Source organism: Podarcis bocagei, assembly GCF_964188305.1.
Source record: "Podarcis bocagei genome assembly, chromosome: 8".
Classification (NCBI taxonomy): domain Eukaryota; kingdom Metazoa; phylum Chordata; class Lepidosauria; order Squamata; family Lacertidae; genus Podarcis; species Podarcis bocagei.
This window is the reverse complement of record NC_138133.1, coordinates 28,397,730-28,535,487: the sequence shown is the minus strand read 5'-3', so window position 1 is coordinate 28,535,487 and position 137,758 is coordinate 28,397,730. Positions and strand designations below refer to the sequence as shown.

The following is a 137,758-nucleotide window of genomic DNA, read 5'->3' as shown; positions in this document are numbered from 1 at the left end:
TATCACAATAGGCATTTGAATGTTTATGAAGTCTCATCTGTAACCACTGAATACCTTTCCTTAACTGGCAAGGGAGGGTTTGAATCCACATGTAATAGAACATATAGAATTTAATTAGCTCTTAATAGTCGCAAGTGGAAGAGATAATTATTTAATTGGGTTTTTACCTTTTTATGGTAGTCTTAATTGATTTGTCACTTGCCTTCAGGTACTGACTCAAAGGTATTACGTTACTTAACATGATACCTTGGGGGTTTCTACCTCCTACCCCAATTGTCTGTAATCTTCTCCACTTGGACAAAGCACTACCACTTAAAATAGAAAGATATGTAAAGACAGAACAATCTAAAAATAAGCTAGTGGTAAAATATATTGTGCTCTGGTTTTGACAGTGGGAAACACCAGAGATGCATAATGTTAGCACCTTTATCTCTCCCTGAACCAAACAATTTTGCCTCTACAGTAGTATTCAAAGATCCTCAAACTCTTTTATATTCAGATAATCAGATAGTCAGGCAGGTATATCCTCTGTGTTTTGTTTTGTAGTTTTGAGAAGATCCTATATTCCACCAGCCCTTTGATGTAGTTTTCTCTCTGAATTCATTTTCAAAACTCTGCCTTTTTATTCACAAATATCATACAAATAAAACAGACATAAATAAACATCAACAAATATGTATTTATGTGAAAAATAATACTTCTAATTATGCTTTCATGCCATTAATGAGTTTGACATCATGATTTGACAGTGTAGTTATTGAGAAGTTCTGTTCAATTCAATGAGACTTAAACCCTGGTATGTTTGCAACCTAAGAGTACAGTGGTACCTCGGGTTACATACGCTTCAGGTTACAGACTCCGCTAACCCAGAAATAGTGCTTCAGGTTAAGAACTTTGCTTCAGGATGAGAACAGAAATCGTGCTCCAGCGGCGTAGCGGCAGCAGGAGGCCCCTTTAGCTAAAGTGGTGCTTCAGGTTAAGAACAGTTTCAGGTTAAGTACGGACCTCCGGAACAAATTAAGTACTTAACTCGAGGTACCACTGTACACTCTAATCCTAATTACCTGGGTTTAAGCCCACAGAATTGCCAAATGTCTAAGTAGACATGGTGTGAGGTATCCACCATTTTCCTGTCCATTTTGGTTTCACTCAGAGCTTATCCACACTTCCTCTTATCATAGAATCATGGAATTGTAGAGTTGGAAGGGACCCTAAGAGTCATCTAGTCCAACCCCTTGCAGTGCAGGAATCTCAACTAAAACAACAACAACAACAACAACAACAACAACAACAACAACAACAACAACAACAACAACTTATTAAATTTGTATACCGCCCTGTACCTGCAGGTCTAAGGGCGGTTCACAGGATAAAATCATGTTATAAAAACACAGAATACATAATCAAAATAAAAACAAGAAGAACCCAATAACACTCTCCAGGACAGATGGCCACCCAATCTCTACTTAAAAACCTCCAATGAAGGAGAGTCCACAGCCTTGTCCTGCTGCTTTCTCCAAGGAAAGATCACTCTTTAGTGTTCAAGCAGGCAAAATGGCAATTCAGGTTTTCTGTGGATTGACCTTTGCTCTGATAAAGAGTGGGTTTTCCCTGGCAAAGGAGTAGGGCAAGCGGAAAACCACTTTTTATTGAGAATTTATTAAAAAAAGAATTAGAATAAAGAGGGGGGGACCCATCAGCTCACATTAATAATAATAAAATGGTCATCAGCACATCCATCTTAGTTTCCACTTATGGCTTGATATATTCTTGCCAAATGTCCAAACCAAGTTGAGTTTATAAAAAGTACATTAAAATGTAGCAAGGGTTCTACATCTTAAGGAGGTGGTGGGTGTCTATCCTTCCAGGCTCAGAGTAAATTCTCTTGGTAACCACAAAGGCTCACAAAATCCATTTCTGTTATCCTTCCATTAACCCCCATACTACAGGAATATAATTTCAACATACACGAACATCCTCAGATATCAAGGGTTTCACCAATTTAAAATACGGACAACAGCTTCAGACCACAAAGAAAAAAATAACTGCATATGCTCGCATCTTAGGCCTCAGCAGTCATTTTCAACATCATATCTCCAGCATCTATCTGTATTAGACAATCCCTTCCTATAAAGACATTGCAGAGTTCAATATGCAGTACCCAAAGCATGCTTTTATTAATATTAATGCTGTTAATATTACTATATGGAAGACATGAAGATTTCCTCAGAAAGTTTCCTCCTAAGTGTTGATGAGCAACAGAACAATGATGCAGAACACCAGCACACACACACACACACACATTATATATATATATATATATATATATATATATATATATATATATATATGCTTTCGTAGATTTTCACGGGTACAGGAATGCAGGTTTTGGTGTCTTCGGGTGTCTTCCCGTGTAAGAGTTGGGGTGTCTAGGCGACGTTTCGACGAGGTCTCACTCGTCATCTTCAGGCTGGTGCTTTCGGCTTCTTGTTACTGGAACAGAGCAGGATCTCAGTGTTTGAGTTCCTATAAATACTGTTGAGGGGGTGTGGTGTATAGCCTCCAACGTTCTGGGCAGAGAGGAAGTTTCCAGGTTAGTGTGCCTTTTCTTCTTTTGTTCATTAATTACTTGAGGGATATCTTGAGTGGTTTCTTGAGTGATATTCTGAGTACCACTTAGGAGGGTCATTAGGTGTGGATTAGTTGCTAAAGCTTTCGTGTCTTGACCTCTTGAGCTTGTGAAGAGTTTTTTCTGAGAAGATGGCTGTACTGCACTTAGTTGTGCTCTGGCTTGGCTTCGTGTATAGGGGCGAGCTGTGGTTTTGTGCCCTGTGCCAGCCAGATCTGTGTAGGGATTGCAGGGGGGTGCAGCATCCGGAGGTGCCACTATGGTTTGGCTACTGGATGGTGTCTGTAATTTATCTGTGGAGAGGGTCTGGGTTTGGGTCTGGTGTGGTTGATTGGAGATGGCGTTCTGTGTGCCTCTGGTTCTGGTGTCGGTTTTTGTGGGGAGGGCTAATTTCCAGATGTCTGGCAGGCGGGACGTGTCGTCACGCTTGTTCATGTTGTGAGGGTGTTTCTCTATCTCGATGGCTTCCATGATTATTCTCTTGTGGTGATGTTCCATGTTAAAGAGCAATTTGGAATCTGCAAAATTAATTTCGTGTCCTGTTTCTTTCATGTGTTGGTAAAGAGAGGAAGTTTTTTCTTCTTTTTTGACGGCATTCTTGTGTTCTGCGATACGTGCATTTATTCGTCTGTTTGTTTGTCCAATGTACGTGGCTGGGCAGACTTTGCAGGGTATTTCATAGACCCCTTGGTTTTCTAATTGGATTTTATCTTTGGGGTTTCTGAGGATATTGGCTATTTTTTGGTTGGTGCAAAAGGCTGTTTTGATATTGTGTTTATGGAGGATTTTGCTAATTTTATCTGTAGTGCCCTTGATATAAGGAAGGAGGGCCATGCCATTGTTTTCTTCTGTGTCTTGGTTTTTGGGGGGTGTTTCTTTTTGGATTAGCTTCGTAACCCTGTTTTGCTGGTATCCGTTGGCGATTAACACATTTGAGAGATTCTGTAACTCAGTTGTCAAGTGGTCTTTGTCAGCCAGGCGTTTGGTTCTGGAGATGAGAGTCTTGGCTACGGAGTTTATTTGTGCAGGGTGGTGGTGTGATTGTGCATGTAAGTAGCGGTTGGTGTGTGTTTTTTTCCGGTAGATAGTGTGTCCGGTAGATAGAGAAACACCCTCACAACATGAACAAGCGTGACGACACGTCCCGCCTGCCAGACATCTGGAAATTAGCCCTCCCCACAAAAACCGACACCAGAACCAGAGGCACACAGAACGCCATCTCCAATCAACCACACCAGACCCAAACCCAGACCCTCTCCACAGATAAATTACAGACACCATCCAGTAGCCAAACCATAGTGGCACCTCCGGATGCTGCACCCCCCTGCAATCCCTACACAGATCTGGCTGGCACAGGGCACAAAACCACAGCTCGCCCCTATACACGAAGCCAAGCCAGAGCACAACTAAGTGCAGTACAGCCATCTTCTCAGAAAAAACTCTTCACAAGCTCAAGAGGTCAAGACACGAAAGCTTTAGCAACTAATCCACACCTAATGACCCTCCTAAGTGGTACTCAGAATATCACTCAAGAAACCACTCAAGATATCCCTCAAGTAATTAATGAACAAAAGAAGAAAAGGCACACTAACCTGGAAACTTCCTCTCTGCCCAGAACGTTGGAGGCTATACACCACACCCCCTCAACAGTATTTATAGGAACTCAAACACTGAGATCCTGCTCTGTTCCAGTAACAAGAAGCCGAAAGCACCAGCCTGAAGATGACGAGTGAGACCTCGTCGAAACGTCGCCTAGACACCCCAACTCTTACACGGGAAGACACCCGAAGACACCAAAACCTGCATATATATATATATATATATATATATATATATATATATATATAACAGTCTGCATGTTGTATTCTAGTGAATATTCTGACTACATAAATTGCTTTCTCATGAGGGAAATATTAGTATTTTTAAACTACTTGCATCTTCTTTATCTTGTCCAACCCTGAAATGATCAGTGTTATATTACAATTTACATAACTGAATTTGGGATTAGCTGAAGAGAAGTGATAGAAATGTGTACATGCTGATTTTCTTTTTCTGAAGAAGGAAGTGTTGTTTTTGTGTAAATTCTTAAGATCACGCAATAGCTATACTATATGTACCATAAAGATTCCATTGAAATCAATGTAAGGTTCTCCCAGGGTTAAAACCTTCCCAGTGTGCCAGTCTCAGTTCTGGTCCACCCACCCTGCCCTAGTCACAGTTACTATTTCAGTAACTGCACACACACAATTAGCATAATGCAAATTAGCAAATTAACTGCACACACACAATTAGCATAATGTCCAATTTGGGTATGTAAGAAAACTATACCAAAGACATGCATATTATAGGTGGAAGGTAAGATAGTCTTTTAAAATTATGCCATTGTCTTTATGAAAATGTGCAAAAAATTGGTTATATTAAAAAGATATGCTTATTAGAATTCTAAAAGTTCAAATGTTCTTTTGTATAGGGTTTAAGACATAAAGGCATTTTCCAGTACACAGAGGAGTTCAGAAGGAGGCTTCCTAAAATCTTTCGAAGGTATGTATTAGTAACAGAAGTCTTTGCCCCTTCCATTGCTTTCTACCTGAGAATCCTACTATATACACCAGTGCTATTAATGTAAAGCCTTTGCTAGCAACTGTCAAGTATAGGAGTTCCTCTCTCTGTTCTGGTAGCTCAACGATAAGAATTAACGAAGCATTTGGTAGATTTATAGTCGTTTTATTACAGCATTATGTTGCAAGCACAGACAGGCAGCCCTCCGCAAGGATATCAGTTTCTTATTCTGACTCCTCCTCACTTCCGCAGCAAGAAGCGTGCCAATGGGAAGTTCCTCCCCCCCCCCGTGTCTCCTTTGTTCTCTGACATGCTTGGACCTCCAAGTTTGGGGAGAGGGAGGGGGTTCTTCCCCACTCTCTATTGATGTATCGTCCAGCTGCTCCCTCCCTTCTGGTTGCATAGCTACTATCTCATAGCTGGGTGGCTCCTCTCTCAACTGAGCAGCTTCTGTTTCTGCCTGTCTCTCTGCTTCTGGAAACGCTGGAAGCAGGGGCTGGCGGGCGACTATTCCCCCTCCTCCTCTGTTAGGAGCTAATCTCCCTGTGATTGCATTCCCCAATCTTCCTATCCAGACCAGCCCCTGACATCAACTTTAATATTTAACTTTTGTTAAAAATTGAGTGCAGTTGACCGTGGCTTAAACCATGAGAAACAGTAATGCTGGTTTCTATGGGCCCTAGTGCAGGCCAGTAACGCTTGGTGTGGTGGGGCAGAGCTGTGGGGCCCACTTCCCATCTCTGGATGACACTGCAGCTTGCTTGGATGCGGAGGGGACCATGGCGAAGCTGAAGCTGTGTTGGGGTTCCACAGACACATTGGCAAAACCAATCAAACACTCCTACTGGTCCATCCATGCAGTCTCAGGGAAGTCTTGACTCCAACACAGCCCTGCCCCATCTCCATCCTGATTATCTGCTGTGTAACTGGTAACTGTGTAACTGGGACGCGGGTGGCGCTGTGGGTTAAACCACAGAGCCTAGGACTTGTTGATCAGAAGGTCAGCGGTTCGAATCCCCACGACGGGGTGAGCTCCCGTTGCTCGGTCCCTGCTCCTGCCAACCTAGCAGTTTGAAAGCACGTCACAGTGCAAGTAGATAAATAGGTACCGCTCCAGCGGGAAGGTAAACGGTGTTTCCGTGCGCTGCTCTGGTTCGTCAGAAGCGGCTTAGTCATGCTGGCCACATGACCTGGAAGCTGTACACCGGCTCCCTCGGCCAATAAAGCGAGATGAGCGCCGCAACCCCAGAATCGGTCACGACTGGACATAATGGTCAGGGGTCCCTTTACCTTTAACTGGTACCAGGAGTGTGGCTCTACTGGTATAGGGGCGGCTGCTGATACTGAGGAATATAGAAGGTGTGACATGGCTTGCTTCTTTGAAAGATTAGGGTTTTCATTATTAAACATACCACTTGCTTTAGGGGTTTTGTTCTGTATTACTGTGTCAAAAGCCTCATCTTTCCCACCTAAACTAGCATGCTGCAGTATACTCATCTCTCTCCTGTACTTGTGGTGCTTAATGAATTGGAGAGCACAATCCAATTAGGAATAGGACAAGGTTTCTTAGGGTAAGGAATTAGTCTCCAGATGATTCTGTGATTGTGAATTCAGCTAGAACAACATAGCAGCAGCAGTGTCTCATTTAGAGAAACCTAAATGGCTGGGTACATTTTTTGCATTCCTTATAGGCCTTAGATACTTTTGTGTTCAAAATTAGAAAAAAGTCTTCTACTATGTTTCAGAACAGTAGGTAACCTCACCTCCTTTATCTAGCCTGTCTTCCCCATAATTGTTGTAAGTCGCTTTGGGTTACCTTGGACAAGATAGAGCAACTTAACAAAACAATTAATAGCAATGGTTGCCTTTTTATATAAAATAAGCAGTCTAGTACCGCAGAGCTGGATAGGTTTCTTCGCTCTTTACCAGAGAGATGAGTGGAAGACCATCTGCATTCCTGGGCTGTCTCCTCCTTTATTTTTGCCACTCAGTGCTCTAGCATGGTGCTCTTAGCTGTGCAAATAGTACTATAGTGACACCTACTGATGAGAAAGCCAGTTCTGCAACTTAGTTAACCCTCAGCAAACAAAAAGTGGGGAGGCAAATACTTAAATTCAAATCTGCATCATCATAACCCTCACTTAACCTACAGCTGAAAGATAGCCAGGTATGCTGACCCTGTAATCTCCATTGTCTTTCCAATAATAGAATTGGCAAAATTTGAGAAGGTAGCCAAAATGTATTACTACGGCAATTCAAAATGTGTATGTGGTTTCATCGGTAGGAAAAGAGGCTAAATTGATTGCTACTAACCAGAATTCAACTTCTGGCTATGTGAAAGAAAAAGGAGAAAAATGTTGCACCCCTAAAAGAGATCAAACAGTGTAATGAAAACTGTTTACCTTCATAATTGTGTATTAGCTGCTAATAAAGGCAATAGATACAGTAGTTTAAAAGTAATAAAATCCACAACAAAGTGTATTTAATTTTAAATTGAATTGCAAGCAAATGGGTGTCCTAATGAACCCCTGTGTCAATGTAGCTCTAACCAAATTAAGTGAAATAATTTCCATCATGAGGAAACTAAATAAGTACAAAGTTTCAAACAGACCATTCTTCCTAGGAAAAGAGATTTTCTCTTTTAAATAGTAAAGTTCACACTACAAGTTGACTCAATTCCACTTTTAGGGCAAATTAGGTTAAGCTTTGTCTAACCTTCAGGTCAAGCGAGAAAGGGAGGCCAAAAAATCCTGAGGTGTTTATTTAGGACTGTGTTTCCCATACAGCATTTTCTCTCTCCATCCCCTGCAATTAAAATTTGAGGCACACATTACTATTTACATTTGTAAATGCTTACTTTTAGAATATGCACTTGTGATATACCAGGCAGCTTCTTCTGAGGTCATGCTTCATCTAACCTGGAGGTTAGATTACTGCAATATATTAAACGTGGGGCTGCCTCTGAAGACAATTCGGAAACTTCAACTGGTACAGAATTCAGTGGCCAGGTTGCTCATCGGGATAAGGAAATTTGAGCATATAATGCCAAACCTGGCCCAACTACAATGGCTGCCAATTAGTTTACAGGCCCAGTTAAAAGTGCTGGTTTTGATCTATAAAGCTATAAATGGTTCAGGACCACAATCCCTCAAGGACTGCCTCTCCACATATGAACTGACCCAGACCCTGCAGTAATCATTTGAAGCCCTTCTTCATGTGCTCTTTCCTGTGAAAGATGGAGGGTGGAAACAAGAGAATGGGCCTTTTCTGCCTGGTGCCATCATTATACATCTTTAGCAAAAACTTTCCTCTACAACCAGGCCACAGACTGATTTTAGGAACACAGATATTTTGCTTATCTTGTGCCAGCTTTAGGGAAGCTTTTTAGTTGAGTCAGTGTGCAGAAAAAAAGGCTGCAAAATCTCCCCTTGTTCATTATTAGTCTTTGGAGATGATTCACAATCATAAATAAATAAATAAAGTAAGTAAGTAAGTAAGTAAGTAAGTAAGTCAGCCCTTCTTGGTCAAACTAGGTTGAGTGTGAGGCGTCGCAATCTTCCAAGTAACTGGCTATAGGAATATATATTGCTGGTTTGCAGGTGACAGGTTTCCAGCAAGAGTTTGGATGAGAAATTGTCTGAAACTGGACACAGTCATCTCTCTATGTAAAAAAAATTATAAATAGCATACTCTTGCTGTCTCTCTCTCTAAAAGGTGATGTCCTTCCCCTTGCGGGAATGTTGTGGGTAACAGGAGAGGATATATTGATTAATATTATCCTTCCTAACTCACGCTAGCAAGTTTCTTCACACAGCAGAGTGCATTCCCTCTTTTACACAGCAAGAAAGCTGGTTGCAGACTCGTGTGAGTCTCTCAAGACTCCTGGTAAGACCCCTTGAATCCCTCCTAAAAGAATAAAGACACAACAGTCTTATTCATAAGTAACAAATAGTAGTTTTACTCACAATCAGGCAGAGCACAGTGTAATCGCTGAAGGCAGGCTTTAGGCTTAAAGTTACAAATATGTAAAAACAGGTTTACCCCATATGGGAGATAACCAGTGCAGTCCAAGTGAAGCAGGAAGCAGGCAGGGCGAAAAAGAAGGAAGGTGGCTATGTGACTTGGCTTTTACCAGGTCTGGAAAGGTCACGCCCACCTACTAGTCACATGCAAAAGGAAGGATGCTCCAGCCAGGTGTAACAGGAAGTTCAACTGGCTGAACCAACATTCCCCATGCATGTTCACTCTAGGCAAACAGGAAAAGTTGTACTTGACTGCTCCAGAGGATTACATCCCACACCCCTCTTGTTTGATCTTGGTGAATGATATCCAGAGGTAAACAGCTCCAGAACATGGAGGGTTCATTTCAGAATCCTTTCAAATATTCTTAACCTCCTCCTCTAAGCCCCCTCTTCCACCACCACCGTACATCAAGTATCTATGACGTGAGAAGAATTGCTTCATAGTTTGAAGCTACTTCTTCTCAACGGAAGTGGATGGTCACACTCTAGTTTGGCCGTGAAGATAGCTGGCCTGTTTCTACGCACATGTGGGTGGTATCTCCATTCATGCTGTGCTGTTGTTCCAGCACCAGTTCACTGGTGGCTTCTCTTTCCAAGTTGTGATGTTGCCGTAGCACCAGTTCACTGGTGGTTTCTCTGTCCATGCTCTGCTGTCGCTCCAGCACCAATTTCCTGCTGTGTCTGGTGTACAAGCCCATTTTGGCGCCCTGGGTCCTATGAGCGAAACCTCATGGCCATGGGCCAGTAAATATATGCTTAAAGTGCTTGCTGGATTGTGGCCCATTGTGTTTTTGGCACCAGTCTAGACTGACAAATGGAAGTTGTGTCATTACCAAAGTTATCCCATTTTATTCCTTCTCCACTTGTCAAAAGCTAAATATCCATCTGCCCTGAGCAGCAATACTCCCTTCACTGCTGCGTTCTTTGTAACGTATTTAAGGAATGCATTAGAATGCATGTAGGTTTCAAGGGTCAACACTTTCTTTAATTTATGCATTTTATTAAATTTCCTACCCTCACTTTCCCTTTGCCGCTGAAGCATGGAAGAAAGTCGGGCATTGAAAGCAGCACCATATGAAGGGACTGCAGCCAAGTCTAGTAACCTTGCAGGACTGAATAATGGATCTAATGGAGCAGCAGGTCTTTGCTGGGAGGTGAGTGGTGTGTGTGTGTGTGTGTGTGTGTGTGTGTACTCTTTTTCCTAATGTAAATTGCAAACTGACTAGATCAATTATATTGACTCCCTCGTATGAAATCCCTTCCCTTCCCATTTTTTTAAAATAAACGTATTAGTTTTTCATCAGGCTTAAACATATGCATCCCAGCAGATGCAACTGTATGCTTAAATGGAATGTCTAAAAGCATTAACGATGAATCATTTGGGCAAGGCTGGAGTTCTTCAAAACACTTCCTCGGCACTGGCCAAGCAAAGTCTTTCTGGGGGAGATGAGGGGAGGCGGCGTTGCCACCATGTAAATGAGACAAGCTTGAGATATGATGAATCTCCCATCTCCTTTTCCTACTCAACTGACACTCGCTTTGAGGGAAGGTTGTAAATGCAAGAGAGATTGTGGTATAATTCCTCAGACTGGCGTTTTTGCCCCCCAGTCACTATTCGATTATCTTCCAAATTGCTGTGTTTCAGAGAGATAAAGATTTTTTATGGCTTGCTGACTTGAAACAACTAGGAGAGCCAGAAAGAGAGAAGGCTAACTGGCCATGCATAGTAATTCCATTGGTAAATGACAAAATCTTTGTTTGTATGACATTTCCAAAATTACTACAGAAGATGAATCTGAAATATAAAATGTCACATTTGGCATGCAAAACTATCAAAATATATTTCAGTATAAAATTCATAGAGGCGTTTAATTTAGAATGTGTTTAATAACTCAGACTGCCTGCATCAGTAATCCTGCCTTGAGGTTTCAGAAAGATTGTCTTATTTCTTCATTCACATGATGTTAATTTTTCTCGTGTGTGTGTGTGTGTGTGTGTGTGTGTGTGTGTATTTATATATATATATATATAGAAAAAATATTAAGGTTAAATCTCCATTGTTAATTACATTTTTTTTTCTCATTTAAATGAAAATAATTGTCATTCAGATTAGTTTGTTAAGTACGGTTTGTGTTGAGAAAAACAAAACAAAAACCCCAGAAGAGGTTTAACTGCTTCAAGTGTTTATTTAACTGCTTAATTTAAACTCCACAAGCTTTCTATCTATATGGAAATATGTTGTCTCTTCCAATATAAATCCAAGGTCGGATTAAAAAAAAAAAAAAGGAGGGAGATTATTGGTCACTGTGGGCTTGGATCATGAGGCTTTGAAACACTTTGGCAAGCGAAGCATATTAAAATAATATGCTGCGTACTATGAGGTACCTTCTCTCACAATTGGTTGCTTTACCTTTAAATGTGCAAGGAAACACTCCAAATCGCTACTGTGGTGATTTGTGGTGCAGTCCTAACCCCAGCTGCTACCCAGTGAACTTAATAGTGGGGCCACTGCCACATCCATAGCCTCACTGAGCCTCCTGGTCAGGAGAGTTCATGTGCAGAAGGCAGATTGCTGCACCTGCCATTGTACTTGGTTGCCACCATGTGATGGCATTAGGCCAGCTCAGGATCCAATGGGTCCTGGATTGGCCCAGACCCTCCCCTTCCTCTTCTTGAATGTCCGGCATGAAGGCATGCAGCAGGTTGCAGGGAACCTACTGGAGGCACACCTGCCTGCTGCCTATTCAAAGGGAATGCAGTGTGTGAGAAATTCAATGTGACCACAGGGCTTTCTTGAAACTTCCCCCCACTTCTAGCCATCCTGGCTGTAGAACAAATTGTGAAAAGCAGCCAGCAGTATGCCCTCATGTCAGGAAAAGGGTGCTGTTGCCCATTGCTTGTGGGTAGCCGAGAAATGCAGATGTGATGATATCATTTCACCCTCCCCCAACTGCATGTTATCAGGGAGGGGTGGCACAGTGGTGTACAAACCTGACCCCATAACACAAACCCAGGACCATAATCAACTCACAGATCCCCTGCAAGATTAAGGTGCCTCTTGATCCAACTCTTTAATTTCAGGATCAGTGAAATGATTGTGTAAGAGACAGGTCAACATCGTTTCCTTTTAGGAGATGGAATTTGTAGTTCTGCAGAAAAACACCACGGTGTATGAATGGTCCAAAGCGGTGAACGAGGAGATACAACAAATCATCTAGAATTCCTAACTTGTGAAGGCAGAGTTTGCTGACTGTTCAAACGCTCAGAAGAAGATGTGGTGGCTTCAAGTAGGGAGGGCTTGAACTTGCACACACAAGTCTTCGACATCCCTACATGCACTGGGCACATGCATTTGAAACCCTCTGAAGGGCATTCATAAGCGTGCTCATATAAAACCTGGTAAGGCCATGGGAAGAGCAGGCACGGCCTTGACTGGATTCCATTACGTGCTCTTACTATTGGAAAGGGACGCAGGTGGCGCTGTGGGTTAAACCACAGAACCTAGGTCTTGCCGATCAGAAGGTTCGAATCCCTGCGACGGGGTGAGCTCCCATTGCTCGGTCCTTGCTCCTGCAAACCTAGCAGTTCGAAAGCACGTCAAAGTGCAAGTAGAAAAATAGATACTGCTCCAACGGGAAGGTAAGCGGCATTTCCGTGCGCTGCTCTGGTTCGCCAGAAGCAGCTTAGTCATGCTGGCCACATGACCTGGAAGCTGTACGCTGGCTCCCTCGGCCAATAAAGCGAGATGAGCGCCCCAACCCCAGAGTCGGCCACAACTGGACCTAATGGTCAGGGGTCCCTTTGCCTTTACCTTACTATTGCAAGCCAAGTGTGTTCCTCTTCTATTTTCTCCCCGCTAACTCCCATCTATTCTTCCATTAGATTGACTGGTCCCAAAAACCTCAGCCCATTCAGATCCAGCTGAAATGCTTACGTGGTGTTAAAGACAAAGTGCCACAAGGCAGCTACGTTCTCAAGGTTTCCCTCCGCGGACAGCTTGGTGGTAAAGTGCTTGACTGGTCTAAAGCAGAGGGTCAACAGTGGGCTGGAACCACACTGCCTGTCAGACACCATGGGAACTTCTATGATGTGGAGATCTGTTTTGACCAAAGTGTACACACAGTAAGCAAAGTTTCTTCAATATGCTCTCTTTTGCTTTGATGGTTGAGCATTTAGAAAAGAAAACACACACTCAGTGATTTCTCCTTTGGGCTACATATATGTACAGTGGTACCTCGGGTTACATATGCTTCAGGTTACATACGCTTCAGGTTACAGACTCCGCTAACCCAGAAATATTACCTTGGGTTAAGAACTTTGCTTCAGGATGAGAACAGAAATCGCACGCCTGCGGCGCAGCAGCAGCAGGAGGCCCCATTAGCTAAAGTGGTGCTTCAGGTTAAGAAAAGTTTCAGGTTAAGAACAGACCTCCAGAGCGAATTAAGTTCTTAACCCAAGGTACCATTGTATATTGAATACATTCCTTTATGTTCCTGTTAAAGGTACAGTTTAGGTACCTGCAGGCTCATCTTTCCTGCCCCATCCACCCCAGTGCAACCTCTTCCACTCATTTGAAAAATGCCAAATGATATAATGTACTATATCATGCAGCATTGTCAGCCGAGTTTAGATTTCGTCTGCATTTTTCTTATCTATGCAGCTTGTCAGCTATGTAATTCGATTTGGGTATAGTAGCTTTAGAATAATAAATGAATGAGTGGATGTATATAAACACATGAATGCTCAAATCCTTGTCTGAGTTTTGAGCTTCATTGACCCCCATTTGCTAAAAAAGCAGCATTTGGATTATTTTGGAATAAGCCCAAGCACACTTGAGGCTCTGTTTTGCGACTGAAGTGTACATAGATATTCCGATCCCCGTTGCATGCTGCGTGGGGCAGAATTGTTATGTGTCATTTGCTCTGGCGGCATTGAGACAAATGTCTGCAACTGGTTGAATCATTTGATTTGGAAGAAATTTGTCTGATAAGCATGAGCTTCCTCACTGCTCCTGAATGATTTTGATTCCTGCGGAAAGAGCCTTGTGTGATTGCTGTGGTATTTAAAGCCATATACAGTGCTTTAGTGAATAAATTCATGGCTAGGGAATATGTGACCCTCCAGATGTTGTTGGACTACAACTTCTATCATGCCTGACCATTGTCCCAGATGTTGTAGTCCAACAACATCTGGAAGGTCAGTGGTTCCTCACATCTGGAATAACCTTTGCTCGTTGGTTGATTGGAGAGGAGAGCAGAACAGCCACTGTGAGCTGATGCATTGATACATTTTATTATTTTGTGCCATAAGACCTGTACCCATCCTTTGAAGGATTAATGACATTTACTCACACGTCCTGTCGGATATGAAGGACACATGCATGCATCTTCCATTGAATTTTATTTAAAAATGCACGCAAGCAGTGATGAGGTCCGGATTAGGCCCTGCATATCTTTTGAATGGAAATATGCTGGAAACATGCACACAATGGTTCCACTCATACTTCATAATATTTATGTCCAGTGCTATTTTTCTAGAAAGAGGCAGTGTCAGTGGCAGCCATGTGAGACGTGTTGGAACTGAGTTCCAGCGAGTTCCAGGCTGAAAAAAAGCACTGTTATGTCTACAGTGGTACCTCGGGTTACAGACGCTTCAGGTTACAGACTCCGCTAACCCAGAAATAGTACCTCAGGTTAAGAACTTTGCTTCAGGATGAGAACAGAAATCGCACAGCAGCAGCGTGGTGGCAGTGGGAGGCCCCATTAGCTAAAGTGCTGCTTCAGGTTAAGAACAGTTTCAGGTTAAGTACGGACCTCCAGAATGAATTAAGTTCTTAACCCAAGGTACCACTGTATTTTACGGAAAAGGTCAAGGGAGATACAGACTTCATGCCTTGATTTTGGGCTTCCCATAGGCTGGGGATAGCCAACCCTTTTGGGTTGAAGTGGGCAAATTGAATTTTTGAGAAAGTGCTATGGATGCCAGTCATAAAATGGCTGCCGGGAGGTGGGGATTTAACAAAGATGGCTGCCACAACTAAAAGAGCAATAAAAGACAAGGCCACAGAATGGTACAGGCATGACTACCACATCAATGGGGAAAAGGCACCTAAAACAGCGACTGTTGCACTCACTTATAGAAAAAAGCTCCTTTGTTTAGGGTGGAGTAAAGGTGTCCAGTCAAGGCCCAGCCTGATATATCTATATATAACCCGCGACCAGTATGAGGAGCAGACTGTGATGTCAGCTTCACTCAGTGGTATATCGCTGGTGAAACTGCCACTGCTCCCGAGTCCCTCTGCTAGGGACTTCCTCCAGCGACCGTTGCTAGCAGAGGGACTCAGGAGTGGTGGCAGTTTCACCAGGGATATATCCCACTCTGCCATCATACTGCGTAGAGGGAGGAAAAAGCTGCATCAACGAGACACCGATATAGCTTGTTCCTCCCTCTGCATCTTTAAACTGCTTGACTGAGGACTGTGTGGTTGCTGCTCCCATCAGCTGAGCAGTTAAAGGATCCCCCAGCACTGGGGATGGCTCTGCTGGGAATGGGGAGTCCTCTCACGCCCCAGCTGAGCCGTACAAACAAGCTGCATTGTCCCAGCCTACTAGGCGCTGGGGTGAAACTGCCTCAGCTCCCTGCTAAGTACTGGAAGACACAAGATCTACCCACTTTGGAAGAATGGCAGATGAAGCTGATTGACTGTATGGGAATGGCAGAAATGACTGGCAGAATCCGTGACCAGGGAGAAGAGTCGGCAGAAGACGACTGGAAAAAATTTAAGGACTATTTACAAAAATATTGTAAAATTAAGGAATGTTGAATGATGCTGGATTGAAACTAAGTGGTTCCAAGCTGTAATTATGATAAAATGACTTTCTTTTTGTAAGTAAGAATTTAAAGCTACAATAATCTAAGATGTTGAGACGAGGATTTGCTGTATAAACAAATTTAAACTGGGTATACAAGAAGGGGAGGTATGAGGGGAAACAAGATACAAGAAAATAAGCTGTGAAATTTATGTGTTTTTAATATTTTTAGGTTTGTTTTTTCTTTTTGTTTGTAAAAAATTGGAAACCTTAATAAGTATCTTTTAAAAAAAGAAAAAAAAGAAACTGCCTCAGCTCCCATGGTGAGAGATGCGGCAATTTCACCCAGTGCCTCGCAGGCTGAGGCCAATGAAGCTTGTTTTTTCAACATCGCGGTATATCGCCAGACCGTGACGTTTGGCTGGTGGTTGAAAGATGATATTGCCTAGCCTTGTCCAGTCATAGCATCCAATAAAATGTGGGAAAGTTTCAGGGTGTGTGTTCAGTATAGGATAGACTGAGCAAGTGCAAAAAGAAACTGAGCAGGAAGAGCAAACAGTCCCACATCTATGACCTTTTGAGGTCATTTCCTGAAACCTTTCCTGGGTGCTGCTAGGGATATTGGTACCCAAACATTTCCAAAGTGGGATTCTCAGAGCGCTATTACCTGGTGGTAAGACCTACTGGAATTAATGGGATAGTCTTATGATCATAATTTGCTTTTCTGGCCTCAGTGTAATAACAGTTTTATAGCTTTAGTGCATGTAAATTTTGTTTTCATCATTTCCCTGTCAAAAGTATTGTATTCTTTCTATTTATTTATTTACATTTATAGGCCACAGTGTTTGGTGCAATCTACACTAGGCAGTTGCGTATCTTGAAAACACAATGCAATTCAAAACAAATCTAGACAACTTAAATAACAGCAGCACACAATTATTTAAAAAAGAAAGGCCAGTTAAAAATAAATAAAACAGCAGTATAGATCCCAGCTGCTAAAAAAGAGAGCTATACATTCTAAAACAGCTCTCTAATTTAGGCTCATCAAATAAAGGTCTAAATTAGGAAAAGCAGCTTAAAATAAATAGGTTTTAAAAAACCGCTTAAAGATTTTGCTGAGTTTTGCTCTTCCTGAGCCTTTTTGCTGTGCTTCAGATGTGTAATCTTTACCTGTGTGATTTCTCTGCTTTTTCAACTTTTGTTGAAATAATTAAATTATGGTAAAAGAGTGGATTACTCTACACACTGTAAGTGTAGGATAGCAAAACCATTGTGCATTTTGTAGCTATGATCTCTATAAAATAGTGGGGTCGGGGCCACTTGGCTTGGTGTTTCAGCTGTGAGCAAAATGCACCCTATGTATGTTCAGAAGCAATTTCCTCTCTGAAAGGTTCCAGGGAAGACTAGTTCGCTATTGTAGATATCCCTGGTTTGGTAGATATGCCTGGTAGAGACCCCATTAAGCTAAGATTATTTGATGGGTAATGGAGGCTAGGAGAGCCTATGAGCATGCAATCTGCTCTGGGGAATAAATACTAGGGATAAAGGAATCTGTCAAATGTGATTTTTCTGTTTCTGTTTTTTTCAGTCTTAAATTCAGTTCTCCACATTTCCAGATCAGTTTCATAAATGTGTGTGTGTGTCCTTATAAAAGTTCAGCAGTATTTTAGTGTGCATTTCTTCTCATCCAGCCATTTTTATTTGCAATTTTGCCTAATATGCACAATTTTTGCAATTTCTCCTAACATGATGAACATTTGTATGTTACTTTAGTTAACGTGTGTATTTTATGCATACAGGCGGAGACCATTTTGTGCATGTCCAGTTTGTAAAGGTAAAGGTAAAGGTACCCCTGACCATTAGGTCCAGTCATAGCCGACTCTGGGGTTGCGGCGCTCATCTTGCTTTATTGGCCGAGGGAGCCGGCGTATAGCTTCCGGGTCATGTGGCCAGCATGACTAAGCAGCTTCTGGCGAACCAGAGCAGTGCACGGAAACACTGTTTACCTTCCAGCGGAGTGGTACCTATTTATCTACTTGCACTTTGATATGCTTTTGAACTGCTAGGTTGGCAGAAGCAGGGACCGAGCAACGGGAGCTCACCCCATCATGGGGATTCGAACCGCTGACCTTCTGATCGGCCAGTCCTAGGCTCTGTGGTTTAACCCACAGCGCCACCTGCGTCCCTTTTATGTCCAATTAGTGCAAGACCACTAATGCATTACTGTTTTGGCCCCGGGAGGTTTAAAAAATGGGGGGAGTAACAGGATGTTATGGGCTTATGCGCACTCTACCGATATGCTTGGGGGCCAGAAATGCAACCCTGTGCAAGCAGGGAGTTCCTTATAGCTTTATATTTTTGTACACTTTTTTTCTCCGTTGGAGGAATGCATTGCTAAATTTGAAAAAGTGTGGCTCTCCAAAGACAGCTGCATTTTGGTTCATGTATTGTTTTCAGAAGTACAAATTAGGCAAGTTAAAATGTGAACTGAACTGAATTTCTCATCCATCTCTAATATTCAGATTTATTTATTTAAAATTTATATACTGCCCTTCATCCAAAATCAACCTACACCTCCCCCTCCTGTTACTATATCACAACAATAAAGGAACTTCAGGGAAAACATTCATGTGACAAAGAATCTCATATACTTTGACTCTTAAATAGCAAATTCTTTGGGACAAGGGCGTACCTTTTGCCCATGCCATTCTGTAATGAGCCCTCAAAACTGATGGTGCAGTATAAATAAGAAATAAAAATAAAGCATAAAAGCAATCCTTAGATGAGAAAGGGGACATGGGTAGTCTGTACCTAAAGGTATATGTGTGTATATTCCAAAATGTATTTGGGATGCCTGTTCTTGGTGGATTAAAGTTGGTTTCCAGTTTAAACTCATATTGCCAAGTTACGATTGACCCTTAGAAAAGAAGTTCACATGAGCAAATTGGAGTTTAGTTTTTCCCTTCTTTAAAATGTTGGCCAGCAAGTGCAGAAAGACTGAGATAGGTGAAACGCAGTGCTTGTTCCTTGGGATTTGTTACAGGAGAAAATACCAGACAGCTAATGTGAAGGGTAGAGTTTTGTTTTCATTGGCTATAATGCAGAAACTGGGGTACAAGACAAATAAGGTGAAAAATAAAACATGCATGCCTGATGTTGAAAGACAGCATGCTTGTAACTAATACATTAGAGATATTGTTCCAGAGCGCTACATCCTTCCAAAAATAATAGTTCTCTCATGTCGACAAAGTTAGTGTCGGCATGGGTTACCTGCTGCATACAGAAAGTGCTGGTCATGTAAGCTAGAACTGCCTGGGGGCTAGTCTGACTTGAACGTCCGACCTTTCCCCCAAAATATTTTTTGTTCATTAATCAGTGCTTCTTGCCTAAGCTTGTTAGTTTCCTTTCCTTCTCCCTCTCCCTTTCACCATCCCCTTGGCTTAAATTGTCAGGTTCTCTTAACTCTTGAGTGATAGCAGCGAGGTTTCGTTTGAATGGTTTCCTGTAATCCTCTACAAAGGCATGACGGTTGGCTGTCTTCAAAGTAAAATGTCGGGTGTACATACATGTACAGCAACATACAGCATAAGTGAGATGGGAGGAAAACTTGATTTGTAGTTGATCGCGAAAGCTTACAAGGGAGGATCAGTTGGATTGGGAACTTGGGGGGCAACTGTGGTGGTGTAAGCTTCACGGGAGTGGGGGGATCAGAACTCAGTTTCTTTTCCCATGGGATTAATCCTTTTGAATGCATGTGGATTCTTCCTTGGTCATACAACCTGTGGTTTTATACGGCCACACAAGGGACTCAGCTACAGTAGTCAAGAAACAGCATTTTGGATGCAACGCCAGATGGCGCAAGAGAGCAAAATAAAATTATAAGTGATTTTCCATAGCGTTTTTCCTTCTGTTTTAACGATTTAATTTCTGACTTATTTATAGCATGTTTTCCCCCCTGTGTATAGATCCACCCAAGGTGTACATGCCTGTGATGAATCATTGTGGCAATTCACTTCCTGGGAGGGGGTTTATGAAGACCCAATCATGGGGGAAGGGGGAAGCGAGAGACTGTTCTCATATGGTTTTGGATCTCATGCTAGTGGAAAGAGATTTTTTTAAAAAATCCAATGGAAGAGGGTGTGTCTTCCAATTCCAGTCATACTTACCATACAGCATTATAGCTCTTTCATAGGTTGATGTTCTGTGGTTTACCACACTCATTCATCCTTTCTCAAACTTAGCAAAAGTATGTATAAAAAAAAGTTCCCAGACAGCTATGAACATAGCAACAACTACTCAACAGTAGATACCCATGACAACCACTCCAAAATCTACAGTTGTCTAAAATCAGGCATAGGCAAACTTGGCGCTCCAGATGTTTTGAGACTACAATTCCCATCATCCCTGACCACTGGTCCTGTTAGCTAGGGATGATGGGATTTGTAGTCCCAAAACTTCTGGAGGGCCGAGTTTGGGGGTGCCTGAGTCTAAAATAGCAGAAGTGATTGCCATTCTTTTGGGACCTTGTTTTAGCTATTCCAGGGTCTAGCTTGGAAGTGGCAATGTCACAGAAGAGTCTGCTAATTGGCCATATTCTAGTAAATGGAAATCCATTTCAATGCACTGTTGCATACTGTGAAGTCAGTTAAATTAACTATATATATGTGTGTGTGTGTGTGTGTCTGTTGTGGTTTTGGTTCATAAGCAGCACAACTTTACTAATAATGCAGGGCATTGTTATTAGACTTGTTTGGATTGATTGTCATAAACTAAACAAGTATGAGATATATTTATTCATTCTGATTATGGGCCTAACATTTGGTTTGACACCAAGAAGTGATTATTATGCTTGTTAGTTAACTGACTGCTCTTTTTTGGGGTGGGGGTGGGGTAGTGTATATTTACTGATTCATAAAAGTTCTTAGTCACCTGTCCTAAAAATAGCCCAAGAAGGTATACAACATTTTTAAAATAAAACAATCCAATATCCAATATATAGCCAATACAAATGCAAAATAACAATAAAACACATGTTATTGGTAATATTGTATTTGGTGTAGTGGATAGGTGGCAAATTCTATAATATACATCATGGTCCGTAATATACATCAAGGTGCCAGTTTTTTAATAGCTTATTTTGGGGCCAAGAAGAATAGAAGGTGTATCATAGACAATGGCAGCTGTCCATTGCTATCTTCTCTTTGGAAACCTATAACATGTTCCCAGCACAGGCCATTTCATATGCCTATAAAGTTCTCAGCCACTGATGGGAAGGGATTTATATATCTTTAGATTTTTTTAAAGTATATCACCAGAGTTAATATTAATGTGCCAATATGGCAAGGTAGCAGTGCTCTAAGTGTAGCAGTGCACCATTTTTGCTTTACTTAAGGGAAATCCAGGGTGAATAAAACGACAACTTTTCAAACATGACATTTAATCCATGCATGTAAATCAAACTGTAGGAGGAATCTATTATTCATTATTAAAAGGGCACCATATTTTTATTATACTGAAAATGAAACCCAAATGCTGTGAAAAATTTAGTGGCTTCTCTTGAAGTTTCAAGACACTTATCATCCAGTCATTGAGCTGGTGCTGGCACTCATTTTAAATTATAGCTACCAAAAGAATAAAGTTTTTGGCCTAGGAAGGAGTTGGAGAGAAGCCTGATCAATTTCACTGCAAAAGGTAAATTTATTTTTTTGAATGTAAGGCTCTTTAAATCCACCTCACGGTACAGGTCCTCGGTTATGCTCAGAATTAGATCAGTATGAGAAATATAGTTCAAATCCATGTCATTATTAGTCACACCCACAATTTCCCCCCCGAAGTACTCTGTGAAAGCTACATATATCAGAAACTGATTAACATGACCCAAGGTATTAATTCTTAAAATATGATGAGACCAACATTTCCTGAGCCTCTATTTTCTCTATGTCAGCATCTAACTAGGAGCTAAGATGCTTTTAATAGCAGCACAATGAAGTCTTATTAGTTAAGCTAGAGCTTTATTATTATTATTATTCATATTCCACCACTATACTCTAACACAGCTTACACAATACGGGTGAAGGAAATGTTTAGCGCAACTGAAATGAAGCGTTTGAAATGTTGTAAAGAAAAGATAGGAAGGACTTTTAAAAGTCAGAAATACTTAGGCTGCAATCCTGGACTCACTTACCTTAGAGTAAGCCCCATTAAACTCAGAAGGATTTACCTCTGAGTAGACATGCATAGGATTCTGTTGTAAAGACTGCTTTTCTCCTGAATATAACCATTTGTGGGTGGAGTGATGAGCAGTTTCACATTTTGTTCTGGTGAAGTACAATATTACTCCTGACAGACTAGAGTTTATTTAGGAAATCTATAAAATTACACGAAGCAAAAATATTTACTTCTAGTTCAAGCTTTGGGTTTTTTCAATATTCAGAATGTCATGAGTATTAAGTAGAATTTGGTTCTCCCTTTTGCATTTTCTTCAGTGTCGAAAAATGACTCTACTTTTTGGCAAGAAATTCAGGACTCAGGAAAACGTTGCCCCCACTTACCCTCAGTGATGTCACATGGCCAAAGCAGACATCACATAGTGTTGTGATGTCATTCTTCTCATTATTCATCCCCTCTCTCAGATTCTAATCCTTAGCAGCAGGTACAAAACATCTGAAGAACATAATAACTTACAATAACTAGCCTCTTTGACCAAATATACCTAAGCCAGAGAACGAATTTATAAATAATAATCTGTTCACTGCATAACCTCTGAATGGATGGGACCATTCATATCACTAATCCAAGAAATAGCAGCCAAAGAAATATTGAAGTAGATGATTAATAGACCTGAGTTCTCAACCTCTGAGAGATCTTCAAACTTCTAACATATTGCATATGTAACTCATGCTCTAGTTAGAAATAAAAACATACTTTGATCTTTGTTCTTTTCCCACTTGTTCCTGTCTCCTCCTTTCCAGTGAGGCCAGGCTAGCACCTAGATATAAAAGTTCAGGAGAAACCGAGGCCAGTGATATGAAGGCCATACATAATGCAGTCAGGGTTAACAATAGCCATGCCTTGCAGTGCTATCCCCTGCTGGTCATAGAAGAGAGACAAAAATATTGGCAGCAGATGTTTTGAGGGCAAGGCAATTGCCACCAGATGTGGAGGCTAAAGCACACAGGATGCAACAATTATTTTCCTTTATCTAAAAAAGACAAGGGGTTATATTTTTATGGTGCTCTTGTCCATTTCCATTGCACTGCCTGTGAGATTACAACAAATTCTGCTTTAATGACCTAATACTTTGTGAGAATAAAGCAGAAACAATGTTGGGACCTATGAAGAATTTGTCCCCACTGCTGAGAAGAGGGTTGGCTCTTATGCCATGATGGTCTTGAGAATGTTTCCGCACCTGCAGCTGTGTCAGAGTTGAACTAGATGTGACGTGGGAGATGCTTCTGCAACAAGGGGGGGGGGGTTGTACTGTTGAAGTAAGGGCAGCGAAATCGTAGCTAAGAAGCTCAAATCATATATATGATGGACACCCTTCTTTGGAAATCAAACCGATGCCCAGACTTTAACATTCAAAAACTTTACTTGCAGATGAATTGATGAACTGAAACATAATATTTACAGTCAATATTCATTTGACCAAACTGTGGGAGGCAGTGGAAGACAGGAGTGCCTGGCATGCTCTGGTCCATGGGGCCATGAAGAGTTGGAAACGACTAAACGACTAAACAACAACAAACAACAATTGACAGTCATATGCTTACCCAAGGGTGGACTTATAGTCTCTTCTTCTAACCTCAAAACTTCCAAACAACTGTATCTTCCTCCCTTTTCACTCAGCCTTCTGTATCTCAGTTAGGCCATACCTTGCAGCTCAGACAACTGCCAGACAACTGCCACCCAAGCTTTCCTTCCATCCTATATGCATAGATATATTTAGTGAATTGGATTCATGTTTGATTTCACCCATTCTTACTTCTTCTTTTTCATTTGCCTTTTTCTTCATTTTAAGTCTTATTCTTTAGTATTTCCCTCATGCAATAAGGTTTGGACAGAGCTTTCTTTAATAATCCCTTAGTACCATGTTCATTGAAATTATAGCTACCTCATCTTGTTTGTTTGCGTTCGTTTGCACTTGACTTACAAAGAATATGGTCCCACAAAGATGATTTTTAGAGGCATTAAAATGAAGATTTTATTGACAAGGAACAATTGGCCACAAATTCAGTAATATTGAAATTTGATTGTATTGTTATGCTATATAGTTTTGGGACTTAGTAGATGCTGATCTAATTGTATGGCAGATGTTCAAAAAAATCACATCATTATGTGTGCTGGGGCTTTGTCATTTTGGGACTGTAAAAATAATGGGCTTTGTGCAGTACTCTCTGAAGTTCAGCTCCTTGGGGGTGGGGGAGAAAGAAAACAAAGAGAAAAGTATAGATTTATCTCTCTTTTAGCCACAAAAAACCCAATAGCAGGTTGGACTTCTTGGTGGCACACTTTATAGAAAAATCCCCAAACTGAACCTGCTAATTTGAAATATTCAAATAGACCTCATTCTCTCTCTTGAGCATTTCCATGTTGTAATGCAGCGGCATATGGGGAAGTAAAATATATTATGACAACAAAATTAATATAAAGCTGTTGATTTTGGAAATGGTATCAAGAGATGATTCTTAGCTCAATATCTTTTAATTCAATTAAACGCAGAGCTATTCAGTACAACGCAAGGAAGGAATTGCATGTCTTTATTCTCAGTTGCTGGTGCATAATTTGAGGAGACTTTTGAACATGAATAAATGGAGCATAAACTGGGATTTGGGGTTAAAAAAATACTTCAGGCTAATTTAATCCAGGTTTCTGTAGCTACATAGGAGAAGTTAGTAAGACAGACAAGAAAGATGAACTAGGGGAGAGATGACAGTTCTGAGTAGCGGAACACGTGCTTAGAATGAGCCCACTACCTCTCCTTATCTCCTTCCCCTACTCCCAGAAATATAATAAAATATCTTTGCTAACTTTATTTGAGAAGAGGGAATGTGCAATCCATTCCTCCATTGAAATCAACGAAGAAGCACATGCTGAGTTTAAATGGACCTTGTTGCACACCTGAGTCTGGGACCCAAGTAGCCAAATGCCTTGATAAGGGGCATATTCTGTCAGTAATTTGATAACTAATGTTTTTAACTTCCCCATGGGTTATTTATTGAAAAATGGTTAATCTGGTTTAAATGAAACTCGATCCTGTCAATGGCTTAGGAGCAGCTGCTACAGGGTTATGGCATTGTTCAGCGGGTGCTTCTGTTTCATCTTAAGCGTTCACAAACCATTCATGTAAAGTAAGCCTATACACAGGAGTGACACTGTGTATACACTTTGAAAAGAAAGGAACCTTGAAATGTTGTTCTCCCCTGTTATCATTGCATTTTTTTTTCAGCTGAAGCAATGTAAGTATAGCCATTTGATTATCTGAAAATGCTGTTTCTGCTGTTCTGTCAAATGGCTGGAATCCAAAGCTCAATGAGGGAGCTTCAATGTGTAGGAGGGTACCTAGGGGTTGGGTAGATTAGCCTCCACCAAGTGTGCAGACCCGAGGTAGGTACCCCCCTACACATTGAAGCTCCCTCATTGAGCTTTGGATTCCAGCCATTTGACAGATTGTGCTTCTCCATTCTGGCTTGAAGTGGCTAGGAGCCTGTCCACAATCTCACCAGTCCACTCCTCTACTGTTCTGGCTGCCAACATCCCCTTGCCAAGGGCACAAAGGAGCCTAGTGACAGAAGCAAGCCAGCAGTACAGTGATACCTCTGGATATGAATTTAATTTGTTCCGGGGGTCCATTCTTACCCCAAAACATTCGCATCCAGAGGTGCCTGTTCTGTTCATGCACATGGCGGTAACCTTCCCATTACTTCCCGGTTTTCTGTGTACATTCATATCCAGAGGTGTTCTCAACTAGAAGCACCACTGTAGTCACACTAAGCACGTTGGAGTTAACTCTTTATTAGCACCCCCCCCCCGAATCTGCACAGGAGTGTCAGGCCTAAGGAGTACAGCAGCTCACTTCTGGCAGGTCTTGCCCCCATAGTGCAGTTGCTGAGAGTAAATGTCTCCACCTACCCACAGAAATCTACGTACCTGCCTCTCCAGGGTTTTCCCCAAGCAATCTGAGACTGCTGCTGCGTGAAGCTCACCTCTTCCACCCTCTGCATGCCTCTTTTGATTCTGGGTGATTAAGGAGGAGGGGAGCTTGTCACAGCAGGACAGGGAGACACACATGCTTCTTCACCAGCCAGACTCATCTCTGCCTTTTGGTACCCCCCCCTCTCCTGCTTCTGATTCTGGACCACCCCATGCCACAGGCTTCCCTTGCTCACTAAGCCCTGTTACCTCCTCAGGTTCCAACACATCCTCTTCCCAGTCTTCTCCCTCTGACCACTCATTGTCATCCCACCACCAGAAGGCTCTGAGCCTTCTTCCCTTGGGGGTTCCCCTGCTGCTTCCTCCCAGTATTCCTCTGCATCCAACCAGTCCATGATACCTAGGTACACCTCTGTCAATGTGCAGTAGCTTAGTGGTAGCACACCTGTTTTGCATGCAGGGGCCCCTAGATTTAATCCCCCGCATCTTCAATGTTGCCATTCTGAAGCCCCGGAGACCTGCTGTCAGTCATTGTAGACATTATTGAGCTAGATCAGGCTTCCTCAACCTCGCCCCTCCAGATGTTTTGGCCTACAACTCCCATGATCCCTAGCTAGCAGGACCAGTGGTCAGGGATGATGGGAATTGTAGTCTCAAGACATCTGGAGGGCTGAGGTTGAGGAAGTCTGTGCTAGATGGACCAATTGTCTGACTGGGTGTAAGACAGCTTCTTTTTTCAATGCCATTAAGCCACACACTTCTATGCCCCTTGCACATGTGGACAGTTTCTTGAAAGGGAAGGCAACAAGGAGCTCCTGCTTGCACCAAGCACTTTGAAGCTGCTGTTTTAGGTTCTTTTGACTGAAAGAGGGAGGGGGAAGGGAAGAGAAGCAACATACTGTGCCATTTAGAGGTGAAACAAAATGTCTGTTCATCAGTATTGCTATCCAATGATTTCTGATAACTGCCCTGTCAATATTTTTAGGCATTTCTGCAATATCCACAATTGAAAACATTCAGAAATAATGAATAATTATACCAAGAACAAACTTAGTTGGTCTCTAAGGTCCTTTTTTAATTTTTTAAATATATTCCATTCAGAAATAAAATAGAATTAAAATGGTCTAATGATGGCCCCTTCCAAAGAACCTGCAGACTGATAATTCATCCTGATTTGTTTACAGGGAGGCTGGGTGATGCTAGCTGTTTAGTGAGCATCCATCTCAATTCGTTCGTGGGCAGTTAGACAATGTTGTGTCCAACAAGTGTTACCCTACACTTTTCAGTGCATTTCCCCATTACTTATCGCAAAAATCTGAATCTTTTTGGGGGGAAGTGGGTTTGTTGCACAAGAGCTCCCAATCAACTCAAATTGCACGGCCTGAATTTACTGGCATCTGATGGAATCCTACCTTGAAACAGCACCAGTTTGGAAGCTCCTTGAGAATGTTTCCACCATTTGCTTTAGAAGAGCTTGCTTACATTTACCCTCTCAGATTTATGCCTGCTATTATCTGACATTGTTTGCAAAACCTTTCTTAAACTATGTTGGCATTCTTCCAAATAGGCATATCGTTGATCCTTCCTCTTTCCAATAGGAGGTTCCAGCCAGAAAGGATGGGAAGCCTGGGGAGATACTTCTCTTTGAACTCTTTCTCCTTCGCGGGACCAATACTTGCATTGACCGAGTTGTGGGCTGGGGAGCATTTCCTTTGTGTAACAACAATTTGGATACAGTGGATGGGAAGTTTAAGTGTCCTTTCCTCAGAGGCCACTACAACTCTAAAATTGATAGGTTCCAAAAAATTGAAAAATGGATTTCTTCTGACTTGGATCACTGGCTGTGCAACCTCTATTTCCAGGTTGGTAGGAAACAGCATTCCTAATCTGCATGCTCCCTTACAGCAAATCTATCTCCCTATTTGTTATAATATAGCTTTAATGTTATTTTAAGGTTGAAAAGCAACATTCATGTGAAACAGTTTCCTTCTTACAGCACTGATGGAAGGGATAGGCTTCAGCAGTGCACCTTGAGGGAAGCCCATCTTTCTCAGCCTTTACACCAGGGGCAGGCAACTTGTTCAGAAACCAAAGCACTGTTGAAAATATGTTGTGGCTATATTAGGCTGCAATGCAGTATTTAAAACTGTAAGACTTGGAAATTGCTTTCATACTTGAACTTCAAAGTCAGTTTTAAAGGACCCATCGAGGCTTGTGGCTGTGGGGGAATAATTGGATCGTTGGATTCGCAAATTGACGGACAGTTGTGTCTTTAAATTATTGCACTGCACACTGAGAGCATTTAGAACAGGAATTATGTGAATTAAGAAGAAACTAATGACTGGCGGACCCCTGCAGTGGGCGTTTCCACAGAATTGTAGATCAACCTTTTTGATTGAAAGTTTGAGAATATTAGAAGAATAATTTTGCATATGGCTGACCTATTCATATAACAGGGTTTTCTCTTATCAGATAATTAAACTACCGCGGTATTCAGATGAGCAGAACAAATATGAGGCAGCCCTACAGCTCTCTTCAGACCTTGCATATTCAAGCATTGCCGAGAAGGATAGAGTCTTGAAGAAGGAAACAACAGGCGGACTACAAGATAATGGACTAAAAAGTTCATGCCTACCACACTGCCATTCAATATGTTCTTTTGCCTCACTTCAAGGTTAGATATTCTTTGTTTTTTTGTTTTTAAATAAATCAATATGTCTCAGGAAACAGGAGACATAGCAAGTATCCTTTATTGTGAGGGACACATCACCTTGGTTTTCATATTTTAAAAATTCTCTTCCACCTTCACTCAATGTTGAGTGTTAGAAAGTTTGACCGACTCCAGCTCTTCACTTATTTAGTGCTCAGAGAGGAATGAAGTCATGGATAATTGTCTGCACTATAAAGGCAGTTATAATTCAGTCTCTCCTTTTCAATGGATAGCTCCTCAGCCATGCAAAGAAGGGCACCACATCTGTGGTGGTAGAAAGCACCCTTTTCAGTTGAGTGACAAGCTCCATCCAAGTGGTAAGATGATCAAGGATGGGAATGGGGAACCTGATGTCCTCTAGATGTTGCTGAAGTCCAGCTACCATCAACCCAGCCATTACAGGCAGTGGCTGGTGAAAGTTCTAGGCCAGCAACATCTGGAGAGCACCAGGTTCCCTTTCTTGATTGAGGTCAGCCTTCCCCAACCTGGTTCCTTCCAGGGACTACAACTTCCCTCAGCCCCCACCAGCATGGCCAATGGTCTGGGATGATGGGAGTTGTAGTCCAAAACATCTGGAGGACATCAGGTTGGGGAAATCATTGGACATGAAGGCCACAATGTGTGCATGGATTTGAGAGTGGGGGGGGGAGGGGAATTGCCACCATAAAATACCCAAGGGCAGTTTCAGTAGGCATCAGGGTCTTCATGCTTTATTATGTCTACATTAGCCCATAAATGCCCTAGTTTCCCCCCTGAAAGTACATGTGTATATATTGCATATGTTATGCTATGCCATGTAAATGTGCAGATATAAATGCACAGCACCGTAAGATAATTCTGCAACTGACATCCATGTGCTGTTGTGCATAACAAAAGGTAACATGTGCTGAACGTCGAAGCCTTACACCCCCCAGCTTGCAGCCACTGACACAACAGAAATCCTTCGGAATAATTTTCTTTATCATTTGTATTTATTTATTTACTTGGAGCCTTCTTTAAAGATATTATTAGCTGTTAATATCTCCCTGTGGGTTTGTTTTCTAATATATATCAGTGCCGTGCTACAGTATGCTGTTTCTGCTGGTGATATGTTGCTAAGAGATTTAATAATGGGCAAACAAACACAACATGTGGTAATCCATTTCAAATTAAAAGTTTATTAAACACCAGCTTGATGACTTTCTGGCTATTTACAATTAAAGGAGCAAACCTTAGGGAACTGGGGCCCACGTGACGAAATGTACAGCATTGCCATTTCCAACAGAACAAATGCATTTATGATCTGCAGCAAGCTGTTGCCCATTGATAGATCTTCTAAATACTGTCTTTAATCTATTAGGACACAACATAAAACTTTGCTAATGCTAAGATGCAAGTTAGAAAATGTAAGAAAAGTCTCTTGCAAATGAGGAGGGTGCTTATATTCTTTAACAAGATTCGCTGAGATGTTAAAACAGTCCAGTGCTTTTTTTCTAAAAAAGTTTAGGGGTACTCTCATTTTCCTACTCATATTGAAATACTGCCCCTCAATGAGGCCAAACTTAGATTCACAAAATGTTTAGGGGCATGCATACCCCTGTGTCCCCCCAGAAAAATGCACTGGAACAGTCTTATAAGAGACTAATAACTATTTAATATGCTTTATAATGCTGGTGGAAAACATTTCGATACCTACATAATCTTATTTTTATGCTGCCTTTCCACAGTTCAAACCATACTCAAGGAGGCTTACAACGTGAAAAAAGTACCGTATTTTTCACCCTATAGGATGCACTTTTTCCCCTCCAAAAATGAAGGGGAAATGTGTGTGTGTCCTATGGGGCGAATGCAGGCTTTCGCTGAAGCCTGGAGAGCGAGAGGGGTCGGTGCGCACCGACCCTTCTCGCTCTCCAGGCTTCAGGAGAGCCCCAGCGCCAGCCCCACAAGGTCGGGGGACAGCGTGGAGGCGGAATGCCGCCATCCCGCTGTCTCCCGATGTGGTTTGGAGGCTGACGGCGGGGAGACACGTGCTTCTCCCCGCCGTCAGCCCCGCAAGCTCCGGAGACAGCGGGGAGGCGCAGCGCGTCTTCCCGCTGTCCCCGGACATGGTCTGAAGGCGGGTGGCGGGGAGAAGAGCGCTTCTCCCCGCTGCCTGCCCTGCAAGCGCTGGGGGGGGGATAAATTTCCCCCCCTTTATTTCCCCCCCCAAAAAACTTGGTGCTTCCTATGGGCCGGTGCGTCCTATGGGGCGAAAAATACGGTACATAACAAAATAGTCATAAACAATAAATAAAACATCAGAAAGCTATCATGTTTAAAGAGAAGAGAAGCAGATCATTCAGGAAAATGATTTTTTAAAAAAAACCACACCAAAAACACAGGGTAATGTTTAATGTAAGGAGTGGGGTGGTGATTATTCATTTCTTATCAAGACACAACACAATCTGAAGGCAGCCTTTTTGTGAAATTCAACATGGGCCCCAGACTAGATTCTAATAGCAGGTGTCTTGGTTGTGAAAAAGACATTGACAGCTCATTCACACTTGAAAGTTGGCAGTGGGGGGTGGAGAGAGATTCTATACCTGAAAAGTAATGTGGTGTTTTGCAAGGAGGAAGATGTTCGAATAATCCACTTTGCGTGTGATCTCAAGTCTGAGCACCTTTTGATCTCTGATTCAAATTCCGTCAGGTGATGCATTTATCATAACACGAGTAACGCCATTGTCAGATGCATCTCCCTGTTGTTCCTTCCTGTTGAAATCTGAAAGCATGTCTATCCAATTAAACTGCAAGCAAGTAGTAGGGAAAATAGAGAACCAACACAAAAGCAAGGAGGTTATTTAGCAGAAGCTGATTTCTCTCCCCTCGTGTTTAATAAACCAACAGACACAAATCTAGCCCAACAATTTATGCTGGAGAAATATATGTCATTAGGTTGAGTGTGGCATGTGTAGAAAATAGGAGCGGACACAGTTTCGGTCAGTTTCTTTTTGGTACAGCTTGTCTCTCTCTCTTTTTTCGGTTTGAGGGGTTATGAACACTTACCTTTTGCTCTGTACTTTTTATTTCCTGGTCCCTGTCAGAGCACTTTCCCCCTCCCTTGCTACTTTGGAGCAAACAGCAATTTGGGTTTTCTGCAGCGGGTTTTCATGGGGAAAGCAGTGGCGCAAACCCCCCCCCCCAAAAGCGTTTGGAACTGGACCTGGAAACCCCAGATGTGTGCCTAGAAATGAGGGATGCAATGGTGGATGAATTCAGCTCTCCGCATTTCTGCAGCAATTTGCAGATTTTAGTGATTAAAATCCACAGGAATTTCCCTCCAGCCCTTTAGTGCAAATTTCTCCCAATAAACACATTTTTGCATACAGTTTTGACTAATGGGCACATTTTATAAGCAGTTTCTCCCAATTTAATGAATCGGTTATTTTCACTGATGTCTAATATTTGCATTTTTGTAAACGTTGCTCAGTTGGAGAACTGCATTGCAAAATTTGGATAAGCCTGAAATGCTAGTTATTATGCTGCGTATGGCAAGTGTAGAAGGGAAGAGTCGACCAGTTTGTCAATTTCAGTTTCTTCCAGGTTCTTGTTTTTCTAATCTGAAACTCAGTGTGCCACATTTCTGCATCAGTTTGCAACATCTGTCAGCATTTTACTGCGCATTTCTACTAATATACAAATTTTCAATGCAATTTGTATGCAATTACACTAAGTCATGCAAGAATGCATATACTCTAGTACACATTATCGGACACAATTTTTTTGCATGGAGAACCACATCACACCATTGGGAGACATGCTGATTTCAAAGGCTATCTGTGTTGTGGGTTCGCATATTGCTTTAGGGTGCATGTATTAGGTAGATCCGTCTTTAAACACGGGTTGAACCTAATTTCCCTCCCATCCCTTGCTTTTTTTTGTTGCAAGGGCTTGCTAATGTGGAAGTTCTGTCATTTTAAGATGATAATAGAAACAAAACAATAACAGTAAATAATTTTTTTTTTATTGTTTATACCCCACCCACCTAGTTTGGTTTCCCCAGCCACTCTGTGTGGCTTCTAGCACATATAAAACATAATAAAACGTTAAACGTTAAAACTCTCCCAATACAGGGCTGCCTTTCAATGTCTTCTAAAGGTTATATAGTTCCTCATCTCCTTGACATCTGAGGGGAGGGCGTTCCACAGGGCGGGCACCACTACTGAGAAGGCCCTCTGGCTGGTTCCCTGTAACCTCACTTCTCCCAGTGAAAGCCCTCGGAGCCATAGCTGTCAACTTTTTCCTTTTCTTGCGAGGAATCCTATTTGGAATAAGGGAATTTCCCTTAAAAAAAGGGAAACGTTGACAGCTATGCTCGGAGCTGGACTTCGGTGTCCAGGCTGGAATGTCAGCATTTTACTGCACATTTCTACTAAGATACAAATTGCAGAACTGACAGAAATAGATTGGTAACATTTGTTATTGTAATCTTGGGCACTTCTGGTGATTTTTTTGGGTAAAGGTGTGTGCATAAAGGTGCAGAAATACCATCATGCATGCTGAAAATGAGGGAAGGAAGTGGAAGATGTGAGAGGAGTGACTATGGGAAAGGGAAGATAAAAGCTTCCATCAAGCTCCACCCACTGGAGTGGATGGCAAGTGGCAAAAATAGCAATGAAGATCCATGATGTGGGGAAATGGAAACTATGGAGGCTAATCACATGCGCAGAAACATTGGATCTGAACAACCCTTTTTTGGGATAAAGCCCCCATGTGGAAACTTCCTATGACATGTCATTGTTTTTTGAGCAAACAAACCAGCCAAAGTGTTCCATTTTAAGGGAAGCACATGCTGCCCATTGCAAATTAAAACAATGCATTCACATCCATGTGTACACACACCTCATTCGCTTTAGCTGGACCACGCCATGGCTCATCTTTCTCTGGTGGCCTTGCTTTTAATGCACCCCATTTGGTTTCAGTGAACAACGTTCTCATCTACTGGAGGGGTAGTAAAAAGCTTTAAACAGTTGCGCGGGTCTTTTAATGGTAAATTTGTTTTGACAGAGCTGTTTTGCAAGGGCCTGGGCCATCCCGAAGTGATGGTGGCTGACAGTGCTTTGCTGTTCTCGGAGCGAGGAAACATGTGGAAGGAATTGTTCTTTTACATTTCACAGCTTGTTATTTCCTCCGCAGGGCGACCTTTGACCTCTCCGAGAGATTCTGACACCCATAAGGGAAGTATTCCCACTGTTGAAAAGGAAGTGGGAAAGCAGTTTAATGGTGCAGAAGGTTGGGAACGGTGCGTGTCAAAAGAAACTCGGACAAAAAGAAAGAACCAGCTCTTGAAATGTTTCCAGCAGGTCAGAGCTTTTATCGCTCCGGATAATTTGCTAACACTTTGAAAATAGATTTGCTTTGCATATGTCTTTCGATTACGAAAACACACATCTCCACACCCCCAACGATACCGTCTGTCAATTATTTCACTAGGCAGGCGAAGCCACGGACAAGTTTAAATCAAATGTGAAGGATCAAACAGAGCCCTGCAGAAAAGGTACAGAAAGGCTGTGTGTGTGTGTGTGTGTGTGTGTGTGTGTGTGTGTGTGTAGGCTCAATGTGTTTGCAATTACAAGGTGTGTGTGGAGTGTACTGACAACATCAGATTAGAGGTGGTGTTTCTACGACATTTTTACACCCCTTTGCATTTTATTTGGCAGTTTATATTTGCAGATCATGATGTCCCCCGCTCTCCCCTTTCTCTCCTCACACCAGTATTATTAGCAGCATCTCTTTGCTAACAGAGGTCTCCTTCCCCAAATGGCTTGCCTGATTCATGATCTTAAAATCATTTTGCAGCTCAGATGAACAAAATAAACTCTCATCTTCCAGCAGCCACGGGAAAATACTTTTTCAAACTATTGTACTGTTTCTCTGTGTGTGGATCAGAACACAAATTTGCAGATTACACCACCTAATCCATAAACTGATCCATGCCTTTAGGCCTGTCCTGTACTTATGAGGAGTGGTCCAAGGGCTTCCTTCTGCTAACCTTTTACAGCTGCTTAGAACAGCTAATACTTCCTCCGTGGCTTAAAAAAATATATGCTCCCAGGAAGTGACACTCTGCATTATGATGTATGGTTATTTCCAGGGAGCATTTTTTTTTAAAGTTTCTTTTAATTGTGCGACCATGGTGGATTTACTAGCTATTCCAAGTAGCTGTAAAATGTTGAAAGAAAGAAAGAAAGAAAGAAAGAAAGAAAGAAAGAAAGAAAGAAAGAAAGAGGCACAACTCAGACCTCCTTGTAATTTTTTTGGGAAGCGAGTGAGTGAGGGAAATGAGGGTAAAACCCAGTGGATTTTTGAAATCCCGCCCCAAAAAACCATTCACTCACAAATGGAACAAGACAGAGCTGGTTTTATGCACATACAGTGGTACCTCGGGTTAAGCACTTAATTCATTCCAGAGGTCCATTCTTAACCTGAAACTGTTCTTAACCTGAAGCACCACTTTAGCTAATGGGGCCTCCCGCCACCGCCTCATGATTTCTGTTCTCATCCTGAAGCAAAGTTCTTAACCCGAGGTACTATTTCTGGGTTAGCTGAGTCTGTAACCTGAAGCGCCTGTAACCCGAGGTACCACTGTACGTGAAATTAGCACGGGACTGAAATAGGTTGACAACTGATCCACTCTATACTCCACTGAGCCACCAGACATAGCTTGTGGGCTTCGTTCAGGATGTTGGGTCACATTGCTGGTTCTGGGATGGATCTCATGTTCAAAGGGAGCTAAGAGGAGAGTGTGAAGCTTGTATCAGCTGGAAAGGCCCTAGGAGAGATGACATTTATGCTCCCTAGCTGACTTATGAAGCAATTGCTGTGGCAATGCAGCAGGCTTTTCCTTATTCCACTTCCCATTCTGTACAACTTCAAGGGGGCTATGGCTTCCAGCATCCAGCATGCTTCTCTGTGTCTGCTGTATATATAGGATGTAAACGTAATTACTTGATAAAACGCCAGAAGCTGCTCCTATCAATAATTCCTTATAGGCAGTGTTTCAAAGGGGTCAGTGACATTTGCTGAAATAAAGGAGTTTGCGTCCTCCATTTCCCCATGCCTAGATAGATTGTGCATGGGTAGGGTCTTGGGTCCGGGCAGATAATATCATTTTATTTATGTCGCAAAAGAAATTGGTGTCTTGTCATTTCAGTTGCTCTAGCCTGTTTTCTAGAAACTGTTCTCTAATAAGAGCCCGGTGTACACATCACATAACAAAATCCCCACCACAGGAAACAACAGCAGCAGCAGCAGCAACAACAATTATTGTTATTTTAAAATGTGTGTGTCACCTTGAGCTCCTAGGCGACTTGCAACATACAAAATAGGAAATACAATAAAAACAATCCATAAACAAAATTACATAAGAACACCAGTGGTTCGTCTGGTGCCTTCATTATATATTTTTAGGTGCCAGGCGAAAAAGTTCTTCAGCCAGGCCTTTGGCTGATTAACATTCTAAAGCCTTTTAAATGTGTCTGTGGGAAGGAGGGGGGGGGTATTGTTTTGCTGTTTTGTTTTACTTACTACTTACTTGTTTTTATCCTGTATTTTATTCTGTGAACTGCCCTGAGATCTTATGATGAAGGACAGTATATAAATCTGATAAATTATAGTAATTATACGTTTCCCCATCCAAATTACAGCTCCAAGAAGCAACATTTAAAAACTGTCAGCAGAAGAAAAATGTTGACTCCAAAGCCCTTAAAAAGTGTCACTGTTAAAACTAATGAAACTGCTAAAAAAAAACCCAAAAGACAAAGCCGGGGGAGACTTTGCTTGGTACCAGAAAACTGCCACAGAAGGCACCGGGTGAGCTTCCCTAGGGAGAGCATTATGTAGTCAGGGAGCCACCACCGAAAAGGTCCTTTCCCCTCATTGCCATCCTCTACTCTTCCAATGGAGGAGGCCTCCTAAGAAGGGCCTCTGTATATGATCTTGATATCTAAGTAGGCTTATATGGGAAGAGGTGTTCCTTCAGGTACTGGGGTCCTGAAGCTGTGTTAGGCTCTATAGGTTGATGTTAGCACCCTGAATTTGGCCTGGAAATGTACTGGCAATCAGGGCATGCAAGGACAGGTGTGGTAGGTTGTGAATGCCTGGTCTTTGGTAGTAAATATGCAGCCAGATTCTGCAACTGCTGAACTTTCTGGACCACCTTCAAAGGCAACCTCACATATAAAACATTGCAGTAATCTAGACAGGAGGTTTCCAGAACATAGTTTACTGATGCTAGGATATCCCCATCAAGATAGGGATGTACCTGGGGCACCAGACTAAGGTGGCAAAGTGAATTCCATGCAACATAGGCCACTTTTGCCTCCAGGGACAATGGTGGATGTAGCTCCAAACATGATCCTCCTGGGTGAGTGCAACCCTCTCTAGATCCGATCTGGACCAAGGAACTATCTCAAGCAGCATCTTCATCTTGTTTGGCTTTGGCCTCAGCTTGTTGGCGCTCAACCAGTCTATTTCTGTAGACAGGCACCTGCCTTAGAACACCCACCACTGTATCTGCTGAGGGAAAAAAGGGAGAAATAGAGTTGTGTGTCATCCACATATTGATGACAGCATGCTTCAAACTCCAGATGTCCCCACCCAGCAGGTTCTTGTGGATATTAAATAGGATGGAGAATAAGATTGTCCTCATGGAACCCCAAGGGACCAAACACAAATCCCCGGCACCATTTTCTGGGGCCAACTGTTCAGGTAAGAATGGAGTGACCATAAAGCAGTGCCCCAACTCGCTACTTGGATAGCTGTTCTAGAAGGATACCATGGGTCAATTGTATCAAAAGACAAAGATGTCCAGGAGAACCAATAAAGTGTCACTCCCTTGTCTCCCATCATACCTCAAGATGCAGTCCCTTAGCTGCATTCTGGAATGCATTCAGAGGACTGTACCATGCCCTTTTACCTGATAACCTGAAATCTGCTTTTAATCTTGTAAAATCAGTGGGTTTAAGAAAGAATGTAATGATTTTGGAGCTGACTTACTAAAATAATTACAGCAAAGTGGCAATGTTGGATCTTTTCCTTCCATTGTTTTTCTAAGAAAGCAGAAATATTTATGTTTGGGTATGGTTTATAATTGTCCCTAGACTTGTCAGTGGGATTTTCATTTTAATTACAATTTCTAGTGCAGCTGTTCTACTCCTTCCATCATCTCATAGTTGATAGGGCATCTAATTAGCACTTTATAGCATTTTGCGGTCAATTATAAAATGTTATAAAAAAGAGAGAATGCAGTTGAGCAGAGACGAAATGTGCAATTCTCGTTTTTGTTTTCATGGGGCTAATTTGCTGAGTAGTAGTGTGTATATGAGAGGGAATTTTTACATAGAATTTTATAAGCCACATTTCCTCTCTAGCAACTATGAAAAACTCCTATGATTAAAAAAAAAAATTAGTCTGGAGCCGTTAGATGTCTTTCTGATTGCTGGCCCTATTAAAATCTTCTTAAAGTAATAGATAGGTTTAATTCCTCAAGCCAAAGAAAAATTATAGCATCTTAAGTATTTTCCACATTTATTATACTGATGTGCCTGTAGAAAGAACAGAAAGAAAAATCCAAGAAAGAAGCAAAATCTCTTGTATTGCAAGTTTTAAATGTACCAAGCTAAGGTTTACTTAATTAGAACCTCCAGGCAATAAAGGAAGCCTTTTTTTAAATTCTGTGAATCTTAATATGCTAAATAATGCAAAGCTTCAACTCTTCAAGCATGAGACACACATCTGGCCGCTTAACATTTAAATTACGTGGGGAGGGGGAGGGGAAGAGAAATCCCTTCCACTTCTGAGGTAATTTTCTTGAAGAAAAGAATGGGAAATGTATTACAACAAAATTTAATTTCATTTCAGATTTTCATTGTGTTTAATTGCACAGCATTTTTTTTTAAGAGCATCTCTCTTTTTTATTTATGACACATTTTCTTTTCTCCTCCTGTAATTTTTTAATTGATCTTTAATTTAAGCAGCTCCTCACAGTTTATGGCTGCTGAAGAAGTACATTGTGTTTTACCAGGAAATCTATCTAGAGTTAAAAGTAATGAGCTCAGTGATACAGAAAATAAAGGGAAGAATACAAGCTCAAAAAAACCCTCCACCAACCAAAGCACAACCGCCCACAGGAAAATCATTCAACAACAGTATATTCAATTTGTTTTCCTCTCCAACGTCTCACTCAGGCATACCAATCCTTTCTTTCCCTTTCCCCCCTTCATCTCCAGGCTCTCTGTATTTTGTGGAAACTCATATGAGAAATTTAGGTTTACTCAATGAATATGGATTAAACCCCCCTATCATGCTGGTGCCACAAATACATTTTTAAAAAACATGTATTTGTGGTTGGGAGAGTGATGGAGAAAACACACTGAAAAGTTTGGGATGAACAAATGATTAACGGGAAGATGTACAACAAGCACTGCAAAACAAATCAGGATGAATTCAGGATCAATGCTGATTGTCATATAACGTCCCTGCAAACAAATGAGAATGAATGTTCAATAAAGACCATAGTCTAACCTTCACATAAGCATTGTGCAAGCAAATCAGATTATTTATTTGTTGCATTTGTACCCCACCTTTTCCTCAAAAGAGCTCAAGGTGGCATACATGGAGTGGCTGGGGCAACAAATATTATTTTTGTCCTCCTCAGTGAATCCCCACAGCTAGTCTGTGAGGTAGGTTAGACTGAGAGACAGTAACTGGCCAAAGGTCACCCAATGAGCTTCATGTCAAGTGGAGATTTGAACCCTGGTTTCCCAGGTCCTAGTCCAACCCTCTAACCAGTACACCACACTGGCTCAATAAATAGGTCATCTCTCTCTCTCTCTCTCTCTCTCTCTCTCTCTCTCTCTCTTCCCTGTTGCAGAAGCACACAGCAATGGTTACTAACCATGGAAGCTATGGTCTACCTCACTGTCCGAGACATTATGCCATTGGCCTGATCCAGCAGACTCGTCTTAGGTTCTTAACTTCTCTAAGACCTAGCCTTTTAATTAATATTTTACAGACTGACCTAATTTTCTCTGAAGAAGGAAGGAAGTGTTATGGTGGCACAACAGCACAGGTGATGGAGAGGTTTCCCTCCTGTCAGTTGCTGCCACCACCACTGTAGTCCAGCAATGGTTGCTCAGCTTCTAAAACAGGAAAAACAAAGCAGAGGGAAGGAAACTCTCAAACAAAAAGGCCCCTTTCCGGGTTCTGACCTGTAGGTTTGCCTTTAAGAACTTGGGAGCCTCCTTTAGAAGTCCTTATTGAGGTAACCCGATGGTGAACAGTAATGGTGGGTGACTACTAGGCCTTTTCTGTTGTGTCGTCTCAGTTATGGAAAACTCTCCTCAAGGAAGCTCACCCACCCAAGACATTTCACTACTTAAGGCAAAGCAGTAACTGGCACCCCCGTTCCAAGTCAAGGTTACCCATCCAATAATTCTGTCACCTGAGGCAATAAATCAATAAATATGACACAGTGGAAATATGGCAATAATAGATTAAATGACTAACAATTGTCCATCCTTTCACAATACGTATAAGCTAAACAAGGTATAGCTTAGGGCCCCACTCTCTTGGGGCCCTAAAAAAATTAAAGAAAAAAAGACTGGATATACATGAATAAAAATCATTTTAAGTTAGAGCTTAATAATTATTTCACTATTAATATACTTCTTCTTAATTGTATTTCACTATTAATATACTTCTTAATTGTATTTCAGTTCAACAATACATATTTAAAATACATATTTTGTTATGTGCAAATGGCTTTAGATACCTATTAAGTCCATGAATTACCATATAGCTTATATTCAACACAAAAAACAGTACAATTTGTTGCTGACAAAGGACAGCTGGACATATAAAGGGTCCAATTACCTTCAGTAGCTTAGGGCCTCATCAAATCCGGCATCTGCATCTGCCCTGTGTTCGCACAGGCTGAAGATATTAATCTTAAATTATTTAAAATTTGCTACTATGATTATGGAAACAAGTATATTTTCAGTCATTTGAATTACATATTTGTTGTGCTTTCCCTGCTTAGGAAATGAGCCATATCCAATCAGCTCTGGTTCATCTGATAAGAATTGTGATCTGGTCCCAGTGAAGGAAGCTCATGGTATATATAGCAAGGTAAGGATCTATCTATCTATCATCTATCTATCTATCTATCTATCTATCTATCTATCTATCTATCATCTATCTAATCTACAATTGCCTTATAAATTGCAGTTATTTCAAAAGGCATCCTTGACTTGCAGTGGAGTTTTTTGTGTGTGCATCTGGAGGAAAACTGCTGACATTTTGTGAACTCAGCAATGCCAGTAAAACTTTTTTATGGCTCAGAACACACCTTTTTCCTGCTCTGCCAAAGACTTTGGCTAAATAAATCTCTTAACAGCTCACCAATACCTGCCAATCTTTGAAGTGGTAATTAGCTGGTTATTTTCTTTGCTGAACTTTTATGGTTTATTGGGTATTCTCACTTCTGTTTCTACCTGCTCCCTTCAAAAGGGTGTTTGGATTTTAGAGTCCATCATACGATGATAGTGAATCTGAGCAATTCTCTTCTGGAAAAGGACCAACCCATCAAAAACCATTTTTAAATTCTTGTACTTTCTTTTTGCATTCCCCTCCCCCAAAAAATCTCTGAAATTTCATCACTAAACAAATAATTGTAGGCATGGTTTTCCTCCTCTTTGGCAATCACTTGTAGTCAAGTAAGATTGTCTTCCATAAACATGGTCTTTACAGTGAGTCTGTACATGACTGTGGAAGCCAATTCTGGATCCACACATCCTTCCGCAGTGGGGACATAGGGAGTTGACACAGTGAGGGTTTCCAAAATGTGCCTTCCTCTTAGCTCATTTCTCCTTTTCACCCTGAGTTCATGCTTCTTTCAAGTCTGTAGGCATAGTAAGGTAAAGGTAAAGGGACCCCTGACCATTAGATCCAGTCGTGGCCAACTTGGGGGTTGTGGCACTCATCTCGCTTTATTGGCCGAAGGAGCCAGCGTACAGCTTCCGGGTCATGTGGCCAGCATGACTAAGCCGCTTCTGGCGAACCAGAGCAGCACACGGAAACGCCGTTTACCTTCCCGCCGGAGCCGTACCTATTTATCTACTTGCACTTTGACGTGCTTTTGAACTGCTAGGTTGGCAGGAGCTGGGACCAAACAACGGGAGCTCACCCTGTTGCGGGGATTTGAACCGCTGACCTTCTGATCAGCAAGTCCTAGGCTCTGTGGTTTAACCCACAGCGCCACCCGCGTTCCACGTAAGCGTGGTACCAAACACCTAATATTTAATATGCTACCAGATCAAACACAAGGTGCTAGGGATGACCTGTAATGTCCTATAAAGCTCCGCAAGTTAATATTTGAAGGCTATCTTCATAATAACATAAGACTGTCCAACTGGATCAAGTCAACGGCCCATTTTGTCCAACATCTTGTTCTCACAATGACCAACCAGATGCCTATGAGAAGCCTGCATGCAGAACCTGATAAGAACGCCCCCTTCTTCTCTATTAGGAAAGTTCCATCCAATACAAGTCTCAAACCAACCCATTGCTTGTACGAGCAATAAACCCATTATTTATGATAATGCAATATTATTTCATGAAGCGCAATAGTTCCAGAGCAATAGTCGTAAGTGGATGTATACTACATTATTTTTCTTCTGTTAGCTGCTCCAGGAATATGATTGAAGGGTGGTATAAACTTGAAATGAATTAATAAGTTGGTCTAAATTAACTTATTAAATTTGGATTGTTTATATTGGCATTTGTTAGGTACCTCCAGCATTTGGAGAGAAAGCTTCATAAATAAGTATGCACATAGCTAAGCAGTTAAGTGGTGTTTATTTCAATGAGGTTTAAGTGCACCTCATTTTCCCTCTGAGTCATGTCCACTGTACTTTTAAAACAAAACCCAGAAAACAAAAGCACCCTTGCTGGAGGAAAATGTAAGAAGTTACATTTGGAGAAGGAGAGATGTTCAGAGCCTTCTAATGGACTTCCATGCCTCAGCCTAATTACTGCTATTTTTGTTCTTCTGATGTTTTGTTGGCCTAAAGAGCAATACAGTGACATCTTATTTGATGTTGTTCAGAGCATTGCACTGTGTGTAATTAAGTTATTAACGTATTGTTATTAAAGGGCACAAAGTGCTTATGCCCATGCGATCATTGTGAGAAAGTAAAAGCTTCCTGGAGCCACACCCTCGTGCCTTTGACATAAGATCTGGTTCTGAGTCATGTGCGTGATCAAACACAACCCAGTGAAGTTCACGTATAATCCGTTTTAATGCCTTTTCGCTTTGCATCTTGAACGCTGTAATTCTGACTCATAAGCTTGCAGAGAGTGTGTCAACGCTTTGCACAGGCAACTAGTTTTGAAATCTCAGACTTCTTGTAGACCAGCATGTGCAACACCATGCTGCATTCAGATGACTTTGCCAAAACCTCTGGTTGCCTCAGGCTCACATGCTCCCTCGCGTAGGCACCAACTCCCTGGGGCCCTGGGTGCCTGAGCACCCACAAAATTCCCCATGAAGGGGCTGGGCACCCACAAAATTTCAGTGCTAGGGCCATGCACGCTGTGTGGCACCCACGACCCTGGGCACCCATGGTTGCGATACCAAGTTGCACTCCTGCTCCCTCTGCCTACAAGGGAAGATACAGGATGAGGTACATCCACTTCTAACCAGAGGCAAACCATAGTTGGCTGTTTCATCTGAATGTAGTAATCTATGGCTCACCCAAACTGTCGGATTATAATGAGAATTTGTTGTTGTTGTTGTTCCGCTCCTTCCTCCTGGGCCGTGTTCAGAAAGTGGTGGTGGGGGATGAGTGTTCAGACCCCTGGGCTCTCACTTGTGGGGTGCCTCAGGGTTCTGTCCTCTCCCCCATGCTTTTCAACATTTACATGCGGCCACTGGGAGAGATCATCAGGAGGTTTGGGCTGGGTGTTCATCAGTATGCGGATGATACCCAGCTCTACCTCTCTTTTAAATCAGAACCAGTGAAGGCGGTGAAGGTCCTGTGTGAGTGTCTGGAGGCGGTTGGAGGATGGATGGCGGCTAACAGATTGAGGTTGAATCCTGACAAGACAGAAGTACTGTTTTTGGGGGACAGGAGGCGGGCAGGTGTGGAGGATTCCCTGGTCCTGAATGGGGTAACTGTGCCCCTGAAGGACCAGGTGCGCAGCCTGGGAGTCATTTTGGACTCACAGCTGTCCATGGAGGCACAGGTCAAATCTGTGTCCAGGGCAGCTGTTTACCAGCTCCATCTGGTACGTAGGCTGAGACCCTATCTGCCTGCGGACTGTCTCGCCAGAGTGGTGCATGCTCTGGTTATCTCCCGCTTGGACTACTGCAATGCACTCTACGTGGGGCTACCTTTGAAGGTGACTCGGAAACTACAACTAATCCAGAATGCTGCAGCTAGACTGGTGACTGGGAGCGGCCGCCGAGACCATATAACACCGGTCTTGAAAGACCTGCATTGGCTCCCAGTACGTTTCCGAGCACAATTCAAAGTGTTGGTGCTGACCTTTAAAGCCCTAAACGGCCTCGGTCCAGTATACCTGAAGGAGCGTCTCCACCCCCATCATTCTGCCCGGACGCTGAGGTCCAGCGCCGAGGGCCTTCTGGCGGTTCCCTCATTGCGAGAAGCAAAGCTACAGGGAACCAGGCAGAGGGCCTTCTCGGTAGTGGCGCCCGCCCTGTGGAACGCCCTTCCAGCAGATGTCAAAGCGATAAACAACTACCTGACATTCAGGAGACATCTTAAGGCAGCCCTGTTCAGGGAAGTTTTTAACGTGTGATATTTTATTGTATTTTTGGTTTTTATGGAAGCCGCCCAGAGTGGCTGGGGAGGCCCAGCCAGATGGGCGGGGTATAAATAATAAATTATTATTATTATTATTATTATTATTATTATTATTATTAGTCATGTCCGACTCTTCGTGACCCCATGGACCAGAGCACACCAGGATTAGGATGTGTCATTAAATAGAAGTCCTGTTTTTCTTGTATGTGGATGATATCCAATTCAAGAGGCAAAAAAAGGGGCAGTAGTAACTTGGAATACCTAAAACAGGAGTGAGGCTACAAAACCAAGAGTACCTGATAGAGGTTTACATACCGTCCAGCATTGGTAGCTTGCATGGGCGTAGCCAGGATTTGGGGAGGGGCAGGACTTTTTTCGGGGGGGGGGGGCGAACTGATGTGATTGGTCAGTTAAGTATTTCTATTGTTCTACTTGCTCTAAAGGGGGGCAGCTATGCCCATGGTAGGTTGTGGTGGTGGTGGGAGCAGAGGCCTTGGCTTACTCCAAATCATGACAATGCTGTGCTGGCTAGGGCAGAGATGGGGTGAGTTGGGATGGGGGCAGCCCCACAGGTGCACCTGCAAGGGTGCTTCTGCCTAACCAAAGCTCATCTGGACTCACTTCTGCCTCACATGGCAGCAAATGCAGCACCGCTGTTGCTGAGAGAACATGACTGCCTCCACTCCCTGCTGCTAAATGAGCCACTACTGTTGTCTAGAACCAATCCCCAAACATTGCTGGACTACAGCTCCTAGCAACCCTGAGCATAGCCCATGCTGGCTGGGGGATGATGGGCTTGCAGTTCAAGAAGATTAAGACATTATTAACCAACTCCAGGGTTGCAGGTGGCTGCACTGTGGCCTAGACCAATGCCTAATTGTCTCAGCAATTATGTTATATGCCAATTTTTTTGTAGAGAAAAATCAAGTTTCATCACTGTGCAAAGCCACTTTGTGTCCTATTTGCTCTAAAGATATATTGCCCTGGCTGAACATTTAGGGTTTTATTCCCCATTTCTTAAGCCAATCCTTGGACCAAGTGACAAATTGGGTGCACTTACAAAGACAAAGATGAAAGTGTGTGTCAATGCTAACTAAATTCCTTTGCTATTTGTGTGTTAAAACCGTGGTGCTGCACTGCAGAGTTTGCTAGATTATTTCAAATATATAAAGTACCATAGTTCCCAAACAAGGCTGTTCAAACAGGAGTTGTAAAATCTCTAGTGCATTGTTTTGGCCACTTAATCTCCCTTATTTATGACTGTTATTTTTAGACGAGCCAGGATGATCCGAGCAATGTGTGTGGCCAAGGAAGTCCTGGGATCGGACTAGATGAACCAGCTTTCCGTGTAACATCTTATCTGGAGGAGTTAGAGAAACACAGATTCTCCGTATGGTGAGCAAACTGATTTTTCAGTTTGTTTTTGGTTTACTCCTGTAGAACTATGCAAAACATGTTGTTTTCCCCCCCTCTTTAGGTCAGGGTGGGGCGGGGGCAATAGAAGCAAAACTATCTAAGGAAACATGACAGTTGAAATAAGTGGTGATTTAGTACTGGGGCTGTTCATTATTTCTGGAATCAGAAAATACATTTCATTTCTTCTGTTGCTGGAAGTGATGCCGTTTGAATCAGCCATAAAAATGAGTTCCTGGCCATTTGTGGTTATTAAAGACCCCTGGGCATTTCTTTTTAAAAGAGTAGCTGCACAAGTAGCTGCTCTAACCACAAGATTCTTGCCAAATCCTTATTTTATATTCTGCCAGCCTTAGTGTTTTGCCTGGAGTTTTCAGTTAGACAAAACAAGCTGCCTCCCCCCCCCCTCACTCGCCCTCTTTCCTCCTGGCTTCACAGTGCCTGCTCCACCTTATGAGAAGCATCTTACAAGAACTCCTAGTCTCTTCAAAGCTAACAATTTGTGCAGAAACATTTCCTAGACACTTTTTTTTTGAGAGAGAGAGTGAAAGAAAGGAAAGGACCACTATGAGTAGGTGATGACATGCGTAATAATGCCTGCGTAATAAGGCATGCATATCTATTTCCCCAACCCAAACCCATGTTGCAAATTTCAAAACAGAAGTGACTGAAGTGGCAAAATGCTGCCAGCCCCTTTTTCTGCCTGATTTATTAGACGTGAGGTACATGCTCGCCTTGGCAGTTATGATTTCAAACAATCCCCACTGGCCCCATGTGGAGCACTTAAGAGCACAATTAAGGCTATTGCTTTTGGAATCTGATTATGAAATGATGAGCGGGCAGGAGGAAGTTTAATAAGGAAGTAGGAGTGGGCGAATCTGTCAATTCCTGTTTCTCATTTTGTTCCAATCTTAAATTCAGATCTCCACATTTCTACATCATTATTTGTGATTTTTATCATAAAAAGATCATTGTGAAAATTCTACAGTATTTTAGTGCAAATTTCTCTTGATATACATAATTTCCCTAATATTTATTTATGCAAATCCGTTTTCCCTGATAGAATGCATTTTTGTAGACATGACTTGCCTGGAAAACTGCATTGCAAAATTCACTGTGAATGTCAAAGGATGGCTTTGTTTCAGTTTGCGCATTGAAAGTGCTAATTATGTACATTCACCTTTAAATTCGAATTGAATCAAATTTCTGTTCCATCCCTTATAAGAAAGGATTGTTCTTTGCAAATAATATTTGTTTGATAATCAAATATTATTATTTCTTATTTATGTGATTCGCCCTGCCCTGCCCAGCTCCACCCCTCTCTTACTTGGTCTACCCTAAATCCCACTGCTTGTCTATTGACTACTGGCCCATCTTAGATTCACCAGCTGCCAGGAAGGTTGCTATCAAATCAAAAAATGGGAACTCTATTCAGTGGCCCACCCATACCCTGCTCCATCTGAGTGGCTTGTTGAGTTGTCACTCAAAGCTGTTGTTTGCAGAGCAGGAAGTTGCCAGTTCTAGCCCTAGTGGAAAAGCAGGTACCAGTGGGGAGGGAATGATAGCTTAGTGACAGAGCAGTGTGTGTGTCACATGTGGAAAGGTTTGGTCCCTGGCATCTCCAGTTACCAAAAGTTTGAGCAGCATGTGATAGCCAAATGATTCTCTGTCAAAGACCTTGGGGAGCTATTGCCAGCCAGAGTAGACAATGATGGGCTATATCAGGGTTCCTCAAACTTGGCTTTCCAGCTTTTTTTGGACTACAACTCCCATCATCCCTAGCTAGCAGGACCAGTGGCCAAGAATGATGGGAACTGTAGTGCAATAACATCTCTGCACCCTAGAGGCAGAGGCTTAGCAAATTGGTGTGTTGCTGCGCAAAAATTCTACACAATGCTGGGTAGCAATGAGATCAACAAAGGGTAGGCTCTAAGCTGTCTATTATTTATCTTCTTCATTTCTCTGTTCCCGCACTGTCTCCCCAACTTGTCTCTGAAGGGCTGCTCCCTTTCTCTGATCCCAGACCTTCCTCTACTAGTTCTTTAACAATATATTATGTTAGATGATTAGAGACAAAAATAAAAAAATAATAATGGGGCTCTAGGTCTAGGAGCTTTTTAGGTTTCCATAAACATCAGAGTTTTAGATACTCTGAGATGCAATCTGAGCAATTTCCTTGATCTTTTACTGGAGCTGGTAAATCATTTATTGGGGTAGCCTTTTTACAAAATCCTGCTTTTAAAAAACCCCCCATAAAGTCTATTTATCATAAAATGCTGTACTACCAGCCATCTTCAAAGTGATACATGTACTGCATTAATTATCAGCTAACAATTGCCTTGAAAATGGTTTGGGCTTTTTCAGTATCCTGGCGCCCCATTATCTTTGCCCTGTAAAAAAATAAAATTGAAAATAACATAAAACTGGAATACAGGAGCCAAGAAGTGTGTATTTTAAGACAGGATCTTCCTGAAACTTTTTTTTTTTAGTGATTGCAAAAACTACTACTCTTATCACTGCCAATATTTGTCTCCATAATGCTATAATTCATAGCATACTTCAATAATATGTGAAGCCCTAAGTGGACAAGCCTTGAAATCTTTATAAAATGAGTCTGCAAACCCCAAAAGACATATAGGGTCCAATCCATTGCTCACTTACTTCTGGGGCACATTGAGCTGGATCTGAAGATGGGCTCAGTGGATTTCAGGGCCGGCACAACCATGAGGTAGGTGAAGCAACCACCTTGGGTGGCAGGAACCACAGGGGCAGCAGATTCCGCTGTAGATATTTACTCCCCCCTTGTTCCTGGTGTCATTCTTCATACTCCTTTTTGTCCCTAACAATGAGGAGGGGCACCATTTTGTGATTTGCCTCAGGTACCAAAATGTCTTGGGCTGCCCCGGTGGAGTTCCACTTGCAGTGAAGAAGGTCCCTCTGCAGCCCCCTGAAAAAGTGCACCAGATGACTGAGGAACTTTCCAGAACAGTGCAGGAGGTGGCTGTGGACAGTGGCGGAGGAAGGGGGTGTGGGGGATGCGGGCCACCCCGGGTGTCATCACTGAGGGGGGGTGACAAAATGACAAATATATGAGTTAAAAAATAATAATTGGGCTCACGAAACTTTTTAGTTCAGTCAACAAACAAGGAAACGCGGTTGGCATTGGGCGCCACACCACGGGGGCTGGCACCTACCACAGGGCCTGCATTGTGCCCGAGCCACACGTCTCTCCTGGGAGTGACGTGGTGGCTTGGGCGCCTGCAGGTTCTGTGCTCCCTGAAATGGCAGTGTGGGACTTGTGTCTGCCCTCTGCCACTCCAGCTGCCCTACAGCTGAGGAAGAGGCAGCGGAGAGATTCCATGCAACGCGCCCCGCCCCTGGCTGCAGGATGCATAGGCCGCACCTGGCACCTGAGCGTCTAGCTACGCCGCTGGCTGTGGAGGAGGCTGCAGGGGAGTGGGGAACTGGTGGAAATTGCCGAACTATCCCTATCCTCCAGTGTGGAACCTCTGTGGGGTTCCAGTTCCCTCCATGAGCAGGAGCCCTTATGCTCATGTGGAGGACAAGAGTCTTTGGTGCCCAGAAAGCATTTCATTTGATGACTGCAGAAAACTCTCACCACCTCCGTTTTTTTGCCTAGCAGAAACTCAATTCTTTCCCCATTCTCAGTGATACAGTATATGTTTAAAAAGGTAAAAATACAGTTCAGCTATGAATGTCCCCTATATTTTCCCGGTCACAATATTTTTTTTGAATTTTGTTCAGTTGTATTTCTCTTGTATGCTGCCTCTGGCCGAAGGGAATTGTCAGCTTGCAGCTCCGTAGCAGGTTGTGGGGGCAGCAAAACTTACCTGACCTCCCATCACTGGTGCAAGAGGGCAGGAAGGTCTGCACAGTGCAAATGCATATATGGCACCTCCTATACTTTGGCCACCTCATGAGAAGAGATACTCCCTGGAAAAGACCTTGATGTTGGGAAAGATGGAGGGCACAAGGAGAAGGGGACGACAGAAGACGAGGTGGCTGGACAGTGTTCTCGAAGCTTCCAGTATGAGTTTGACCAAACTGCGGGAGGCAGTGGAAGACAGGAGTGCCTGGCGTGCTCTGGTCCATGGGGTCACAAAGAGTTGGACACGACTAAACGACTAAACAACAGCATGGGTGTATTTGCACTGTGGCAACTTTGCTGCAGTTTTACCCCTCTCCCTCTCAATAAGCCACAGTGACGTTGGTGATGGTTAGCTCTGCCGACTGCTACTGCCACAACCTCCAGAGGGGTACCAGGTTGGGGAGGCTGGCCATTGTCAGTGATGCAGTTCCATTAAACCATAATGTACTCTGCAGTGTATGAAATCAGTCTTAAAACTGGCACTGAAATCACAGTGTTTAAAAACCATCAGCTTTATTTCCACCTGCTTCCCATAGGGGACACATGAATCTGAGAGCTTGAAGGAAAGCAAGAGTTAATTGTAAGCGCTGCAGTGCCGTGGTGACATTGTTTTTAACAAAAACAATAAACTTTCGTTTTTTATAACACACAGGTGATTTGACATTGAAATAAATGCAGATGCTTCTTTGCACAGTGTATTCCCTGTTGTGCTTTCTTAAACACCTTCACATATGGTTTGCCTCATTCTTGTGAAACTGCTTGTTGTTTATGTCATACAAACAGAACAGATTGATTTTACACTGAGTAAGTAGGGAGCAGAATGAATTATCCATTGGAAGCAAATGATTGCCTGTGTGTTCAAAATATTTGAAATTAATCTTGGCCGTTTGAAAAAAAAATTCGTAGGATTCTTCCCGAGATCTATTTTACATTTTATTTAGGCTATGCGATGTTTTGTTTTCTTCTTTAAAAGGGGGAAAGTTTCAGTGTTTCAGCTTCACTTCTGGTCAAATTGTTACCATTTCTACAGATGTCCGAATCATAGGTAAAACTGCCTGAACAAGAATAAGCAGTCAGATTTGGTTTGAGTCTTGTGTAAATGCGTGTAAAGCATGTCACACTCTTAAAGAAACCTTTTTCCTGGCTGTACCTTTGACTCACATACAAAATTCATTCATTTTTTCATTCATTCACTTATAACAAATACTTCCCTTGCCTTAACTTTGCTCCTCACCTCTGTATGCATGTAAACTTTATAGATGCTCTCATACACAGGATAATAAATTAAGGTAGTTTTGTCAGCAATCTTAGGTTTGTAGGATACTGATAAGAATGGTGACGATCACTTTCCCCCCTGGCATGAACACTTTAATTTTCTTTTCCGGAAACTGCCTACACAGGACATGTGCCCTGTTCCTTATCTGCTTTATGAAGCTCTCACATGTAAAACACATTTTGATAAAAGAGCTTTTTTTAAAGAGAAAAAAGGGTGCAAAATAGTGTTTCCCATTGAAAAGGGCCTTATATCACAACTCCTTTCTGCCCTTAACATTCCATAAACAAATGGGATTTTGTTTTGTTTTGTTTACACCAAATGGACATATTCAGGTCTATTGGAGTATGTTATTCAGACAGAGGGGCCTAAACTAGGTTCATAACATTATGAACCTGGTTTAGTTTATGAGTTGAGTTTCTGCCATATGAACCTGGTTTATGCACCTCTGTTTAAATAACATGCCTCAATGGCCCTGTATATTCTTCTCCTCCTTCTCCTTCTCCTTCTCCTTCTCCTTCTCCTTCTCCTTCTCCTTCTCCTTCTCCTTCTCCTTCTCCTTCTCCTTCTCCTTCAATAAACAAAAAAGGGACACCCCCATGTATTCCATTGAAATGAATACTCTGAGTAGAGGTGGTCTTGGTGAGAACACAATCAAACTCAGTCTGAGTATCTTACCAAGGCAGTTGGGGAGATGAGGATTGAGATGACCAAAATTTATAGAACTGACTGTCTGTAATCCAACATGACACAACGGATAAGGTTTCAGATATCTTGCAACTGGGAGAGATGGAGGGAGAGTGATTATGTTGTGCAGGTGCCATATATGTAATTTATATGATGAAAGGACACATTTACCAAACTGGAGTTAAAGGAGATCCACAATTTTCAAATGAACAATAAAGCAGATAAGCGGCATCTTTTAGTTGTGGTTCATTTTCATGGCTGAAACTATCACTTGGGTGCATTGCAAGGAAACAAACAAATGGAACTAAGTGCCATAATTATTGTTCATGCTTGTTGCTTTAATATGTACACAAAGCATACTGGGAAATAATTTGGTACCTAAAACTTTCTGCAATTCATTCTTCCCCTTGGTGGCTACCCCCCCATTCAAATTTTAACAAAGAAATATATACACTGAGTCAGCCTCAAACCGCAGTTGAAGTATTGGTGAACATGCTCCAGAGTTACCTAGACTCTCATTCCATTTCAGCTATGGACATTCTCAGGGTATGGGGAAGGTAATTATTCAGCCATCGCTTTGAGATCCTATGGATTTAAGGGGAGGGTTGTTCCTCAAGTGCATCTCTGTGACCATGGAGTAAGGAGCTGGCTTAGAGATGGTAGTGTCTGTCCTCAGGATGCCCCAAATGCACAGTCTGTCTTGCCAGTATGACAACAGATCATTTTGTTTACCAAAGTTAGTTCTCTGCAGTTTGTTCATGAATAACTATCCAGATTCAGTGACTTCTGGTATCCCTGAAGGTTGACTTCACTCTCAGATCCACCAGTTAGCCACAACCCTAAGTGGTACACAGCATGACCAATGGCAGATCAAGCCTGTAGGAAGCTGCCATATACCAAGTCAGACCATTGGTCCAGCTAGTGCAGTGTAGTCTACACTGACTGGTGGCAGCTCTCCAGGGTTTCAGGCAGTGTCCTCACAAAGCCCTACCTGAAGATGCTGGGGATTGAGCCTGCGACCTTCATGCAAAGCAGATGCTCTGCCACTGAGCTATGGCCCTTCGCCAATTTCCTGAAGTCAGTGGATGGGACTGTAACCATCTTTAGGTGCATGGGATAGGATTAGACCTCACAAGTCCCATGCAAGTAAGTGAATCATTGTAATGAATAAATTGCTGCGTGTCACCCTCAGCTTTTCATCCTCAAATTGGCAACAACTATCTGTTTCAAAGGCCCGGTGAGAGGATGGTTGACATGAGGGTTGTGATGCATTTCATGTGAAACCAAATAAGTGATGCAAATAAACAATAAGGAACAAGAAAAATCATGTTAAGCCCAACATTTCCCTTTTAAGAGAACTACAAAACAAAAGTGCTGTAAGAAGCTTCTGGCTCTTATTAAGGGGTACAAGATTAAGCTACAGCACTGCAAATATTTGGGGAATATTAATTTGCATGTGAGTCAGAGTTGTAGCTCAGAGTCTATTCATTATGAAGAAATCCCATTTACTGTAATAGGATTATTCCAGAGGATATGCTAGTACCTGTAGAATCATAGAACAACAGAGATGAAAGAGGCTTCAAAGTCATTTATTCCAGCTTGAGGGAGGTTTCTATTAGTACAAACATTCCTATCGGTTCAATATCATCCAGATGTTCTGTAATGTCCCATTTCGCCCAGGTTAGTATGAGCTGTAAGAAGAGAGACCACGAGGAGGGGGCTGATATCACCGCTCAACAGCAGATCACACAGTTTGTATGCAGATGGCTCCTGGCATCTCTATTCAAAAAGAACACAGATAGTAGAATTGGCCAGGTTGTCTACATGAGATCTTGGAGACCTGCAGAGAAGACAGCTAGATGAACCAATGGCCTGATTCAGTATAAGGGAATTTCATATATTCATGAATGCTAGAAGTGCCTCCAGGACAAGTGTCTTAGAATTCACTTCCCACCAACCACCCATGCAATAGCCAATGGTCAGTTCAAGCAAGAAAGTGAACATTCACATGCTACAATGGAAGGCGAGAAGATCCCCAGAATCATCAAAGAGAAACCCTTCTTCACCTTAAATATGGCAGTGTGTTGGCAAAGAATAGGGATCCATCAAGCTGTGCTCCCCCACCTCCCCTTGCGGTGCAGTGGGTCAGTGCAGCTGCCAGTTAACCAGAAGGTTGGTGGTTCAAGCCCACCCAGGGACAGCTGTGGACAGGATTCCTACATTGCAGGGTGTTGGACCAGAGGACCGCTGGGGTCCCTTCCAGCTCTACCATTCTATGATTCCAAGGGATGTGCTTTTGTACATTATCGTTAGAACATCTCATACAACACCATCAGCACTCAGAGCCATCTAAATAATCCTGCAGGCTCAAGAAACACCTTAGGGGCTTCTAGCTTTGATTTGTTGTACACCATCCCTACAGGATGATGGGCATTTCCCGAGACCAGTTGCTCCGGGCCGTGGGTCCTGTGGGCTGGATATGAAACATCAACCTGATCAGAATTGTGGACCCTCAGGAGGGAAAGGGCTTCCCTACAATACTTAATTGTATGTCATGGGTAAAGGGGCAATAATGTATCATGTCCCTCACCCTGGGCAGGGGGATTGGCTCTTGAAGTGGAGGTCAACGGATTTCCTTTACATTAGCTACCCATCCCATATTGTTATTTCCCCTTCTGCAGAGAGTCTTGCAATTCCTAAATGTGCCCCAAGTTCAACCCATACCCCACTCCTTTCGTCTTTATTTCCAGTTCTGGTCCAAAACTGATCTTGGAACATCTGACTACTTGGGGTTAGCAGGGAGCAGGAAATGTTGTTTTTGGTCTTTGCAGATCATCTTGAAATGGCTCTGGCAGGCAGAAGAGAAACTGGGAAGAGGGAAAGAGGATAGGCAAATGGATTATACGTACAGGATGTGTTTAAAGGCCTGCTTGTTCAATTGTGAATAAAACTATACTTTATCTGTCTCTTGATTTAACAGGAAGCCCTGCAAACTGGGAATTTGCAGCAGTTGTTCACAAATGTTACAGAGGTGTGAATTACATTCTCTAGCTGAGCTTTAAAGAGACGAGGGAGCGCACTGGTGTGATTTAGGCAGGCGGCCGGTCAGGGGGCAGAGGAGGCTCCTAGTGCTCATTCCTAGATCTTGCCCACTTTTGATTTTTAGTTTTCCACTGAGGTATAATGATTGAAAACACTCTGTGCAGTTTGCTTTTGCAGGACTTAGCTTGGCCACGTGAGAGGCAAAATCCTCTGGTTCAATCATCCTTGCTTGCAGCATGCCTGAGTGCTGTTTTTTTTAAAGTTGCTTTTTCTCTGAGAAACAACCGCTTCCCCCTTTAACTTTTCAATCAAAGTGTAAAAACTAATGTCTCCCTTTCAGATATACTGTACATGGTGGAGTATTTTTTATAGAGCTTTAAATTAGCCTCTGATGTTTATCCTAGGCATTGCTTGCCTGTAAAGCCAGTCCCCTTTGAAATTCCCTTTACATTAAGGAAGTGCAAGCACCTTGAGCAGCTATGTATACCATATGAGATGGAGATGGTTCCCTAATTTTATTTGTTTTGGCCCTCAACTCAAAATGTACTCTCTGAGTGTTCTGTTGTGTTTTGGCACTGGTTTTTTTTTTCTGATTGAAGTGCCCAGATTAAAAATCTTCTAATTTGAAGAAGCATACTACCAAATGGCTTAAAAAACCCCAAAACCTTTTAATACAGACTAAGAAAATAGGATGTTCATATTGCAGTACAGTGGTACCTCGAGTTACAGATGCTTCAGGTTACAGATGCTTCAGGTTACAGACGCTTCAGGCTACAGACGCTTCAGGTTACAGACTCCGCTAACCCAGAAATAGTACCTCGGGTTGAGAACTTTGCTTCAGGATGACAACAGAAATCGCGTGGCAGCAGCGCAGTGGCAGCAGGAGGCCCCGTTAGCTAAAGTGGTACCTCAGGTTAAGAACAGTTTCAGGTTGAGAATGGACCTCCAGAACAAATTAAGTTCTTAACCTGAGGTACCACTGTAATGACACTGGACAGAAACTAAAAGGAACTAGAAGATAAAGTTCAAGTGTGGACCCCAAGACATTGACCAAATCCATACATAATGCTAAGCCGTGCTTTATTAAACTGTGGTTTATTAAACATTATGTGCTAACCTTGCCCAGCAGCTTGACTGTAGCTTGTTTACTGCCCTCAAACGATGATCTGAAGCCATGGTTTGTTCAGAGACGGATTTAGAGCAGCACGACTGGTTCTGCTGACCTGAGCACGAAGCCTAGGGGGTGCCGCAGGTCAAAACAACTATGACGTAGTGAATTGAGCAGAACAGAAAGCAAGAGGCTGAATGAGGGTGCCAAACTTTTGCCTCACACAGGGTGCTGCTGAAATTTGAAAGACCAACGTTCGTCTCTGGTTTGTTGTTGGCCAGTGAACTTTGACTTGACTTAACTATTGCATGTTGTTATGTGTGAACTCAGTGCCTTTCCTTAACCATAGTTTGTTTCTCAACCCAATCCTAGATGCATTCAGGCTTTCTCTTCCCCTTTCCCACCACACAGTTCACTACTGTTAGGAAGGTTCCTTATGGATATGGTTAAAATAGTGCCTTTCCTTAACCATAGTTTGTTTCTCTACACAATCCCAGATGCATTCAGGCTTCCTCTTCCCTTTTCCCACCACACAGTCCACTACTGTTAGGAAGGCTCCTTATGAATATGGTTAAAATAGGCAAAGGTTTCCTGTGTAGGTCTTGACTAATCTGAACAAAACCAAGAAACACAGCTTAAAATCATGGGGACAGGGAGATGAGGAAAGGGAAGGGAATTACGGTAGGTAAAGCTGAAAAAGTTTGACTCCAGCAGCAATTCAGAGGGTTGGAGCATCTGGGGGCAGGGAGAGTAGAGGTGGAGCTGTTCAGGGAATACAAAACCCAAGGGAATGAACAAAGGTCACAGCTATAGGGAAAAGACTTTCTGGTGGGCATGATATATAATACAGAAGATGATCTCATTAAGGACAGGGCTGGGAACAGTGGGCATTACCTGAAAAAGGATTCAGGTGATGAGTTGCACTTGTTCTACTCCACCCTTCTAGTGCATTCACGTTACTCAGGGCAGCTTACGGTGATTAAAATCTAAGCAATCCCACAAAAGGAATACAGCAGCAGCTTAAAAATAGAAGCTGGCTCAGCAGGTAAAAGCATTTTTAAATGTTCTGTCCACTTGATGGAGTTTCAGATGTGAATTTTGGCTCCTTTGCAGATTGATCCTATGATTCAGTGCTCCAGGGGGAAGACACATCCCAGAAATGACTCTGGGAGTCGTAAGGGAGATAGTTATTGAATATCGGTTAAAAGTGTTGAACGTGGGACTGGAGGACCAGGTTTACACAGCCGCCCATCCCCACTGCTACCTATGCAAAGCCTATGCACAACAGCCATTCCATTTCTTGCTTGAGAGATGCTCATACAGAATCTTTGCCTATGAAGTGCATGGTACCCACATGAGACCTGACATTTCCTCAATTCATCCCCACCCGTTTATGGAAGAACATTACTTTCAACTAAGAATGCATATTTATTCTTTTTTTCTTAACCTCTGCTTCAGTGCATTCATGACAAGATCGTATGGGTATGTAGCTGCACTTTAACAGTTTTTTAATTTCAGTTGTTGCTTGAAGCACTGTGCTGGAAATTAGACACTTTTAGTACTTCAATTATTGTTGATTTATTCCTCGTTCTTGTAGATACAGTGAATGTAGTTACTCAAGGAAGGTTATCTAATTTTGAATGCCAAGCACCAAATCTCAGTGTACATCTTGGCAACAGCAAGAAAGACTTATTGACTTGAAATTTGTCATGCCAGCATGAGTGCCTTGTAGCATTTTCGTTTACTGCTTTGCATTAAATGGGAGAAGACAGGAAAGAAAAAAAGCCATTTCTTTTCCAGTCTGACACTGGACTTATCCGGGGTGCTAAATTATGTCAAGTCTTGGTTCCCAAGTGGTGACCTTTGCTGAGCCCTATCTCGCCTCAGGTGAGCAGGATCTCAAGGGATCTTTCTTGAGGTGAATATGATATTTCTCTTTGTCTTTTACTTTACCTCCTTGGGTTAAATGGATTTGAATTTAGCTCAAGTTCAAGCCTTACCCAAAAGGAAAGCAGCTTGTTTTTCACTCTGAATTAGTTCACAGAAGTTTGCATTACACTAAAGGACACCCATCCTTTGGCACAGGATTGCATACATAACCATCACTCCCAGTGCAGTTCCTATGTAGCTGCAGCTTCCTGTCACTCAGCTGTCATAAAGAGCTCTGGGCTTGGGCAGGTCCATGCTATGAACTGTCCAGCTGTGTGATGCAGCCTTGCTTAATAGTTTTCCCCAATCCTAGTTTCTGTATGTCCTTTTCTTCCCCATCCTATCTCCAGGCCACAGGACTGATTCAAAATATTACACTAAACGGTGATATGTGTGTCAGGATGGATGAACCCCCCAATTTTGGATTCCCTCAATTTCCTCTTTTTCCTCAGTCCTTTCCACATCAGTTTGAGATTTACTCTCCCCCCTTTAAGTCCTCATGAAAATTAATCAGCAAATTTCTCATGATAAACATATGCTTGTTTGCAATTCCTCCCAACATAGCGTATTTTTAAATGTTATTTTCACCAATATATGCATTTCTACACACACTTTGCCCTAGTATATGCATTTTTTTGGTACACACATCTTGGCTGGAGGACTGCTTTGCAAAATTAAGAGAAGCACGGCTTTTGAAAGATGGATGTGTTTTTGCCCACACATTGTTTTAGTCCACATTCACACTGCACATTTAAAGCACTATGTTACCACTTTAAACAGTCATGGCCTCCCCTCAAAGAATTATAGGAGCTTCTGTTTGTTAAGCATGGTGAGAGTTTGTAGGAAACCTCAACATTCCCCTCACAGAGCTACAGTTCCCAGAGTTCCCCGAGAAGAGGGATTGACCATTAAATCACTATTGGAATTGCAGCTGTGTAAGGGAATTGTAATTTGGCCAACTCATGAGAAGAGAAGACTCCCTGGAAAAGACCCTGATGTTGGGAAAGATTGAGGGCACAAGGAGAAGGGGACGACAGAGGACAAAATGGTTGGACAGGGTTCTCGAAGCTACAAACATGAGTCTGACCAAACTGCGGGAGGCAGTGGAAGACAGGAGTGCCTGGCGTGCTCTGGTCCATGGGGTCACAAAGAGTCGGACACGACTAAACGACTAAACAACAACAACAAGGGAATTGTGGCATCTCTTAACAACTCTCAGCACACTTAACCAACTGCAGCTCCCATAATTCTTTGAGGGAAGCCATGACAGTTTAAAGTGGTATCATAGTGCTTTAAATGTACAGTCATACCTCGGGTTACGAACGCTGCAGGTTGCGCATTTTCGGGTTGCGGACTGTGCTGAACCCAGAAGTACTGGAACGGGTTACTTCCAGGTTTTGGTGCTCGCAGATGCACAAAAGTGCCAAATTGCGTCACACGCGTGAGCTGTGGATTATGAATGCTGCGGGTTGCAAATGTGCCTCCCGCATGGATCATGTTCACAACCTGAGGTATGACTGTATTGTGTGAATGCGACCTCAGAAGATGTGAATTAGAAAGGCCTGCCTCTGAATATGAACTGGAACAATTTCCCCCTCATCCTCATATATGTGGCAGATAGAAAATATATGTGCACGTGTACCAAGCCACCTAAATGAACATCTCTCATTTGAGGGACATTTATTGCTCTCATCATCCTGAACATATTCCAATGTCTGTTTCCTAGCAGCGCATTTGTTTTCAATGACCTACAGCTTTGCTAAATCATCCCCCAACCTCCAAATCTGGCTTCTTTGTATATGCCACATGTTTTTCATTAGCTTTTTTACTGTTTCCCCCTTCCTTTTCTGTAATAGCTGACACAAATTTTTCAATTGCCTGGGAAACAGCAGCAACAACAACAACCCTGTAAGCTGTTGCAGGACACTATTAATAGGTTTGCCTCCAACTGAATTATATATGGGTGGCATGGCACATGTTTAGTCTTTCATCCTTATCTGTTTGATCATTACTTCCAATCTGCTGTGTGAGAAATGTGACTGGCATGTTGTCTGGAGTAAATAGATGCTGCAGGTTGAGATCATTTATGCATGGCTTGAATTTTGATGAAATTTTATACTGCCTTCTGGGCTAAATATTTAACCTAAGCAATTGTCCCAATAATTTGGATGAATCAAGCCTTTTGAGATGGAAATTTTACCTTTCATTATCTCCCGTGCTGTTTACTATAAAACCTTCTGTGAGTGATAGGGAGCAAATTAAAAAAAAACCACCTAAATTTGTTTTAGGTGCTTTCCTCTCTCTTTTAGTTCTATGAGTTATGAAAAATGAAGTCAAGCAGAAGTATGGAATGGAAGGCTGCTCACTGGTTCCTGTTGAAACAGAGGTCTCCAGCTGTTTTTGACTAAAACTCCCATCATCCCTAGCTAGCACAACCAGTGGGAATTGTAGTCCAAAACAGCTGAAGACACAAGTTTTGGAAACCCTGCTCTAAATGAAACATTCCCCACAAGGAAAAGCAGGCTAGAACATTTTGCCCTGATGTGCTCGCTTTCTGTTTGCAAGGGTGTTGGTTAGTGGGAGAACATTAGAATGTTATAATCCCCAGCCAGAAGTAGGGTCTCATTTCCACTTCATTCTGCTGCATGTACAGACCCAACCTAAGAGAATGGTACGCCTGTTCTACACCAAACAAATTTGACCCAGAACACTCTCCCATGGCTATATATTGCAGAGAAAACCAGGACACAAACAGACTCTTGTGTCCACCATTCCCAAATGCCTTAGTCACGATGCTCTGATAGGTTTCTGGTGGATATTAAATCCCTGAGGAAACATTTTTTGAAAACCGCTGTCTTAAATGGGATTTCAGTGTCCATTGCAATTCTTATCTGATCCATCTTCATGGTAACCCTGTGAGATAGTTCATTATCTGCCCCATTCTCTTGCTGAAGAAGTCAAGGACAGGCCTGGATCTGAGCCACAGTTTCTCATGCTTTCTCTCAGCAACACTCTGTCAATTATGCTCTCTTTTCCAAGCTGTTCTCTACAGTTATGCAAGCTCACAATTGGTTCTGCATGCAAATTGGGATTTACATAAGAAGCAAAGCCCCTTTTACATGTGTCGACACACAAAATATCAGACACAGACGTGCATGCAGGTCATTGATTTTTTCACCTACCATTCACTGCTAGAGATGCTTTTTGGAATACGTGGGCATAGTTGCTTTGCTATTTAATTAATTGGCAGTGTGTCTGCTTCTTTCCTTTCCTTTCTTTTTTTTTAATAGGAAGTCTTTACGCCAGAAGCAATGTTTGAGATACTGGGAACATAAGCAATTAGCAAATTATGGTATGTTTAAATGAAAATAGTTTCCTGGCCTAGCACAATGAAGAAGGCTTGCAGCCATGTTGTTTCTTCATTAGACAAAATGACAAGGTAGCAATAAGTATCTCCTATAGTATAGACAAAATTAATGACACAGCAATCATATGATAAATCATCGCAGTTGGTGTGTTCTGCAGCAGAAAAACACAGTTTTGTGTCCCCATCACACAACCACATATTGAATTTCACAGCAGGTGTGAAGCAAATCAATGTCGGCATTGACTACAATTGGAGTGACTTTTCTTTTTTAAAGCATTACTAAAAGGAATCCTAAAAGATTCCTTTTATGAGTGTGGGGTTGGGGGGGGAATACATTCACTATACAATATTTTTAAAAAACTTTTTCATTTCTCACCACTTTATGGAATAGGCAGTGCTCCTAGGCTTATTCTGGTATTCTTATTCATTCATTCATTGCAGGGACACGTTTTTATTAGGAAAAACGTGGAGTAGTTGCTCCAGGCAGCAGATTCCAAAAGGGACACAATTTTCCTGTCCCAACCTCTTCTGTTTTAAAAATGAGCAGAAGCCTGGGGAGGGTTTTATTTCGGCTTTTCACTTCTGGTATTATTGTTGTTGTTATTGCAGGCAACTCCCCGTTTGCAAGGGGGTTGCATTCCTGGCCCCCATGCATCAGCAAAACATGCATAAACCTGCCCTACCCTGTTACGCCCCCAACCGCTTCCATAAACTCCAGCCCCATTCTGCCCCATTTTCCGGTTACTTCAGAGTCTGCGGTGATGAGCGTGTCTGTGGTAGTCAATCGCATGCATGTAAAATGGTCTCTGCCTGTATTAGTAATAGTAAAAAAAAGATAAAGGTAAAGGACCCCTGGATGGTTAAGTCCAGTCAAAGGCGACTATGGTGTTGCGGCACTCATCTCTCTTTCAGGCTGAGGGAGCCAGCTTTGTCCACAGACAGTTTTCTGAGTCATGTGGCCAGTGTGACTAAACCGCTACTGGTGCACGGAGGACCGTGACAAGTGGCAGAGCGCATGGAAACGCCATTTGCCTAGTAGTAGTAAAAAAGTGGTGAAACTTACCTAGTCCCAGGTCAAAGCATTTAAAGCAGGCTTCTTCAAACTTGGCCCTCCATATGTTTTTGGCCTACAACTCCCATGATCCCTAGCTAGCAGGACCAGTGGTCAGGGATGATGGGAATTGTAGTCTCAAAACATCTGGAGGGCTGAGGTTCAGGAAGCCTGATTTAAAGCATGAGGATGGGCAAGACAGGTGTAGACCCTGACAGAGTGCTGGTCCACAGGGACTGTTGGCAGTGCACACCTGGGCTTTTCGCATCAGCTTACCAGGAAAGGGAAAGGAACATGGCAGGGAGGTCAGTGTTGTGCAGTTGCACTGGCAGACCCAATCTTGTGTTCCCTCTGACGCATCCACACAGCGCTAACCTTTTTGTTGCCCCTCCCTCTCTGTCCAAGTGCAGTGATTCTGGTGTGGTGCTTAGATTTCCATCCTCCACTATGTGCAAGTTTGGTATTAATCAGTGCTCGTAAGATTAACTTTCCTTTATATTTGTTAACTGTGATTATTCTGAGGGAGACAGCATGCCCAATCGATCATTAGTCATTTTTAGTACACTGTTCTGCCGGACTCTTTCCCTCTGTGAGAATTTTTATGTCCATTAAAACATGTCTATATGTAACGTTATTGTTTCTGACACCTAAATGTGTAGAATTTATTCTTATGAGCTGGAAGCGGTCGTTCAGCTCTGACATTTTAAGTATGACAATAATCCAAGTAATTGTCACTCATTCACTTAACTGGAGACATGTTTACTTCCTGAGAGAACTAATTAGAGTACAGTGTTACTATCTTTTAATTGCAAAAAGTGTTTGCTTTTGTTTTCAGTTTTGCATTATGCCACTGTTCTTCACAGCTCACGAACCTTAAAGAATCTTTTCGTAAATGACACTCTACTGCCACCTTCTTTGTCCCTAGAACTCTTTGATATCTGGTGGAATCTCAGTATTCAAACATCGTTCATCCAATTAGCTGAGCTTCCTCTGTTTGCCAGCTAGTCTGAGATGTTTGAAAAATTCAGTCTTTCCGAATTCTTATATGAAATGACCTCATCTGCACTGCTTGCATTAAACTGTGGATCAGAACTTCAACATCCACTGGATGTCACACTTCTCCAAATGTTGTGATGCAATTGTTGTCAGTTTAAATATATCAAAATATGTATTTAAGTAAAAATGATGAGAGAGAAAAACACATTTAGATGCTATTTTGAGAGAAAACAAATATAAATACATATTTTGTGAGGATTTTTTAAATATAAAATGGCTGAATAATGAAGACCAGAATTTTGAGTAAAAGGATGCAAAAAGTGATATTGACTAGAAATAGGTATATCCACTCATCCCAGATCTAGTCTCACAGCAACATCACTCTGTGGAAGCAGTATCATAGCTCTCCTAGACAATATCCAATGTATACTTACTCAGTAAATTCCATTAAACTTTTCTAAGTAAATAGCACAGGCTGTTGAAATTCCTGATGTTTGGCACATTGCTCACACCCAATGCAGGTTTTTGGGGTTTGTTTTTTTCTGTTGGTCTTAATATGTTTTAGTGATGTGCCCCTCAAATTATTATTTTTTTGCATCCTGGAACAGTCTTTCATACATCATTCAATGGGACTACGACTGTTAGAGTCCAGAACTGTGGAAATAATGACACTTTGTTTATTACCACATTTTTTGGTTGCATCCTTCTTTCAAGGGATCAGTAGTGTTTAAGTCCTAAATGACTTAGGCCCCAAATACCTGAAATACCTCCTTACTTTCAGACCCCCTTGGGTATTAAGATAGGCAGAGGGGCTCTATTGGTAGTTCCTATAGCCTCAGAAGCTTGGTGTATGTATGTGTGCAACCTAGGGCTGTAGCTGGGGGGCAATGAGGTGGGCCCCCGCCAGGGGCACAGGCAGGGGGTGGGCACAAAATTGGCTAAGAATATGTCTATAAATAAAAATATCAAGGTGAAGTACATGAGGAATTGAATGGGTGGAGGGGGGTTGGAGGAGAGGCAGAAAGAGCTAATTTGTCCATGGTTAGGGGGCACAATCTAGATGGTTCTGCCAGGGGCACAAGATCACCTAGATACAGCTACAGCTCTGATGCAATCTGGGAGAGTGGCAGCCCATAAATTGTGTAACACCCTCCCTACAGAGGTGTGCCTGGCATCTTCATCATACAATTTTCGGCAAATACAGAAGGCGCACCTCTTTCCCCTGGCTTTTGACACTTTTAAGATTTACACTTTGGGGTCCCACCTTATATCAGTGATTGTACATTGTTTTAAACTGTTTTAACATTGTGTTTTAATTGTTGTCACCTGCCCTGGGACCTTAGGTTGAAGGTAAATAATAATCATGGTAATACCCTGGGTTTCCCCCCAAACTGCTGTGTGGTCGAGCTAGTGAGAGGCCCAAAATTACCCAATGAGCTTTGTAGTTGAGGAGGGATTTGAAACCGTCTCTCTACAGATCCAGTTCAGTTCTCTGTCCACTGCATGGCACTGGTTGCTGGAAGCTGGTGAATCTGCCCCTTGCAGGAACCTCTTAACAATACATGCTCCTTGAAAGCATTTCACGAGAATGCAAACACACTCCTGAAATGCAAGATTAATATCTCGTAATCAGGCTCAGTTCTCCAACCTCAAGGAAGGTATTTTCCCAAACAAACTATGAGAGCTGCCGGCATTTATTTCACTGAAACTTGTGTGGGTGTACTGCTTGAAGAGATGGGCTGCTGGAGTGATTATTTTTACAGCCCTCTAACTCACTCTACACTTCCTCCCTACTATTAAGAGGTCAGCAATTTGGAGACAATATGAAAAGCACATGGAAAGATTCCAGCAAGCATAAATGGGTTTGCTTCAGTTTCTGTGGAACAAGCCCTTTAAAATAAAAAAAAGAGCACGAGTAACTCGATTAAAGGCAATTGGCACATCAAAGCATGGAAGATACAGCGAATACACTATTAAACATCATGAATTAAGTTTTCTTTGTATCATTATGCATATCTAAGCTGCTTGGCTCTGGCTAATTCAATAAGGAGTCAAATGTCCTGATTTCATTCCAAAAGCGGCCAACGAACTATCGCTAGGATAGATCCTAATGCACTAACAAGGCAATGCAATCCTATGCATGTTTATTCAGACATAAAGCCCACAGTGATTAATGGGCTTTACCACCTAGTAAGTTTGTTTAGGACTAGAGTATTACTGATTTTTAATATGTAACTTTAAAGAGGAGGAAATAGGAGTGCTGGCTTCCCATACCTGGCACCCTCCAAGATGTTACTGGATTGTGGCTCCATCTACTTTCCTGACCATTAGCCATGCGGTCTAGACCTGATGGCAACTGGAGTTGCGGATGGAGGAAGCAGTCAGTTTCAGTTTCTCTCAGTTACTCATTTTTTTCCAGATTTAAGTTCAGTCCTCTACATTTGCAGATCACTTTGCGGATCATTTTAAAGAAGCTCGCATGAAAATGAATTAGCATTTTACTGTGAATTTCTCCTAAGATGCACATTTACCCCTAATATAATGCATTTCAGTTTCATGAATATATGCATATTTAGGCACACTTTCCCTTAGTATAAGCTTTTTTTGGTGCACATTACTGGCTGGAGAACTGCATTACAAAATATGTTTTTTAAAATAATATTTTTAATTAATTTTTCAAATTTTACCAATTCTTTTAAAGTACAATCCGAACAAATCTCTCATATTTGTTGACTCTTCCATGATGCTATTTTATTCCCTTATAAAGCTGCTATGTGACTTACATTTTATCCATTGCAGTGGTATCTTGGTTCTCAAACACCTTGGAACTCAAACAATTTAGAACCCAAACACTGCAAACCCAGAAGTAAGTGTTCTGGTTTGCGAACTTTCTTCGGAAGCCGAACGTGTTCCGTTTTGAGTGCCATGCTTCCAGTTTGAGTGTTACGCTGAGGTCTGTCTGTTATTGCTATTTGTTTTGCATTTTTGTCTTTGTGGCTCTTTTTGTTTTGTTTTTGTGACTGTGTAGAACCCAGTTCAGTCACTGATTGATTGATTGATTGATTGATTGTGTGAATGCAGTACCTTGTTTATTGCTTTCATTTTATGAATCAATGATCTCATTAGATAGTAAAATTCATGTTAAATTGCTGATTTAGGGTTTGTTTTTAAAAGTCTGGAACAGATTAATCCATCTTGCATTACTTTCTATGGAAAAGCGTGCCTTGGTTTTGGAATGCTTTGGTTTTGAAACGGACTTCCAGAACGGATTAAGCTTGAGAACCAAGGTACCACTGTATATACATTAATTCTAAATTATTAAACTATAAATTTTCATCTCTTGCTATACTTCAAATCCTGCATACGTTTTAACATAACCATGATATATTCCACAAAATATTTCCATTCTTCAAGAATTTTTTTCTCATTTTGTTCTCTAATTTTCACAGTTAGTCCAGTTATCTCAGCATACTCCATCATGCATTACAAAATTCAAATAAGTGCCAATTTCAAGCGGGAGCTGTGCTTTCGTTTGAGTAGTGTTTCAAAAGGCACAAATTTAGGCAGCTTCAGCTTTAAATGCAAACTGAATTGCATCTCTCCCCCCATTTCTAGTTAGGAGTCCAAAGGCATCTGCAGAACAGGAGGTTGGGAAAGGCTCTATTGGCGTATCACAATTCATAGGATTCATTCAACAGTTCTTGCCTTATTTTCCTGAAATGGTTGTTCTTAGGGCAATCTGAACCTATTCTTTTCAGGTCCCTCTACTTTTCTTTGCGCTGGGAAATTTGGTGTCACATTTGACCTCCAATAAATGCCACAAGGAACTCTTGACATGTGCAGTGGTACATTTCATGACCCCCACACACAGAAAGATGTATAAATCACCAAGGGAGTGTCCTCTTTCCTCTGTACTTTTTCTTCCACTTCAAGAATGTGCTGAATCAAAAGCTCTGCAAGGAAAGAAAAACTGTTCTATAGCTTTGCTGAATGAAAATGGAATGTATATTGACAGCAAAATAAAAATAAAATATGGTGCCCTTCCTTTTTTTTAAAAAAAATGCATTTTAGAAAGAAAGAAAAAAGGCTCTGGGAACCAAGTCTGAAGGGCAAGGGCAAAACATTTTTTTAAGCTCCTTAGAATCAGATTCCTAGCTGAGTTTCCCTTTCATTATTTTCTTTTTGAAAGAAATATTTCAAAAAACAAACTCAAAAACCTTCCTCTTTTATAGGAAATTATAGCCCAGTTTGCATGATGGTGTCTTAACAAATAGATATAAGAAATATCAACTCTAATATTAATAATATTACTTAATATGTACTATTTTAGAGTGTCATCTCCATGGTCACATGTAGATACGGTAATTAATACAAGACTGCTGTATATCATAACCATAAAATGCATATTTCCATAAAATAATGAACAGATTGATATTTATTGCATTTGCCGCTGCTGCAATATGATAACATTTCCAGAAGATACAAGAGAATGTTCCCATAATCTGCCTGTGTGCTTCCAGGCCCAATTCAAGGAGGTGATGCTTGAAGTCAAATCCAGTTGAGTTCAACAAACTAGCACTTAATGTGATTATAGACTAGACTGTAGGTGACTTGCTCTTTGCCACACACCAGTCAGAACTCAGCTTCAGGAAATCATTTCAGGTAAAGAGGTGATTGCATCTGATACCAGATGTCCCATCTGGGCAGGAAGATCTGAATTGAAGAAATATTTTCCTAGATTGGTCATTGATGCCAGGGTCATATAAATGCAGTTAGAGGCACTAAAATGGAAATGGGGAATTTTTGAACTACATTTCCCATCATCCCTGACCAGCCAAAGGTGATGATTGGGATTAGAATTCAGCAACATCTGGAAGGCAAATGATTGTATATATCTTTCGAAGGGAGAATGCAATAAGTGGGATCTGCAACAAACTATTGCTGTTAGGGGTGGGGGAGAGATTTGATTCAGTTCACATTTAAGCAGTGGCGTAGCATGGGTTGTCAGCACCCGGGGCAAGGCAAGTAATTTGCGTCCCCTAACCCGTGGATTTGCACCCCCTAACCCGTGGATTTGCGCCCCCTAACCCTAACCCCCAGGTGGTCACCCCGTGCAGCTGGCCCCCCCTGCACCCCCCACGCTAAGCCACTGCAGTTAAGGTCAAATTTATGAAAGCCACACTTTCCAGCACAAAACACAGCCATCCTTTGAAATTATCTGAATTTTGTGATGCAGTTCCCCAACGAACCAGTGTTTACAAAAAATCACATTCTAGCTAAAATGAACATATTAATGAAAACAGCATACCAAAATGTGTTATGTCAGGAGCAATTGCTTGCAAAAATATGTACACTAGCCGAAACACAAAAATGCATCTATTAGGGGAAATTAGCACCGAAATACTGATGAATTTTCATGGGTGGACAGGTTCAGAATAAAATTTGCAAATTGCTGTGGAAATGTGGAGAATCGAATTTAAGACTGAAAAAATGAGAAACTGGGAGAACCAAAATGGGCAGATCCTTCCATCTCTCAGCCACCTGAATTCACTAATGAAACAACCAAGAAGTGCAATCAAATGTTGCATTCTGGAGTACTGGGGGTCGGGATTCCAGCCACTCCTTTCTCTCCTCCCTGCGCCAAGTTTTCTGTTTTTCCCCAGTCAGCATTACATGGCCATTGTGCATATTCAGTGCAGAGTCAGCTGTTTAGGAGAGATCCCCAATAGATTCCCCCAAATCCTTTTTGTTCTTCTGCAAATCATGGGCTTCCTCCAAGGCCACCTCTTGTGTACTGAGGTGGCATTCTGGCTACATGATCGAAAAGGACTCATAGTCTAAGAACTGGAAACAGAGCAAATGGTGATGCTATTTGTTTCTAAACTACCTGGGTAATATTGTATTGAAGCACAGGACAAAGTTCTGGGCTTTGAGGCTTTGTTTGTAAGGAAGCAACTCCCCAAGAGCAGTCAAGCAAGCTTGTGCATTGTCTGTATACCATAAATACAGCCAGTATCTATTGTGTCATATAACAAGCAAACAAAAAGAACACTGCATAAAGGCTTACACAGTTTCCTCCTTCTTCGCCTTTAATGCAGGAGACCTGATTTCTGTAAACAACCCCCTAAAGGTACTCTCTACCAATCACAGCCCACTGCAAAATAGATAAGGTTCTCATTATGTATCCACCATGTCTTGATCGTAATTTCTATCATGGGTGACATTCTGGTCCAGTTCTATCAGGTACATTCTGTGTGAGTCCTTTAGAATACTGTGATAAAACCCTGCTGAATATAGGATCATTTTGCCTTAGGGAACGAGAGAGAGAGAGAGAGAGAGATTGTGTGTCAAAGTGCGCACAGTTCAAGGTGGATTTCTCATCAGATTTTGCAGTGCTGGGACATGTTAAAAAGAATTTTTTTAAAAAAATCAGAGTGGTTCAAAAGGAATTAAATCTAGTCTTCAGTGGCTGGATTTTCTTCAGAGCCATCAGCCCAAATTACACTCTGAAAGAGTTGACTAACTACAATAGCTCGCTATAAAATGGAGAAGAAAAACTTGATGCTGGCATTCCATGATGCATTTTAGTTTACTGAAATTTTTCCAAGCCCATTTATCTTCCTCTTACCAATTGAACTTTCTCCGATAAAGAGATACATTGAAAAGAGTTTTAAGTATAGCAAAATCTGTTGTTATTCAACTGATTCTTAATAACACTTGTATCTCCTCTGATAGAGGCTACCTCTTTACTTATTTAATGCTTTTTAATAAAATAGCACCATTGTCTCCATTTTGAGAGACATGTCACAAGAAACATGGATAAAATTTGCATTTAAAAGCTTGCAAAATTTGCTCAAATAAATTATTCCCCCTGAACATTTGTTTCTCCCACCTACCAACAGCAAAATACTATGCTGAGTGTGGGTGAAACCAGTGTTAATGTATCTGACAATGGTTAGAGTTCAATACAAGTAGAAGATAATACCATGGACTCTAGGTCCTTTGACATTTCTCCAGTATTAGAACACCAAATTATTTAAATGTACTTGGAAAGGTGCCTGGTTTTGATTTCAAGGCTGCTAATTAGGCAGAACCAAACTCATTGAGTATTCTGTTCCAATATTTAATTGCATTCACTATTTGTATTTTATTTTACAAACTTTACAATCTAAACTTTACGCTTAAAAATGCATAGTGGCCTGGAAAATAAGCTAAGAAATGCCAGTTCAAATCTTTCATTAGCCACCAACTGAAGCAAGTCAGCTTCTTGGCCTTAGCCCCCTCAGTTGCAACACAGTATTGACAATTGTGACCTATCTGATAAGGTTGTTGTGAGAATTTATCTGAGATAATATTTATCTGTTTGCTTGTTTTATTATCTGTTAAAGGAATATATATGCTGCCTTTCATTTCAAGAAGAAATACCACAAACACATAAAAGCAAACAGCAAAATAGCAAGTAAAACTGAATTGTAAAAATATTAGGGGCTGCCGCACAACTGCAGCATGATGGCATCCTTACAGTTTTATTATATAGTAAGATATATTAAAAATGTTGTTGTCAGGGGTTCAGGGACAGAGGCACAGGTGAGGGGGGAGACGGAGAACGATGGGGAAGAATCCCAGGACTGTGAGGAAGAGGAGGACAATGACTTGAGGTCTTCCATGAGTCTCTCAAGTGAATCGGAGGATTCCCAGAAGGGGGCGCCCCTAGTCAGGCCAAGGGGGTTCACAGGGGGGAGATGCCAGGGGCAGGGAAGCAGCAGGGAAACCCCGAGTGGGAGTGGGAGATCGGGGCCGGCTTCCCAGCAGGAACGAAGTGAAGAGAGTGGAGTTCCCAGTGTGACACACGGAGCAGAGCAGGAAGGAGACAGGGGAAGGAGATCGGGGCAGAACGTCCTGCCGGAAGAGGCGGAGAGTAGTACAGGGAGTAGTGTAAGTGTCAAGAGGAAGGTCAGGGGTAGCGAACGCGCGCCAAGTTCAAATGTGGAGGCGCGCGGAAATGGAGAGAGCCCGGAGGAGGAGCCTGGCCCCAAAGCACGAAGGAGGGGGGAACAGGCATCTGAGGAATCCGCTTCAGGAGAGAGCAGGAGAGAAGGGACCCAGGGGGGCAGAAAGACCCTGCGGAAAAGGAAAGACAGGAAGAGGTGGACTAGCACAAGCCTCTTAAGCTGGTGTAGGGGCGGGACCGATTCAGAGGGGACTTAAAACGTCTAGGCTAAGAGACGCGGGGCTGCGCGCCTCGGTTGTGAAAGCAATAATGAACTGCAATAAACATCCTTGTATATAAGAAGAACCTGGCGTTGGTCTTTTGTGAGCTGAGACCTGAGGCAGTCCTGACAGTAAGTCCCCTCCCAAAGATACGCAAAATTTTTTTTTTTTTGCAAAGCTCACGAAGTTTGGCAGCCATGAGTATGGAGCAGCAGATAGCTGAGCTACGCAACGCAGTCTCCCTGCTTACCACTGAGGTAGCGATCTCCCAGAAGAGGGGGGAAGAGGCTGAAAAGCGGTGCCAAGATCTGCAAGCCAGGTGGGATCATGCATGCCAGGTGGGGTTCCCGGGGGCCAAAGCTGCTGGAGTAGCACTGGGCAGAAGAGGAGGCAACTTGGTAGCCCACTTCGATGGGAACCTGCAGCAGTACCCCAGTTTTAGAGCAGACGTGGAATATGCGTTGCATTTGCTTCACGACGACTTTAAAGATGAGGAAGAGAAAGTGGGTTTCATTGTGTCCCACTTGCATGGGGAAGCGAGGGCTTGGCTGCGCAATCTGTGGCGCGAGGATTGCCCTGCTCGAAGGGACTCTGATGAATTTATCAAATGCATGGACGCTTGCTTCCAGTCTAGCGTGGATGTGGATGTAGCACGCCAGCAGATGCATGGTTTAAGGCAAGGCAAGGCTTCAGTACGTCAGTACCATGCTCGCTTTTTCGCCTTGCTGAATGTGCTGCGATGGGAGAAAGATTCTCTGGCAGTCAGAGACTTGTTTTGGGAAGGGCTCTCTGGCCCTGTGAAAGACGAACTGGCACGGGGGGACAGACCTAAAACCCTGGCAGACGTGGTGCAGCGGGCGCTTGCCATTGGAGTACGCCATGAAGAACGCCCTTGGCGCAATGAGGGGGGTAGCCAGCTTCACGCACCGTTTAGAGTGCCTCCCTTCTTTCCCAGAGATCCAGGACGTACGCGTCCCTTCCCTCAGCTGCCGGCAGGGGAGGAACCGATGGAACTGGGGACTGCAAAGGCTCAGTCAGCAGCCGGAGCCCCAGCGTCCGGAGCAGTCAAGACAAAGCCTCCTAGAGGGAACAGGAAGTGTTACATCTGTGACAGTGGGACGCACATGGCCAAAGAGTGTCCCCAGAGGCTCCAAAAGCACACTGCAGCCTTAGCAACAGTAACTGCAGCAGCACAACATGAGGAGCAGTTTCAGGGAAACGGCAATGCCTGGCTGGAAGCTCAAATGCTGGGGCACAGCCAGGCGAGTCAGTAGGGCAGTCCCCAGCGCTTTTGCAGCCTACAGACCCCCTGCCACCTAAGCCAGTGGTGCAGCTCACTGCAACTCTCCAGCTACCTAATGGACGCACCCTAGAAGTCCCCATTACAATTGACAGTGGGAGCAACGCAGACTTCGTAGGGGTGCACTTCGTCAAGCAGCATCGCATAGAGCTCCTACCAGCCACGCTGCCTTTGAACGTCGTCACGGTGGATGGCAGGAAGTTGCTAGGTGGGCAGGTGGTGCAACAGACGCCACCCATGGTGATGCAGATTGGCAATCACCGAGAAATCATCAGTTTCAATGTCACCCGCCTGTCAGACACGCCTATAGTGTTAGGAATGAGTTGGCTGGATAGGCACAGCCCGACCATGGCGTGGTACCAGCGGCAGCTCACCTTCGGCTCGTCCTATTGCGCACAGCATTGCATCCAGACCAGTCAGGAGGATGAGGGCCAAGAGGAGGGGCAGCAGCTACGTCTCAGCATGGCGCAAGCAGTACCCCTCAAGTACAAGGAGTTTTTGGAGGTTTTCTGCGAAAAGGAGGCAGACCAGTTGCCACCTCACCGGCCCTACGATTGCGCTATTGACCTCTTGCCAGGGACAACGCTGCCGCCTGTGAAGCTGTATTCCATGTCCGAGGAGGAGCTGCGGGAGCTCAGGGAGTTCATAGATCACAACCTGCAGCGGGGATTCATCCGAGAATCAAAGGCTGTAGGGGGCAGTCCTGTGTTTTTCGTGAAGAAGAAGGACACGCCCCAAAAAAGACTGATAGTGGACTTTAGATTCATAAACTCTAAGACAAAGCCCGCGGCCTTTCCCATGCCCAAGATTGACGACCTGCTCGCGACGGTGCGGAAAGGAAAGATATTCACCAAGTTGGATCTCCGCGGAGCTTACAATCTCATACGCGTGCGAGAGGGTGATGAGTGGAAGACGGCCATGTTCACGCCGTTGGGCACCTACGAATACAGAGTTATGCCGTTTGGTCTCCAGAATGGCTCCCACTATTTCCAAGCTTTTATGCACCACGTGCTAGCGGGACTCCTCTACAAGAAGTGCGTATGTTTCCTCGACGACATTCTTATCTTCTCGGAATCACCGGAGGCTCACGAGAGCGACGTTAAGGAAGTCCTGCAGAGGCTACGGGAGCACAGGCTCTACGCCAAACTGGAGAAGTGCCAATTCGATGTGACGGAGGTGGATTTTCTGGGCTATAGGCTGTCCGACAGGGGACTAGCCATGGACAGCGCCAAGGTCCGCGCGGTGTTGGACTGGAAGAGCCCGCGAACGCGGAAGGAGGTCCAGAGGTTCGTCGGTTTCGCCAACTTTTACCGCAAGTTCATCAGGGGTTTCGCAAGGGAGACGGCAGCTATCACGGACACTCTCAACTCCAAGAAGAAGAAGTTCACCTGGACGGACCAGGCGGAGCAGTCCTTCAGGAGGCTTAAAAGTCTCTTTGCGTCCGAGGAACAGCTGTTACACGTAAATCCCGGCAGGCCCATGAGGGTGGAGACTGACGCATCTGACAGAGCGGTGGGGGCCGTCCTCTTGCAGGAGGACCCGCAGGGGTACTGGAGGCCCTGTGCTTTCTACTCCCGGAAGCTCAGCAAGTCGGAACAGAACTACACCATCTGGGACAGGGAGTTGCTGGCCATCCACGCAGCTTTCAAGGCATGGAGGCACTTTCTCATCGGAGCCAAGCACACCGTGCACGTCTGCACGGACCACAAGAACCTAGAGCACTGGCGCACGGCGAAGCTACAGAGCCAGAGGCACATACGCTGGGCGGAGTTCTTTGCGGATTTCGATTTCAGAATCGAGTACATCCCAGGCGACAACAATGTCATAGCAGATGCGCTCTCCAGAAAACCGCAGTATCTCGAGGAAGCGGCACCGGCGGCAGCCAAGCACATTTTTGCACCACAGGCGTGGGCGTGCGCTTCAGCCGCCGTGGACCTGGAGGCGGTGCGGCGCGCGTTGCAGGCGGATCCGTTCGCACAGTCCAAAATGGAAGAGGTGCGGAGAGGCACGGCGAAGGATGACGAGTTCCAGATACGCGACGGCCTGCTGACCCGTAAAGGTGCTCTCTACGTTCCGGGAGACGATCTCCGCGCGAAGGTTCTGCAGCAGTTGCACGACGCACCCAGCGCTGGCCACTTCGGCAAGGAAAAGACGACGGAATTAGTGGCCAGAGACTTTTGGTGGCCCCAGATGCGAGGGGAGGTCGCGGAGTACGTCGCCAGGTGTGACACATGCCAAAGGTCCAAGCCAGTGCACCAGAAGCCAGCGGGACTGCTGGAACCGTTGGAGACGCCACTGCAACCGTGGGAGAGGGTGGCGCTGGACTTTGTCACTGATCTGCCCAGTTCGCGAGGCAAGACGGCGGTGCTTGTGGTTGTAGACCTGTTCACCAAGATGGCGCATTTCATTCCTTGCGCGAAGGTGGCGACAGCGGAGCAGACCGCCAAACTGTTCATCGACCACGTGTTCAAGGTGCATGGCTTGCCACGGTCCATTCTGTCCGACAGGGGGCACCAGTTTGTGTCCAGCTTTTGGCAGAAGCTCCTAGGGATTCTGCACGTCAAAATCAACCTGTCGTCGGCGAGACATCCGCAGACCAACGGCCAAGCGGAGAGGGTCAACGCGATCATGCAGCAGTACCTGAGATGTTACGCCAATCAGCGACCCGCGGCTTGGGTGGATTACCTGCCGATGGCTGAGTTTGCTTACAACAACACGAAGCACGCGTCGACGGGGGTGACGCCGTTCTTCGCTAACAATGGACGGCATCCCAGAACCTTCCCGGGGCTCGTAACGACGGGGGAGGGGGAGCCACAGGAAGCCGACCATTTCGCAGCAGAATTGCAAGAGGTCCACGACGAGTTACGGAGACATTTGGAGCTAGCCAAACAGGTCTATAAGGTGCAGGCAGACAGACACAGGAGGGAGGGGGAAGACATCCAGGTGGGAGACTGGGTATGGTTAGCGGCCCAAGCAATGCCGGCCAAGTCGTTAGCTAAAAAGAAGCTAGGACACAGGCAACTAGGGCCGTACCAAGTTGAGGCCAGGATCAATCCTGTAGCGTTTCGACTGGCCCTCCCCGAAGGTTCCAGAATGCACCCGGTCTTTCATAGGTCGGTGCTCACCCCTTACAGGGCCCCACACAGATTTCAGGAGTCAGGGACGGCACCAGAACCGAGCAGAGAGTCGCCCAAGAGGGGGAGGTCACCTAGGGACGAACCAATCAACGAGGTCACAGAGATTCTGGACTCGAGATGGGGGGAAGAGGGAGTAGAATATTTTCTCGCCAGGGAGGGCGCCCCGGCCAGCGCCAACAGTTGGGTGCCGGACTACGCTTTGGACGAACCCCTCCTCAAGGACGAGTTCCATGCCCTTTTCCCACACAGGCCCATGCCAGCACAGTTTTTCGACGATTGGCTTTTTACGCCCACACTTTCCGCCAGCACGTTCCGAGGGTTCTCCTCCGCAGAGGAGACGACGCCAGAGTCGAGCCCTCCAAGGGGATCGTGTTCGGGGGTGGACACTGACACTCCTTACTGGTGGGACGACCAACCAGAAGAGGACTGGCGCACGAGGTGGCGGATGGGTCCTTGGCAAGCAGACCCCACCCAGGCAACAGGGGGAGGGGAGGACGTGAACATGTTGGGAGAGGACCATGGGTTTGAGCACACAAACAATGAACTGGAAGCAGAGGAGATCGACGTCGACGACCTGTGTCCGGCAGCGACCTCCGCAACGACGGAGCCCCCGGAACCTGCGCCCGAGCAGCGGGAGGGGGGAAGGGGGGGCTTCGAGGGGGGGATGGATGTCAGGGGTTCAGGGACAGAGGCACAGGTGAGGGGGGAGACGGAGAGCGATGGGGAAGAATCCCAGGACTGTGAGGAAGAGGAGGACAATGACTTGAGGTCTTCCATGAGTCTCTCAAGTGAATCGGAGGATTCCCAGAAGGGGGCGCCCCTAGTCAGGCCAAGGGGGTTCACAGGGGGGAGATGCCAGGGGCAGGGAAGCAGCAGGGAAACCCCGAGTGGGAGTGGGAGATCGGGGCCGGCTTCCCAGCAGGAACGAAGTGAAGAGAGTGGAGTTCCCAGTGTGACACACGGAGCAGAGCAGGAAGGAGACAGGGGAAGGAGATCGGGGCAGAACGTCCTGCCGGAAGAGGCGGAGAGTAGTACAGGGAGTAGTGTAAGTGTCAAGAGGAAGGTCAGGGGTAGCGAACGCGCGCCAAGTTCAAATGTGGAGGCGCGCGGAAATGGAGAGAGCCCGGAGGAGGAGCCTGGCCCCAAAGCACGAAGGAGGGGGGAACAGGCATCTGAGGAATCCGCTTCAGGAGAGAGCAGGAGAGAAGGGACCCAGGGGGGCAGAAAGACCCTGCGGAAAAGGAAAGACAGGAAGAGGTGGACTAGCACAAGCCTCTTAAGCTGGTGTAGGGGCGGGACCGATTCAGAGGGGACTTAAAACGTCTAGGCTAAGAGACGCGGGGCTGCGCGCCTCGGTTGTGAAAGCAATAATGAACTGCAATAAACATCCTTGTATATAAGAAGAACCTGGCGTTGGTCTTTTGTGAGCTGAGACCTGAGGCAGTCCTGACAGTTGTGAAAATATATGCAGTCTCCAGAGTTGGAAGCAATCTTTCAACAGCCATCTCATAAGTTCCAGATAGGATAGTAGAGACATAATTCTCTAGTAGGTGATCAGCCAGCTGCATATCCACAAATCAGGAGAACTTATTGAAGCACCTAGGCAGAAACTACCAAAAAGAACATAGGAGGCAGGGGATAAGATTACTCTACACAAGCAATGTGGCTATATTACAGTAGAAAGGAGAATGTCGACAATAGTGAGACTTGCTAAGTTCAGTGGGTTCTTCTGCCATTGTTATTTATTGGTTTCAATTTTTAAAAAACATTTATTCAAAAGTTACAATACAGCATTCTCACTGAATATATCCCCAAATAAGTATTTTTTAAAATGGTTTCTTTTTCCATCTCTGGAAGTTAACAAAGGTGACCAGAATTCTGGCTGTCATGGCCTAGCTAGCTATCTCAGTGATGTTTTCTTCACAGAACTGCTCTACTTTTGCTGTAAAGTTCCAACTAATACTGAGGGGATCGTTCATGACAAGCAATTCAAGAGTCTCTTCCCCTGCAAGCAAGATGTGCTTTTCCTTCACGTTGCAGCTGGTGTTTGAGTGAATAATCATTTCAGGATTTCAAACAGTATTTAGTCTGGAGGAAGATGGAAATTCCCCCCCTCTAGATAAAGCAAATGTCCTTGGGGAGATAGTCTGTGTCAAGGTAGGGAAGGTACAACATACCATATTCAAGGGATTCTCAGAGCAGAAGCAAGTCTGCTTATTGTTGTTCTTTCCCCTTATTTTCTACAGAATGTTTCGCTGTAATTTTTTAAAAAAGTGAAAACGGGGAAATTCTGTAGATGGTTTACCCCCCTAGGATATTTCATTTTGTGTGTGTCTGGTTGCCTTAAATTGGAAATGTGTTTATTGCTTTGTTGCATCTACAAGCCTCTTTTCTAGTACTCAGTACTACTTTAATTCCCTAAACAATATGTTTACCATTAGAGGTGTTTCCTGATCAAGGTCAAAACCATCTGGCCACTTAAGTACATTGCATGCAACCTTCTTGCATCCAATATCTGGTGGACTCAGTCTTAAAGAGAATTCAAAGAAACAAAAAAAAAGGAGAGAATTTTAAATGGATTCTATAGCTGGTGAGTTTTTGTGCTGTGTGAGTGCACACACATATGCACATTGATACATGGTTCATTGCATCCTACAGCATTCAAACATGGGTACAAATGTTTTAGTCTGCCATCTTTATTCAAAATGACACCCAACACCAAAACATCAAAGAAGACAGTCACCTTCACCTCATGCTGAGTCGGGTGGCAATATTTCAAGAGGCGTTCAGGTTGGTGCCCAAATTGGGCAACGGTGTCTTCAGGGCCATCCAAATTGGAGCAGGCTGGCCCCATGATGCCAAATTTAGTGAAGGCCTTCCAAATGGTGTAACAATATCTTAAGTGGCTTCTGAAACAGAACACATTGGACCTGGCATGCCAAAAGTCATGCCAAAATCACATTTTGGTCTGCCATCTTTATTCAAAATGGCACCCATGATTCAAACACTCCCACTGCAGAAACCCTTGTGCTAATTTTGGCTACAATATCTTGGGAGGCAGCTGAATCTATAAAAAATGGACAAAGCACTTTCTCAAATATATAGAAGATTATACCAGGTTTTCTCCAAAGTTGGTAGGGAAATATATTTTTATTTAGAAAGGACTTCAAATCAGACCATAAGCTGATTTGAAAACGTGTTGCAATTGGTTTCTACTGCCTGTTTTATTGTTTTCAATTATGCTTTACCTGACTTGTTTTTATTGTTTTTTTACTTGTATTTTTATTGCTTTTTGAGGGAACTCCCTGGGAGGGTATGCTGACAGACTGCTGGGTGCTGAAAACTGCCCTTTCCACCTGTACAGGCCTGCCTGCTAAGACAGAAAATCACTTGTTCTCTAGGGAAGGGAGAGAAAATTGGTTCAGTTTGCATTTTAATGAGAACCTACCTAATTTGCACTTCTGCCCAAAAAATTCATGAGCAATGGCTTTTAATTCAGTCTATGACTGATTTCATCACTGTTCTATGAAAATCAGGAGAGTTGTCAGCCATCACTATTATCTCATGTATGTTTCATGGACATCAATAAACTTCTAGCCTTTCTAGTCTTTCATTTTAGAAAAGGAGAGTAGAAAAGAGCTAGCACCATATGCCTGCCATTGCACCTTGGAAATGTTTCAGCTACAAAAAATAAATAAAAAATCTCCATTTTAGGTCCACAGGTGCAAGCATCCCTCCCCCACCATGTTCTCAGTTGTTCCTGTATAATTCCACTTTAAGATAATTGAGTTGCCCAAGTGTAACTGAGGGCAGAATTTCTCCTTCAGGATCTTTAACAGAGTTGATGAAATATGAGCTAGAAATAACACAGCTTGAGTTTTAGATTCCATGCTGAGTTTACATGCCTAGCATTTAGGGCGGGGTGGGGGGGAGATATATACTCATAAATTGAGAAAATGCACTCTGGAACTCATTGGGATTCGGTATATATTGTGCTCCGTGATATCAGTTTTACAGGCAATGTTTCCCCCCCAAAAAAAGTCCATTTGCACTTGAAGCATTATTTGGTGGCTTGACTCTTCTGTTTTTCAGCTCGGCTTGATTTGCATTCTAACAGGGCATCTTTAGGGTCAGATCCTTCAGCATTCTTCAAGTCAACAGATGTAAGCCTTTTTAAGAAATTGGGCATAGTCCATGTCATAGCAATCTCTAGGTCATAATCAGCAATCTGCCTTGGGCAACTAAGGAATCATGCATTCCTGATACCCAGCAGCAGTTCAGGAGTCTAACCACAGTGCTCTGGATCAAATGAAGTTTCCCAACACTTCTCAAAGACAACTCCATACACAATACATTACAGCAAAGAAGGACACGGGTGGTGCTGTGGTCTAAACCACTGAGCCTCTTGGGCTTGCCGATCGGAAGGTTGGTGGTTCAAATCCTCTCAACGGAGTGAGCTCCCATTTCTCTGTCCCAGCTCCTGCCAACCTAGCAGTTCGAAAGCACGTCAAAGTGCAAGTAGATAAATAGGTACCACTGTGGCAGGAAGTTAAACGGCGTTTCCATGAGCTCTGGCTTCCATCACATTGTTCTGTTGCGCCAGAAGTGGTTTAGTCATGCTGGCCACATGACCTGGAAAGCTGTCTGTGGACAAACACCAGCTACCTCAGTCTGAAAGCGAGATGAGCACCACAACCCCATAGTCGCCTTTGACTGGACTAAACCATCCAGGCGTCCTTCACCTTTACCTTTTACGTGCAACTAAGGCATGCTGTGGCAGATATGACGTATCAAGGGATGGACAAAGTACCCACAGCAGCCTAAGCCACAATGGCCACCTGCACCTATACCTGTTACCACCTTGCTTCATCCAGGTAAACAGCAGTGACCCCATTATCAAGAGGATGAGTCTGGGCTACTTAGAAGACCCCTCTCCCTGCATCTGGTGCTTCCCTTTAACTCCCCCACCTCCTTCCTCTATCATCTGACAGCTGCTGTTCTCTGGCCCATCCAGTGGTGGTGCAGGATCAGTTCCTCTCCTGACCAGCCAGCATGCACTGGTGATGCTATCTTAGGTCAGCCATATATAGGCTACTTGATGGGAGTGGTGCTCATTTTCCAAGCTTGCGTTGGCAGTATTCACCCCTGTGATACGTGAGAAGCCCTCTGTTACGAACCAAAGTCAGAAGGGACAGAGCACACCATTCTTCTTCTTTTTAGGGGGAAAGATTTGTGCATGTCAAGAAATTGGGTTAAATAAATAGGGATCAGTGTGCAGAAAGCACTGGCTATTGCGTGTCTTCATAGGATACTTTTAAAAACAGTAACAACAGCAGCAGCAGCATTCCCCGCATGCTTCAATAGCAAGACCTTTAGGCTTTTTGAATGTTCAAAGTACAGCACCAATATAAAAATAATGCTACAAGTGTGTTGACATCCTGCTTGGCAGCCTGAGCTGCTTAGTCATTTTAATCAATGGAGATATGCACAACAGTTAGAAGTTTCCAAAGGTCAAAGAAGCGACTGTCTTTTCAGCTTTGAATCAGCAAAGATTTTCCAGTTTCTTGCAGACATAATGCCAAGCTTGCATCTGTGCGCCTGCCTTTTTTCTTTGCTTTGAAGAAGCAGAGTAATTAACTAAAGGGCAGATCACACCACATTGAGCAGTAAATGATTGCACAGTGCAACTTCCTTTCTGCTTCCTCTCTCCTATGACAGCCGGTTTCAGAGCAGCTCTCAGGCTGGTTTATATATAAAAATGGGCCAATGAGCATCATAGAACCATTAAACACTTAACTCATTGATTGTGTAACAAAAATCTATACAATAGCCCTGGCACAATTATTCCCTTCTGAAATGGGCATTACTGCTAATACAGAGAACAAATAAACTATGTAATTAAAGAGATCCTGAACTCTTCCAAAAGGTTTTTTTGTGTGTGTGTGCTTTTGCATCATTATCAGCATTAATTAATTTGTTCAGGGTTTTAAAACTGTGGTGGCTTAATTTTTAACCAACGGCAAATTTTGTTGTAAGAGTGCCACTTAAAACCTTTAAAAGATCAAACAACAGCTGACTAGCCAAAGCTTCCCAATGTTATCTCTCATCTTATGATGAACAATCTTCTATCAACTGCTTTTTATAAGTGCCCTTTTATAACTGGTTTGCATTTGTGAAATCCTCATTCATTTATTTTATTACTACCATTAATTATAATTTTGAATGTTAGTTTTGGAGGCATGAAGCTCTGTATGCATTGATGGGGCCGCCTGCTCCCCTCTTCAACAGCAAGCAGCATGGCTCTCCCGACATCCCTCCATCTGCATTGCTGCTGCATACCACGAAAGAACAAGCTGTATGGGCAAGGTGGCAGTGAGGTCAGCATGATGCAAGTGGACGAACAGGAACACCAGATGGGCTATCAGCACACTTGCCCCATGCAACCTTGCTGCCACCTCTCCTTCCCCTTCTCTGTCCCAGTCTACAGCAGCATTGCAGCCAGATGGAGGTCAAGTGAGCAGCATAGCCTCATCATTCCAGTTCCTCTTCCTCTTGATGGTTTCCTTCTGTCCTTCTGCATACTGCTAAGTGTCACACAATGCATTTTCACGCTTAGACGGTTTGGTTACATACCCACTCATTCCTCACCCACTGCCATCCTTGGCAGCCACCTTTGTGAGTCACCTAAGAACAGGCAAAGGGAGTCTCAGATGCAGAGTTTACCTTCCATGTAGGCAAGACCCTTGACACCTCTCTTTCTGTAATTAGCAACTGCTTGTTCTGTTCTGTGCCCTAAATACACCTGAATACAATTGAGCAGACTACTTCAAATACAAAGCAGTGTTGGATTGTCAAATAGGTAGAGTTGGCACTGGCCTATGGGCCCCACGCCATTTAGGGGCTCCACAACAACAGATCAAAATAATATTGATTTGATCTTGAAAGAAAATTACAATTAAGCTTTCTTAGTTCAGTGTTATCTCACTAGAATGTGTGCACAAGCCCACCTCACCCACTCCCGAGATTTCAACTGCCTAGGGACCTCCACAGGGTTTAATCCAGCACTGATACAAAGTATATAAGGCATTGACAAACAATGTGCACATTCATATTTATGGTAAGAGTCCATTGTGTTTGACTATGTTCATTGCATTGTCTTTCCTATCTCTGCCATTGCAGCTGCCATCCTGCGGTTGAAACCAGAGTGTCCACAAGCATCACAAAGCACCTCTACTTTGGTGTATATGCCATCATTTCTGAACTTGGAAGGGGACACTGGTATTCCTGGGATCTGTGGTCTATTATGCTGCTAGTAGTTTTGCTCTGGTTTGCCCGACTGTATCTTCATTATTTCAGCCAGTGGGTCTTACTTCACGCTATTTCAGTTCCTGTCACGAAGTAAGTATGGAAATGAAGTTACGTTATGGAAAACATAGCACTATGCTACATAATGTCACAAAAAGAGAGGCGCAATAACGTTTGCATCACATTTGGGTCTATAGGCAACCAGCCACATTCTTACTTACGTCCCATTCACTTGGTTAATTGTGATGGTGGTGGGGACTATCTGTGAAAGGTGACAGCAGAAGTATCTTATAGGCATCTCATTCAGTCTCTGTCTTCTTCCAACGCTACTGAAAGGAAGACTAGCCAAAATGCAAAGAGCTTAAAACCAAGCCCTTATGGTCTGTTCTGAAACACATATTCAGGCAGCAAATCCTATACTTGATGTTTTGATATCTTTCACAGCTCTGGATTTTTTCTCCCTTTGGTCATGACTTTTGGTAAGTGTCATGACCTTGGGGCCAGACTCTCCTAATTCAGGGGATGAGACCAGGTATTTGGAATGAGAATGGGAATTGCCCTCTGGTCCAGCCCTAGGTGTACATGCAAAATTACTAGTACCTCTCCAGCCTGAGGAAGTCCTCTGACTCCAGCTTAGAAGCGCTAGTGGAACCACAGTCTCCCCCACTATGTCAGAATCAATGACTGCTAAAGTAGCTGGGTCCCTTTAGTTCCTTTCATGGAAGATGAATCTGGCTACTGAGATAAAGCTGCAGCTCCTACTTAAAGTTCAGTTTGACGATGACTGCTGCTGAAGCAGTATTTAAACTCTGCAGTCTAAGACTTGCATGGAGCTGTCCAGGGTTTCCACTGAAACCTTGCCTTGCAGGGTCACAACATACCACTGCTCAAAACAGAACAATAGGACCACAGCTCCCATAGATCAGAATGTCTTGATGTCAAGGCTTGGGAGATAAATTTACTCACTCTGCTAAGAGAGGGGTGAAAGACGTGCCTTCTGAAAGAGCACTAGATACCTACATGGCCCCACTGATTTCCAGGACATTTTTTCTGAGTGTGCCTTAAGAGGCATGTGTGTGTGTGTGTGTGTTAAAAAAACCCCCACCCAAATTCTGTTCATTTATGATTGCATTACAAATCTAGAGTTGTATCGGTGTCCCTCCACCTATAGGAGGTTCTTTGTTCCTGAGGATGCATGGAGTGAAAACACAGAGATGTGATTTCTGTAACATTCCCATTCTCCTGTGTCACTTTCAATGTCATTCTGAAGCTCCCCCAGCCCTCATAAGCAGATAAGAGGCCTGCAGAGGGAGAAATCACCTTCCACTCTGCTGGATCAAAGCAACCTTTCATCACTGGAGAGGCACAATGAGATACATCTTTCGGCTGCTTTCTTATTAAAATGCACAACATAAATAATTGTTTAAGTGATGTATAACCACCAAGTAAGATAACCTACCTGTCTCTCGAACCCTCTGCTCCCTCTTTTATTTCTAGATTCCAGTTCTATCCTCATACGGTGGATTTGTGCTACCAGAACTCTTTGGTACGCACTAGTGAAGAGTTGGCCATGATTGTGGTGGGACCTTTGACCTTGAACACAGTGATGCTTCTTATGGTTCTGATGAGATGGGGCTGTCAGCTGTTGTTTGGCTCATTCCCTTCTTACTTGTCAAAGCTGATCATTGCTTGGGGACTGTGGACAATGCTAGACCCTTTGGCAGTGTTTGTAGTGGATGCCTTCCTGGGGGTAAGTCACTTAAAATAACTTTGATATGAGTCCTTGATGTAAAAGTTTGTTTTCTTCAATGACTCATCAAATGATATGAAATTCCACCCCTGGCGACAGCATACAAAAGTCGTCTTCTCCCCCCCCCCAAAAAAAATAAAAAATTAGAAAATTGTATGTTATTAATCACAGTTTTGATGATAAGACATATGATCTCCCTTCTCCCCACTGCTCCCCAATAAATAAAACTAAAACCGAAAACATAGATTTTTAAAAAAACTTTAAAGTGAAATGCTCTGACGATTGCAGCAACCTTAGAGATGACGACAATATCACAGGAAAGCTAAGGAATATTTTTAAAGAAATGAACTAAAAATAATGTAGTATAACTTCTGTCTCCTGACCCTCTCCCCCAAAGCAATAGCTGCATGGCATAAAATCTGTAGAAAAAATGTGGGGGTTTTGGTTTTTAATAAAAACTTTGACAGTTGTAATGCCAAACCTTTGCTCTCATTCATGTCTACAACTTTTCCAGGCATTATATTGGTACTGCCTTTTTGCAAGTGGGGAAGTAAGGTTCTATGCACAATGCGACTGGATGGTTGTATGGAGGGCCCGGTTGTGCTATTTCTCCCCTCTCTTTTAAGGGAGAAGGAGCATAGAAGTGGGCACTAATTGCATGAGGCTGTGGGTGCATCAGCTCCTCTACTATGCAAAAAGGAGGCGCTCCCAAGGCAATCTGTGAACTGAAGCAAAAGTAGCCCATTCCAGTGCTTTCGGGAGGAAGAGAATTGGCCAGTGGAATGGACCAAGCTTGGATGGTTTTAGCTCTAATTCACACATTACTCATGTGCAAAGCACTCACAGTTTCAAGCTGCATCAAGGCTGCTTATTTCACATGCACAACCATTGTTGTCCTAGACACCGGTGCCCTTTTGGGATCGGTATGGTGGGAGGCAAGGAGACCAACAGTAGGTGGAGGCAGCTAATTCTAGTTTGGTCCCCATCCTCCTCCCTGCTCAGTTTTAAAAGGGCAACCCTGAGACTAAGAAGGAGGAAGCTGACTTGCAGTCTCACCCCCTAGTCTGGTTTCAAGTAAGAAGGCAGGCAGGTGGAGGTTGGCTTAGCGCAGGCTGAGGTTGGTGGGGCCGTGATCTAGTCACCTTAATGGACCAGCCTCCATGGGCACCAGCACTTCCCTCCAATGACTGCAAGTTGTTCGTTTATTTGCCTCTTACTTTACAAAGTGATGTGAAGTATGAAGTCCATTAAAAAACCAATAAAACAATAAAAAGGTCACCTAAAACAGTATGGAATGTCCATGCCTTCCACATAGAATGAACACCAAGAGCCACCAAAAGCCTGACCATCAGCACTGTCCAAATGTCCAGGAGGATAAAATATGTATCTGCATGATGACACCTGGAAGATGCCAAAGCAGGCCTTTCTAGGGAGAGTATTCCACATGGAAAGGACTACCACGGAAAAGACCCATTCTCTTGTTGAGCATGGTTGTCTGTCTGGGGACACCAGCCTTTGTGCAAACAGTTGCTCATGCACAGATGCTCCACATGACTGGAACATCTAACCATGGCTATTTTTGAATATCTGCTGGCACAAAGGAGTTTGCACGTACCAGCAGCTACTCAAAGGGCAGAACTAGCACAGTAGTTTGGGGTCAGGGGTGGGATGTGAGCACAGCCCTGCTCCAGCTTGAAATTGGGTGTATTCTGCATGCAGGTAATGTATGAATAGTGCTTTCAGGATAGGCAAGGAATCAGAAACAAAAAACTGTTTTATTAACTTTTTTGGGGGTGGGTGGGTGTCAGATTTTCCCCAGGACTCTCAGCTCAGCTTGCTAGTTGTCTCCCTCCACTAACTGCCTGGGGTCTGTGGTGGAGCCTTAGCAATGCACATTTTAAACTAGGCAGTCGGGACAAAGCAGCAGCATCCTGTACCCTGGGAACCAGGTTTCACTAGCAGATTCTTGAACTGCTAAGACTTACACATGTTGGTAATAAGTGCCATCAAAAAACCCCCAAAACATTCTTTGCCGAATTACTCGGGGAAATACTGGGCCACATCTTTTCAAATTGCTGTTGATGTCAACAGGCCAGGTTTCGCCCTATAGATATTGTATTTGCTCGAACATGTATTAAACACTTAGCAGAACATCAGAGCCCCTGCTTCTGGTTAAAGAAAATGATGAGATGAATTTGGATAAATTGCCATCCTCTACAGCAAGTTCAGGCAGAAACAGATCTGAGCATTGAATGTCTGTGACCACTTCTAATTTGACTTTGATAAGAGAAGTTATGAAAAATACATCATGCTCTGCGTTGAAAATTGCCAATATTTTCCACCAAAACTACCCGCACAAGGAACACATTTGACTGAATGCCACGCAAAAGGGGCATATCCCATTTCAGAATGAAACCGAATCCTTTACATGTGTTTTCCATATTTGTACTTGCAATTTTGCTTCCCGCCGTTGGCATTCCTTCAGCTGCTATTTCAGATTTACTTGCCAATCAATTTATTTTAGATCAAGCATTTTAAAATGTTATGTTGTGGTAATGTGACATGAGTTATTTTAATGATCTAATATCTTTTTTAAAAATTCTAAGTGGACTTAGCGCTTATGAAAGTTGACAGATTGATAGCCCTGGAAAATAGGGACCCATGTAGACTCACTTTCATTTTTAAAAAATTATTATTAAAGGGGAAAGTACAGATCACTTGACAGTGCACTTAAAAAAAAACCAAAGAAAAGCAATGACATGTGATAATAAACAGTATGAAGCCGAAACCATTTCCTGCAAATATCTGAGGTTCTGTTTCCTCCATAAATAATTAGGCGCCAATGTGATTATATAATATTGCTTGGCTTTATTCTGTATATTCTGTTTTATAGATTATGTTGGAAAGCATTCTGGGATTGTTATCTAAAATGAAGGGTGGCCTATAAATAATAAAATAAAGAGAATGATTGGCTTTGAAAATGCAGGCCCTCCAGACAGGGCCAAGGCAAAACGTGGCAGGTCAGGAATACACCTAAGATAGAATCTAGTGATTCAGAGGCTGAGCCTGACAGAATCTGTACTGGCTTTTTAGGAGGAGTGGGGCAAAAGTTCTCAAATCAGTACAGTGGTACCTCTGGATGCGAACGGGATCCGTTCCAGAGCCCTGTTCACATTATTAGCAGAACGCAACCTGTGTCTGCGCGGGTCACAATTCGCTGCGTCTGCACGTGCATGTGACGTCATTCTGAGCATCAGTGCATGCGCGAGCAGCAAAACCCGGAAGTAACCCATTCTGTTACTTCTGGGTCGCTGCGGGGCACAACCCCAAAAGATTCAACCTGAAGCAAATGTAACAAGAGGTATGACTGTATTTGCAGTGGTTAAAGAGAGGGTGAAATTGCTTCCCACCCCCTTTTTGTATGTTTGTAGTGTGATTTGTGACACTCTCCCTGAAGTGTCTCTCCCTAGGTGGGGGTGGAGCTGCAGTAACAGCCTCCCAGCAAGGGTGTCGCTGCTGCTTACAGGGAGGGGGGGGCGCAAGCTCAGGGTGCACTTCCAGAGCCAACTGTGCACTCCTGTCTATGCACCTGGACACACCTGCAAGCCACTCCTGCAGTCACTGCAACTCCTCTGGCCTCCATTTGGCTGGTATTGACATTTCCCCTCCTGAGTGCCATGCAGCGATGCTACATCACATCGGTGTGTCATTCTGGGGGTATTCGGGGACAGTGGAATGGCACATGCCAGCAAAACGAGGCTAAAAGATGGCTGGTGGGGGTCACCACCTGACCACACTGAAAATCACTGAAAGGGCCCTTCTTTTTGTGTTCTGTAAAGTGGCCCACAGGGGTGAGATGGGGTTGTTTTGGCCTTTGGGCCATTGTATTGGTTTTCAGACAGAATATAGTTCTTTTCAAGTCAGACTATTGAAACACTGAGTGGTCGAGCTCATAGCAATTGCACAACTTCTCAGTCCTAAATATGGACAACTCCTCCAGCAACAGGTGAGAGAAACCACTACCACAGTGTCATGTCGCTTTAGTGTTGCTGTCAACCTTTAACTATCCCTGTGAACCACCATGCACAATGAAGTAGAAATGATAACACCACGATTACCATTGATTGATTGATTGATTGATTGATTGACTGACTGACTGACTAACCTTCTTACTATGCTCTCTCTCTCTCTCTCTGTGTGTGTGTGTGTGTGTGTTTCTCAGCGTCTTCACTATGCTCCAGGCAAACCCATAGCTGACTGTGCAAAGATGTACTGGCTTTTTTTAAGAATAGAAGAATCTGGCATTCTGGGCATATTGATTACCCTACTGCTTTACACAATGCTGTTTCTCATTTCGTCTACATCCCTGTACCTGTATTTAATGAGGTAAGCTCTTCTTTCTTTTTCACTATTTCAAAATGTAAGATTCTTCCCTCTGTACCCAAATGGCCTGCCACAATTTCATCAAACAAAATGCCACAAGATGCCGGATTTGGTGTAGCAAATGTACGAGAGAGAGAGAGAGAGAGAGAGAGAGAGAGAGAGAGAGAGAGCGCGCGAGAGCCCTAGCTTCTTAAACTTGCTTTAAGATCAAATTCAGGCCTGTAAACAGCTATTTACCTGGAGTGAATAAGAATAACAGCCATAATGTGCTTTTCCCTCCTGCCCCATTTCAGGCTACTGATGGCCTGCAGGAGGGCTGTGAAACATGTTGTGCACTTATACTTTTTGGAGCTAATTTAGGGGACTATCCAAACCCCAGCCATCAGTCAGCTGGGGCAGAAGGTGGGGGCCAGGATAATTTCTGAACCAGCTTGGAACTGGGGTAGCAGTCAGGCCCACTGACATCATGCAATGGTACAGGGACTAGCTCAATATCCAGTAGACCTCTATCCAGTTCCAGAATGCCACATTTCATGATCATGCTAGCAGCACTTCTACCTGCCTGCAAATTTAGTAGACAGAAGGGGGAACTGCACTATTGGATCACTCTGCCCAATCCACCTCTCCTCCACCTCGGTGCAAGGGGGCGGGTTGGATTTATAGACTGCTGGACACAGAACTAATTACGAATACTATTTGGGTTGTACCTGGCTAAATCACATTCAGAGTAGACTCACTGAAATCAACTGACTAGTTGCATCCACTGATTTCAGGGATCTTCTCTGTGTATGACTCAACTGGATACAACCCTTTGTCCATTTGTATGCATGAAATGCAAACAGAGCCCATGTAGCGAATCAACCGTGATCCAGTTGTAAACCAACGGGCATAATATCAGTGCAATTGATGAGTAAGGCCTGTTCACCAAAGCTTACGGCAAGTGATTTGGTGCCTAGATTTTGCTCATAAATAACTGTCCTAAGTCGTCCTTAGAATGCTAATCCACTCTATTAGGTTCCCATTGACCTGAACTTCCTTTTTTAAGGTGGGTGTGGAACTGTGCATGGTTTAACATTACATGAATGTTTCTCTCTCTTTCTCTTCATTGAACATAGAAGTAGGATGGGGAGAATCAAGAGTGGAACCCTTGCACAGATCAGCTCTGGTGGGGGGGGGGGAATGAAGCTAATGCTAATATCAACACAAATGTGTGTTCTAGCTAAACAATATGGATATATGTTTTTTTCAGACTGGCAAATTAGATTGCTAGAGATGGATAGTTTGCACAAGTAAATCATTTCTGTCTTTATATTATCAGAAGCGCCATTGACTCAAGCAGGGCGGGGGGAGGGAATACGCAATTTAAAACCCTACAAAGGGAATTCAAATCTTCTACATTCCTGCAAGCTGTACACAAGTCCAATGTACTGGTAGTCTAGTTAATTAGTTTTTGAGATGTTAATGCCTTCTTAATCATTGACTTAATAGTTTCGAATGGCTTCATAAGTTTTAGCTGCTGTCGTTTATTACTCAGGAAAATTAATTTAAATTAAAACATTTGTAAGGCAGATTTTTATGAGAATATTATGAACATCTTCATTGTCTGGGGAACAGGTGTGGGATCATCAAAGATTCTTTCCCTTCTGGATCAATCTTTGCATAATGTTTTACAATAAAGGGAAAAAGGTACTTCATTGGGACAATGCATCTTTTAAAATTCTTCATAACAAAATAATAAACCAAAGCATGCATGACAAAACTGGTTACATTACAGAAGCTTTCCCAAGCATTTCGCTCCGTGGAAGATACAAAGCACACAATATAATTATACCTGGATTTTTAAAAAGAAACACTTTTGTTTTATTGTGCATGGAAATGTCTATTGATAAATGCATTTCTGAGTGGCTACGGAAGTATCTTGTTGCACATTAAGATATTTAGGCTTAATGTGCACATAGACATTTTTGTATGCATCAACTTTGCATCTTTTGCCCATTTACACTTCAACACAAATCTCACTGAAATGCTTTTTATACATGAAATTAACTCAGGACTTGCAAACTTTACCTGTTTTGGATGGCAAATAACCAACTGTGGAACTGATCCGTCAAAACTACTTTTGTTGATTATTTACCAGATTTGCCTCCCACAGGCTAGAATGAAGCTGATAATTAAGGCTGCAATCCTATGTGTAGTTTCTCGGGAGAAAGTTCCATTGAACTCAATGGAAGTTACATCCAAGTATCTATATACAAAATTGTGCATAAGATAATTAGAACAAAGCCAAGATCCTTCCAAGAGTTTAGGTCTAGCTAACCTTGACAAAGGTTAGTTGCAAATTAATTAGGATATCAAGGATCAAATGGAGGAGAATGAAATACATATGCAGATATGGTTCAACCTAATGAAGAGGGTTCAACACTTCTGTTTCCAACCATAATGATGTGAGTGATTGAATGAATGTATGAATACATATATCTGCCTGACTTAGGAACTTTAGTCAGGTTTCCCCACTCCAGTTATCAGGGAATGGGGATCCAGTTCTCTGCATGACTTATTGACTCTCCTTACAAGTAGAAAAATAACAAAAAAATTCAAATTTGGCATTTGTATAATTTTGATGTGATTCATTCCACAGAGATGATAGGTTTTAGCTAAAGATGGCATCAAGGAGAACTCACTGGGGAGACCATTCTCCAATCTGGGAGCCACAAATAAAAAGGCTCCCTGAGAGATTTTGTGAGTTATCATCTCAGTCCTTTCCAGAGAAAGACAGGACTCATCAGCATCATAAGCTTCATGAGTGGTTTTGTTGGTCATACATTTTTAAAAAATTGAATTTAAATAAAAGGAATGAGAAAAATAATAATATAGGAGCTAGGTATTTCTCTTCTTTTGTTTGATGTGGTTCCTACTTTAGCGTACCTGTTTAAACTATAATACTTCATTGTAATATTGCTTCCTTATTTTTTTTTATTTGTCTAGATTTTGGCAGTATAAGTTTTACAGTAGTGAAGGGTTCTTTTTTCTGCATTTCAGGATGCACAATGAAGGCTGGTTATTGGATATATTCAAAAGGATTCAGAGTGATGAGGCAACTTTATTTGTTCCATTTGACTTGGAAATCTCCAACCAAGAGTTGAGCTACATTGTGAAAAAGGCAGAACAGTGGAGAGGAATCAATGGTGAAAAACGAAAAGTGAGTAGAATAATATACCATCAGAGCTTTGCTGCATGTTGGTTCAGGGGTATCTTTAACTTCTTTTTTATTAAAAAGTTGATTCATCTTTGAATGATATAGGGATGTTTGAGGAATTCATTTGTTAATTCTGGTATGAACTGACCCGATCCACATACCGTATTTACTCGAATGTAATGCGCATTTTTTTTTTGGCCAAACTACATCGCAAAAATTAGGACGCAAATTAGATTTGATGGTGCCAGCAAATACTTTTTTGGTTTCAAGGTTTCAAAAGTTGAGGTACGCATTAGATTCGATGGCATATTAGATTCGAGTAAATACAGTAGGGTATCATGAAAGTTCAGAAACTGGGTTTATAAATTAGTCAGTGAAATGTCCAGTATTAAGACCAATGGCATTAAAAGGCATGAGGAGGACAAGCTGACCACTGAACTGACTCTGGGATCTGATCAGGGAGAATCACCTAAAGGCAGTTATCAGGAATCAGGACATGGGAGAGGAAACTGGCTCAAGGAGGCCACTTCATGGTCCACTTACTATAGATCAACACACACTTACCTGGTCGTAAGTCTAACTCACCTCAGTTGGACTTTTATCTGAGATGCACTGGGCCACAATGTTAATGTAGTTAAGTGAACCTGCGAAAGGTTTCAGTTTTCAGGAAATCCCCTAAACATGTAGACCAGCCCAGAAATTTGTTGGTGGGTTAGGTGGGGCAGTGACATTTCCATCATTTGGCTGGTTAATATGGAGGCAGTGGGAGTGAAAAACTAGTAAATGTGGGGATTCTGTCTAATAAAATAGCACTGCAGCTAAAAGGATGCAAAGTCTGTAAAGCTTTAACTGAGAAAGATCAGCAGTTTGTATAAATATATGGCCTCACTTGTCACTGCTATAAACATCTGGTGTGTTCTAATTATTTTCCAGTTTCTTTCTCAATGAGAGTTTTGACCCTGGAAAACATAATAAAAAGGTGAATGTGTCAATTGAACAAGCAGATACTGTACACTTAGCCGTTTGTGAAGTCATTAGTGCCTGAAATTCTCCTTTGTAAATTTGGGTGCTTAATATTCTCTGGATGCTCTCTCAATGCTCAAATATTTGGTGAATATTTTAGTATTTGGAATTTGAAGTCCATTGATATCTGGTTTAAATGTTTAATATCTGACCATCAACATTTGTGCAAATCAGCATTTGTCAGTATTTAGCACCTGGTATGTAACAGGAGATTGTGGTAGTTTTCAAACTTTCTACCTTCAGGGGAAATTTTATCTTTAGGAAATGCTTTCCACACATATTTGCCTGACAAAGGACTTCAACCTCTTTCAGAATAAACTCAGTATGCACTCAGTTCACCATAAGAGCTTTCTAGGAAAGATCTAGGAGATTAAAGGAAAGTTCAAGGATGTCCATATTTTTAAGAGAGGAGCAAAATGAAGCCAGGAAGTTCAAACCCAGTCAGCCAACTTTAGTTTAGTTCACAATACAACCACTGGGTTGCATCCAACTATGGATGTTCATTAATTTCAATGGATCTACTCTGAGTAGGACGAGCATTAGCTACAGTTCAGCATCTGTCATCTGAAGGGCAACAAAATCCCCAATAAGGACCATCTTCTCTTATTGAACCAATCATATTAAACCTTATTTCTACTTTGTATGTAATGATAGTTCTGTGAGTGGTATATATTAGTGATGGGCAAACTTACCTTGTCACAATCCAAATGCCTGCAAAGAAGGCATCATGACTTCCAGGACTCACAACCATGATGGAAATTTGAAAGAAATTCTGTTAGAAAATCCATCTCAGATGAACTTTCCCCAGAACAGAGCATAGCTCTGGAACCTTCTCTAGTCTGAAGGACGAATCTATTTATATCATTACAAATCTATGGACACTGATCTTGACCTTTTCTGTTCCTTCCTTGTATTTATTTTATTGATTTATATCCCATCCTTCACAGCTTCCCAGGGCAGCTTGATTATTGTGCTCAATAATGCATGACTAGGTCTTATTTGGAAGCAATCCATTGCGTGATGTTCCTGAACAGACACTGTGGAAATCTGTGTTTCCGGAGCATTGGAAAGCACCGAGGTGAAATCAGGAAGCAAAACTCCCATCAGAATCCACCGTGTTCTCCCTTTTGTTCACATTCCTTCTTTGGATCCTTCCCTTCTCTGTACCTTGAGACCCTCCCCTAATACCAATGCAATTCTTGCAGTGCTGAAGCAACATCTTGTTTTGGAAATCTTCCATTGCTGTTGCTGCAGCAGCTTGTGCCTCCCATAATAAGGTTCCCAGGGCAGCTTCTTAAGGGCAGGAAACCCCTCCCTATTTTGGATATCCTTGTTTACATATAACACCTTTATTCTCGCACCAAAGTAAACTTCATAAGACACACAAAACACTCCACATCACTGCTGGCATCAGGATGAGGACTTGCCCAGCAACGCACAACTTCAATGGCCACAGCCCTTCCTCTTTTGCCCTCAGGAGGAGCCTGCTTTTGATTCTATGCCACACTTGGCTTGTTGGTTTGGCTTCCTCTGCCCTCTCAGACTTGAGCCTCCTGATAAGGAATATTGATGGTGCTGACGACACATTCGCCCCCTAGAATTGGTGCACCTGTCTACAGGTAACAAAAGAGGCCACTTCCTTCCATGAGAAACAGTTGGCTCTGGAGTGCTGAACAAAGGCTGGTGGATTTTAAGCCAACACAACACCAGTAAGGGGACTGTGGGTGTCGTGGGCATAAGACCAGCTTAATTTATATATTAAATATTGGGATTTGGCTGAGAGTGGGGTGAATAACTGCCAAATCTGAAATAGAGTTAGGGAAGGACTAATCAAGGGAATGTGAGCAAGCAATTAAGTAGTTCAGGCTGCAATCCTGTGCACACTTACCTGGGAGTCAGTCCTATTTGATCCGATTGGACTTCTGTATAGGGTTACATGTCATGCCTTGTTGATTTCAGTGGGATTCAGTGTCTCTGAATTATTTCTTGTCCTTATCTGCTTGCTTCTGATTTTCATTCTCTAGATTTAAAAAATTGCCTTGGAACGGCATACTTTAAAATATGCTTAATTTCCTTTTATTAAACTGATAAATGCAGCAGTCGAGGATACATTTACAGTATAATGAGAATTTAAGGCTTTTCTATTTCATAATTTTTACATTGTTCAGACAAGCAATTTGTCATTGGCAGAAAGACAGCCATACCATAATTTTCAAAAGTATTTTTAGCCATCCATTAAATAGGAAAAAAGGTCACTTTCTGTAGTCAAGAATCACTCTATTAAAGTAATTTGCCAACATGCAAATGTTGTCACATTCCCATCATTAAGTATTTATCAAAAGGGGTTTTAAAAATTTTTTAAGAGAATATATATTAATAAATGGGCAGCTAGCAGCTGGAACTGGAAGTCATATTTTGCAACTCTAATGTTTTTTACATCCTTAATTAGATAGCATAAGGTTGATATGATTAGGTCAGGATGAAGTGTTTTTCATTAAACCAAATTTTAGAAGTTGTATTCATGATTCACCCTTGCAATTAAATAATGGGACAATGAATTTTATATCATTGACCTAATTATTCCCCCATGGAAATGTATACATTTAATCAATGTGTGCCTTAGGACCTTCATTAGCAACAATGGGATAATAATATTTTGAAGTACATAGATTGCATGTCTACAAATGTATTTGTGTTCTAATTGTTGGTGAATGAGGTGAATATTGAATGGGATTTCAGTTTGAGACCAAATTCATTTACACTGTAATTGTCCTCATGCCTACTCAGATGTAAGTCCCACTGAGTGCAATGGAACTTAGTCCCAGGTAAGTGTCTGTAGGGTTGCAGTCTCACTGTGATGCATATCATGGGGTAACCCTAGACATATATGACCGTCATTTGTCACCGTGCCTGAACTGTGGCATTTAATTCCCCATTCATACATAATCATGTCACATGAAAAGTACTGTAGCTAGGTTGTCTACCATTTCCCAAGGCTGTTACAGGTATCGACACCTTGAACAGTGATGGGGAACCTGTGACCCTCCCAATGTTTTTGTTGTTTAGTTGTTTAGTTGTGTCTGACTCTTCGTGACCCCATGGACCAGAGCATGCCAGGCACTCCTGTCTTCCACTGCCTCCCGCAGTTTGGTCAAACTCATGCTGGTAGTTTCGAGAACACTGTCCAGCCATCTCATCCTCTGTCATCCCCTTCTCCTTGTGCCCTCCATCTTTCCCAACATTAGGGTCTTTGCCATGGGGTCTTCTCTTCTCATGAGGTGGCCAAAGTATTGGAGCCTCAGCTTCAGGATCTGTCCTTCCAGTGAGCACTCAGGGCTGATTTCCTTAAGAATGGATAGGTTTGATCTTCTTGCAGCCCATGGGACTCTCAAGAGTCTCCTCCAGCACTGTAATTCAAAAGCATCCCATTATCCCTAAATACTGGCAAAGTTGGCTGGGGCTGATAAGTGTTGAAGTCCAGCAACATTTGGACGGCCACTGCTGCATACTAGGATAGAGAAGGGAAGGACTGAGGCAGTGGTGCGGTCAGGGTGCTGCAAATGCACTGGTGGCGTCAATCCTGCTGGCATGTTTGCACCATGCCAAACCTTGCCGCCATCTTGACATCTCCCCATCTCCATTCTCATATGCAGTTGCACCTTGGCTGAAGGGAAGTCAGGCCAGTGCATGCAGCTGGATCCTAAGCACTTTTGTTGGAACTGAATCCCATTTGGTTCCACGGAGTTCCTAGTAAGTCTTATCATATAATTTTCTTGGGAGGAATTTTGTCCAATGAAAACACTGAGATGAACCTGAAAATATCAGTGACTCAATTCAAAGCACAAGCTCTTCATGTATGCAGAATTTCCAACTCAGTTTCTTTGAAATCCTTGAACGATATGGCTTGAACGTTGCCTCCTCAAAGATAACAGGACAATTGCTCCTGGAAACGAGACTGATTCATGAGACTAGGGCTAATTTTCTAATTCTAAAATGATATTATAGCAAACCATAAAAAATTAAATTTAAAAGAAGAAGAGGTGGCAGCTACTGTGGATAATGTATATAGAATGAGTAGGCCTAATTATTTGAAAGCGAGTAAATTCTTGGGGGACTGCCTGGTGATTTTTAACTCTTTGGAGATGAAAAATTTAATTTTGAGAAAGAGCTATAATAATAGATTAAGAATTGATGGAAGGCCCATCATCATTTATAAAGAAATACCGGTCAGGCTACTCCGTAAAAGAGAAGGATATAAACAAGTGGTAGCAGCCTTGAAGAGAAAGGAGATCCCATTTCGCTGGGAGTTCCCGGAGGGGATTAGCTTCTTCTATAAAGAGAAAAAATTTAGACTGCTGGACACACAAGAGGCGGATAAGTTCTTGAGAAGATACGAAAAAGATTTGGGAAAGATAGAGAATGGATTCAGGAATAGGCTGGAAAAAGAGGACAGAGAGATAAGAAACATACATGAGGAGGAGGGGAGTGCAGAGGGGGAGATGATGGAATCAGATGAAGAGGATGAGGAGACCGCAGTGGGAGCAGGGGCGGTAGAAGAGGGGGAGCTCTCAGGAAACAAGGGAGAGAGATTATAGTTGTTGAATTTAGTTAAAGGTTTAGAAGCAGACAAAGGTAAATCATTACACACTCACTGAAATTTTTATCCTGGAATGTAAACGGGCTGAATGAGAAAGTTAAAAGGAATAAAATCGAGAAAGCGTTGAAGAATAAGAGATATGACGTAATTTGCTTTCAGGAAACTCATATTGCTAAAAAACACAAACATATTCTGGTGAATAAAAAACTAGGGGTAGACTTTATTAACTCCGATGCTGGGAAAAAAAGAGGAGTGGTAATATATGTTAAAGAAAAATGGGAGCCGACTCTAATTTGTAAGGATGAGGAAGGAAGAATTTTAGGAATTCAATTAAATTTCCGGGGGGAAAAAATTAATGTTGTAACGATATACGCTCCGAACACAAACAGAGGGGAATTCTTTGAGAAACTTGAAAGCATGTTACTAGAATTGGATAACCAAAATCTAATCTTGCTTGGGGATTTGAATGGCGTCCCAGCGCCGGTTTTGGACAGGAGTTCAGAGAAGGGAAAATTGAATAGGGGAAAATTGCCGAAATCATTTAAGGATATGGAAGAAAATTTAGACCTAATTGACATTTGGAGACACCAAAACCCCACCTCCAAACAGTTTACTCACTATTCTGAACCCCATCAGAGCTGGGGTAGAATAGATCAGATCTGGCTGACAAGAGCACTCTCCATGAGAGTTAAGAATTGTGGGATTCACCCTAGGACATTATCAGATCATTGTGCCCTAGATATGGAAATAAAAAATAAAGTGAAGGGACAATTTAGATGGAGGATGTGCGAGAACTTATTTGACAGCGAAGAGGTGAGGGAAAGAATCAAAGGCACCCTAAAAGAATACTTAAACTTAAACCTGAATAAAGAAACCTCTATAGATGTAGTCTGGGACGCCAGTAAGGCGGTCCTGAGGGGTCTCTTAATACAACAAAATAATTATAGGAGAAAGGTAAGGGAACGTAAGAAAGAGGAGATCCTTTCTCAATTGAGAAATTATGAGAAAAAGTTAATTAAAAACCCAACAGATGAAGCTGCTAACCGAGCCTCTAAAGTGTTACAATCTCAATATTCAGCAATACTAAACCAAGAGATAGAGTGGAAAATTAAATTTACAAAGCAAAGGTATTTTGAATCGGCAAATAAAATGGGGAAGTTACTCGCCTGGCAGTTAAGAAAGAGAAAGAAACAAAATATGATAAATAAAATAATACTGGAGGATAACATCATAGAAGACCCAGAGGAAATAGAAAACAGGTTTACCCAATTTTTTGAAAAGCTATATGAAAAAGGAGGGGAAAACAGTGTTGAGATCAAGAACTATTTGGAACAAAACAATAAGAAATATATACTAGAAGAGGACAGAATACAATTGAATAAGGAGATCACTGTAAATGAGATCAAGGAGGCTATTAGTAGAATGAAGACCGGGAAAGCCCCCGGGCCGGACGGCCTGTCTGCAAAATATTATAAAATATTAGAGGAACATCTAGCTCCGGTCCTAAAAGACGTGATTAATAATATCTTCCAGGGGGGAAAGATCCCGGCCTCGTGGAAGGAGGCTTATATAACCCTGATCCCAAAAACAGAAAAAGAAAAAACAGATATAAAAAACTACAGGCCAATTTCTTTGCTTAACAACGACTATAAGATCTTTGCAGACATCATGGCCAGTAGACTTAAGAAGCTCCTAATGAAGTATTTACATAAAGACCAAGTGGGTTTTCTCCCAAACAGACACCAGAAAGAAAATGTCCGCCACATACTAAATATCATTGAATACCTAGATATGAGAATAGATGTCCCGGCTGCACTAATCTTTATAGACGCCGAGAAGGCCTTCGATAACGTTTCATGGGAATTCTTATTACAATGTTTGGGAAAGGCAGGTATTGAAGGTCCATATTTGAAAGGCATCAGGGCAATATACTCAGAACAACAGGCCAGGATGATTATAAATGACAATCTGACGAAACCATTTAAGATTAAGAAGGGTACAAGGCAGGGCTGCCCTCTGTCCCCCCTGTTATTTATAATGGTTCTAGAGGTTATTGCAAATAGAATAAGGGAGGCAGCGAATGTGAGGGGGATAAAAATTGGAAATAAAGAATTTAAGCTCAAAGCCTATGCTGATGACCTGGTGCTGTCGGTGGAGAACCCAGTGGATAGTGCAAGCAGAGTGGTTGAACTTTTGGAAGACTTTGGTAGACTGTCCGGCTTTAGATTAAATAGGAAGAAAACAAAAGTCCTAACAAAGAACATGACCGAACAGGAGAAAATTCATTTGGAAGAAAAGATTGGCATTAAAGTAGTGAATAAAGTGAAATATCTGGGAATTTGGCTCTCACCTAAAAACATAAACCTAGTTGAGGACAATTATAGTAAGGTGTGGCAGGACATTAAAAAGGATCTAGATACTTGGCATAGATTGAAACTTTCATGGACAGGGAGGATGGCCGCTATTAAGATGTGCATCCTCCCGAAATTACTATTCCTCTTTCAAAATATCCCGGTAATTAAAGGTACCTCCATCTTCAAGAACTGGCAAAGAACCCTGACCAAATTTATTTGGCAGGGGAAGAGGGCCAGGGTAAAGTTGAAATATTTAACAGACTCGAGAGAAAGGTGCGGATTTGCGGTCCCAAATATTAGATTATACTATGAGGCAGCCTGTATCTGCTGGATAAAGGAGTGGGCCACCCTTAGAAACTCAGACCTCCTAGATTTGGAAGGTTTCAATATAAGATTCGGGTGGCATGCCTACCTGTGGCAAGATAAGGGTGAGGTCCACAAAGGATTTTCTAATCATATTATCAGAGGCCCATTGTTGGAAGTGTGGAAGAGGTATAAAAAACTGATTGAGAAAGGTACCCCATGGTGGCTTTCCCCAACCAATATTATTAAAATAAAAAAAATAAATATGGCAGATGAAAAATGTACGTATGAGGATATTTTAGAAAAGACAGAAATAGGATGGAGGGTGAAGCCTTATGAGGTACTGAAAGATAAAATAAAAGACTGGTTCCACTTTCACCAGATTCACGCCTTATGGGGCGAGCATAAGAGACTGGGCATGAAGGAAAAAAAATCTTGGTTTCAGGTAGAAATTTTGGAAAGTAATAGTAAATCCCTATCAAAAATGTATAAAAAATTATTGGAATGGGACACTAAGGAAGATCGGGTGAAAGGGGTTATGGTAAAATGGGAGAAAGACATTGGTCACAACATAGACTACAGTAAATGGCAAACGCTTTGGACGACAGGTGTAAAATTTTCAGCTTGCGTAGCTCTGCGGGAAAATTTAGAGAAAATGGTCTACCGTTGGTACTTGACCCCAGCAAAGCTAGGAAAAATGTATAAAACAGCCGATAACACCTGTTGGAGATGTAAAGATAAGGTCGGGACCTTCTTTCACATTTGGTGGACCTGTGATGTAATAAAAGGATTTTGGACGCAAATTCATGACGAATTGAAAAAAATCTTGAAGTATAATATCCCCAAAATCCCCGAGCTGTTTCTTTTAGGGCTGATTGGTAAAGAAATAAAGAAAACAGACCAAACTTTTTTTCAATATGCTGTGGCTGCGGCGAGGATTCAAATAGCACAAAAATGGAAAACCTCTGACTTACCTGTTATAGGAGAGTGGCAATTGAGGCTATACCAATACATTGAGTTAGCGAGACTAACACAAAAAATAAGACAACACAACTCGAGCAAACTTAAAAACGATTGGAATAAATTTTTAATTTATTTTGAAAACACCCAGGGATTAAATAATTTATCAGTAGACGATAACTGAAATCATCGGTGTTTATTTGTAATACTAAAACTGCAGTAATAATATAAGAATTGGTAACTCCAAGACCGAGCTGGACGGAAGCTCTGTCAATAGCACTTGTATTCTTGGTATTTTTGTTTTTTTTTTTCTTTTCTTCTTTTGGTTTTTTCTTTTATTTTTACTTTTTTATTCTGCTTTTTCATTTTCTGCTTTTATCTGAAGATATTCTTTTTTTGTATGGATGTATTTGTAATATTTGTAATATATTGTAATCTGTGTATTTTTTTCATAATAAAATAATAAATAATAAAAAAAAAAAAAAAAAAAAAAATTAGCCGGCAGTAATTTTTTTGAAAAGAAAATATATTTGTAATTAGGTTGAACACACAAAATTACTTGGGGGCCTATTATCGACACCATTTTTGGCACTTTACACTAATTTGCATTTATTACTCTCAGGCCAACTTGTTAATATGTTAATAAATAAGTCATTAATATATGTTATTTAATTGCCACCTATTTATTCCTCCTCCATAATGCATTAATTACCTGTTAATAGTTAAGGGCAAAATCCTTGCATTGGAAAGGATCTCATGTTGCCTTCCATCGTTCAGTTGCAAGAGATATCCTTGTGATAATCAAGTCCAATAAATTCAATATGGCTTTTCAAGGATTTGGAGAACTTCATAAATGGGTCCTCCAAATCTACCTTGGGCATGTTCCATGCAAGTATCCAGACAGGGTACTGATTTTTCTACTGCATTTTTTCCTCTTTTGCTGCCAATGGTGCACTCCAGCTTTTGTTTAAGAGAGGGAGGGAGGGAGGGAGGGAGGGAGAGAGAGAGAGAGAGAGAGAGAGAGAGAGAGAGAGAGATCACACCAGGCTCCTAGTGGTATATTTGCAGAGAAAAACTGAAACCCTAAAAATAAAGAATGCAATGCTTTGCCAAGTGCAGTCAATCTTTATTTATGGATTTCACCACTTTGCAAAAAGAAATTAGAAAAGGAATGCCATCACAACTGAATAAAGTATTACAAATAATTTAGAATCAAAAATTAAAGCTATGCAAAAAAAATGTACAGCAAAAAATATTACCCTATTTTTTTAAAAAAAATCATTTGGTTATTTTCATTTAATTTTTGCAGCAGCGTAGCAAATGTATTTGCTGAATATGCAACCTTATAGAAAAACCATATGATTTTCTTGTTAGCAGAACTAGATGGTTTCCCTTTTCAATCATGGGACATAGGCATGGGGCAAAGGAAGTTTGATCCAAGCAAAGCAACGAAAGTCACACACCAACATGGTGCCAGGCACAGTGTAGAGAAGGGTTTGCCCTTTGGGTTCCCTCAAGCATGCTGCCATCTTTGCTATATATTCAGTGACACTCACCTCTTAAAAGTAAGAAAGGGGGGGAAGGGCGAGGAAAAGAAAATGAAAACCATGATTATAAACAATCAGTCACTAATATTAGCTTTCATTTCCCTGTGGCCCAGTAATCAGAAAAAGTGAATATCTTTAAGAGGTGGGAGAGCAGCTTTGAGTGGCACCTGGAATTAACTAGACCAGTGTGGCAAAGATCTCTGCCATTAAATTCTTGGTTCAAAATCTACAAACACTTCTCCTTTTTTTTTACATCTGTGTATAAGGGAAAATAGAGATTAGGAGAAGAAAATTAAATGCAGGCTGGACAAAAAACAAGATTCATTTGCCCATAAAACATGTTAGGAAGTTTAAAAAACATTTTAACAGCTGTGCACACACAAAGGACTACTTTAATCAATTATCATAATGAAGAATGAATGTTGCCCACCAGTAACCTAATGGAAACAGACTTGAAGAATGCAGCTGCTGTTTGACTCTGCACAGTCCTATGTTGGTGGCATGATTTCCTATTTTATGAATATTGAGGAAGGGAACAGAATAAAACATGGCTTAAAATGGTTATATAAAATACTCTAAGCCATAGATTCCTGCATCCCCAGATCAGATGATTGCATGGTAGTATGTCTGTGGAAGAAAAATAAATATGAGAGAGAGAGAGAGAGAGAGAGAGAGAGAGAGAGAGAGAGAGAGAGAGAGAGCAACAGCTCTCAGGAGCTGCTCACAGCATCCTTCACTTTGCCACATGATATCCAATACAATGTGCAGCCGTTCCACACTACAAACTCTGGCAAAATGAAATGTCATGGTGAAACACAACAGGGTTTTGTTTAGGGGGAAAAAAACATTTGTGAACTTGATGTCGATGGAGACATTTTCATTGCTTGCCACTCATTTAAATTTAAGGAAAACTATGAAAATGTTAGGAACATTTAGGTTTCTGAAATTTGCTGGTGATCCTTGAAAAAAAAAAAGATACTTGAAAATCCATAATGAGCACATTAATTATGTAGAAGCAGTGATGCAGAAGAACCTAATTAATTGTCGTCTTGTCAGCCTTCTGATTCCCATACCTGGAAGGGAGGTGTTAATTTCCACAATACTTAGGAATATGCAAACTGTTTCACCAGAGCACTTTGAGTGGTGGCAAAGGAGAAACGCACTCTTCTGTCATTTTTTCTCTCCTCTGCAGTAATTAATGGGACCTTCTGTTGACATGAGCTAATAGCTTTTGATCAGGGCCTGCCTGTCTGTTGGGCAAATGAAATATTTGTTCCAGTGGTGGAGGCAGCAAGCATACCTGGGATAACAAGTAGCCGTTGCCAGTGCTGATGCCAAAGGCAGCCAAGCCCCGAGAAGGGGAGACCCAATGATTGCATCTACTGGTCAACAATTATATGCTAAATTGTCCCCCCCCCCCTATTTCTGGGTTAGAAGATGAGGCATTGTGCATACTCAGATCAAGGTGATAAAAGGATAGTGCGCTGGTGGGACATGGATCTAGGGAAAAATGGGAAGGGGACAATATATGCTACTGAAGGATGAATAGGTATGAAAGAAAACATTAGTGCAAACTTACAACAGGAACAGCATGCCAGTAAACTACTCAGTGACAGCCTTCAGGGAATCCGATCCCTCCCATGGTGGGCAGCCAAGAAGTCGATAACAAGAAGAGTTCTTACCAAGTCCTTTATTCAATATTCACAGATAGAGGCTTTGAAAAGTGCCTCTCCATTGCAGTAATGGCGTTGCTCTGAGTAATCTCCTCCACCACTCATATGGTGGTTGTGTAAGGCCCTTTGTCTGCTTGCTTTCTGCTCTCTCACTTTCACAGCCCTCCTGTCTGGAAGGGGGGTCTGGAATGCTTTCTAATGATAACGTGTCAGCCAGCTGTTCTGGCTCTGCTGCTTCCCCCTCCTCTCTCTCCATTATCTCCCAGCTCTGTCCTTATTCTGTCTCAGAGTCATGACCTTCTGCAAACCACCGTTGTAATTATACTGTCCTCCTCTTCTTGGGAAGGTTCAGAAGGAGGGGGCGGCGGCCTCCACCATTCCTCTTCAGTCCAGTCCCTGACACACAGGATGCTTCACCTATTTGGGCCGCATGAGGTGTGACTTGTACCCAGTGGCTACTCATTCTATTCCATTTCTCAAGGTTGAATTAGATATGTATGACAGAAGGAAACCTGAGGGAGATGACATGCATAGAAACGCAACATATTAAAGGTTTGCTCATGCCCCCTTCATGCCCCCTCAGGCGATCCCTGAGGTATCCCAGAGCTAAGTTGTTCAGAGCTTTGTAAATCAATACAGGACCCTTGAACCTGGCTTGGTAGCAGATGGGCAGCCGGTGCAGCTGTTTTAACAATGGTGTCTCATATTCTTGATCAGAAACTCCCATTGGAAATCTGGTTTCAGCATTCTGCAGCAGCTGGAGCTTCCAAACCAAGCCAAAGGGCAGCCCCACATAGAGTGTGTTACAGTAATCTAGCCTCAAGGTAACCAATGCATGGACTACAGCACTACAGCAGGGCTGGCCCAAGACATTTTAGCACCTGAGGTGAACCACAAAATGGCACCCCCTCCATGCCAAAGAAGAAGGAATGAGTGAAGTTCTACATCAGGCTCAAGGGAGCAATAGAGATTGACATCAGGATCTGCTGCTGTTGTGGATCCTGGTGCCTGAAGCAGTTGTCTCACCTTGCCTCATGAGTGAGCCAGCCCTGGACTACAGTGGTCAGGCTATCCCTGTCTAGGAATGGTTATAGTTGGCAAACTAGACAAAGCTGGTAAAAGGCACTCCTGACCATAGAGGACACTTGAGCCCCTATTGATAAAGTATCCAAGAGTGCCCCCAAACTATGCCCTTGCTGCTTCAAAGGGAGTGCAACCAGAACAGGTGACTTGCCAATTTCCCAAACATGGGAACCACCAACCTAAAGAGCCTCCATCTCCCCAGGATCAAAACACAGTTTATTGGACCTCATCCAGTCCACCACTGCATCCATCATCCGTTCTCATAGGTCATGAATTTGATTTTGAGTATCTTCTTCACGATGAGCTACTGTTCTTCCCAGGCCTTAAGATGCGCTAATAAAGTCCTGCTCTGAATTTCAGCACTTACTGACTTTAGGTTGATTTAAAAAATGAAGAGGCGTTTTAGTGTGTGAGCTCCAGAATGATGGAATTCCCTTTTCCCAGAGTGTTGGATAGCATGCTCTTTTTCTTTTTCGCTTTCCTTCCTGGTTTAAGAAAGGAAAACACACATGTTTAGGCTGTGGGTATACAAGCACCCAACAGCTTGCCCTGAGAGTGAATCCAACCTTTCATATGCTTCAAAAGATAGCTGTGCCAGCAAGACGATTCTGCCAGCATATTTTCCTACTGGGATTTATGGAGTGGGGATGAAGTAGAAGAATCCCTATGATCCCTAGTGGTAAGAGATGTTGCCAGCATCACCACACTAACAGCATCTTCTTTCCAGATATTGCATGGGAAGGAGAGATGCCTGCTTGCTTCTCCATCATAAGCTCTAAGACACATTCCCCTCCCTGTTGGGAAAGGGATGGGATATAAAGGCCAGTGGAAGTGGAATTGAAGTAGGGAGCCCACTCAAAGTAAACTACACATGTCTTGAGTCTGCTCACAAGAATTACAGCAGGGCTGCTCAAATTAGTTTAGGCACACTTTTGGAAAAACATATTCCTTTTATATTTATGTCTAGCCTTTGTGAGCTTGGCGTACGTTGTTAGGGTTAATTATTGTGGATTTCAGCACTGCTATCCTAATAGCTTTTTTAAACTGTTTAGCCACCTTGAGAATCGTTGGTTGAATGGTGGTCTAGAAATAAATAAATGGGTTTCTGGTCTTGTATGAAGACCACTTGTGATCACCCACAAACCTTGAAAATCCACACTGAATAACATTTAGTCACAATTCTTCTTTAGTCACAATTTTTTCAGGTGTGCCTGCCTTCAGATGCTTGGAAGAAATAGCTCAATGACAATCAGGGTTTTGCTTGCTGGTTGTCAAGGCTATAGAAAACAATCCATTGCATTTGCTCTCAGGGTGGAGCACTGAACACATTTCATCCAATATCATCTTACTTACATTAATATTTGATTCATAGGCATCCTGTCCACAGAGATTAATTAGCAAGCAGGTCTGAAGTGTGCAAGTGAAAATATGATAATTAGTTTTCTGACAATTCTAACATTTCAACACTTCAGATTGCGTGATGGCTTTGCATTTAAGGAAAGCAAGCAAATCCCTCCCCAAGCAGACTTCTGTTGGTTTGACATATACAGTGGTATCTCAGTTTACCAACTTAATCCATTCTGGAAGTCTGTTCTTAAACCAAAACTGTTCTTAAACCAAGGCACGCTTTCCTTAATGAGGCCTCCTGCTGCTGATGCCCTTCCACTGTTCGGATTCCATTCTTAGACTGAGGTAATGTTCGCAAACCGGGACACTACCTCCGGTTTTGCGGAGTCCGTAAACCGAATTGTTCGTAAACAGGGCTGTTCTTAAACCGAGGTACCACTGTAGTCATGGAGGCTCAGCCTGGCAGGGACACCTCCTAGGCAAGCCCCATTGAAGAAGAAGAAATGCTCCTCAGTAATTGTGCTCATAGTCAATAATAACTTTCTTAGGTCTAATAATGTTCTTCTTTAAGGCTGCAACCCTGTGCATAGCTACATGGGAATAAGACCACTGAACATGGTGAGACTTACTTCCAAGTAAACTTGCTTAGGGATCATGTAATATTATAATTCCGTATATTATTTTCTCTCCTTTCTGTACTAATCTCCAGTAAACAGGGAAATCCCTCAGGATATTTTCTGTTTTAAACAAAATATTGCTGGAACTTTAGAATCTAAGTATAAAAATAGCTAGTCTCCCACTTTTAATAGATGCAACTTTTGGAATTGATTGTTCTAGCAACTGAAAAGCCGGTACAGGGTCCATTAGGTCAATGGTTCAAGTATTACATCATGGACTATTATAATTTCATATATTACATTGTTTCCCTTCTGTGTGACAAAACCACCAATGAACAATTCTTAAATCCCTTAGGATATTTTGTTTCTATTTGTTTTACCAATGTTTTAAACACTTTGGAATCCTTATATAAAGATAGCTAATGCATATGTGTTTCTGCACATGCCAATCTATCATTAAGAATGTTTGGAATCATGCCTTGCCTGCCTTTTCAGAACCTGAGTTGGTAACAGAACAACCAGAATCTCTTAAATTTGATCAAAGACCCAAAGAGAAGCATATCGTGGGTCTTAAGAATTCCACCATGTTCTTTGAAAGACAATTGGTACTAGAACCATTTGTTATTTATTTCCATTAATGAATCACATCCTGGAAATCTCAAAGTGATACACACACACACGTGTTCAAATGTAATTCAGATAAATTTGAGATTAAAAAATCTTGCTAAAGGCTTGATAAAAAAAGAAGGTACTCAATAGTTGTCAAAAAGGCAATCTAGATGGAACTTATTTTATCTGTAATGGGAGGGAGTTCCAAAGGTACGATTCCTACATCGTAGAAACAGGCTTTCTGAAAAGATGCTACCTGCAAGAGCGTGGTGTTTAGCTGAACCATTAGAAACAAGATTGTAAAAAGAGGAATATTTAGCTCCCTCTGAGTTATAGCTATTTCCTGATGAGGTTGAGGACAACTGTTCATCTCCTTTAAAATGTTTCTGGCCATAATACAGGATGGCATCATAAATAGAAGGAGCGAGCTGCAAAGTAAATTATTTGAGAGTTTGGAACAGGCAACTCTAAAATCCAGTGAATCCCAAATTCTTGAATTTAAACAGATTTAGGGCCGTTGAAGTAAATCAGAATGCATACTAGCATTCCAGGCAAATGGGGTTATGGATTGGGCTGTCAGAAGCTTTGGAAAATATTAGCCATGTACAAAGCAGCATTAGTGATATACACAGCAGCATTTAACTGAAAGATCTGGAGCACATTCTAAGTTTTCAGATAGCTAGATGTTTCGATAAACAGAAATGCTGATTACCTGAGATGGGAGACATAGAGATGGATGGGCGGCAAAAACCGAATTCGGATAATGATGAGACATCAAAGATCAAGATTTGCATAAAAGAATAATTTGTAGAAAAGTGAAATATTCATTTGAAGCGAAAGACATGAGGAATTCTGTTTGTTTGCAAAAATAAAGACAGCTCCAGGAATGTGTATTGTCCATAAAAATAAGTGAATCTGTCAGTTTCAATTGCTCTAAGTTTCTTATTTTTCTAATCTTAAATTCAGTTCTCCACATTTCACAGTTTGTGATATATTTTTAAGAATTCTCATTTTTTTAAATGTTTGAATTTCTTTTAGTGCACACATTTTATATGCAATTTTACATACATACACACAGCAATTTCACCTGATATCATGCATCTCTGTTATTTTCACCAATGTATGCATTTTTAATGGATATCTTACCGTGGCATATGCATTTTTGCACCTATTACTTGCATCAAGAGCTGCTTTGCAAAATTTGGAGAAGTGAGGATTTCAAAGGAGAATTGTCTTTCTGTTTACACAATGTTTCAGAAAGTATGAATTAGGCAGTTTGGCCCTTAAATGCAAATTAAATCAAATGTCTCCCCCATCCCACTTTGATTTCCACTCTGAATTATAGTCCTTCATACAAAAATGAGAGTATGAAGCAAAAAGAGGGGGGGGGGGCAGTTTGTAATAATGAAAAGTCACATTAGGATTTTAGCTTCCAGTTTAAACCTTATTGTTTAGCCTGCTTAACCATTGCATTAGACTGCATTTGTTCTTCTGACAATTTCACCGTGACAATATTTCAGAGGAAATTACCTGGGTAAGCAAGGTCCCATATTTGCATTGAAACAAGCAAGGAGAGTACACATTCATGAGCATTATTCAGATTAGTGACTACATTCCACGCATCTAACCTTGCAGCTGTCCAAAGGGTTAGGTGGGCTTAACATGAGTCTGCAGGTTTTGTCTGTGGTCTGGTTTTAATGAACCTTGAAAAAGTTGCCTGAGGTTGGTAGGTCCCCTGACAAATATTAAACAGCTGGAATAAACAAGCTGTTCTACTCGAATGCATAAAACACCCCACATTTTGTTCTGCAAGGAAAATAAAACAAGCAAATGGGTGATACACCGTATTCTGACAGGCTTGGCAGTAAATTCAAAGTAGAACTCTTGCCTTTCCATGTCAGGAAAACTTTCTTTCACTCAAAGCTCATCAGCTTCATTTATTAAATGAATGAATGAATGAATTGAATTGGTACCGTTCCCCTTTAATTTACCTTGTTCCTAGACAGTTTAATAAGGGCATTAGACTATGGCAAGTGGAGTGCAGTTTTGTGTAGGTTGCCTCACAAGTAAGTCCATTGTGTTTAATGAGGCTTCCTCCTTAGCTAAGTGTGCATAGACTGGCAGCCTTAGCCTGCAACCCTGAACATTATTAAGGACCCCTGACCATTAGGTCCAGTCGTGGCTGACTCTGGGGTTGTGGCGCTCATCTCACTTTACTGGCCGAGGGAGCCAGCGTACAGCTTCCGGGTCATGTGGCCAGCATGACTAAGCCGCTTCTGGCGAACCAGAGCAGTGCACGGAAACGCCGTTTACCTTCCTACAAGCGGTACCTATTTATCTACTTGCACTTTGACGTGCTTTTGAACTGCTAAGTTGGCAGGAGCAGGGACTGAGCAAAGGGAGCTCACCCCATCGCGGGGATTAGAACCGCCAACCTTCTGATCGGCAAGTCCTAGGCTCTGTGGTTTAACCCACAGCGCCACCCGCGTCCTGAACATTATTAAGTAAATCCCGCTGGGTTCTGTGGAATTCACTTCGGTGCAAACATGCCTAGAACAAACATGCCATCTAGTCCAATGTCATCTAGTCCAACCCCCTGCGATGCAGGCGTCTCAGCTAAAGCATCCATGACAGATGGCCATCCAACCTCTGCTTAAAAACCTCCAAGGAAGGAGAATCCACAACCTCCTGAGGGAGACTGATCCACTGTCAAACAGCTCTTACTGTCGGAAAGTTCTTCATGAGGCTTAGTCGGAATCTCCTTTCTTGTAACTTGAAGCCATTGGTTCAAGTCCTATCCCCGAGAGCAGGAGAAAACTAGCTTGCTCCAATTTCCATGGGACAACCCTGCAAATGAGATTGGGTGAGCTTTATGGAAGGCCTTAGAGTTGATTCAGAACTCTAGGCCGCCTGCTTTCTTCTTGTCCAGGCTGTTAAATGCTTGTAGTCAACTGGTTATGTCCGGATTCTACCACAGTTCCAAAACCGGGTAAGGAATGTGTATATATCAGGCATCCCCAAACTCGGCCCTCCAGCTGTTTTGTGACTACAACTCCCACCATCCCTTGCCAACAGGACCAGTGGTCAGGGATGATGGGAATTGTAGTCCCAATGTGTGTATGTATGTACCTGTTACCTTTATATTGTGCCATTCCTCCAAAGAGCTCAAGGCAGAATACATTCTGCCTTCTCATCTTATTCCCCAAAACAACCCTATGAAGTTGGTCAGGCTGAGGCCCAAGGCCTTTCCAGCCTTCACATTCTAACCACTATGCCAAACTTGCTGCCACAAAAAGCTTTATGAAAAGGAATGGAAAGAACCGTTTCGGAAACAATTGTGTGAATCAGATATCCATGAACATTGTCCTGCACATGCGATGCCAGTGTTTGAGAAGACAAAATGGTGAAGCTGAGGGAGAGGTGCAAGTGGAAGCCTCCCCCCCCAAACATGGTTTCCCCTTCAGCTTTGGGTCCTCAGTTTGTTCCTGTCTGTTCCCTCGATTCCCCCCTATTATCTCCCACATTTCAGCCCCCTTCCTGAACACATGCCATCGATCAAGGGTCTTGTTAGCAAGCCCAGCAACTAGTGCGGTGTGCATACTTGTAAATTACCCCAGGAGTTAATTAAGGCCTAGTTTCCCTATCACTGTAGCCTCCACAGCACTTGAGCCCATGTAGTTTGTGAATGTTTCGTATAAGAGTCTCGAACAATTAACACTTGAAGTTATGCCTTTTGCCTTCTTTAGCTCCGCGGCTATGGTTTGGTTCTCCAGTGGATGCCCAGATGCAAACGTTAACAGTTACATTGGATTATGTTACTAGCATCACACCTAGGGGTGAAAGACCCTCATAAATCCTCACTCCTGCAAGCCTGAGATTGATTAAAAGGATCTGTCTTGAAGTGATTTTCAGTTCCTTCCTGAATTTGCTAGCCCCTTTCCAAAATCAAGCCAACGTACCAACAACCGCTTTAATAGGACACCTCGAATAAACGGTACAAGCAGGAGAAGCTGTGCATGAATAATTATCTGCTAAAGAATATTATTCAAATTCATGCAGCTGATAAGGAAATATATTCATCAGGAAGAGGGTGTGTTTTTTTTAAAAAAACATTTGCTTTTATGACTCCTATCGCTGCAACATATCTAACAGTATTTTTGCTTGCCAAAGCTGACACTAAATTGTTTGTACCAATTGCAGGTAATGTACAGGCTAAGGAAATAAGCATGTAGACAGGTAACTCCTGGTTTAGACACGACTGATTGATGCGCTAAGGCACACACGTGCATGGCGCCAAACCTCAAAGTGACCCCCCCAAAGTCACTAAAACACCACTAAGACATCACTGAAAGGGTGGGATGGGGGCAGAACAGAGGTGGGGGTGGAACACTTTTCATGGGCTGTGCCAACAGGCACAGGGTCTAGAATATAAGGTAAAGGTAAAGGGACCCCTGACCATTAGGTCCAGTCATGACCGACTCTGGGGTTGCGGCGCTCATCTTGCTTTATTGGCCGAGGGAGCCGGCGTACGGCTTTCGGGTCATGTGGCCAGCATGACTAAGCCACTCCCATGGTGGAGAATGTAACCCCTGTGCAAAACAAGGATCACCTGTATTTGTTGTCATTGGTGCAGCTAGGGCTATTTTAGCCATGCTATGGCCCCTGCCATACCTGTGTGGGACAGGTAAATATTCAACTAGGCCAAAGCGGATTTGCAGGCACTAGGTTGTCAGGGATTGCAAGGTGCCATGCAGCTACTGAGCCCTGAAGATCAGATGATCATCCATGTGGGCAGAAACAACTCACCTGCCCTCATTGTGACAGCAGGTGATTGACAGATGGAGGCTTTATATTAGATGCTTATTTAAGAATGGTTATTTTTAGAAGTGTCCTTTGATTTCATGTATTTTAACATACAGAAACTTTGAGTTAGAAGTGAAAACTGCATGTGAGGAAAAAATTGGTACTGACTAAAAGAAATAGCTTCAAAACAGAGAGCTTGGTGAGCAAGACGATTTCAAGGAATTCCATTTTGCTTTTGAGAGGGTTATATATCTCGCAGAACATTGATCCACAGGCAAAAGGTCCACGCCTTCCCTCGCACTGCAGCTGATCTCCCACATTTTAATTAATCCTGCAAAATGAAATTGCTCTTTTCTACAGGAATTGGCTGCTGTTCCTCCTTCTTTTTCTAATCTCCCCCTCTTTATGTTCAAAGCCAGGTGTCCAAATAGCATGGCCAAGGAAAGACCTGTGATGAATCAGCTCTGAAAACCGCAAGATGACACATTGTGAGGCCATTTCCCCCCAATAGCTAGCACCCACAATGTCCTGACATTGATTGAACCATTGTAGCTGAGTTCATGCAGTAGAGCTGCTGGGCTGATAATGCAGGCACAAAGTGATGTATTTGGACTCAGTTGCCCTCTGAATTCTTGTTGTTGGTTGCTGTTGCTATTCATCTCCAATTTTTCAAATGAATTTTAAACGTCACCTGTCAGGGGCTCAGGGACAGAGGCACAGGGGAGAGAGGAAATGGAGAGTGAAGGGGAAGAATCTGAGGGCAGCGTAGGGGAGGATGGCAGTGACCCGAGAGATTCCATGAGCTTCTCCAGCGAATCAGAAGATTCCCAGAAGGAGGCGCTGATGGTCAGGGCGAGGGGGGTCCCAGGGGGGACACACCAGAAACAAGGGGCCAGCGGGGACTCCCAAAGCAGCAGCTGGAAATCAGGACCAGCTTCCCCACCAGAACGTAGTGGGGGGGAAGAATCCCATGTGTCAGGGCCAGCGTCTCCTCCAGCAGGGAGAGGAGATGAGTCAGGGCTGGCCACGCCTCTATCGGAGAGTGGAGGAACGAGCAGTGTAACGGTCAGGAGGAAGGTTGCCGGCTGGGCGCGCGCGCCAAGTTCAAATGTACAGGCGCACGGGACAGCAGAAAACCCGGATTGGGAACCAGGTCCCAAAGCCCGCCGGAAGCAGGGGGGAAGACTCAGGGGACTCAGTGTCAGAAGAGTCTAGGAAGGGCGAGACCCCAGCTGACAGGCGGAGCCAGAGGAGGAAAGAGCAAAGGAAGAGGTGGAGCAAGGCTAGAGTCTTAAACTGGTGTCTGGGGGGAGGAGATTCAGACAGAGCTTCAGCGATCTAGAGTTTCAGACGTAGAGCTGCACGCCGCGGCTGTGAAAGTGAAAATGAACTTCAATAAAGACTTTTGTATATAACAACAGACTGGCGTTGGTCCTTTGTGAGCTGGGACCTCGGGCAGCTCAGCTGTTGCTATTCATCTCCAATTTTTCAAATGAATTTTAAACGTCACCCATTGGATAAACACTGTCCCGCCATAGCGTGTCCTAAGTTTGTGAATCGTGATTAAGAAATAAGAAAGAATGCTCCAAAACAGGCATAGGCAAACTCGGCCCTCCAGATGTTTTGGGACTACAACTCCCATCATCGCTAGCTAACAGGACCAGTGGTCAGGGATGATGGGAGTTGTAGTCCCAAAACATATGGAGGGCCGAGTTTGCCTATGCCTGCTCCAAAAGGATTATTTTACTAAATAAATTGTAATGAGGAGTGATGCAGGCACACAGCGGTGTCACTGCTGCCTAGCAGAATGGGGATGGACGAGTCAAAACAGCATCACCTGTTAGGAAGCAGCCTTACACTATATCAGTTTATTGTCCATCTAGCCTAATATTGTCTTCTCCGACTGGCAGCAGCTCTCCGGGGTCTTAGCAAAGACCTTTCCTATTGCCTCCTACCTGATCCTTTTGAACTGTAGATGTCTCCTTCATAATCCACCCCCAATTTCCCAGTTGTGCATGGATCGACCCGAGTTATTCAGCTCTTCTTTCTGCATTCACTTACAGTGTTTGAACTGGAGCCTTACAATGCAAACCAGCATTGCTCGCCTTTTGAGTTGAGAGGGAGGGGTGCAGTGTGATGGGCACCTGCCGTGCTAAGGATTGGAGATGAATAGAGCCCATATTGATTTGGGTATAATGGAGTGTATAAGAAAAATGGACCAGTTTTGTCTCAGGTATTTTCCTGGGGTATTAAATTGGTGGATTAGTTGCAAACAGCAGTCCTGATAAAGTCTCCTGTCCATCTTGATGGTTGGGCCTTTCTATTAAAATGACACATAAATAACCTATTATGTCCCCCACCCTCGGAAATTCAAATGCACCTGTCAACTTGATAAAGTGCTTGCCTGGAGGGAAGCATTGTTTACATTTTCACTCCATTCTTCCAAAAAAAAAAAAAATTAAAAATGGGGTAGATTCTAATTATTTTTCCTACTGTAAATTATGCTGACTATGATGCTTAGCAACTCTCTTTATTGTTATATCTTTGGGAAAGTTACATAATAGAACTGATCCATCATGTATTATGCAACAAGCATTTTATGACAGGCTTCCTTGGGATCTTATTTTGCCACTCTTCATAAATAATCACTTTTGTTTCCTTCTTCTCCAGCAGCTGGAAGAGACTCTGTTGGCTGGTGGCTCAGAATGGGTTTTGTTTGCAGTGGGAAATGGAATTCACAGACATTTACCAGCCAGTGATCTTTTGCTGTCTTGTATAGAGTCATTACTGAAAGTGCACTCCACTAATAAAGGGCATTGCTCTAACAGGCAGTTGGTTAGAATAATGCTAGAACAGTTATGTGTGTGTGTTTCCCTGCAAATCAAGCATATTGAATACAGAGATAACATTTTCTCCCCTCCAGCGTATATTGGAGATAGCAGTTGCAAAGTGGATAAAGCAGTTTAGACTCAGAAAGCACAAACAGACTCACCTCATTCACAAAACCTAAAGGTACTCTTGCGGCAAAGGTACTCTTGCGTCTGTATTAGCACAAAAGGGCATATTGCTATGGCTTCACTTAGCAGGCTAAAAGGAAGGCAGGGTATTCACAAAAGGATATTCCGTACCCTCCAACATTTCTCCAATGAAAATAGGGATTTCCTATTATTATTATTAATGCAACAAGCATTAATAATAAGCAATAATAATAATAATAATAATAATAATAATAATAATAATAATACCCCACCCATCTGACTAGTTTGCCCCAGCCACTCTTCCAACACATATAAAAACATAATTAAACATGAAACATTTTTTAAAACCTTCCCTATACAGGGCTGCCTTCAGATGTCTTCTAAAGGTTGCATAGTTACTTATCTCCTTGGCTTGGGGGTCGCATCCATACTCTCCAGCATGAAAATAGGGACATCCTACCATATCCTCCAATATTTTTTCGATGAAAATAGGGATGTCCTAAGGAAAAGTGGGGAAGCGGGTGGCGCTGTGGGTAAAACCTCAGCGCCTAGGGCTTGCCGATCGTATGGTCGGCGGTTCAAATCCCCGCGGCGGGGTGAGCTCCCGTCTTTCAGTCCCAGCTCCTGCCCACCTAGCAGTTCGAAAGCACCCTTAAGTGCAAGTAGATAAATAGGTACCGCTTTATAGCGGGAAGGTAAACGGCGTTTTCATGTGCTGCGCTGGTGCTGGCTCGCCAGAGCAGCTTTGTCACGCTGGCCACGTGACCCGGAAGTGTCTCCGGACAGCGCTGGCCCCCGGCCTCTTAAGTGAGATGGGCGCACAACCCTAGAGTCGGACACGACTGGCCCGTATGGGCAGGGGTACCTTTACCTTTACCTTAAGGAAAAGTGAGACATTCCAAGATCAAATCAGAAACTGAGACAGCTTCTGTAATTCAGGGACCGTCCCTGGAAAATAAGGACACTTGGGGGGTCTAATATTCCTGGTTTATGGATGGTTTCTTAATAGCCTGAAAATCTTACTACTTGGTTTTTTAGAATGTGGCATTGATCAAAGCTGGTAGGGCAGGGAAACATTTGGGCTCAGTGTGAATTTGGACACAGGTCAAGTCCTGCGTAAAAAATTTTTTTAGAGTTCTTTGAGAGTGTATGGATAAGGGTGAGCCCATCAACATGGTGTACTTAGACTTTCAGAAAGGTTTTGAGACAACCCCCCCACCCAATATTTGTGAGTAACCTTAGCAGTCACTGGATAAGGGGAGAGGGTAAGTGGCAAAAGAATGAGAAACAGTGTAGGAATAAAAGGACAGTTCTAACAGTGGTGTAAGAAGTGGGATTCCTCTAGGATCACTCTTAGGAATGGTACTTTTTAGTTTGTTCATAAATAACCTGGTGTTGGGGAGAGGTAAGCAATGAAGTGGAATGTAGAAAGATTCAGTACAGACAAAAGGAAATGTTTCTTCACACAGCACATAGTTAAAGTACGGAACTGAGTGCACAAATTGCAAAAGCTCATTTGCCCTGCATCACGCAACACCCACGTTTCGTAATTTTAGGCCCTCATTAGTGAGGTTGTGCTTCTGGTCCTTGGGAACGTGACTGAAACTTTTAAAGTTACGAATAAATAAATATTATCAAATAAGCACACATTTTTATTTGCCTGTGGCTAAACCTGAGAGCTGGGAACCTGCAGAGAAATTTCCTGCAGAAAAATTGTGCCGTTTCTCAGATATATGTGTGCTGTTTGCGTGAGTACCTATCTGTAGTGAGTAGAAGGGATTCAAACACTGAACTCTTGCTTGGGATTGATAAAGGTATCTGGCAATACATGATTTATTTATTTCAAATAAGTTCCCAAGGTGACTAAGTCAAGCGAATCCAGAATAAGTAACATCAGGAAGCTCATTTGCTCAACGCCACCTTGTTCTGCTTTTTATGCTTCAAGGGGAAATACAGTCATACCTTCCAGTTCTTGAATGTTTTTCAGAAGCTGTAATGGTTCTAGGGGTTGCTCGTGCGTAAGCCGGTGCTTATCTCCCCGGCTGGGTGCAAACATATGGCTGGGTTCCCTAAGTGAACCTTTTCTGTCCGGACAGCCACTCACCTGTGGCTGACTCAATCACTGGCAGAATCCGTCAGTGGGCGTTTCTTAAACTTCTTCCAGCAAAGAAAGCTCTTTGACGCCTAGTCTCCTCCTACTCTCTCTGCACGAAAGCCTTCTGCGCAAGGAGGGCGTGGGCAGCGGAGGACACCTACTCTCCCCGCTGGTCCCAGGCAAGGAATCATGGGACCGCCTCGCCGCTTCCCCCACCTGCCCCCCTTCTCCACTGGTGCTATGCTGATTCTCTTCCCCAGAAGATGGGCTGCTGCTCCCGATCCCTGGATGCTCTCTGGAATCCCTCTGGCTTTTGCTCTCTCCCTCCGGCACTGATGGCAGTTCCCTGACAGAAGCCAAACATCCAACGCAGTTTCCACTTGAGTGCAGTAAGCTCCTGCAGCCAATCGGAAGCTGCGCCTTGGTTTTTGAACAGTTTTGGGAGTCGAATGGACTCCCAGAATGGATTAAATTCGAGAACCAAGGTTCCACTGTAGGTGGATCTTGGCTTTGAGACCAAGTGGAGCAACAATGGAGAAGGGGTGTGTGACCAGAGAACACTATTCTGCCACCATTTGGTAGCTTCCCCTTGGTTTAAACCTTGATCGAACACCTTTGTTTAAAAGGTCATATGGTGCGTGTGGAAATTCCAGGTGGTCTGGAAAGAATCTAGTAAACTAGGACAAAGAGCACTTGAAGGCTTCCCACCAAAACTCTCTCTTGGAATGGAGAAGGGAACCCACTTTCTACTCTGCCATAGGACCTTCTGAAACTGCTAAATGCTCTCTAGTATTTAGCATGCATGGAATGAAATCTCCCAACCTTTTATGTATTCCCTAAATGACTTTTTCGCCCCATCATGAAGGAAAACAATGACTACCCAAATGTTATTGGTGTGGGAAAATGCATCACATTCTGGAGCTGAAATTTAAATCCATGTGAGGCTTGCTAAAGAATGTGGGCAGGTTGACATTTACAATCCTTTCTCTCACCTCTTCCCTCACAAATTGGCACAGAGCTGAGAAGAGAAGATTTGCACTAGAAAGCCCCATTCGAGTGTTATCTTGGTGTTCATTCCTTGTAATATTTTGCAATTATAACAACTTAAATCAACTGCAAGTGCATTCACATCAGGCTTAATTTCAGGCTGAACTGCTGCAGAGCAATTAAAAGCATCATGCTTCTGTTTTAATTAAACAACCCTGTGAAATATTCAGCGTTTTGAACCTGTTCTGGCCTGCCTCTTATCACCGAATTATTGCCCTTAATTTGTTTTTCTGCTGAAAGATGGATTTCACTTTAGGATTATGGGATGCTGCACTGGCATTTTGTGGTCTCTTGTCAGCTCCTGTGAATCTAGATCATAGCTGTCTTCAGTGCCTCTGACATGTCCTATATGCACTGTCTCTTGACTAGTCTGTCTCAGCAGATTTATGAAGCCACATTTGGCCTATGAGGAGATGAATGGACGTTTTTGATTAACTTCACGACAGAGATTTCAGATGACAGCAGAGTCTTCTGCTTGGCACTTACTTCAGGTTATTCAGGGCACATTAGAGATAAAGCATTCTACTCCTTAACAGATATGCATTCTGAATTATTCAATACTGAATGGACATATCACTTTAAAGATATTCCGAAAGATACATTTCTCAGTTTACAGTGGATTTCATACTCCTGTTTAGAAAAGGAAGGTTGTTTGAAATGAATAGATGTGCCCTTTCTGGGAAATAAATATGTTCTTCTTCTTCCTACCTATTCTGCATTCTGCAAGGATATTCACAATGTAAGCCTATGCAGGTCTGCTAAGTAAATCCTATTGAGTTCAATGCGGCTTGCTCTTATGCAGGAATGTGTGGGATCTCAACCTATGGACTACACAGTTAAAGCAGTACCATACTACTTTAAACAATCATGGCTTCCCCCAAAGAATCAATTCCTCTTCTGGTGAGGGAACTGGTGAGGGAATGTGGCCTGAGGAGAGGGAGCATGGCTGGGAAGGGGATGTGGCTTGGGGAGTGTCACATGGGCCAGATAGATAGGCCATAGGGTGTTGCATTTGGCCCTACCCTTCCTCTAGCCAAACTACTCTTACGCTTCCATCTCCAACATAGAGATAATACCGTATTGGCCCGAATATAAGCCACACCTGAATATAAGCCACATCTTTAAAATTGGAGGGGGAAAGAGAAAAAAAGAAAAAAATACCCGAATATAAGCCACTCCAATTCTTACTGCTCCTGGCTGCATACTGGGTGGGTGGGGGCAGCCACGCTGTGTTGCTGGGGGCCTTTCCCCTTCCTTGCTCTCTCCCTTCCCAGCCTTGGGGGAGAGGATGGGGACTATGCAAGGAAGCTGCCACTGCTTTGCCATGCCCCTGATGCTGTTTGCCCCATGCTCCTGGTTGCATACCGTAAGGTCACGAATATAAGCCACACTTTAACTTTTCATGGTCGGAATTTGGGAGGAAAGTGAGACTTATATTCAGGCCAATATGGCAATACTAGGTTGCTTCCAAGGGTTGTTGCAAAGAGTGCAACAACAGAATGCTCAGTAATATCATTACATATAATTGAGTGGGCATAATGGATATCCCAAAATGCACTTCAAGTGAAATGTATATTTAGAAACCATAGCTTCAAGGTTATATTTTTAACCACAATTTCCAGGAATCTAAAACATCATCACTAACATATTTGTATGCATCATGTCTTCAAAATCCAAATATCAGAGCAATTTTCATTCTTATGCTTGGTACTTTGAGAAATAAAGTTTGGCAGCCTTAGAAACCGAGATCCTGCAAGTTTTCTGATTACTCATATGCAAAGCTGATTATGAGATTTACAGCTTTGCTAAAATTATCACATTTCAATTCCCTGATGTAATGTATTTCAGCATTAAAACACAGCTAGGCAACTTGTATTAACTTCAAAAATAAATAAATAAATGAGATGCCTGACTCCAGTCAATCTATAATGTTTGCTAATGTCGTATATCACATTTATTTATTTGCCTTGACAGGCATGTATACTTTGCAATTTCCAGTGTAATGAATATGATTAATTTTGCCTGTGGTATGTCTTTTGTAGGATGAATCTTATTGATCCCGAGTTTCTTTTAAAAATTAAATTAATTTGAATAAGGTAAAGTAGCTGAATAGGGACCAAGCTCATGGCAGAAATGAAATAACCATATGATCTCTCCTTCACTAGGTCATTGTCTGTGATTATATCTGGAAAGACCATGCCAATAAGTCTGGTGTCACGAGTACTGGCCTCCATCTCCCCAATGAAACCTTGAAATCTATCAGAAGCTCAGGAGCAGTCACTGTTCATGTATCTATATACACAGTTCATCTTGGGGGCTTCCAAGAACTGTACAGGCACTTCCTTAGACTTCCTAGTGGTGCTATTGTAGAGGTAAGTTCCAACATTCTAGTTTTTAATGTGATGTACTGTATTTTTTGCTCTATAAGACGCACCAGACTACAAGATGCACCTGGTTTTTGGAGGAGGAAAACAAGAAAAAAAATATTCTGAATCTCAGAAGCCAGAACAGCAAGAGGGATCGCTGAGCAGTGAAAGCAGCATCCCTCTTGCTGTTCTGGCTTCTGGGATAGCTGTGCAGCCTGCATTCGCTCCATAAGACGCACACACATTTCCCCTTGCTTTTTAGGAGGGAAAAAGTGAGTCTTATAGAGCAAAAAATACGGTAATTGTTATAGCCAAATGACCATAGGCCATTGTACAGTGTATTCAGGATCATTCTGCACTGGTCACTTGATAGCATTCTACACAAATCAGTCTCCATAGTAAAGAATTCATATACCACCCTATACCCAGAGGTCTCAGGGCGGTTCACAGAATAAAATCAAGATATAAACCATAAAATACATATTAAAAATAAATGTTAGGGGACCTTTTGGAGCAGATCTGGGAGAAAGAGAATTGTTGCTGTGTTAGGAGAAATATGGTCATGTTCTGCTTGATGTCACTTGTTGTGTGTTTGTTCTCCTACCACACATATAGTAAGAAAGTTGTCTATTCATTATTATTTTCTATTTATCATCTGCGTGAACAATTTCAGTTTGGGATTAGGATGGAGCAATGTGTTCCGTGGGCAAATGTGTTCTTTTGAGGGGGCATCTGAATTCTGAGAGAAAGAGGGAGGGAAGAGGTGAGGAATATATAGTAATGTGTGCTTGAGAGAAGGGGGGAGGGTGGGAGGGAGGAAGCTGTATGCATGCGCTGGAAGGAAGTTGCAAACTCAGTTTCCCATGGCAGTGGCCTTCTGGGATTTTAGCCTCTCTCAGGATTGAAGCAAGGACTTTCTGCATGCAAAATTGCCACCTCCCTAAAAACAAGTCATTGTTTCATTCACAGTTCTCCCTTTTTAAATTGTCTTTTGAGTTTTAGGCATTTTAAATGCATTTAGAAACCATGCACAGAGCATTTAATACTGGTGATACATTGTGATAACACAAATATGGCGATTTTTGTTTTGTTTTGTTATTATCTTGGCTTCTGCTGCCTTCAGTTGATTTCTTATTAAGAGGGCAACGATAAGACACTTTTAACTCAAGAAGAAATCAGTTTCTTATTAAAGGGTAAGTAAAGCTTAATGTTGCACAGAAACTTTTTTTCTTTCTTTTTTTGGGACAGCCTGCTTTTTATCTAGTTTTTAAAAAAGCAAAACAAAACCACCCTTAAGATTGAATCACTCTAAACACAGAGAAGATGAAAGGGAGATCTTCCCTACCCTCCACAATTGCTTGAAATGAAGCAAGCGGTAATAAGATCAGACAGTCTGGGTAACTAGCCTATTACTTCATGAAGCCGTTTACATCCATCCATATGCTGCACATGATGCTTAAACTCTTGTGTCTGCCTTGGAAAGTGAATAAAATCATCTGGGCTTATTTGGAATGCAAGATCAGATACGGTATGCTGAGTGACACTTAAAAAGAATGAAGCGGTAACTGTAGCTTATTTTCCGAAACAATCTTGACACTAATGCTAAATTATAGCTTGGAATCATCTAGCATTTTTACCTTTATGAGGAAAGGCTTTTTACATATTTAACATAATTCTAGGGGAAATATACTGGCATTATGTATAAAGATATGTATACTGTAACCAAAGGGCATGTATATTCCCCAGTAGAACACTTTCCGCAATGTTATTGCCATTTGGTGTCATTTCCTAACAAATATAAAATACGATCGGTAAACAAACTAGACTTTAGATTTAAGCTGACAGCTGTTCCTTCAGAAGCAATATTCAGATATTTAATCTAAGGAACACCGAATGTGTTGTGGCTGTTCGAGAAAACTGTACTTTTATAAAAATGAAGGGCTGCACAATTTGGCGCATTGTTCTTGGAACTGGTAAGGACATATCAAACAGCTCTCAAATCGCTTACACATTTGTGGCTGGTGAGTGCTTCCTGGGGAAATAAACAGATTACCTAATGCTTTATTTTGAAAGCAATTCACTGTATTTAGATTTGAACTCTTACTCCGAGTACCACGGATGAGATAACCCATGAACAAGGCCATTGATTATACTGAAATGTTGTGCGTAGTGAAAGCAAGCCCAAATGTGTTGGTGGTTACGTTTGCTCACATGCAGTGGAGCCCCAAGTTAAATGCTTTCTGCACCAACCAGAAGACTGCACATTCATGGGAGGGAGAGAGGGAGGACTTCTACTTCAATCCAAATCAGAAAACATCAGGGATGATTCGATAGCCTAATGCAGGAGCTAATTGGCCCTTACTTGGATCAATTCATTGACATATGAATGGCTGAAACCTTCACAGAGAGGATACCCTGAACAATTTCAAGGCATAAATGCAAATGATATGTAAGTCTGTAAGACATAAATGAAGAGCTGTGGACCCAGTAAAGAAAAGGGGAGGCATCACCTTCTGATGAAAGTGAGATGACATTGTAGATGGACACAAGTATGTGCTAGTTGCAATATTCAGGGATGCATTTTGGGGTTTGTAGCATTTCTGATCAAGGTGGATGACCCGTGCTCCAAAAAGCATGGTTAAAATTAAATTAAAGGGTTCAAGAAAGCTTAGATACATGGTGTCACTTTCAGTAGACACTAGTCTACAGTATTTTTTTTAAATGCCTGAATCACCAAGCTGCCACAAACTGCTTCAGGGGTCCCTGCTTCAACTCATGCAGCCAAATACAGAGGGAGTGTGTGTTCACTTTACCTCAGGCAAGCCAAAATCCTTCTGATGCACTCTACTTCTGCTCACCATTCAGGATTCACTCCAACCAAATGTACACCCCTAATTTAAATCAGCTCCAAATCTCTGGGACTAGAGATCTATGAAGGGACTAGGCCTCTCTAATAGACTATTATTCACATCACAATCACCCACTGAAATTGTTGTGGTTAAACCAGGGCTGACTTATAATGATGAATTATGAAGTCTCTCATTCACAGTGATGCAGAGAGTATCACTCCTCCCTGTCTCTTCCCTGGTGCTGTGGGAAATGGTTTGATATGTGGAAACAAGTGGACTAAAGACATGTCTGCATGGTAATTTTGAAGACAGGTGGGATGCTCATCTAATAAGAATCCAGATCGCTGAAGCCTCTTTTGGCTTAAACTATACTGTGCTTCAGGGGCACTACCTAGCGAAGACTGGGGGGGGCAAGGACCCCCACCCCCCAAAAAAACCAAGGAGGTGGATGAGCCCCCTCAAAATTCTGTGGCAGCCATGCACATACAACACATGGTGTACTCAATTCACATGTATATGCCGCAGGGCTTGCACATAACACATGCTGACTTCACACGGTCCCGGCACCCTCAATTTTGGGGGCAAGGCGGCATGCTTGCTGTTGCTTCTAACTGTTTGGAACAGTTCCTAGCTGTCAAATAAGAAACCAAACCTTTTAAAAAGTTAGTCCTTGGTACCTTCTTATGAGGTGGCATAAGGGCTGCCGTTTAAAAATATATGCCTTCTTGCTTCAGGCCTGGCTGTCATCAGACAACCTGGCCACAACCAGCAAGCAAGTGTTCAACGTGACCCCAGAATTAATGGGGCAGAGTTTTGTGTCGTCCCCCCAAGAGAGGTTGTTGGAGGAAAACAAAACAGGCTGCCCATTTGGTTTTGGTAACACAATGCGTTGTGATATCTGTTCATTTGGAACAACTTGAAATGTAGCTGCTTCTTGTACACTTTGTGCATTTTCCAACATGTGTGCATGCAAATTAACATATGCAAAAGTAATTGTACATTTATTTCTCTACTTAAAACTCCTGCTCTAATGTTTATATTTGGGAAATACAAAATGGATGCACTTCTGAAGCGATTTCATTCCATTTGATTAATGGCTCCTGAGTGAGGAGGAGCCTCGACTTGATGCTATGTCTGTTCCAGAAAGCAAACATAAATTGTGATAGTAAAAATCAATGTGCCAGGATATTTAATTCCACATGGGCCTTTTACGGATGAGGAGAAAACTTTGCTTAGACTTTGTGGTTCATTCCAAGTTTGCTCCAGCATATATCCACAATCCACATTCTTAATGTTTAAATGCTTCAAATATTTATTTAGCATATCTTATTGCTGATTCAAGTTTGTTTTTGTTTTTTTTAGAAAAAGCAAAAAAAGTCAAAGATAATTACCAAGGCAATATTAGCTCAGTTTACCTAAACAAAAATATAACCTTTTCAAAAAGTACCTTGCAGCTACATAGATTGACAAAAACACATCAATTATAATTTTTACTCACTTTTATAATTACACTGTGAAGTGAACTTTTGGGCGAAGTTGATTAATTAAAAGGTTACTGCCATTGAGTCACTTTCAGAAGCAATGACTTGGCCTTTAATTAATTCAATATTGAGACTATGTCCAATATTTATGTATATGTTTGTGTTTATATTTGTATGCATGCTACAGTTCATTATATGCAAATTTGTTAACAGCTTATAAAATGTGATGTGATTACTATTATTATAGTTCTTAACATTTAATATTTGAGTTATATATAATTATTGAGTTAATTAAATATAATTAGTAAGTAATATATAATTATGAATTTTGAAGATCAGTCTCTGCATGAATAATTTTTTTGACCCCCATTGATTTCAATGCAGCATTAAGTATAAGCTTATTCTCATTTAAATTTTTTAAAAGAGATGTGGTAGAGTTTGTGAATTTGCTGAATCTATTAAGCGATCTAGCCCATGTAACCAACTCCAACAACTTCATTTCTTCCATCAGAATGGTGCATTCACCTTAATTGCTCATTGTCTTATATGTCCAGTCTCTACACCTGATTGACCATCCATGAAAGATCACTCCTGTTTGCCTATCTTTATATAGGTAATGAGGACACCAATTGTGTTTGTCTTGACATACCACATCAGTCACTCTCCAGCAAAGCCTGTAACCCTAAATGATCCTTGATGTAGATTCTAGGTGATCCTAGATGCAGCACGACAATGGGTCACGACAATATTCTATTGTCTATAAATATTCTATATTTGAATCACTCATCTGCAATATTTTTCCTACATCCAGTGTATTCCCAAAGCCAGTAGCTTCCCCCCTTTATTTCATATACTTTTCTTACTCACTTCCCAACAGTATCCTACAGAAAGAAAATAGCTGAGCATGAGAAATGCAGTTCTATTCTATTTATTTCTTAGAGCTGAAGCAAAACCTAGGTGGATTTACCTTTCATGTGGAATTAAGTCTTCATTTGCCACTGTACATGCTATTAATGACTCTCTCTGTACGCACACTCCCTCTATAGTGTTTTGGCAGGGCTGTTAAAAAAATTGCTACAAGACACAGGAGCGGAATTCAACCATGAAACCCAAATTGTACATTAGAAGGGAATCTGGGTTATTGCCATGACAGTACCAAATTTCACACACAAAAGAGCTGCTAATCTGTAATTTAAACAAATAAATAAACTGTGCCCAGAGTCTGCTTACTTTTGTTTCTTTTAACTTGATATCGCACTGGACTGTGCCACAACCAATGAGCCTGCACACTGTATTTTTCAGGCATTTGGTGACATTAGTGGAATAAATTTCATACGCAATGAAGGGGGTGCCTTCGTTCAGGAGCACATAAGTGAAACGGATAATGCACTGGGAATTTCTTCTGAGAACAAGCTAAGGGAAAGAAGAAAAGAATACAGGTATTACTTTCAGTGACTGCCGCTCTCTTGTAAACATGGAACAGAGTGTGTCAAATGTGATAGCGCTGAGCAAAAGCCCTCTGTAAGAAAAGTCCTCCTCCTGTTTTGACAAACTATCTGGCTTATGAACAAAAGCATCTACAGCCCTGTCATTCATGGTGGCCACAGTGGAAGGGGAGGAGGGCCGGATGATGGGTCCAATCCAGACCTGATGACTTTAAGGTTGGCTTAGCACCCAGTGGTGGCTTTAAGTCCATGGCCAGGGAACATATGTGAAATTTGTAAACACCATGACCAAGACTGGATTATGTGGAATACGCTGTATTCTGCAGAACACAGGAAGTTGCCTTATATAGAGTCAGACCAGTGGTCTATCTAACTATCTATTTAGCAGGGCTCTCCAGGTTCCAGATAGGGGTCTTTCGTGGAGATGCGAGGGATCAAACTTGGGGCTGCCAAACAAGTATTCTACCACTGGCTATGACCCTCCTAGAGTAAGACTCCAGCTAAACTGACCTCCTGCGCTAGCTGTGATATATGAGAGCACCTCCATTGCAAAACATGTCAATTCAGCTACCTGTGATTGATAGCATACTCTGAAGACGGAGCCTACAATCTCTTCATTTTTTAAGGCTCTACAATAGATGTGTGAGGGTCTGAGATAAATGAGATAAATGGAATTGTAATACAGAGTTAGAACTTTATTCAGAGTACCACACAGGGACCTTGGAGCTCCTCTAGTACAACACCCTAATCAGTGTAGAATCTTACAGCATCCATGGCATAGAGATGTCCATCTTAGGGATAAAGAAGCAATTCAGTTCAGCTCACATTTTATAGTGAATTTACCTAATCTGCACTTTCCCAAACAGCTATCATCTGAAATTTGCAATATTTGCATTCACCTCTCCAGTCAAATAACATGTACGAAATGCATATTTTCCAAGTGTTTTCCCCAACCTAACGTATTTCTCCCCTACGTTATTTTCACTAATGTATGCATTTTAATGTGCACGAATGTGTTACATATGGGGAAAACGCTGACAAAATGTGCCTATTGCACGCAAAAACGTGTCTGTTAGGAAATGTGCACTAAAATACTTACGGTCTTTTGTAAGGACTTTAAAAAAACTGATGTGGAAATGTTGCAAGTGAAATTTAACTGGAAAAATGAGAAACAGAGGAACTAAAATGGCCCAACTGGCCTGAACGTAGTATAGCCTCTCCTTAAATACTTCCAGCAAAGCAGAACTCACTCTTGGCAGTCCAGCAGGGCAGTGGCGTAGCGTGGGGGGTGCAAGGGGGGCAGGCCGCACCGGGTGCAACATCTGGGGGGGCGCGCTCGTTGCCTCCGGAGTCGCCGAAGAGCCTCGGGCGCAGGCTGTAGCAGAGCCGCATGTCTCGCAGAACCGACGAGCTGTGCGCGCGTCTGGGCTGAAGGCGCCCGGCAGGCAGCGGCTCTCAGCGCTTGTGGCGGAGGACGCGCCAGGCAGCCCCTCCTCACAGCCCCGCCTCCGCCGCTGCTGCTGCAGCTGCTGGGCCGTTGCATTTTCCTCGCCTCTCTGCCCCCCTCCTCCTCCGGGCAAGCGGCGTCATTTGGGCGGCAGCGCCAGCGGCAACTCGCAGGTTAGGGGTTGGGGGGCGCAAATTACGTGCCTTGCCCCGGGTTAGGGGGCGCAAACTACTTGCGTTGCCCCGGGTGCTGACAACTCATGCTACGCCGCTGCAGCAGGGAATTATGTGAAGGGTGTCTGTACACTCCACACACAGAGAGCCAAAACAGCTGGAAATTATAGGGTAAATTTTACTAGTGAAAATATTAAAAGAAGTGTAAATTGGTGAGACAATGGTGGTTGGCAACTGTTATGGTCTAAACAACTCATTTCCTTTTCATTTTTAGGTGAACCTGTTGTCTTCAGTAGCTAATTAATCAAGAAGAGCGCTACAAATGCATCTTGATTCATATGACAATCTTCATCACAATCTACTAATACTTTTGTTTTTACTGTGTACATTTATTATTGTATTTTATGATGCAGAAGGTAGTGCCCTCCAAACTTGTGACTGACTGCAGTCCAGATTTGGAGTGCTTTCTTATTGTGATTTTATTGCATGGGCTTTCCCCCTCTTTTAGAATTCATTATATTGACCCTTGGAACCGCAGAATGTACTTCAAATTTATTTCAGTGTTTTCCACAATGTACATGGGGAGCTGTTAAGCCTCAAAACACATGGCAGCATGGTTTGGTTCTGAAAAGGAAGCATGCAAGCAAACAAATATGGCAACTGCCAGGAAATCTTCCCGGATGCTCAGTAATAGAAATAAGCTGATTATTTTGCCCGGAAAAAGAAATAGAAGGGAATAATGTGAAAATGTCCGTGAACTTGTATTTTGGCAAAACTTTTCAATGTTTGCTTTAAGAACTTGACCTTGGAGGTTATTTTAAAAAGCATTGGATTTTGGATTTAGTTGCTGGATTTTAACTTAAACCAATATAAGCATCCACTTACAATCAATATTGTCAATGTAGATGAGACTGAGCTAGATGGTTCTGTGGTCTGACTTCCTAGGGTCCTACTGCATGAGTGAATTTCCTCTCCTCCCCCTGCAGCTGCCCCCCTTGGTATGCCCCCCCCTGAAGTGGGAAGTGAGTATGGTACATCTGTGAACCCAAGAACGATGAGTTCTTCTAAAAGTTACTTAAATTCAGCTGCAGCTTGACCATTCTTCTTCTCCCCCTACATGATAAAAGAAGCATTGCTGTATCCTAAGGTACTGTTACCCATGAGATTTGGACACCTAGAAATGTCGGGTATTGGAGGCACAAGTCCAGGATGATGGGTAAGGAGCTTGGAGACAGATATTGAGTAGATTAGCAGGAGTCTTAAGCGGGACTTGGAAAGTCATGGTCTTGGTGAGTCATGGTTTGGCTTTCTAGGATGTGCGAAGCAGGTTGGACAGAGACTGGAAAACACTCAACAAAGCTGAAAAGCAGAGGGCTTGGAAAGTGTATGGAGAACATCATGGACAAGGCTGTTGCCCAAGTAATGACCCAGACCAGATCAAGTCAGGGAGGAATCAAGTGGCTGCCTAGATGAGTGCAGCTATACCAGAGCATGGTAGGATAATCCAATTGTTCCAACTTTTTCCAGGGGGCTTTTTCCCATGTGACTGGCACAAACACAAATCAGAAAGCTCCTTCTTCTAGTCCCTGTTGCTCCTGGAAAAAAGGAGCTCAATTCAGTGGGAAGAAAGGGCATTCAGATCATTGGAAGAATCTTTTAAATGGGAGCAGGGACCTCCCCCAAATCCTTGGAATGACTGTTTCATAGTGAACACAATCCAGAGATTCATCAGGTCCTTACCTTACCCTATTAATTCCCATGAATGAGTAAAAATTACAAACCACGCTTTGTAGTTTTGCAGTATTTTTTGGATGGGGGGGTGTATCTAATTCAGCTGATATAGATTTGAATATAGGTTTATTTCTGTGATATTGTTTCATAAATCCTGCATGAATCCCATGGAGATGAGGTGGGGGGGTGGGAAGCCACTGATAAGATACGAACGGAATAGAATTTGGCTCGTAACTTGTACAGATTGTATTCTCCTCTGTAGTTATTAGCAACCTCATCCATATCACTTAGTTATAGTCACATAGTAATTGCCTGCCTATGGTGGCATTCCTTTTTACAATTTCCTCCTGTATAACTGAATATATGTAGTCATTACTGAAAAGTGTAAATAAAGAACCCTTTTAGTGCCATAGTTTCCCTAGGTACCCACTGTGCTCTTATTGTCTACAACATACTCCCGCATCTGTAGTTCTGGTCTATTATAGGATAAAGTCATAAGTATGAATTAAAAATTAAAATGCTTGTTGTAGACTGGAGAGCAAGGTCTATTAAAACATTTCCAGGAGAAAAGCTCCCACTGCACCTAGATGGATGGCAGTGAGCACCAGTTAAAGCAAGTGGATGAAAAATTAGAGATTTTCATCATTCGGTTAAATATAGTGCTAAGTGGTATGTGCTAGCATTAAAAGCAAATTACTTACCACTTCACCAATCACAGCATGGGAGCGTTCTATTGGAAGCAGTATTTTTCAGGAATGCTAAGGCATTGGTTTTATTAAATAAATCAGCTGGTTACACTGATGGAGCGAGTTGAAGGAGTAGCAGGATGGAAAAGATGTATGTGGATTATAATCTAAGAGGGAGAGAGGGAAGGAGAAGGAAATACCTAATTAATTGGTGCTCAGCCAATTATGTGCCATTATACCTATTTCAATCTCAGCAACGCAATCCCTAAACACGAACAATGGTGTGTAATGTGTTTTCATCAAGAGTTTTGATATTGTGCTTGATCTGCAAGTCCCAAACCACACATTTTTTGTTTAGCATTCTGTTTGGATGTGATCTGCACATCTGTGTGAGCACAATTGTGATTTATGAGCAGGCGGCTGAGGAAGAAGATCATCATCTGTGTGCTCACCAAATATGAGGTCAACATGATCAGCATTGACAGCAAATATCAACTTTGGAGCGCAAGATTTCAAGCAGGGTTGAAAGGTTGACTCATACAAAAGTAAGCTATTTTCACTAAGACTGTGCCTCAGATTGTCTGAATCCTGAACCTCATTGGACCAGTTTGGTGGGATCTCAGCTTGGGCCAAGTTGGGTTGCCTAGAGTGAACTTGGACTGTCAGGGAGTAAGGTGTCAGGTGGGAAGACTTCATTTCTTGTTTTGTCAGTGCACAGGGTACACACTGGAGAAACAGATCCCAGCAGGATTGAATCCTCTGCTTACCAGCTGATTAGGGTTAAAAAAGCCTAATTAAATATTAATCCCACCCCCAAATTGATTCATGGCCAGATCCAGGCTGTCAGGTGTTCCTCAGGGTGGGGTGGGGTGCAGGGCTGTGCACATTCCTAATATTTAAGTACCATTTTGTATGGTGGGATTTTAACCACCCCAAACTACCATACATCTTAAGCCAGGTTTGTGTGGGTCCATTCTCCATCACTACCAGGGTGCTCCAACCCTCTTAGGAGCAATGCTCAACACCCACCCACCACCATTTATCTGTCTGTGTCTGTCTAAAGCTTCTCAGAAGCATGCTCTCTCTCTTGGTGTGAGACCAAGAATCCAATATGGGGCTGTGTGGATAGGAGCTGGTTTTTTCTCAATGCAAAAGTGGTAGGAAGTGTTATAAGCTTCTCTCATATCAGTTAATAGTTGACATCCAGTCTGCAATTGTTTTGGGGTTGCTTGAATTTAAGATTTTTCAGAGAGAGAGAGAGAGAGTTCTGCAATCCTTGGGGTTCCTACAAGTCTGCTGATCTGTGGGTGGTACTATTTCAATCACATATGAATCCATGCTCAGAGAATGTAGTTGCTTTTCATATATAAAAGTATATATGGGAAAGATTCCATGGGGGTAGACGTTTTATACAATACTGCTTTAAACAACCATGTATGTAGGAAGGGAGAAAATTGTATTTGTTATTTTTATTACCATGTAGTGTAGCCATTCCTCCCTCTTTCTTTCTTTCTTTCTTTCTTTCTTTCTTTCTTTCTTTCTCGAAGATTCATGTCTGGTTATGCCAATCCTGTGACTTACACTAATAGGAAATAATGACACAAGGCTGACTTAACGAGACATAATAGGCTACCTTAAAAGATTGTTCAATAGGAATGTGCACAAACCTGGCTACTTGTTAAGGAAGCATTTGATGTCCCTTTCCTGCATTGTCTTAACTACTGTCGTACTCGTACACATAGCTGCTTCTTACGTGGAGAGGATGATAGAGCTATTCTAGCCATTTCTCACACAACCTAAGATCAAAAACAGATTTCTGACCATTTGTAGGATGTTAACACTTGCAACCAGAGAACTTTTTGTTCTGAGGGAACAGATACCAAGTACATTTTTAAAAAGCACACAACTCAATCAATACTAATACTTACCAGCAGGTCCTAGACTGGGTAACAACAACTTAAAATTAGAAAGGAGTTAAGACATTGATGCTTCTCAGAGCGGCTTACAACAATGAAAATACAATTTGGTGAAAAAACACTATAAAACCTGGTAATGTTATGCCTCCTATTATGCAAGAATTCCCCAGCTGTGAATGGTCCAGGACAGAAATGGGGAACCCCAGACCCTGTAGGCCACTCCATATATCCTTCTGGACCAGTGGTGGCTGGTGTCTATTGGGACAGAAGGCAAGGAGACCAACAGTAGATGGAGGCAGAGCCATTAAGAGGCAGAGCCACCTTCTGACTGGTAGGAAGAAAGAAGGTGGGCAGGTGAGGGCTACCTGAGAGTGGGTTGAGGTTTGTGAGGCCTAATGGCCTCCACTGCTTTGGACTTTCCACAGGCCAGAGGCAGTTTTAGAGTGTTTGGGTTTGATATCCCGCTTTTCACTCCCCTTAAGGAGTCTCAAAGCGTCTAACATTCTCCTTTCCCTTCCTCCCCCACAACAAACACTCTGTGAGGTGAGTGAGGCTGAGAGACTTCAGAGAAGTGTGACTGGCCCAAGGTCACCCAGCAGCTGCATGTGGAGGAGCGGAGACGCGAACCCGGTTCACCGGATTACAAGTCCACTGCTCTTAACCACTACACCACACTGGTTTTAGGGTTGCATTACCAGTTTGTTTTGGCTTCACTGGTGCCATGCTGCAGGGGAAGCCACAACAATGCTGTAGAACAGAGTGCAAGAGGCAGGGGTGCCAAATTTTAGCCCACAGTCCACTACTGCACAGGCCACCTACCTTCATGAGCCACACCTGCACACCACACCACCCCTCCACCCTACATGTCCTCACAGTAGGAATGCCTGAAGAGGACTAAGGTTGTCCGTTAACAGGTACCTTGCGAATCTTCACCTGCTGCTTTCTAAATGAGGATTTCATTGAGCTTTTATGAAGCCTGAGGAGGGAAATGGCTTTTGTGGAAATCTTCAAACTAGACCAGGAGCACCAGATGAGGGACTACGTTGTCTGGTACAATGTGATTGAATTTAAATTCATTCTCCTAGTACTGAAATGGGAGCTTGTGTGTCATTAGGTTGTTACAATGGTAATAGTTTGGATTTCCTTTTATCGTCTTTATGGGGATGACACAGATTTATTTTCCCTCATCTGCAAACTCAGTTGTGCAATTTCAAAACTGACATGGCGCTTATCAGAAGTTAATAATTGGCTAGCACAAACCATTTGTTTGATAACACGGAACTGTTCGTTTTGGGTTTCGAGAAGCTAATAGGCACAGCTCTTTCTCTGACATTTGATTTTAATGGTTGTATTGTTGCTCCTGTCTCTGCAGTTAAATGTCTTGGTTGTTTTGCTTGACTCCAGGTTTTCTCTAAAGAAACACAATTTTAACTCCTCGGCTGCCGGCGCAGTGTATTGCCTTTGTAATTCATTCATGTGATGTTCTGTTAAATATTCTCAGCATAGAAAAACATTGATTTGCGATTCCAGATCAATGGCATGGGAAACCATTCAAGCCACTGGGAAACCATTCAAGGGATCCTGTATAATTCATGACACAATGCTATGTAGCCTGTCATAACTGACTGTGTGATGATGTCATTCAGCGCAAGGAATGACAATTTAATATACTTTTTAAAAAAGTTGAAAAAGAAATATATTATTTTTCAGAACTGTCCAAACTGTTAAAAAAAAAGTGGGATTTTCTTGGTTCACTCCCAGTGATAACCAGTACTATTTTTCTAGTGCTGGAACTCACCACGAACACTTCCCTTGTTCTCTTATACAGTGGTACCTCAGGTTAAGAACTTAATTCATTCTGGAGGTCTGTTCTTAACCTGAAATTGTTCTTAACCTGAGGTACCACTTTAGCTAATGGGGCCTCCCGCTGCCACCGCTCGATTTCTGTTCTCATCCTGAAGCAAAGTTCTTAACCCGAAGTACTATTTCTGGGTTTGCAGCGTTTGTAACTTGAAGCGTCTGTAACTTGAGGTACAGTACCACTGTAATGTCAGTGGCACCCACCTCAGAGGTGCTGGAACTGAGTACTGGTGAATTCCAGCCGTGTGTCAGAAGAGATGGAAGCAGACCCAGCTTAGTTGAAGTTTTTATTTTCTGTATTAATGATGTATCAAAAGATGAGATAAAATCAGTAAAAGAATACATCTTCCATTCAATGATACAGAATTTATATACATACATAGGGCAGCTTCTCAAACCTTACACTGCATTCTTATAAAGGTCTACTCGGTGGTAAATTTCATTCAGTTCAACAGATGAACAGGTTAAATATGAAAAGAACTGCAGCCTAAATTCCAGCTATTAAAGGCAGTGGGCTCTGCATTTATTTCAAATATTTCATTCCACTGAAAGCTATTGTTAGTCATGTTCTTCCTTCATGCATTTTTGTTTCATTGTTCAAGTCGTCTTTGTGCAACAGCTTGCTCTTTTCTCTCTCTTGCCAAACAAGACTTTCCTTTGCAGAATGCTCACCTCGTCATAAATGGCCATAGAGCAATTATGCATAATATGCTGCTAGCTGCAAGATACTAAACCTGATTAAACAATAATAATTCAGTGCAATGTGCCATTTTCTGACTTCCAAGTTAATGTGCATAACCATTGTTCTGTTGTAATGTTTTAGACCACGACAGACAGCAATTTATACAGAAACAGGCAACTGAAATAGGGCAAACGGATAATAGTAAAGAGAGATTAGTTTAGGATGGACATTAAGGGATTGTCTTGTCCCTATATAAACAAAAAAATTAATATAATTCTGTTGTCACTTCCTTTCTGAATATTTATTGGCTCAGCTTTGGAGTCTTCCAAGTGGAAAGATGTTCTAATAATCTTTCTCCTTCTTTGAAAGTAATTAAGACTGAATAAATAGTGTTCTATATTTACCACTATGCAGTTAAACATGCTTCCAATCATGCCAAGTGAATTAGTTAAGGCTTCCGTGTTTTATGGCTACCATTTTGTTCACAATTGGAGTATTCCACTCCCGCAATGTCTGCTGATGAGAAGGCCATCCTAATCTTGGGTTAATCCCCTATGCTGTTTTATTTTGAGACTGAGAGAAAATTCCAGTAACAAGCAATCAAACAGCAATTTGGATTAGAATTTCCTTTTCCACATTTTAGAGAAAAAAGGACACAGTACTTGCTTTTGCCACTCTCTATTTCCCTTAAATTGGATTTTATTATTGTTTAATGTATTTCTAACCCACCCTATTGCTTTCGCAAGGCAGTTTACAGATTATATAAATATAAAAAACACTGAAACCATCAAAACACAATTGACATCATTTTCAGTAAAATGCAATTTCAAAGTGAAAATAATGGCAGCAAGATTAAAAGCCAGCACTGGGGATCCGAATAAAATATGAAATACAATTGAAAATTGAAAACTTCCAGCATATTTTCCCCCAGCACAGATAAGGACTAAAAAAGAAAGAAAGAAGGAAAAGAAGTTACAAAAATTATTTTAAAACCTACCAATAAAAAGGCATGTTGATTGCTCCACCCACTTTTGTCTCTGTCCCCACCCACTGTGGGTAGGTGGGTCTCAGAAGGTTCCCCCGCTTTGCAATAGAACATAAATTCAATCTGGGCATTCTGATTAGGATTTAATTACCGTATTTTTTGCCCCATAAGACGCACTTTTTCCCCTCCAAAAATGAAGGGGAAATCGGGGTGCGTCTTATGGGGCGAATGCAGGCTTTCGCTGAAGCCTGGAGAGTGAGAGGCATCGGTGCGCACTGACCCCTCTTGCTCTCCAGGCTTCAGGAAGCTATCCGCAAGCCTTGCAAGCCCGGTGGGAG

General features: G+C 42.5%; 1 protein-coding gene across 1 annotated transcript; it reads left to right on the top strand.

Annotated features, from left to right (window-relative positions):
- The first annotated feature begins 34,060 nt into the window (after positions 1-34,060).
- LOC308593835 (uncharacterized protein) lies at positions 34,061-130,419 on the top strand. Its single transcript, XM_081206577.1, has 11 exons — positions 34,061-34,202; positions 34,333-34,396; positions 40,940-41,028; positions 46,000-46,121; positions 83,309-83,527; positions 84,932-85,184; positions 89,407-89,570; positions 92,607-92,766; positions 121,965-122,171; positions 127,798-127,934; positions 129,835-130,419. The coding sequence occupies exons 5-11, from the start codon at positions 83,433-83,435 to the stop codon at positions 129,836-129,838; spliced, it is 1,020 nt and encodes a 339-aa protein (XP_081062703.1). The 5' UTR covers positions 34,061-34,202; positions 34,333-34,396; positions 40,940-41,028; positions 46,000-46,121; positions 83,309-83,432; the 3' UTR covers positions 129,839-130,419.
- Positions 130,420-137,758: the final 7,339 nt, after the last annotated feature.

Bases quoted from the DNA above. Each gene is read 5' to 3' on its own strand.
- LOC308593835 (XM_081206577.1), top strand. From the start codon at position 83,433: ATGCTGCTAGTAGTTTTGCTCTGGTTTGCCCGACTGTATCTTCATTAT. The intron at 85,185-89,406 runs GTAAGTCACTTA...TGTGTTTCTCAG, and splicing joins TAGTGGATGCCTTCCTGGGG to CGTCTTCACTATGCTCCAGG. The intron at 122,172-127,797 runs GTAAGTTCCAAC...TGTATTTTTCAG, and splicing joins CTAGTGGTGCTATTGTAGAG to GCATTTGGTGACATTAGTGG.